This window comes from Stylophora pistillata, chromosome 2 (assembly GCF_964205215.1).
Source record: "Stylophora pistillata chromosome 2, jaStyPist1.2, whole genome shotgun sequence".
Taxonomy (NCBI): domain Eukaryota; kingdom Metazoa; phylum Cnidaria; class Anthozoa; order Scleractinia; family Pocilloporidae; genus Stylophora; species Stylophora pistillata.
The window spans coordinates 41,354,924-41,497,973 of NC_142520.1; the positions used below are offsets into that span (position 1 = coordinate 41,354,924).

Here is a 143,050-nt window from a genome sequence, read left to right on the forward strand (position 1 = left end):
GAAATCTGTTAAGAAAAATAACGTCTCTTTTTGGATGAAAAAAAAAAAACAACAACTACAACCAACAAGTTAGTATGTTCTTAAATGATCCTTCTTCAGTTTGAGAAAAGCACAGCAATTTGCCTGGAATCTCTTTTCAGTCTTTTTTAAACTTATCTTGCTTGTTTCCAAGTTATTCCAAGAAATGTCCCGTTAGACCAAAATTTTCATCTGATTAGCAGATTTTTTTTCTGAGGGGTATCAATCCAGCAATTTAATGTAAATAATCACGTGTGTACTTGATTGTGAATTTGAATTTACTGCGGTTTCATGAAATGTATGATAGCAATCCTCGCAGTAATAGTTATTACTGCGAGGATCGCTTTCATAGATTTCATGAAACCGCAATACACATATATTTGATTTTCATATATTCAAATTCATTGATTTATAACTTTGACGGGTTTAATAGGAACCAACACAATGATCAGCTCCCAGTTGGCTTGTTAGCGCACTTGGTAGAGCACCACACCGGTATCGCATAGGTCATGGATTCGAATCCCGTAGGAGCCTGAATTTTTTTCAGGCCCTATTTCCACTGTACTAGAAGTACGGTTTTATTACTGCGAGAATCGGTTTCATACCTTACTTGATTATGTCATAAAATATTTATTTTGTTTAAAGTAAGTTAGTTAGTTAGTTAGTTAGTCAGTTCAGTATGATTTAGTTATTCGTTTAAATTTAGAATGTAGTTACAATCTGTATGAATTCAAATTCCCAAGTTTTTTACTACAGAACCGTACACAGGTTTGTTTGCTATGTCGTGAAACTCAGGGCCCTTGTATTCCTTTCTTTTGGGGATCAAAATAAATTTTCCGTTCAAAGGTAAGTTGCCGTCTTCCGTATCGGAACACTAGTCTGGTTTTGCAAATTCCAAATTTCTATTGATTTCATCTTTTTTTATCGATCTATTTGGTGTATCACTGCGCCGTTCAGTCCGCGATCGCTAAACTTTTTTTTTGCTATATGATACGCTAGTCAGTTTTGGACAAAAGGTTCCATTTCATCCCATTTTACTGTTCCTTCAAGAATGCGTGACATCTCGCGGATGTCACGCAGTGTATAGAGGACGGTTTGTGAGAAATCATGGGTTTCGGGCAGGCGGTTTTTCTGGCTTTCTTCCCTTCTCCCTTCCCCGCGCTTTGTCACTCGTACCAAATCTCTACCCGTCCAATATTCGCCGCACTGAATCTCGCACTTGAAAACAGAAACTATCGCCTACAAGCAAGCTAAAGGCTGTCAGAATAATTGCTGCATGTGTACTGAATTAGTTAATTTTCTGCCATCCCTTCGAGAAGTTTTTTCACGAGTAATTCTAGATCCTTGTGATTTTTCTTTTTCACTCTTTCCAGAATTATGCAAATTATCACTGATGCGCTGTGAAACGCATCAGCTATGCAAGCACTATGGAAACACTCACAATAATTTTCTCATAACTCAACCATCGCCCATATCCAGTGGAGCCATGAGAAGATCTCGAACCTAATCAAAGGACTTCCTATGGCTTACTCGATGTGTAGACGTTTCAACTGATATGAATAATAAGAATGGGAAATATTGTTATGTAAAGCAACTTTGAAAATAGGTATGGAAAATTTTATTTAAGAAGTTGGGACTTAATGACTACATTATTTTTTTTCTGAAAAAAGAAAATTAAAGATGAACTTCAGTTATGAGGTTTTCTGAACAACAGCTCTCCATCAGGCCTGTAGGCTCTTCGAAGTTACACTTTTCATGAATATCACATGTTTGTTTTAATAATCAAAAAAAGTGTTTATAAGTTTCGTTTTATGTCTTTCGCAAGATTGATTCATAAACGATTTGCCGATGAAAAGTTTGTTGGTTGCAAACTAGGGAGAATAAGACTCACTGACGTAGAAGATTTCCATGGAAAAACTTGAGCAATGTTTAACGGTGCAAACTTACAAGTTGAAAGATGCATCATTTGGCAAAAAGTACATTAAATTATAAGATCTCAAAATGTAGCCTATTCTTTCGAAAATTGTCTTCATAGAGACCTGAGGCTCCCATATTTACTGTTGCTGGGCAACCTGACGGATCAGCTGACAAGCGCTAGCAAAATTAAAAGACATTGTGACGATGTAGGCCAAGTACTATAACAAAAAAGGATGGACCGGAATAAGCAGGTTTTAAACGCAGATAAGTGGAGACATAGAATCTGCTCGTCTGATAGGACGTCCATGAGTTCAAAAGCGATGTTTACCATAATCACGTAGTTGTATAAAACAACCTTCCACGCAGATTTTCATAATTCAATAATTTTCAATGCACAATAGAGCGAAAGGAATATCTAAAGCGGTTTCAAAGGCCTTTTTAAAACTAGTCATTTTACATCCAAACGTTTCATTTTGAATAAGTTCAGTTTTTGTGGTAGATATCATTGTCTAAACCAGCTTTTTGACGATGTGGAAAATTCCGGTTTAAAAATTGTCATACTGAATCGTTGTGTTGGGGCATTTGACAGTTCACTCTGCGTATATCGGTTGGGCAATGTATGCCACTCTCTCTAAGGCCGGTCCTCTCGACTTCTCGTCGAGAGATAGTTTTCCTTTCTTTCTTTCCTCATGAATATTGTTTAGGGTAATATTCACCATTCATAATTTGGTTGTTCTCCAAACCTCCTTTTTTTGTGTAGCCACAAGCTACAACTGATTTCTGGCTAGACCGCCCATGTGGACAACGATCAAAAGTGTCGAGCGCGCTCACGAAGTGCTCTCTTGCTACAAGTTAAAAGATGCACTTAGTCATTTCACAAACAAAATATGGAAACTTCACTTGGAATCAGAGGAGAACCTTCTCTTCGAATTTAATTTGCATATCAAAAACTCAGAAATGGGAGGAAAGAATACTTAAACTGCAGGTGTAATCAGGCTAAAAAAGAACTCTCAGCGAGAGCGACAATTAACAAAAGAGTCTGCGTCAGTGACGCTATGATCTCTAAAATTGTGTTCTAAACTTTCTCAGGAATTTGGTCAGAATACCACAGAGATATCAATTTGTATATTTAGACTTTTTTATGCGCTTGCATTTTCACAGAGTTTAACTGATAACTTATTTTTTCATTTGAGGTTGCTTATAATTACCAAAACCGGTACAAGAAGATTCCCTAAGGATAGAGAGTCAAAGGTGGAAATAACTGCCTGAGGAGAAAACTAACCAAATTAACTGTTTCAGTACACATTAATTAATCTCACAGCGTGGTGAAACATCCTTCGTATATCACGGCCACATGTGATTGGCTAACACGTTTTTAGGGAGTGTAGCCTTAAATTGGTGGTACATCTCCGTCAACAAACTGCTGTTAAGCTTCTCGGTTTGCTCAACAGCTCCAAAACATCGAAAGGATTTCTGTTCAGCTTGTTTTTTGCGGACATGGGAGTTTTTCTCCTCTTGTTCTTTATCTCCGTGGTTCTCCCCCTTGGACAAATTCAGTCCTGCCCAGATGGTATGTTTTTAAGCCTGCATTTTTTGATAAGAAACCTTTATTATTCTGCTCTTAAATGTTCAGCTAAGCAAAAAATATCAAAAAAAGGAAACGCACATTTTCGACGACTGAAATTCTCGCATATAGAGGCCTAACTGACAAAATGGCTACTGAAACTCATCGTCCATTTTATGTGCTTTTAACTTTTGCTCATTCAAAATTATTCTAGATTCTTTTTCACAATATGTGACGTGTGTTTGCAAAGGTTCTAAGTTATGACTGAACAATATCCGCAATTACTTAATTGGTCATGTTTTTTACAGCTCATAGCCTCGATAAGAAATAGCACACAAACTGCAGTTACAAACATGACAGTAAAACGCATGTTGGAAAACAAGATTAGTAAACTTTACGTGACCGTTTCGTATGTTTAGACATGCATCTTCTTCAGAAGTGACAGTTAATAATACATGTGGCGACTTAGTTTAAATTTAAGATAAGTAACTAATTACTATAACAACCGTGAACAAAAAGTTGAGAAGAAAAAAAAATTGCATATTCAAAGTGCAAACTAATACAGATAAAGCTTATCTCAAAGTGGTCCCATTTCATGTTGTGTGACCAGTTGACGTCACGTGGTCTGTTATGACCAGTTGACGTCACGTGGTCTGCGATAGCAGATGTATGACACGTGTATTAAAAGTAGAAGATCCAAACATTATACCTGACACCCAGATCACTGCGAGTTCCTATTATTTCAGCTATTATTCACATATAGAACTTCTCAATGGAGAAAAGAGTTGGTGTCAGAAGACTTCTAGAATCACCGATGACTATTTACAAGTTGATCTGGGAGCAAGGCACACAGTCCGCGGAGTCGCCACACAAGGGAAGGTAAACGGCTCGTATATAAAAAAAGCTGCAGGGTCTCCTATTCTACTGATGGTGCTAGTTGGACTGCATATAAAGAACAAAACGTCGAAAAGGTATGAATGGAGGCGACCACTTTTCAGCAAACTGTATATATACCTCTACTTCATATATATTCTGGCCATAGGTTTTTTCTTTGAGCTTCATGGCTAAGGAAGGATTTACCAGTTAGCAATAATAAAAACTTATTTAAAAATCATAACTTAGGGGATAAAGAGTAATCTCTATTATTTCCAAGATTTTTAGTTTTTTTTTTTTTTTCACATTTTTCAAAGTGGTTACAATCTTGTCCTCCTCTCTATCGACTAAGCGAAACTATTCAAGCTCAAGACAGATCTAGAAAACAAATGATGTTGGTGGAGAATCCCTTTGAAGTAGCTTTACTGAGACTTCATTTTCCCTAACAATTAAGTGTTTTGTTTTTTTCTTGGCAGACCTTTGACGCGAATTAAGACTTAATACCATTGTAAAGCATACACTGAATAACCCAGTCCAAGCAAGATACATTCGATTTTAATTACCCGGTAACCTTTTCGACATTCCCTGGTATGAAGGTCGAAGTGTTCGTGCAGTAGACGAGAAACTCAACAACAGTGCAATATTTCTGCTTGAAAACTCTTTAGTCTTGTGGAAAGGAATGGTGAATGCCATAAGTAGGCTTCATTGTGGGAATATTCAAACCTTTATGATTGTTTCCTACGAATATGGACCGGAAGTGAATGTGTACGTGAGATGCAAGTATCTTGTATTTTGTAGTTACATTTACGGTTGGATTACAAGCGTGTATCAATCTTATTTAAACGTGTGAATGTGCTTGTTATCTCAAATAACAGATTTTATAATTGTACTGAAATTTCTCCACCCAAACCAGGGATTCATTATTTACCTTGCGTGAAAACGTTTTCCCTTGACGTTGCAAAAAGAGGATCGAAAAAATAAACGAAAATATGATGTCTTCGCATTCGATACAATTTTCTATTTATAGGAATTATAACCGGTTGAAGAAAAAATTCTAGAGAATTGAACCAATGATGGTTCTATTCGTGTTTTGTTGTGTACTATCGTATGCTTTTGAAAATAAATGTATTTTGACTCGCTTTAGTAGTTGTCATTAATGTTATTAGAGAGTTAAAAGGATGACGGGAAGGAGGAACACATGTTGTCGTCCCCTTTTTCTCTTCCTCCACGCACATCTCGTGAGCGTTTCTCTCCTTAATTTTTAAGAAATAAGAGTATACAGTAAATAGAGGCCACAGTTAAAAACATAACAGAAAATTTAGAGCAAGACTGTATGGCTTTTTGAAAACTCGGCGATATACAAATATTAAGTATCTCATTTTATTTCTCCGGCGTACAAGAAACATCCCTTGGGACGTGCCTTTTCTAACATGAATTTCAAACAGCTCATTACTGAAGTTACTCGACCATCAAGCGGAACCTGTCTTGACTTTGTATTGTCAAATTTTCCTGAAAGAATTAAGTCTATTGTCGTCAAAAACAATGGGCTGTCAGATCATTTGCCTGTATTTGGAGTTCGTTTATATGAGGATAACGCCAAGCGTCAAAATAAATCTCTAACGATTCAATATCGTAATACGAAGCATTTTGACAAATCCGCCTTCGTTTCCGACCTCCAAGAAGTTCCTTGGAATACTGCATTTGTTTTTGACGATTTAACTGATATCTTAAATGCATGGATGGGTCTGTTCAATAACATCTTGGATGCCCACTGTCCGTGGCGAGCAAAAAAAGTAGCCAAACAAAATCAAGCTCCATGGATGACTGTGAATATTTTACAAGCGCTTCGCAGAAGGGATTCTTTACTACGTAAAGCAAGGCAAAGTCGTTGTGTCACGGATTGGAACTGCTTCAAAATTGCGAGGAATCAAGTTGTAAACATGATTCGCAGTGCGAAATATAAATACTATAACACCTGTTTCAACAACAACAAGGGAAACTCTAAAAAGATCTGGAAAACCATAAAATCGCTAATGGGCGATGTATCAAAATCAGTTGAGACGCCAAATGTTGTTTTGGCTGAAAAGTTTAATGATCACTTCACTTCAATTGCTGATTCACTGAGGAATCTACTACCTAATGTACCTTATTGCAATTCAAAGGTTGAAAACTTTGTTTGTTCAAGAAAAGATCCGGATGTTCTTTTCAATATTCCTCCTGTTACTAAAGATTTTGTGCTGGGTGCTCTGTTAGGACTCAAAACTAACAAAGCTATGGGTATTGACAAGATAAGTGCAAGATATCTGAAAATAACAGGACCAGCTATTGCTTATTCAATTACTCAAATCTTGAATATTTCAATTAATTCTGGTGTATTCCCTGATTGTTGGAAGATAGCGAAAGTCATTCCGTTGTTTAAATCTGGGGACCGTGAGGATCCGGACAATTATCGACCCATTTCGTTATTACCAGTTTTGTCAAAGATTCTGGAACGTCATATACACGATCATCTCTATAATTACTTATGTGAAAACAATCTATTGTACCCTTTACAGTCAGGATTTCGGAAACACCATGGAACAGACACTGCTCTTATACGAGTCATAGACAATTTGTTATTTAATCTAGACAATGATCAAGTCAGCGGTCTTCTTTTAGTTGATTACAGGAAAGCTTTTGATATGGTTGACCGTGAAATTCTTTTGCAAAAGCTGAATGCCTATGGTTTAACTCCAGTTGCACGTAAATGGTTTAGTTCATACTTGACTGATAGACATCAATTTATTGCTCTTGATAATGTGACATCTGACTCTGCTCTTGTGAGGCATGGTGTTCCACAGGGTAGTATCCTTGGCCCTTTACTTTTTGTCATTTATATCAATGATTTGCCTCTACATGTTAATGGTGCTGACCTGGATCTCTATGCTGATGACACCACACTGACATTATCGGCAGATATCTCAGCGGTTGATTCTCTACAAGATTCACTAGCTGCTTCTTTGAAGGAAATTGAATGCTGGACGCACACCAATAAACTTCCTTTCAATGAAAAAAAGACTAAAACACTACTGGTCACAGGCAAACGCCTTGGGAAGAAACTTCCAGATGGTTATAATTTATCTCTTAAAACTATGAATGGTGTATCATTGGAACAAGTACCCTCAGCTAAACTTCTTGGTATAGACATTGACCACGATTTATCAATGAACACTTATGTTGACAGACTGTGCAAAAAAATTTCACAAAGAATTGGAATTTTGAATAAGATCAAACTTTGTTTACCATTTAACCAAAGACTTTTATTTTATAATAGTTTGATAAAGCCATTATTTGATTATGCCAATGTTGCATGGCAGTCACTTTGCTCTAATGAATCTCTTTTAAGAATACTTAGGCTACAAAAGAGAGCTGCTAGGGTTTTATTAGATGCTGAACCACGTAGTTCATCAGTTATGCTATTCAATCGTTTAAAGTGGATACCATTTTATAACTCTACTAAGATAGCTAAATGTTTAATACTATTTAAAAGGATTAATTATTGTGTACCTAATTATCTTAATGATAGCTTAAGATTATTAAGTTCAGTACATTCACGCAACACTAGATTTTGTAAATACAACTTTTTATTACCTAAGTTTAAAAGGGCTAGAGAAGGAGGGAAAACTTTTCTAGTTTCTGCCATAAAATTATGGAATCAGTTAAAGCCTGAATTAAAAAAGTCTAATACACTTAAGGCCTTTAAAGACAATGTATTTAAATATTATTATGATGACAAATCATGCTTAGCTCATTTTAATCGGTAAATTTTATTGATAGTAGTTTTATATATTCTTACTTGTTTATATTAACTTGTATTATATATTTTATCAATTAAATATTATTTGTAATTAGCTAAATTTCTATTTATATTTGTAATCTTTTTTTTTTTTTTTTTTTTTTTTTTTTCAATATATTAATGATTCTATTGTACTTGCATTTATATATTTATTGTAATTAAGAGGACCACAAGTTTATTAGTGTTTGTGCACTATCACGTGCTATCCTCAATAAATAAAGTCTTATCTATCTATCTATCTATCATTTAAATGCCTATCATCATATGTCTATCAGGTCATGATAAATATCAGTATTTGATGAACAAGCATAGTATATATATTATCGAGCGGCCCGATATTCCTATGGTTACAGATCAATTTCAATTAAGTTACGTTTATGAACAGTGAAATGATTATTTTTCTGCTGATATAGAAATGAACCGTTATCCTCAATAAAGTAGTCTCTCCAAAAAGGTAGTTATGCAAATAAATGGCAATTTGAATCAGTCTTTTCTGAGTTCTTCGTTTTACATATGATAGTTCGTCTTTCAATCAAGATAAAAGACCTCCAACTCATCAGGTTTGAAGTATTGAGTCCCAGCCAGGGTTGTTGTTCCGTCCTTTACGCCACTTGGGAGTGGATAAGAATGGCCAAAGGCTGTGTAGGAGTGTGTATTGCTGTTGGCATTATCTTTGATGCAGATGTCGTGACCTCCACCAAATGTTACCCCGCGATGTAATGACCTTAAAATAGCACTGTTAGGATACCTCACCAGGCTCTTGAACGGTGGCAGTCCTTCTTTATTGACGAGAGAGAAGATGAACGCTTTAGAAGTGTTTGTGTAACTTCCGCTGGACTCTGTAGCGATAAAAAGACTTACGATCCTTCTCTGGTAGATTTAAAAGAAAGTAAAAGGGGATCGATAATTTCATCACAACTTCATTGATGAGCAAAACCTTTCTTTCGTGTTTCGCTAGCGAAGGTGGATTCAAATGCCACTAGAAAGGGAGATCTTAGTGGGAATATGCTGTCTATGAAAACAAAACAAACGACTGCAACGCCAGACTTCTGAATAGAATGTACCTTTCAAAAAATTATCTTCTGCGTTAATGAGTAATAAGTAAATAAATAAAAACTAATAATAAAAGGCCGAGGCCGGAGAGTGACAGTGGCACTTAGGTAAAGCATAAACTTTACCCTTGCCTGCACTACCAGCCCAAAGCTTAAAGCGGTGATACGAAAACAATCAAGCTTAGAGATAAAGTTTCGGTGAATTAACAAGCTAAAAATAATGGGAAAGCGTATTTTATATACCCCATGAAATGTCTGTGTATCCTCCAAACAAGTATTGTCCTACTTTTATGATAGAGATTGTGTCCCGTTTCCCATCGCATCTCGTGTGGAAAGTACTCGCGCCCCAGCCATGAGAGGAGGCGCGGTAACACAGCACCCACTTACTGTGATCTCCAAGTGTGGGTTTCAAGAACCGAGCCAGATCGACAAGATAAGTTGCATTCTTTTGAAGGATTACTGACTTTATTGCTGGTGTATTTAAGAACATCATAACAAAGAAGGATTAGTACTTTTGTTACAATTTCTTGACAACCATGTAGATTTGTTAAATCGAGATAGAATTGACAAAAAGCCACTTTGGAAGCCATGTCCGTCAAGATCAAACAGCAAACTTCCTTCCCTCCTTCCTCTCTTTGGGAAAAGCCATGTCTTTCTTCTTACCTTCTTATTCCTAAGAGCTCATCAGTAATTCTCTTTACTAATTTGGATATATCAACAAAGTTGAAATGGTAAATTGGCCACCTTAACGATTACAAAAGCTGACGTTTCGAGTGTTAGCCCTTCGTTAGAGCGAATAGAGGAATTGTGGGTTGTGTGTGCTTTTAAAGGCAGAAAATAACGTAGCTCCAATTTCTGCCTTTAAAAGCACACACAACCCACAATTCCTCCATTCGCTCCGACGAAGGGCTAACGCTCGAAACGTCAGCTTTTGTAATCGTTACGGAGGCCAATTTACCATTTCAACTTTGTTGATAGATCCAAATTATTTCGTTACTCCCACCGACGCAGCCCCAAACAGTTTCTTTAGAAACTATCAGCCTTTAATTCTCCTTACTGTCTGCCATACAATTCTTATGATGTTAGTTCAGAGAATTTGGTATCGCAGCCCCCAACTGACATTTTTCTTTATTCTCTTCACTTGTCTGCTTGACTTTGTATCGATATTGAAATGAGAAACTCTGTCTTGGTCACTCGTCGTAGTTTAAGGGCTAAATGACTTCTAAAATTGTATCAACAAAAATTTAGTGATAAGTAATTAAGTAAATTAGTGAATTCTTTTAAACGATTAATTGCCATGCACTTCCAAGATTTTCTTTATCGGAAAAAGCGACCGTATACCTTTCAAGGTCAAAAACTGTAATGATGATACTTACGTGGCATGCAGTTTTCTCCGTCACCACGGTATGCTGGCTTACAAGTACATATATAGGAGCCAGCAGTATTGTTGCAATAAGTATTTTTGTCACAAGTGTGTAGTCCCTCAGCGCATTTATCAATATCTAGAAATGAAAAAAAGTAAGCCCATTCTTAAAAAGTACATTGGGAAACTTATAGAAGAGGTAATTTTTTCTTATGGAGTGCAATTTGAATTTCAGACAAGTTAGTGTATGACACATGTTATCACTCTTACAACCAGGGCTACGAAATGATGGAAAATTATAAAACCATAAACAAAAAATAAACAAAGCGGAAATGGTGGTTGAGATAAATTATTTAATGAGAGTTGGGATTTGAGAGCGCCAACTTCGCTGAGTAAAAGAAGCAAATTACTTTCACGTGAAAAGCATTGCCAGCGATATTCCATCAGTGTAATGAATAAATGAATTTATTACACGACTCGGGCAGTCAGCGGGCCAATAACTAAAATCAACAAATCAAAATGCTCTATTGCCGGTCAATATTCTCTCAGTATTGGACTGGGCACTGTCCCGAATGGTCCTGAATGATACCGCACTTGTGTCCCTTTGAACTTCGGTCGTATAATAAATCTCTTATTGACCAAGCTTGCTCGGGACCGTACTGGAAGAATATCAGCCCTCGGTGTTTTTTGTACGGACCTCGCTACGCTCGGTCCGCACTGTCAAGACCTCGGGCCGACATTCTCCCAGTACGGCCCTCGCGCTTGGTTAATAAGATATATAAAATGCACTCCAACTTATAAGCTCATGCAGCACTATAGCTGATGCTTCCTCACCCAATTAACAATGTTTCCCTTTGAATCCTTCTGCGCAAACGCACAAGTAACTGTTCTCTGCGTACTGTGCAGCGCATGACCCTTTGTTCTGACAAGGCAAACTGATGCATGGAGACTAAACAGAAAGGGGAAAACACAAAAATGAGCTCTCTCTGAGGGACTAGTCAGTATTTATCGCCTGAGAGAGGGGAAGGATTTTGAAAAGGATCACATGGTTTTCAGGGGGAGTGGAGGGGGGATGAATCGTTGCTGACAGAGAATAAAGGAAGGACTATAGAAAATTAAATGCCGATGAGGGGTGGGGAGGGGGTCGGAAGCCTCCACTCGACTCTGTAGAAATAGAAAGACTTACGATCCTTCTCTGGTAGAATTAAAAAAGGTCAAGGGTGGACAAAAGTAGACTGTGAAACTGTTTGCATAACTTTGGTGAAAAAAATGATTCCATGGTTTTTAATCCGATGACGAGGCTCGATAATCTCGACTTCCGAATTGATAAACAAAACCTTTCTTTCGTGTTTCGCTCACGAGGGCCAATTCAAAGCCATTCGAATGGGAGAGCTTAGTAACACCAACCAGTCGATACAAAAACATTCAAGCTAAGCGACATAGAGTCGGTAAATTAAAAAGCTAAAAGTAATAGAAAAGCATTAATGATTTACCCCATGAAATGTCTGTGTATCCTCCAAAGACGTACTGTCCTGCTTCTATGATGGAGACTGTTTCCCGTTTCCCATCACACCTCGCGTGGAAGGTACTTATACTCCAGTCATGAGAGGAGGCGCGGTAACAAGGCACCCACTGACTGTGATTTCCAAGTGTGGGTTTCAAGAACTGAGCCAGGTCGTCAAAATAAGTTGGTTATTTTGAAGGATTACTGACTTCTTTATTGGTGTTTCTAACAACACAATAAAAAGGACTAAAATCGCTGCTTTCTTAATTGAAATAAACCAATCAATTGGACAACTAGTAAATTAATAATTCAATTAATCAATTTACTTAGTGATCATGGCTTTGAAATCATTATAAAGGGATCTTAGATTAAAAACTCTTAGCAGATTGACAATCCCAAGATTTAGTTCTCCAAACGATGTGCCCTACTTCCTAAAAGTCTTAGGGAATAAATATTTCACCCCAATTGGCATTAATGTCGCAATCTGATAAGCTAATTTGCCGTTGTCGATAAGAGTACAGACAACTTTGTTCGCATCAGCATGTCACGCAATGGTCACGCACTTAAAAAAATGTTTTATTTGACGCAACCTCGTTCCCAGGGTCTCTCATCTTCCCGCACCCTGGAGCGAGCGAATAGGCGGGAAGATAAGAGACCGTGGGAACGAGGTTGTTCTTGACGTCGATATATTTTGGTAAAAAAACAAATCGACAGTGATTCAGCGTGGTGTTTACTTTTATCGACATCGATAGTCGTCATCATAGTAAACCACTGTCGATTTGTAAATCGAAATAGAATAGACAGTTGAGCCCATTTTGAAAGCTATGTTCATCAATATGAAACAGCAAAGTTCCTTTCTTCCTTCCTTCCTTCCTCCCGTTGAGAAAAGCGATGTATTTCTTTTGGGTGGGGGTATTGAGGTCTTTTGGATATCGTAAAACCGTAAAAAGAAAAAAACATGTAAAACCGCAAAACCGCGAAAAAAAATCGATCAAAATCCAAAACGGCATGCGCAACTGTCAAAGCCGCTAAAGTTTCACATCCCTGTCATCAAAGCCCTGACCGATCCAGATACCGAATCCAAAAAACCTGTTAGTATTTTTAACGAAAAACCGAAAACCAAATGCTAAGAATCTGGAAAATCCGCAAACCGCAATGAACACCAAATCCGAAAAACCAAAGGTTTTTTTGGCAAAAAAAAAAAAAAAAACACTGATCTAAAAAAAAGCCAAAACCACTAAACCACAAATCCCAATGTCCCCCCCGGCCCCCCCTGGCCCCCCCAACCCTTATATAATTACTCTCCAAAGATCTCATCAATAATTCTCCTTACTGCCTGCCACACATATCTTATGGTGTTATAGTTTAGAGAATTTGGATCAACCGAAAATCTATCCCCCCCTCCTCTCCCCCCCCGTATTTTTTTTTTATTCTCATTACTTGACTTTGTATCCATATTGTAAAGAATAATTCTGTCTTGGTCAGCGGTCACTCGTGAGAGCTTAAGGGTTACATGACTTGAAAAATCACGCCAAATGAAAAATTTCATGAATTTTTTTTTAACACAAGCAACTGCCAAACATTTCGAAGATTATTGTTGATCGGAAAAAGCGACAGTATGCCTTTCAAGTTCAAATCCTTATCAATAGTACTTACTCGGTATGCAGTTTTCTCCGTCACCATGGAATGCTGCCTTACAAGCACACATATAAGAGCCAGCAGTACACATATAAGAGCCAGCAGTATTGTTGCAATAAGCATCTTTGTCACAAGTGTGTAGTCCCTCGGTGCATTCATCAATATCTAGAAATGAAAAACAATACGTCCATTCTTCAATATATTTTGGAAAACATGAAAGAGTCAATTTGTTTCCACAGTTTCATTATTGCAGATAAACATGCGCCTTTTAATCTAATTTTTAGTCAGACTTATCAAAGTCATATAAGGCCGATGTCAAGGAGTCCACGGGCGAACGCTAACTTTTTGGACTTTGGCAAAGATTTTGGCAGTTTTGCTTTCAACTTTAATGAAATGGTTTCGATGACATTCTATCGTTTGTGTCCTAATAGTCCTACCTGGGCTCAAGCATTCTATGAACCATTTTTACGATATATCTATTTTTCGACCGGCAAATTTGCTGGTTCCATTTTTCCAGTATTCTAGATGAGCATATTGATCTTCAACTTTTTAGCGTTTGACTCTTTACGTTTGTTCAGGATTTTGCACGCTATGCTGTTTTTTTTTTTTTTTTCTTTTTTTTTTTATCTTAGCGGTATGTAGGACTTTATCGATACTAGCGTTTACTGTTTTACTGTTAGGACGACTCCATTTTTCAATGCGTTTTTTTCCATGGCTTCGGTGGATCTCTAGATTTTGTCAAGCTCTGTAGGACCATGTTACAAAACAGTCGAATTTATTTCCATTGGACTTCAGCACACTAAATGCATGCGCAGCCACTAACATCGCGACAACGATGCCACGATTCCTCAGTCATATATAGGTCGTAAAAACCTCTTAGTCGACAAATCATAGGGACGATGACACTTAGCAAGACTGACTTTCCAACATGACAGGTATGATTTAAAGTTTCCTACGAGAGATACTTTTCAATACCATTTTTGTACCGTCAATGCTCGGGATAGCAGTCTAGCACAGAGTTGGCTTTAAGTGCACAGCTACAATCTGATTCACAATAGAGATAGCGTTCGTGGCTAAAAAAAAACTTAACGGTTTCTTACCAATTTCGCAATGTTTTCCTCTGAATCCCCTTTTGCAAATGCAGACGTAGCCATAATCATCCAAAACACCAGAATTTACAATTCTGGTGTTTTGGATGAAAGTCGACTGCTGTCTTTTTAAAGAGTAAACAATATTATCTTATGCCAATACTCTCAAAACCCTCGTCGTGAAACACATATTTGGCAAAAAATTGTAGACTTTCTGGCGATACGTAAAACCCAAGCACAATCATAAACTTTAAAAAGTTTGAAGAAACTGATCAATTATTAACAAATTAAGTTATCAATACTTAACAATTATTCACCGAAGTGGAGGTTGTTCCCTCAACGGAATTAATTATTAACGGACAATAGGCAAACTTTGATTGACAACTTACACTTTGAATGGTTTTAGTTTCCTGTCTAGTCATAGCACGTTTAGGAAAAATGTGAATCAGCCGCTTACCAGATACAGGAATTTAAGTTCGCCGAGTTCGGTAATTCAAGCCGCAGTTTCAGTTCAGTAGATCATAGTTTATGGAAACCCGCCATAGAAGTAGGTTTGGTTTGAGTTTTCCACGGTAATTCTTTTTTTATTTGTTAGGGATCTCAACGTAGGTGAATACCACAAATAACTGTTGTGAAATTTGTTGATTTCAGATCGAATAGTTATATCAATAAACCGTTGATTATCCGATATACGGTCGTTTCCGTAAACTTCTAAAGTTGTCGACTCGTCAGTGCTCCAGAGGTAAATATTGGTGTTTATTTGCTGAGCCACGAAGAGGCGTGGTAAATATCCACAAATTTGCCGACTCTTAAGTCAATAATAGTTTTAGTCAGCATACCACTCGGAGACCTAAAAAATGGAAAATAGTATAAGAGTTGAGTTTCTTTCCGTTAATATACCGCCAAAAATGGTCGGAAAATAAACACTTGATGCGCGATTTTGTCTCCTCAGCTGTTTTGAGTAGTTCTTGCCTTTCAAACCTTTCAAAACCTTGGCTTGTTGACATGAAATCTTGTTTTAATTCTATGATATGTGATGTATCTTTAATTGTTTACAATGATCACCGCCTTTACCTGACTGAATGGTATGAATTATTGCCATGTCAAGTGATTCTAACATGATCAAAAGTACCCGATGAGTTGTCAGTATAGCTAAGAACTCGAGGTGCTCTAATTTCATGGTTCATTACTGCCTTCCATGGACGCGGAGCCGTCATGTTGTCCTGTTGAGTGAGTGAGAGTGTAACAATAGAGCCACTAAAGTTGTGAGGCGAGCAAGGTCCGAAATACGTTTAACAGAAGGGACCCACTAGACGAAATGACGAAGGGTGGAAACGCGCGGAATGACAGAATACCCCACAATACGGAGTGCCTTTTTGAATGAAGCGAAAGTCTGGAAAGATGGAAACTTTTGCATTACTGAGATAAGAAAATAATTTATAATTGACAGGAAGAAGCATAGTTTAATCACTATTGGAGCCTAGAGGACAGATCAATAGAGGAATTATAATAATTATAATATATAATTATAATTGATCAAAATCATTATTATAATAAATTATAATAATTTATAATTGACTGGAAGAAGCATAGTTGAAACACTATTGGAGCCTAGAGGACAGATCAATAGAGGAATTATAATAATTATGGTATATAATTATAATTAATTAAAATCATTATTATAATAAATTATAATAATTTATAATTAACAGGAAGAAGCATAGTTGAATCACTATTAGAGCCTAGAGGACAGATCAATAGTGAATTATAATAATTATAATATATGATTATAATTAATTAAAATCATTATTATAATAAATTATAATAATTTATAATTGACAGGAAGAAGCATAGTTGAATCACTATTGGAGCCTAGAGGACAGATCAATAGTGGAATTATAATAGTTATAATATATAATTATAATTAATTAAAATAATTATTATAATAAATTATAATAATTTATAATTGACAGGAAGAAGCATAGTTTAATCACTATTGGAGCCTAATAATAATAATTATTTAATAATTTATTTCTTATATAGCGCTACTTACAATAACAGATCAATAGCGCTTTACAACTGATATCTCTAAATATTAAAATCTCATCTAATTAAAAAATAAATAGATAAATAAATAATGATTACATATTACAGTTAAATTGGCTATATAGGATTCATAATTTATCCACCATTAAAAGGTTTGCCTAAAAAGAAAAGTCTTAATTGAATTCTTAAAAATTTCTACAGATCGAATATTGCGTAGTTGCAATAGAAGCTCATTCCATAGATGCGGTGCAGCTACCTGAAATGCACGTTTACCCAGGGTTGCCATCATTTTGCCTCTAGGTGGCTCTAATAAAATACCTGAGTTAGATCTAAGATTGTACAAGGACTTGCGTTTGATAACTAAAAGATTGCTAATATATGTGGGTGCGAGGCCATGGATGGCTTTAAAAGTTAATAATAGGATCTTAAAGTGTATACGCGCTAGTACTGGTAACCAGTGTAACTCATAGAGTACTGGAGTAATGTGAGAAGACTTCCCGATATCCATAATTAGTCTGGCGGCAGCATTTTGCACGCGTTGTAGCTTAGCTATTTTCTCTTTGGGAAGGCCATACAATAAAGCATTACAGTAATCTAACCTACTCGTGATGAATGCGTGTACCAAAGTGCGTAAGCTGTCTCTCGATAAATACTTCTTAATGCGTCTAATATTATGCAAGTAGAAAAAACCCGCCGTACATATATTAGTAATAAGGTGGCGCATATTCAGGTTTGGATCAAGCCAGCTCTCAAGGTTCTTAACTTGGTGGCTAGATTTTATCTCTGAACCACCTGCTTTAATATTCATAGCCTGTAATTTGTTAAGTTGCTGGCGTGTTCCAATAATAATAAACTCAGTCTTATCGTCATTAAGAAGGAGTCTATCATGGATCAGCCAGCGCCTGATCTTCTCGATACAACATTCCATCGCACGGATTGCATCTTCCTGGGATGTGTTACTGATAGGTTTGAAACTCAGATAAATCTGTGTGTCGTCGGCATAGCAATGCACGTGTGGAAGTTGATCTTCAACCACTCTGAATAGCTTGGATGCATAGATTAGAAACAGCAGGGGGCCCAGACATGACCCTTGTGGGACACCACACTCCAGGCTAAAGCGCTCTGAAAGAAATCCGTCGATGGAGACTCGCTGGCCTCTTTTCGCCAGATACGACCTGAACCATTCCAACGCCAATCCGCATATCCCAAGCTCCTCATTCAAACGAGTAAGGAGGATGTTATGATTAACCGTATCGAAAGCGGCGCTGAGATCGAGCATGACCAGCAAGGTGACTTCTTGAGTGTTCATTTTCATGAGGATATCGTTCGTGACTCTAACAAGAGCCGTTTCCGTACTATGATTTTTACGATATGCAGACTGAAACTCAGGATATGGTGAAAGAGTCATCATATGGGTGTGTATCTGGTCGTAAACCATCCTTTCAGTCAGCTTTGAAACATACTGCAGGTTGCTGACAGGTCTGTAATTTTTGTATAGAAGGTCTAGCCCAGAATTCTTCAGCAGAGGAAGAACAAGCGCACACTTCCAGTCATCAACGAATAGCCCAGACGCAAGTGATATTTTGATCATTTTCGTTATGATCGGTAGAAGCACGTCAATGCAATCTATCACTAGGGATGTTGGCATAGGGTCTAGATTGCAGCTTTTATTTGTACTGCGAACCTTCTCTTCCGTAAGGGGGCTAAATTTGCTAAGGGGGGGAGGTGGTTCTGGGGCGTAGTCGTCGGGGACTGCTGGTAGCCCTTGCGCCATATTGTCGAGATTGGAACCAATGGTCTCAATTTTCTGAATAAAGAAAGTTCCCAGTTGATTTGCCAAGTTAATGTTATCGTCCACGGGTGGATACACCGCCCTGTTATCCCCCTGGTTGAGTAGCTTCTTCGCTGCCAAAAATAGGTGGCGCTGACTGCTGCTATTATCCTGGATGAAGTTATGATAGAATTTGCGTCGAGTTTCATTCATCAAAGCATTCCCATTGTTTTTTTTGCTTTGTACGCCAGCATATTCTCCCTAGAGCCAGTTCGTCGCCACTTCTTCTCAGCCTTCCGTTTCTCCCGCCTTACTGCCTTGATTTCCTCGTTGAACCAGGGAACTAATGGCCTAGAGCCTATCACTTTTGTACGCAATGGTGCCTGCCGATCAAGAGCATGAGCTAGGGTCGTGTTATAGCTGTTAACGAGTTCATCAAGGGTATCCGGAGTGTTTTGGCAGAGCTCGGAAGACAATAGATCAACCTGTAGCTTTTCCCTGTCAATGTCCTTGATTTTTCTGTTGGACACTTGTTTTACCTTCGGGGGGAGGGGGTTTTCCCAACTCAAGATCGCATAGAACAGTAATATGATCAGAGAACAAATAATCAGCTATAGGCTTAGCATAGAGCAAAGAGTCCGAGCATCGAGTTATAATCAGATCCAGCGTATGTCCAGAAATGTGCATAGGTTTGTCGACGTGCTGCTCGAGGTCCATCGAGGTCAGCAGTTCTAGGAAACGAGCGGCGTCTGAATCATTGGGAACATTCACGTGGATATTAAAATCGCCAGGGATCAACAATGGCTCAGGGGACATAACAACGGATTCCAGATAGGCCAGGAACTCGTCCAAAAACACGCTTATGGAGACAGGATGGGCGGCAGAGTAGAGAATTCGGTAGATTACAATCACCCTTAGTTTACTAGATCCATGTTTCAGAATCCATTCACCAAACTCGAACGACCTGCGTTCACCACTGTCCTTTTTTCGCACATCGATTGATTCATTCAATAACAATGCAATCCCTCCGCCTGTTCTACCAACTCTCTGATGTTCAAACAATTTGTATCCAGGTAGCGTAATCTCCGTTTTATGGGCCATATCCCTTTCGGACAACCGTGATTCAGTGATGGCAAAAATATCAGCACCAGTTGAAGATGCGTAACAAACAAAATCGGCCGATTTGTTTTTAATAGATCTAGCATTTAGGCAGCAGAGCCGTAAATGCCTCCTGGCACATCGGTATTGTTCATTGACAATAGGAATGCTAACAAAGCTGCGAGCAGTCGGTCTATTGAAGGGTCTTGAATAATTCAAGCGGTTCGAAGTTACGACAGGAATATTTAATAAGTTCCCCGCTTCGCCATTAACAAATCTTGTTTCTGGGCCAGGATTCTCGTAAATATCGCCCGCCAGCAGTAGGAGATACGAGGCCACCAGCGTCGCGTCGAGTAAGCATAGTCCAGACTCAACTTTGAGCACTGGTGGAACGACCTCCGTACTACAATACCGTTGCATTGAATTAGTCGTAATAAACCTTGAGTAACGTTGAGTTGATTTTCTCATAGTAAACCTTGAATAACACTCCCTGTCCAGACTCAGCACTTTGCATAGCGACCAATAACTGTTAGGTAGATCAGCAGATGACTTAGAGGGATCCAAAGTTGAAGTAAGTGTTAAGGCGAGCACTAGCTGCGCGGAGCATCTTAAGACACATCGGCCCGCCATCACTCAGTGTCATCACATCAGCCTAGAGGACAGATCAATAGAGGAATGGTGAGGTTCTTTAGCTAACCCCTATATTTTATCATTATTATTTCTAATGTTATCGTTATTATTATTACTGTTATTATTATTATTATTTAGCAATAATTTCCATAAAATCCTCTACAATACAAAATATTAACAGCGTATGAAACGATGAAAAATAACTCACTTTCGGCTCACATCTACTCCTTTTTTTTTCAAAGCGTCTGGAAAACTATAAATAACGGAGTCAAATCTGAACAGATTCAAAGTCTAATAATCTGATATGTAAAAGCATATCTAAAACTATACAGAAAAGAGAAAGGTGAATGGCAAATCTAGAACCCTATATACAAGGCTGCTAAAAATCATTAAACAATGTCAATGGCTCCCTCGGCAGCTGCGATTTCAACGTCACAATTATTATAGTCATACGCAGCGCGGCGCTTCACCCGCGATCCTCGAAGGCAAACTAAGGCTGACCGAATGGGGGCAGAGGATGTCTTTGCTCGGATCCAGGAAATTGTTTGCGAGTATCGTTCCCCTTTCTTGGCGGCTATCAGCTCGGCCAATCGGCTTTGGTATCTTATGCATTCCATCCCCATCCCTCCCGTAGTTGTAAATACAAGCGGCGTAAACGAGCCATGCTCAACATCCAACGCTCTCCTTGAGTACAGCCGCTCCTTGTCGTTTTCATGGATGCGATAGATCTGCTGTGGTTCCTGGTCCTTGTAAGACTCGGAATTAGGGTGGCAAACCCTCACATCGAAGAATGCCGAGCTCTGGGGATCCCAGAAGCCACGCGCCCGAACGTCCAATCTTGCGTCTTGTGCATTATTAGACCCTCAGCTGAGTTGTTCTTCCGTGATGTCTTGGAGAACTGGCTCGACCTCGACAACGGTACACACTATACTCAAAAAGTCGGCCTCGAGGTCTCTCAACTCACTATGCCGTTGGATAACAAAGCCCCCTCGTTTGAAAATCACTGCGTGGTCTACTGTGAAGTTTTCCCCACACGCACACACTGATGGAATGTCATCGAACGGCCAATCATAGCGTAATTTAACAGCATCGAGAAACTCTCTCTAGCTGAGGTTGAAACCACGTTCTTGAAGGGGAAGAACTGTGAGCCATACAGAGGAGCCTTTATCTTGCGCTAGTTCTAGAGCTCGCTCGGTCTTCCGTGAAACAGTTTGTTTTAGATTATCTGCAATCTCTGAAAGTTCTTCAGCTTTTCCATGTTTGACAGCCTGAAGCCCTGACTCGATGAGGGACTCGTCGGGTAGTTGATGAGTTTGAGCCATGATATGTTCGACAAGAGAAGTTGTCACCTGAATAGATGAGGCATGTTCGCGTGCCGCCTCGTGACATGGGTTGCTCAAGCTCAGTCCACCTAGGCGCACGGGTAGTGCTAGAACGTCTCTATCCAGTTTGCTACACTTGCGCCCTACGATTGCTGGTATAAGGACCTGGGAAATAGCCTCTTCAAGTGGCTCTAGAAGATCTTGGATATCAGGGAGAGTTCTTAGGAAGTACGTCCAACGATGTTTTAAACCAAACGTGTATGCGGCATAGCTGGCCTGTGGTTGAATCTGTGCAAATTTAGCCAGCTGAACAACTTCATTGACCCAGCTAGTTACTTTCTCGTTGACATATTCCTGCAGATAGTCTCTTGAGCCTATCACAGCTCCAAGACGCTTCTGCCCTTCTACTCTCACGTTAATAGCTGTATCTTTAAAGGCTTCTCTAACAAGTGCCTCCTTTTCTGGCTTTGCACTTTTTTCCGTTTGGAAAGTAGCCAATGTCTGGACCGAATGTATTAAGACCATCCCACCATTGCTTGTTTTCTGAGATAGTGCCAGCTCCACAAGCATCATCTGCGAACCAGCATTGCTTTGCATCTGGCATGGCCTGTAGACTTGTTATCAAGGGCTGGGTGCCGAGGGCATATATTGCCAGAGCAAGTGGGTCGCCTTGAGTTGTTCCCCCGACTGATGTTATCTCTTTACCACCTGTGATAAATAACCGGGCTGAATGGCGATAGGTGTTTATGGCGTAGACTGCAATTACAGGACAAAGAACCCGGATATTGTGTAGAGCCGCTGCCCTATTAAGGGCATTAAATACATTAGACGCATCTATCAGCAGGACCGCGTCGGTATCATCTGCTTCGAAGATTCTATGCATAGCGTGTATTGCAGCCTCGCTCCCTGATTTCTGCCCAGCGCACAATTGTAACGAGCCACTTGCCTCAACAACGTCCCTTTTGGCTATGTTCATGACGCATTTCCCGCATATTCTCCTGATCACTTCTCCAACCCCTATTGGCCTCACAGCACCCTCTCCCTTATCTAGAGGGATGAGGCGACTCGCTAATAATGGCTCTATGGTCGAAGGATCTATGTAATGAGTACATAGAGTCTTTGCCATTGTAGCTATCCCCTCACACAGCTTCTTCGATGACTGTTTGAACGATTTATCAAGCCAGCATTCGTCTGAAACCGTTTGCGTCAACACCACAGGGACTCCCAGAACCTTTTGCTCTTAAAGCAGCTTGTCTGACCGTTTCACCGTTGATCCCAGAGTAAACTGATTCAGGAAACTCGTCATCAATCGGCCCAAACAGGAGTGAGCCCAATAGCTGTTAGTACGTCTGAGCCAGCGATTCAGCGGTCGTTACACGGGAACGAGGCTATTGGGTCAAGACCTTAGATTTTCTAGAGTTTCTTTGTGTCATCATTTATATTTCACAAAAACAGTGCTGAGTTCTCCGAATCTTTTGAAGAAAGGAGATGGTAAGGCATTGTATAGCAGTTGGCTGTGTGAACAGGAGTAACAAGGTTGAATGTAAAGGCCTTTCTTGGCATTCGCTGCCCCTAAATGACTCGAAAAGACTAAAAAAATGGCTGATCAACATACGAAGAACCAACACTCCAAAAACGAAAAGTTCATTTTTGTGTAGCGATCATTTTGCCCCAGAATGTTTTCAAAAGTCTCCTGGAGGCGTAAGGGGAAGGCTGAAGGTAGATGCTGTGCCTACTCTTTTCAGCTTTACAAAAGTTCAGACACAAAGAAAAGCCCCACAACACCGTTCGAATATGGCCACTCAACGTCAAGAAACTGCAGGCTTAAATAGTGACGAAAGTATTGCTAACGCCGTTCCATTAACAGAATCAAATGAAGTGGGACAGTCCATAAAAGAAGCAGACAATAGTCAGGATCAGTCTCTACAATTAATTATCAACGAATTGGAAGGGAAAGTAAAACAATTGGAACACGAACTTAAACAGGAGAGAGAGACAAGAAAGACACTAGAAGAGAAGCTTAATCGAAGTTTGTTTAATATCGACAACATCAAAGAAAACGATAATTTAATGAGATTCTACACTGGCTTCAACAGTTATGCTGTTTTTACTACAGTTCTTAATTTCCTTGGAAGAGAAGCAGCAAAACAGTTAAATTACACTAACACTGAACTAGTGCAGAATCCACCCAAGAGAGAGAAGCAAGGTCCAAGAAGAGCTCTCTCTGTGGAAAATGATTTATTTCTCTTGCTGTGTCGTTACAAAGTTGGTCTTTTAGAGGAGGATGTAGCAGTCAGATTTGGTATTTGCCAAAGTCTTGTGAGCCGAATCATCATTACATGGACAAAGTTCATATATTTTAGATTCTCAGAGCTAGACATTTTCCCAACAAGGGAGGTAATTGAAGCACATAAACCTGAATGCTTCAGGAATAAATACAATGGTACAACAGTGATAATTGATGCAACTGAATTGTACATTGAAACACCAACTAATCCTGAAGCACAGCAGCTCACTTTCTCTACCTATAAAAACGGCAATACTCTGAAGGCCCTAGTTGGAATTACACCAAGTGGTAGTGTTTGTTTTGTGTCTAATCTTTATGGTGGGTCTATCTCTGACAAAGAGATAACTGTGAAATCTAAACTCATGGATAAACTTCAATATGGAGATGAAGTGATGGCTGACAGAGGATTCAATATCCAAGAATTACTAGCAAGTAAAGGGGTTAAAGTAAATGTTCCACCTTATATGAATGAGGCAGGACAATTTACTGAACAAGAAATGCTCAACACAAGAAGAATTCGCCGGTAACAAAACGAAAAAGGGCCTGGGATCGAATGTCGATCGCAAAGCATGCATGGATTGATTGGCTGGACAGGAAGACATGTTGACATACATGTGTTGTAATTTATCCTGTTCAAAAGAGACTAATTCAAAGCTGTTTTGAAGGAAAATGCCACATCATTTTAACTGTTGTGTGCCCCAGTGTACCAACAACTTTAGAAACAAACCAAATCTGGAATATTACAGGATTCCCAAGTGCGAAAAGGCTCGGAAATACTACAAAGTATCGCTTAGAAACGAATCGCTAAAGCTGGATTCTTCCCAAACGAGAATCTGTTCTGAACACTTCGAAGGTGGCCAAAAACTCAGCAGAAATCATCTGCCAACAATATTTCCATGGACAAAAGAGAGAAAATCAAGGAGAGAAATCTTTAAGCATGACTTTGTGCCAAAGAAAAGGAAAGTCTCATCAGTTGTTGTATCTACTACTGATACTGACAGCAGTTACTCTGACAACAATGCCAACATTGTAACCCAAACAACACCGACCTCGACTGAATCACTGCACAAGGATCCATACTATACGAGAGAAGTTCAACCTGAGGAAATACTGAATAATTTTCGAGAAGAACAACATCAATATCTTTCTAAACACACTCAAACTGACATAGATTTGGCATCATTGGAAGAGGTATTGAATGAGGTATCTAAACTCAAAGAGGAAAACAAAAAATTGAGAGATAAATGTGACCAGTTAACAAAAGAAAACAAACATTTGAACTTTATTTCAAGTAATAGTGAAGTTTTTAATATTGAGAAGTACAAAGATAATCCTGATGACATTGCATTCTACACTGGACTCTCTGATTATGAAATGTTAATGATGTGTTACAACCTAGTGAAAGACTCAGCTAAGAATATAAGCTACAATTATGAAAGAATATACTGTGACTTAGAAAGTACAAAACAACCTGGCAGACCTAGAGCACTATCAGCATTCCAGGAATTCATAATGACTTTGGTGCGAATACGACTGGGATTGTTTGAGAGAGACTTGGGCCATGGGTTTAATGTTTCTCGCATGTCTGTTTCAAGGATAACTAACTCATGGCTGAGATTTTTGAGGTCAGAGTTCGAGCCACTTATACAGATACCACCTGATGATGTTTTGAAATTTCATATGCCGAAAGTCTTCAAAGAAATCTGTCCTGACACTGTTGTCATTGTAGACTGCACTGAGTTCCAGATGGAAAAGCCATCGTCACTCGATGCCCAATCTGCCTGCTATTCATCCTATAAGAGCACTAACACAATGAAAGCTTTATTAGGAATCACACCAAGTGGAGTTGTCTGTTTTGTTAGTGAACTATTTCCAGGAAGTACTTCTGATCTAGAAATAACAATGCAAAGTGGCTTTCTTGGCAAACTTAAAAGAGGTGACGAGGTAATGGCTGATAAGGGGTTTAATTGTCAAGATGAGTTAGCATCAGTTGGAGTTGTGCTAGTTAAACCTAATTTTCTAAAAGACAAAAAGCAATTTTCTACCAAAGAAACAGAACATAATAAAACAATTGCAAGTCTCCGTGTCCACGTGGAAAGGTTAATGGAACGTATTAAAAACTGGCATATTTTTGATCGTAAAATTCCCATTTCAATGTCACCTGTTGCCTCTGATATATTAATTGTGGTGGCTGCTCTATCAAATTTTCTTCCTCCCTTAATAGACTAATTAGATTTTGTACATGTTCATGGTAGAGTGCATTTCATTGTTGATGTGTGAAACACTTTGAAAGCAAAATTGTGCAAATTAGTGCATGTTTCACTCTTATAATGAAATGCACCCAAGGTGTAAGATAGAGCAAAAACACGAACTTTGAAATGATATTAAATAGTTATTGACAAATATTTAGTATGTAGTGACAAATTAATGATATCACTGGACCAGAATAGTTTTTAGTCTTGCTATAAAACAAATGCAATTGACAGAGACCACTTTAAATATATGGTACTGTCATTAAACTGTTCAGGATTGAGCACAAAGCAAAATGAAACAAAACTATTTATTCTAAACATGAACAAAAGCTGCAGAATATAATACATTACATGATAATATATTTGCTTGACGTTTTGATCTGATAAATCTTTAAATTGTTTTCCACACATGTGCAGTCTACACTTTGATGCATTAACTTTAACTATAACTAAATATATTATACTTTGCCTCTTTTGTATTCTTTTGTCCAGTGACAACTATTGTGGTTTATTAAACTTTGAAATTACAATAACTGCACAGGTATTTAAAAGCCACTTATTTCAATAAATAGTGCCTGTTATTGTTGTTAGTATTTTAACCTTTTTAAAGGTTACACTACATGTAGACCCATATTGTCCAAGATAATTAAAATTGTGCAACTTATATTCAAGACTGCAAGGTTTTCTTTTACACTGTTCTAAATGAATTCATTTAAATCAATTTAGGCACAGTCTATTCAAATCTCAACTGACATCTTGCTAACCCATATTTGACTCGAGGATATGACATCTCTGGTAAAACTTGTAGTTGAAAGAAATTGCAAAGTTTAGGAAGAACACTTTCCCAAAACTCAGAGTTGAAGTTGACTCGCTCAATGTATAGCTCATTTCCTGTTGACCCTTGACTACAAAATCTGTCCATTTACGCTGGGTTACAAACATCTGTTGTTGTATTTGATAGAAATACTTATGTCCAGTGTTCATCTTTAGATGGTTGTCACCACAGTCCTTACATATTCTTCTTTGAAGCAGACCTTGTCTAAGACTCTCACTGTCATTTAACTGTATCAATTTCATTTCAAGAAGTCCAAGTGGTTGGGAAACTTGAGGATCTGACACTAGACCATCAGGGGTGGCTGCTAAGAAACCATGGCTTTGGCTAATAAAAAGCCCACATGGCTCAACTGAAAGATTCCTGTAGCCTGAGTTATGCTTAGATGTAACATATAATCTTTCAATTTCTTCTTCTTTCTCTAAACCCTGATTCATTGCAAAACTCTGATACTGTTTATTATACTGTAAGACATCTGCAAGTGCCTTTGTTGGTGATGTAGTGGGCTTCAAAGAGGCAACCCGGTAACATTTCGAAGCTGTTATTCTACACTTTCTGTGATAATTCCAAAGCTTGTCCTCTGATTGTCCTCTAGTCTTTTGCTCAACTTTGGTAATTTCCTTTTCCTCTAAATTCAACTTTTTCTCAATTTCTTTGCATTTTTCACTTATTTCCCTTAGGGATGGTGGAAGGACTTTGAGCGGCGAAACAATGGTGTCTTCTTCTTTAACCTCTTGTGGCAGTATGTGACTCCAGCCAACAATGTTACCACTTTTGGTTTGATAGTCTTTGATAGTTTGTAACATATTGTTCACTTTGGCATCTGACCACTCTCTCTGATGTATAGCTCGAACATCTTTCCCTTTCTTGATATTTGGTGTTCTGTCAGTCTTAACTTGTTTGCTGTAGTCATGTTTATGAAATGACATGGCTGAGATTGGTGATAGAGGACCTTTTCGTTTCCTTGGGATATTCCATTTACATGGTTTAGAAGTACATGATTCTATGGAGATCTTTTCTCTTTCTTTGCAATATTCAGCCAAGGCAAAGAGAGTTGCAGACACATGATTACATCTTCCGTCTATTCCTGCTGGGCAACCACAATATGCTTTGAGTACTCCTCCAATACTTGACATTACTATTTGACATTGGTATATTAAGTTCTTTTTCATTGATGGGAGAACTTGGCTCTTTATAAAGTGCTTCCCACTTTCCTTTAAATGGTGAATAGAATGTACGTTCCCAGACTTATAAAAATTGAACCCCTTTACAAGAGGTTTAGCAGTTGAGAGTTGTTTTTTTGAGTCAACTGAGTCGATCATGTAACGCCAGATGGTTCCAAATGACACTTTAGGGAGAGCATTGAGATCAGAGTTGAAACCTTCTTTTGGAAATTTTCCATTTGTTTGAGGCTCTCTCTTATCAAGCAAACCAAGATCTGCTTTTTTCTTCATAATATTAGCGCCGTTGTCGGGGTCTCTAAGATATTTCTTGTCAAGGCCATTTTCTACATAGTGTTTTAGCCTATGCAAAACGATTTTAAATAATGCTAATGGAGTTCTAAGCAGACGATTTAATGTATAAAATCTTTAAGTGAATATGTTTTCCATCAGAAATATTAATGGTTTTTATGTGAGCAAAAGAAAGAGCTACGAAAAAGCTGAATTTGACCCTTTACCTGCTGACTAAAGCTGACTTTTTACCACTTGTTTTCGCTCCCCTACAAATCAGCCAGCGCTTTAGCTGTACCACACTGCATGCCTCTACATTTCTGTTTTGCAAAACAGCCCCAGGTATATCGTCTTCAGTTAAAATAAAGCCTTCTTCTTTAGTTTCTGAGAGCTTACTATCATTCGCAATGGACGCCATTTTGATTTCTGTCCAGCCAAACAATCCATGCATGCTTTGCGATCGCAGTTTCAGTCCCAGGCCCTTTTTCGTTTTGTTACCGGCGAATTGCATCATTGCGAATCCATGTAGAGAGAGCTATCGAGCGCATCAAAAACTATCACATTTTAGATTTTATTCCCATTACTGTCTGCAAGAATGGGCTGGTTGACATGATTTTCTTTAATTGTGCTATGTTCACAAACTTTTTGCCACCTCTGGTGAAATGAATTTTTTTCAGAATCTTTCTTGAGCCATTCATTTGTTTGCTTGTAATTGTCTGGTGTTATAGACAGAATCAATATTTTTTAGGTGGGTGTTTCAATAAGGACAGCACACAATTTATTTACAACTGACAGAGTAATGAGTAAAATATTCATATCACTAGTTGATCTGAAATAATCTATTACTGTTAACAATCAAGATAGATTTAATCTTCTGCAGATGTCATATTTATCTGGCTAATAGAAAAAATGCTCATTGTATCTAAATTTATTCAAATGTTCTACATGTTAGTATTGAAAATCAGTTAATGTCATGCAAAATTAAAGTTGCAAGTTTTGCTGGTTCAAAGAGTATAGTGGAGTCAGTTTCCAACCAGTAAAAGTAATTATTACAATAGAAATTCACTTCTCTGTCAATGAGACAATAATATCCATATTTAAAACGATATATTTCAAAAAACACAACATCAGTAATCATAATTTTGAGATCATGCAAAAGTTAAATAATTTATAGATAGTGATTCCACTGTCATGTCGAGTTCTAACAAAGACTGAAGTACACTGTTACATTAATCTTGATACTTTTCCAAGCCTGGGAAGACCTAAAGTTAACCGTGGATAAGCAAGTTCTACAGCAATATAGTTATCATAAAAACTTTCAAGCTTTGGGATAACTTCTCTTCTAAATTGTAAATTATTTTTGATGCTTATTATGATCATTTCCTTTAGATCTGATATCACCAGATCAGCCCACTGTAAACCAACACAAAATAGTTGTTGTTGAACTTGAAAATGGTATGGGTGATTTGTGTTAATAAGCAGGCCATGAACAGTCCTCTTGCAAATTCCCCTGCTGCAAACTGCTTCTGCCAGTTTTTTTGTTCCAGGAAAAACTCTCTTGACTTCCACCAAACATTTGTTATCAACTTCACCATCAGGACTTGCACCCAAAAATGGATGTGTAGATGAAATGACAAACCCTAGTTTAGAGACGTTGCACTTGAAGAGGTTTTCATATGACTTGATAATATTAGCTTCATCAGTAAGACCTTGTTTCATGTAATTACTCTGAAAATTGTCATTGAGATGTAGAATTTCTTTTACAGCCTTAGAGGGGCTTGTGTCTGGTCTCTGAAGTACTCTCTTGCATTTCGATGCAGTAATTCTTGTTTTCCTGTGTTCAAACCACTTTTGACAATCACTTTGATTTTTTGTTGCTCTGCTTATCAATTCTCTTTCTTTTTCTCCTACAAAAAGATTTGACTTAATTCTTTTAGCTTTTGCATGTATTTCTTCCAATGACATTGGTTGTTCCTTTATGGGTGAGACAATTAAACTACTTGGACATAGTGGCTCTTTTGATAAAATAGAGTAAAATCCACAATTTAGACTTTCTCTCGAGATTTCTTGAAGCAAGGTCTGATTTGCCTTCTCTGTACTTGGTTCTCTATAGATGCAAAGTCTTGGATCGTGCAGTGCTTTATTGTGTTTTAAATTCTCTGTGCCAAAAACTTTTCTACTGAAATCAATGTCGTATACTGAGAGTGCCTCCAGCTTTCGCTTTCGTGGTTGATTCCAAGTCTGCAATCTTTCTGTACAGGTAAGAAATTCTTGACTACGACCAAGTCTAATGTACTCTTCAAGAGCAAAGCATAGAGCTGCCAAATGTTTACATGATGCAAGTGGTGGCTTACCAGCTGGACAAGGATTACAGTTTCCATATATTATATCACCAGAACTGTCTACTGTCATTTGGATCTTATATTTTAGAGTTTTTTTCATCTCAGGTAAGCATTCGCATTGGATAAAATACTTGCCATCCTCATTCGCAACTTTAATATTCTGGACGTGACCATGTCTGAAAAGACCAAAAGCTTTGCAGTTTAAGCTTTTATAGTCTTTATTACTTTCATCGTCTCTTGCACGCCTAGTAATAAAGTAGCTCATCATATTTGCAATAGAAAACTCTGGCAGTTTGTTGCATTTTTTCAATTCGGTCCACGTTGTTGAAGGCAGGAAATTTTGTATATCTTTCCCTGTTGGCTCCTCGTTAGCATTTGCCGAATTTTCCTTTAAGTTCTCGTTCGATTCTCCTGACAGATGCATCCATTTTTCAGTAAAATTCGTGTCCCAGCCATTCTTAATATAGCTTACGACCCTGAAAAACAAAGATGGTTTTAATTACCGTCTAAAACTATCCTCAAAATATCAATGATATTTTAATTATTTTTACGTACCTTTGAACCAGTTCTCGTTTGTTTCCATCCGCAGAAGCACTCCCGTTTTTTGAGGTTCCTACTCGATAGGACAACCATGATCTTAAGACCTGTTTAGTAATGTTTCGGGGACAATTACCATTCAACAACTGTAGTTTCTCTTCAGCCGAAAAAAAAGCATATTTCGGCTGTGATTCCTCGTGGGTTTCCATATCTTTCCTATGATTTAGTTCTTGAAACATTTCTTGACCCAATAGCCTCGTTCCCGTGTGATGACTGCTGAATCGCTGGCTCAGACGTAATAACAGCTATTTGGCTGGTTGAGGATTGGGGTGTTTTTGCTGTAGTTGCGCCATAACTTCATCGGTCAGCGGTAATACACCACCACTAGTACTTTCGCTCAGGAAGCGAAGTGCTGAATTTATCTGACCCTCGAGCACGAGTTTGGTGAACACTTTCGATTTATCAGGTGGATCTGTAGATCTGAATTTGCCTATTCGACTTTAAATAATCCGACCTTCGCGCAGCAACTTGTTGATTTCCCCGTCTTTCCACTGTATAAGACGTTTTGACAACAGCTCCTGGTGCTCTTTGGATTTGCACTTGGGACCAGGCTTCTGAAGGCCTACTGCAACGAGCACAAAGGCAGCTTTCAGAGCTATGTGTTGGCAGTTAGCACCGTTATTCCTGTCATTAATGTGCGACGTAACTTGATCTATGAGGTCTCTCCCTGTGTTACCATAGGGGACGAGAAAAACATTTTTTTTCCAGGTCGCAATCTCATTATAGGCATCCGTTATGACTGAAGTCTGCAAAACAATCTCGCTGCCGTCTGTCCGCTTACCCCACTTTATGTTTTCTGGTTTGCAGACACTAAGGCGGCCAGGAATGAAACCGAGTGTCGCAAAAATGTCTTCGCTCTTTATTGTCTGGTTTGGTCGTTCCGTTTGTTCAGGGCTATCTCCTGGGATTTGTTGCAAAGTATTAGTCGTATGCAAATCTTGACTTAGTGTAGTATAATTAGCATAACGTGAGTCAATTTGGCTGGCCTCTTCATAATTAAAATTTTGACCTCCATTTTTTTGATTTCTTGGCTCGAATTATTGTTTAGATCTCACATCTATGGCTTTCAAGTCTTCTCGTTCTCGGTCACAGCCCATAACTCCATCATCTTTAACCTGCCCCGCGGAGCTGTGTTCCATTTTGACAAGCCTTGACGCTTGGTCTCGTAATACGGGTTATTATTATTATTATTATTATTATTATTATTATTATTGTTATTATTATTATTATTATTATTATTATTATTATTATCATTTTTGACTTAAGACACTAGAGGCCGATTTTGGATTCTGGACGCTAGTGGCCGATTTTAGATTCTGGACACTAGTGGCCGATTTTTTATTTAGGACAATAGTGTCCCATTTTAGAATTTGGACACTAGTCGCCGATTTCCGATTGCGGACACACTAGAATTATTATTGTTACTATTTGTTATAATTGTTAGTACTATTATTACGCAAACAATAATTAGATAGTAACAAATAATCGGATTATTTGTTACCATCTAATTATTGGTTGCGTGTCAATTAGTTACTATATTTTTTGATGATATTTCTCTTGTGGAATAGGGTATTCATGACTACTGCGGCACCAGTAGCCATATACAGTCTGAACTGCCTATTTTTTCGATCTGTTATGGCACCTCCGCTTTGCAGTTTCGGATGAGAAAACATCCTTGCAGTCCAGGCACGTGATTTCCGTATATTCGACTTTGGCAATTAATGAGAAGCTGATACTAAAGTTCGTACCCAAACTCCACGACCAACCTACTTTTCGGTTACGATTACACGGCAGGATCTGGGCAAGAGATTAACTACTTTTTGTGGCATGCTTTGGGCGTTTAGTCAGTGAAGCAAAGCGCGATCAGTAAACAGCACGATAAAAGTGGAGGAATGTTGATGTGTCTCCATGACTTACGTATTTTTTTCCATCTTCTTCCATGGTTCTGTGCGTAGAAATTAAAAAAAAAACCTTTGTTGAAGGGCAAATATGCCGAAAGTGAACTCGGGCTGATTTGAAAGAATTTAAAGAGACTTCAAATGTATATATAAAAAGTGTGGGTTTATGATCGCTGTATGCGCTTTATTTCTCATCAGGTTAGGACGGCCTTAATAAGAAATTCAAGCACTTTGTCTAATTTCCATAATCCAGGGCAGGAAAGGAGTATAAGCTAATTAAACCAAGAAAGTATCTTACTGTATTCTCATTTCAAGCTTGGCCAGCAGTCGCGGTTCGAGAAAGGAGCCACCTCTTACCCCTCCCCACCCCTTCCCTCCCCCCCCCCCCAAAAAAAAAAATCCGGAAATTTACAATTGGACTGAACGTAAAACTTACTTCCCTACTTTCATCGGCCTCCTCAACTTTTCCTATAGAGATGCCTCCCCTCTTCCCTTTTTTTTTTTTTTTTTTTGAACCTTTTTTAATTTCCCACACACGAGATTACTGTGTGATGGATGTCCTCCCCTGGGGTGGGATGGGTGGGATATAGGGCGCACTTAATTTGGAGCCTCGCTCTGTTGTGCGACCCTCACCACACTCTGGTGAAAGTGATTAAATAAACCTGCCACTTCTCGCTTAAACATTGAACAACGTAGAATCCGGCAAGTCTTTCGTGTACATAGTCCACATGCAATGATTCAAAAAAGTCTACCGATTCTTTTAATTTTGAATAGTACCGTCGGGATAATCATGAAAAGACCTCGTCCTGACGGTAAGAGAGAAAGAAAGAAAAAAAAAAAATGTGCTTGCATGTTTACATTTCTGCTCAGTCTTCCATATCTATTTCCTTTCAGAAAAGAGAAAAGGGAGAAATGGATGTCATTTGACAAATTTTACTTCCTTAGCGTTTCTAGACGGGATGTAAGCAGTTTGCTTCCCCGGAACAAGGAAAAGATTTTTCCTTGCACCTTTCCAGGAAATCACGGCATCCTTTCAAGGGAAGACTTAGCAATCTGATTTCCGATTTTTCAGCGAAGCGAAATGTTTAGAAGGATAAAGGCGCTGCGCAACTTTGCTTTTTTAATCTTTTAAATGTTTATATTATTTTTGTCATTATTATTTCTTAACCTTGAAATGAAATTAAACCTTGTAACTGATTCGCATCGGAAAAAAAAAACCTCTTCCAAGTGAGGAAAGAAAATAATCTTGAGGGCTAATAATAAGTACTTTATTAACATAATCTTACGTTCGGTTTTCAGCTGTGTATCAGTTTTCTGATGAAACTTTTTCTCTACAACGCTAGCGCGGAAAATAAAGCTAAAACCGAAATACCAGTAGAAAATCAAAACAAGGAAAAAGCAAGCTTTGACCAGTTTTTTAATCCAGCGAAAAATGCTTTTTTTCTGCATAACCAATCATCCCAATACATGTGAATATAAAAATGTGCGGATAAAAATTCCCAAAAAAGGCAAAATGTTCTTCCTTTGTCAGCTCGCGCGCATTAATTTAGATCCGCGCGACTTGCGTGTGATATTTGACGCATGCGCTTAATTTAGATTACGTCACGAGTCACTCAACTTGTGCAACTGCTTAAAATATTTCCTTGCCACTGCGTGTAGTCCTTAGTGCTATTTGTCTTCCGTTTGGAAGGGAAGAGTAGAATTGAGTAGCCAGATTTCAATGTGGAGATTCAGTCCAGTAAGTCTTAGCAGTCGCGAATGTGTTTGATGGTTTCAGAATTTAGTGAATCGCGCGTTCAGTTGAGTTTCGCCGTTCGCTTCGATAGCAACCCATTCTTCGGAAACGAATTCAATCATCATCTTGCGACATTTTCCTTTGCTGAGTCCTAAGATGTACCGACACTCCCTTGAATTGAGCCGTAACTTGAAAAGCTATTTGTTTGGGTGTTCTTTCATAAGACTTGTGTCGGATTTTTTTTATTCACAGGCTTACGGCAGCCGTGCACACACTTTTATGGAGTTCATCATTGACAGCGGAGATTGGTGTCAGGCTCAACACGAGTGAGGAACAGACCAGTTTAATGTGAATGGGGTTGACCCAATTCACTTTCGACAACAGTAAGGAAACGGCGAGTTTTATTGAAACTTGGCAAAATTTAAATATTTGTTAGTAACAGAACTAAATGACAGACATGAAAATGCCTTCTGGAACCCGAGTAGTTAACAACCAAGGCAGATCCGTCCATGGACCCGGCCCTGTCGTGGTAGAGCACAAGCACATGAAGTTTTTGATCACTGATCGTCCCACTGATGCGACCCTGCCTCGTTATATAGAGGTAAATGCCTTCTTTTGTTGTTAATGTGTATGTGAATTAGAATGAAACTTAAAGAAGCTTCCATCTATTCAGGATCTTAAGAAATACGATGCCCACGTTGTCGTACGGGTGTGCGAACCAACATACAACATCGAGCAGTTGAAGAAGCAAGGAATCGATGTTCTGGTGAGTAAAATCGATTGATTACTATTCCTCTCGACGATACAATATTAAAGCGAAATTGATTAACCAGTAAATATCGGTGTTTACCTCCGAAGACTGCGGAATACATGCGAATGTAATCGATTTCCTCATGTAACGGCGTGGCCATTTTGTTTTTTGATTTTCGCGTTCTCATTTGTGTTCAATGCTAATTTTTAGTGGTTGTTTGATGTTGGCAGTGAAAACAACTTAGTAATTCTGATCTTTATGGTTTTCACTGTACTTGATCCTCGTTATTAATAAATCTTTTAGATACCGCACATTTTGTCCTGAAATGAACAATTGAAACGAACATGAATGATGGTGAAATCGAAATTGTAGCGTTATGGCAAATTTGTGTGGACTCTGTTGTCACCAGCAGATTTTTTCCTTGGTTTCGACTTTTATTTATTGTACATGACGTTTTTTTCGAGTTTTGGCAGTGTTTTGTGTCTATTTTCTGTCCCTTCGCCGAATATTTGCCAGCAAGAATGCATTTCGCGAATCGATCATTTTGCCCACAAAAGCAAATAAGCGAGAACGAAAACCGGCTTTACCGGCTGCAAACAACAGACTCGTAAAACATCGTCAAAAGGCGGTCAAACAAGATTGAAATGCCTGAATTTGTTTAACAAGGGGAGGGAATCGATTATTCTCGGCCATACCGGTAAGGACAAGTGGTATTTTAACAAACTTTTAAAAAATAATTGGGCCGTTGTTGGGAAAATTACAAAGCTTTCCTTGATTGTGATGAAAAATTAAGTCTTATTGTGACAAGTCGAGGCTTTGGATTAGAAATGTATAATTTTATTCTTAGAGAAAACTAACTCCGCTAGGCCAATCAAGTAATTTGAAGTAATCTACGATTTTCATCATGTGACAACCATGTTACTGCTTTCCAAAGTCTAAGGCTATGTTAGCTTATACAGACCCTAACAATGAAGATTTGGTAACCGGCTAATATCTCAGAACCTGTTTGAATCGTTAATTTCTTCATAAGGAAGTTGTTGACATTTTGCACAGGTTGTTGGACCTTTTTTCACCATTGCTTTGCTTAATTAAACAGTAAATTTTACACACATGGAAGGCAGATGTGATATCAATGTGGGTTGAACCACAATGCATGGACATATATATTTTCATTGCTACTCAATCTTCAGGATTCTTTCAATGCTTGTTAGCAATTCTAATCATTTTTGTAGATTTGTCAATGGGCATGTGTGATGCTTTTTACTTGAAAGCAATTCAGGCAACGTTTTAATGCTATCAAAAAAGAAAGAACACATTAGTGTGCCAGAAAGTGGCTAATTGTGGTTTGGATGTTTATTTCACTTAACTGTGGAAAGTTCACTTAGCCATTTTGTGTAAATTGTGTAGATGCTGACTCGCTGAATATTGTTGCAAGTGGTCAATTTTGTTTTCATGTGGTTGTTGTGTACAGTTAAATTGTTTCAGTTTCATTTAATTTTTGCCTTTGTGCATTCACATGAATTTTCAGAAAGGAAAAAAATGGTTCCTGCCCTTTGTTTGAGTCACGTTTTGCATTTGTCTCGCATCAATTGCCTTCGCATGCCTGAAATCCTCAAAACTGTCTTTTCTCGACCACGTAGAACGCGTGGCAAATTAGATGCTCTTTTACTTCTGTAGTGCTTGACAGATGGGGAAACTTTTACTTTTTCCGTAGAATACATATAATCCCCATGCACCTGGCATTATGCTGTATATTGTTTTACAGTCACCTTGTTTATGGAAACTATTGTAATTGAGAAAACTGTAACAAAGCAGGAAGCTCGATTGTTGCTCTTTGTTTACTTAAAAGTGAATAATTCAGGCCTTATCATTCATCAATTAGTGGAAGCATGCTGGCCTCATGGTTGGTGTGCTCGACACTTGATCGAGTGGGTCTGGGTTCAAGCCCTGGCCAGGGACGTTGTATTTTGTTCCCAGGCAAGACACAGTGCCTCTCTTCACCCAGGTGTTTAAATGGGTACCGGTGAATTTAATGCTGTGGGGGGGAGGGGTAACCCTGCGATGGACAAGCATTCTGTTTAGGGGGGAGTACAAATACTCCTAGTCGCTTCATGCTATGGAAACCAGATTTAAGTGCTGGTCTGAAGGACCACCTGCCTTGTAACCAGGCCTTAACTATCATTAGACAATGAGAAGATGAGAATAGTATTAATCTTTTTGCACAGTCCTTACTTATCATGTAACTATGCTTGAGTTAATAAGTTCAAGCATCCCTTTAAATTTAAATATTCAGCTGTAGGTCGTGAACTTGTACATGTGTGAGCTTTAATGCATTGGAAAGAGATCAAATTTACCCTTTTACTTTCTGGGATGGTTAAAGATGAATATCTCCTCGCAACATAAGTAAAATTTCTAGCTGACAGATAATGAAAATAGACCAAAAAATTGACAGGAATTTTTTGTTTTGTGTAAAACCAATTTTTTTTTAGCTTATTTAACCATTTGACCCCTAACAGTGACTAGCATCTAAGTTCTCCTTACAAAATCACCCCTGAATCAAACTCTCAGGTCACGAGAATAAAGGAAATGATCACTAACTAAATTCTCCTTATCAGCTCCTTAGGAAACATGTAGAACGGTAGAGAGAATGTGTATACTAATGTCAGGGTGAAAAGGGTTAAGAATTACAAGAGATGCAAGCCAGACAGTGTAGATTGATTTTTAAAGTTATGGGAATGTTTTAAATGTGAATTTTCAGGACTGGGCTTTTGATGATGGTGCAGCACCCCCCAAAGAAGTAGTTGAAGGATGGCTTCAGTTGCTTAAGAAGAAGTTTAAAGAAAAGCCAGGATCATGCATTGCTGTGCATTGTGTAGCTGGACTGGGCAGGTTAGTCATGCGTATTTGATTATTTTATAGAAAATGCTCAATGTAAATATTATTATTATTATTATTATTATTATTATTATTATTATTATTATTATTATTATTGAGCAAATCTACTGCAACCTGCTCAAGAGTGACACGATAGCTTTCTCCAATAGGAAAATTTTCACAGTGGACTTTTCGCTTTTTTGAACCCAAAAGTTCTTTTTTACAAAGCAGTGTAACACGAAAGAAACTTAAAGCACTGAATAACAAAGATACAATTTTTTGTCCACGCACACAGAGAAATTGTGTTTGTACATCTGACTAACCTGTGTCTTAGCGTCTGAAATGTATCTGACCATTTTGTATGCGGGATGATGCGGGATATGGCAAGAAAACGCCGGTGTAACGCTGGGTGACTGCTGACGCAAATAGCACGTGACAAAATATTTTTTTGGATTTGCAAAATATTTTTGGATTTCATAATATTTTTTTGGATTCGCAAAATATTTTCGGATTTTGAAAATAAATTTTTTGGATTTCAAAACATTTTTTTGGATTCGCGAATTTTTTCGGATTTTGAAAACATTTTTTTGGATTTCTAAATATTTTTTTTGGATTTGCAAAATATCTTTGGATTTGTCAAACTTTTCGACACTAAGTTTAAAATAAATATTGTAATTTGAAATATTTGTCGGGATTTGAAAAATATTTTTGGATTGTCCCTTTTCGGCTTCCGTAGTTTTTGGTGAATAACTTCTTCAAAATGATCAATCTCTTCGCTATTTAGGATGTTAAGCAATTTTCTAATTTTCTAATTTTATGCGGAAACATGCCTGGAGGATGAGGAAGTAGGTGAATTATGCAGATCCGCACCACTGCATCCAGTCAGATGTCCTGCTATCAGCTATTTATCCTTTGACCTTTAGAAGTGACTAGCATGTGGTCAAAACAAGCGGGAAAATCTCCTCACAGCCGGTCAACTTGCCCATTGCCTAGCCCTTAATGAAACCCCTGCACTAAGAATGGGCTTTCATGTAGTCGCACTTAAAAAGTGAACTCATTGAACATTCTATCAATTGCAGAGCACCAGTCCTTGTAGCTCTGGCTCTTATTGAAAGCGGAATGAGATATGAAGATGCCGTGGAATTTATCAGGAGGTATGATAACGCTAAATTAGTTTAGCGCTTAAATTCAAGTTGATAGTCTTGACAGAAAACTCTTACCTTGATTCTAGAAACTTTTTGAGTATCGGTAATCAAGTGTTAAAGCTTTGATTTTGAGTTTTCACTTTTAAGAATCAAGAATTAAGTTTCAAGGTGGAGTTTTCATTTACTAGAATGTCACTGAATCTGCTCTTACACTTGTTTTTTAATACTCCTTTGCTAGTGATTCCAACAGACACATCAATGCCACTTTTCCTTTCTAGTCACTCGGTGCAATAGATGTTGTGATTGCGGCATATGGAAACTGAAATTGTAGATATCTAAAAATTATTCAACAGAAATTGCTAGTTTTGACATTTCTTTTTTTGAGGGCAGTAAGTTAGAAAACTGTAATAGGTTCTTGCATCTCCCTCTTAAAATATAGTTATTTGTTAATTCATTCATTTTGAGCAATAATGATATGGACATGTACATTTGATGTGGAATATTAGAGCATACTGAAAGAGTTAGTGTGAAAGGTTCATGTATTGGTGTATGGAATGTATCTGATTTTGTGTGCATGTGTTTTTGTAGAGCAGTTTCCTTTTGTATCTGATTTATTTGTTTGACTCTTATCTTAAATTTTTCAGACGAAGAAGAGGGGCAATTAATGCAAAACAGCTTACCTATCTGGAACAGTACAAGCCTTCCAAACTACTTAAAGAGAAAGCCAGTGCAAATTGTTGCATTCAGTAAGGCAAACACACAGCATTTTTGATGGAATGGAAAATTTTCTGCCTCTTAATTTAAGAATATATTTTAATGAGTTAATAATCTGATTTCAGGAAAATTCATTTTAGGTGCTTGAATATTAAATTCCAAAGAAGCTATAACAGCTAGGTTACAAAAATACCATTCTTGATATTAGCCTGAGTGACAAAAATTTTAATGGCAGTTAGGACAAAGAAGGTTTCAAATATTTTACATGTTATGTAAAATCTTTTTTTTTTCTCTGTCTTGTTCTTGAATTAGTGAGCAACAGGGAAACGTAAATCTCTGTGCACTCAGATTTTTTTATCATGTCTCTGTAATTAGACATAGTGGCTGCCCTGTTTTCTGAGTATATATAATTATTGTTGTAAGCTGAATTAATGAGTAGAACAACTAAAAATGGATAGATTTGCATGTGCAGTAAACTTTTTCAAACTGACTGGATGAATGCATTTGCTAATCATGAAGGCAGCTACTATGAAGTCTGTTGTTTCCAGTGCGGCTACGTACATACATGTACTTCTGTAGAGATATTTAGATGTGATGGAAGGAAACAAAATACTAAGAAATATGTAAATGTTAAGCAATAATATTTTGCAGTAATTATATTTCCATGGATCCTTGTAATTGCTACCAATTTTTTTTAATCTGCTTTGCCTTCTAGACCTCTTAAGAATTCATTCATTTTTTTTCCATTCTCAAGATCTATTTACAAAAATATTTTGCAATTCATAACTTCTTTTCATTTAGTACCCATCACCTGTATAGTTTACTTTTCCTACATTTGAGTTGAAGTATGCTTTGATTATTCTGTGTTTTAGTAGCATGGAAAATTTCATTAAATGGAAACAGCATCCCCAACCACAAATCAGTGTCGAGTTGCCTTCACACAATGTTAACTATTTCACCCCAAGATCTCATTAGTAATTCTCATTACTGTCTGCCACACAATTCTTGTTATGTTAGTTCAACTCTTACATCCCACAATCCATATAGTTTTTTCTCATCACTTGATAATTATGATGTTGATATTGTAAGGATAAATTCTGTCTTGATCACTTGTTGAAGTCAAAGGGTTTAAACTACAAAAGGTGCATTTTTCCCTCCTTCTGTAGATCCAGGGCTTGACACTACCTTTCAACTTACTAGCCAAGTGGCTAATGACACCTTAAATGTTACAACATTTCAGTTTGTTTACTAACCAAACTGTCTAGCGGAAATTGAAAACCATTAGCCAGAACGGAATTTCAACTGGTTAGTTGACTACTCTCAGTGTTGAGCCCTAAGATCATTTCCTTGTATTATTGTATCTGCTCAGAGACTTTTCTATTTACAAGGAATTCATTTAGGGAATTGTTTGTGTACCCTTCTTTGCATGTGTTACACTGATTTTTGGAGGAATTCCATGAAGTTTGGTTGGAGCTGGGTGAAATTGTAATTAATATAATTATTTCAAGTAGTTTGAGATATAGGATGTACAATTTTTGCATGTCATTCATTCCAGGAGTATCCTACCTCCACATTGCAATGAAGATTGTCATTTTCAGAAAAATTGCTAATATGAAATTCACAAATTGTTTAACTGTTGCTATTTATTTGATTTCTTTTTAAGCTTAGAACTTTACTTTTTTTTTCTTTTTTGTAACTCAGAGACAATTCATTGCAATTTTTGTATTTTTAATTCTGAGCCAAAGCTCTTTCTCTAACTTTTTCGGTTAATCAGAGGGAAGAGAACCTAAGACCACAATGATTAGAATGTAGTATACAAAGAACTGGACATCAAGATAGCTTATTTTGCTTTTGTTACCAAAGCGCAAATTTAAATAAAAAAGTGGCCAATTTTAGGGGCTCTTGTGTGCAAATGTAGCCCATTATCTTTGATGGTCATTGTAACCTAAAAAAAATGTCATGGAATCAGTTGTAAGTAGGAGAATCATGCAGGAACTTTGTACATTTGAAACAAGTGCATTTTCTGAGCAGTCTCAATGTTTCAACTGATCCAAATTAGTTTTGATATGGGATCTAACAACTGCATGAAATCTGGCTTTTTTAAGAGGAGCAGCTTTTAACAATGAGATTTCACATAGCAACTGTAGCATATTAAGCAATATTTACGAGCCCAAACAAAATAGCTGAAAAACTAATGTACTATGTACAGTTTGGGATTAAGATGACCTTTGAAATCCTCTGAAGTATCCCTTTTTTTCTCAACTTTGGAACACAATTGAGTGAATTGCGACTATTACTCCTTTATGCTTTGACTTCACAATTAGCAAATTTGTTTTCTTTACCTGAGACATGTTGATGTATTGCTGTAAATAAAAAATCTGCCCACAGCTACTTCAATTTGTATTTTTCTATGAATTAAAGATCTGTCAATGTGCATATGTTGACTAAAACCAACAACTGGGAGGAATAAAAATTCTGCAACACCTACTTCAATTTTGTGTTTCCATCTGTGCTCACAGCTACTTTTATTAGACAAACTATTTGCTTCTTTCTACACACCCTTGGTCTTACGAGTGATCATTTCTCCAGATCCTTCACAAATCTAATGGTGTCCCACAGATATATATATATATAGAGCTGGTAATGAGAATTTGCAAAAATTCATGTAACACTAAATACTAATGTGGAGCCAACAAAATAAACAAAACAAAAATAAATAAGCTATCATATCTTGGAGAATTTAGTGACCTGATTTTTGCCTCTGAAGAAGGAATAAAATCAGCCAGAGAGAAGTCTACATGTTGGGGAAAATATCTGTTTGCTATAAGCATATGCATCAACTACAAAACACTTGTTGCCATGAGCATGTAAACGAGGGACTGCTGTACAGCCTCTTGTCTGCATATTTACGACCAACACTTGAAATCCAGAATAGGAAGTGGTAAATACTCTCAGTTATAGCTCTCAGTTTTAGTCAGCACCATTTTCACAGGGCTAAAAATGAAATTATGCTCGCACACTTACAAGCAGCTATGAATTTATTCATGTGAAAAGCTTCAGGAGACTATCTAGAGTGGTAATATTGAAGCTAGAGAATTTTGTTAGCTCCCTTCTAGAAAACAACCATGCATTACTTATAAGATATTCACTTTGTAACTCCCTACATTTTAATTGTCATTAATGATAGTTTTGGCTCATAAGATGGTTTGAACTGTACTTGTGTAAAATATCAACAAATTAAGCCAGTCAGAGATCTGAACAAAAGTTATTTTAATAAGACCTGAAACAATGAAGTTCAATTTATCTTCAATCTGTAACAGCATCATAAAACTAAGTTTAACTTAGAAATAACAAGCCAATTCTTCATAATTCTAGGCTTGAAGAACCAATTTTTTTTTAACCATTAGTTTCACATGAACATGTCATCATATCCTGGTGGTGGCAAGTGATCTGAGTCAGGTCTAAAAGACAGGAAAAAGTGAATTATTTTAAATTTATCGAAAAATTGTTGAATGTCATAAAAAATGAAAGGAAAAAAACATTTCATACATTTTTTCTCTCCGATAAAAACTGCACAAAGAAGTTTGTGAGAAACTTGTTGACCCTTCGAGCCAGTTAATATAATATAGTCATGATGACAAACTTCTTGAATGATAAGAAAAATGAGCTAACCATGTAAACAACAACCAGTGTCCTACTACATGAAATTCAAGTGTTTTGAGAAACTCACCCAGCAAATCTTCCTGACCGTGGATCAGCACGTGATCCTCTAGGTGGTACTGGTCCAAATGGATCAAACCTGGCTCCTGGAGGGACAGCACCCCTATAACAAGAACAGACAGTATGTTTTAGAAGAGGATTTTACTTAACCCATTATCTTACCCCCTAACATCAGTATGCATATTCTCTATATTTTCATTCCGCTAATTTATTCGTGTTTTTCTCGTTGCCATGTTCCCACCAATAACGTAGCTCCATTTTCTGCCTTTAAAAGCACACACAACCCACAATTCCTCTATTCGCTCTGACGAAGGGCTAACGCTCAAAACGTCAGCTTTTGTAATCATTACAGAGGCCAATTTACCATTTCAACTTTGTTGATATATCCAAATTATTTCATTACCCCCACCGATGCAGCCCCAAACAGTTTCTTTAGGAACTATCAGCCTTTATTCTCTATACTGTTCTCTATTCATTTCCTAGGACATTGACAAGGAAAATTGTTTAACAATCAAAAGCTCTTTTAGTTGGTGATTATTTCCTAAATATTCTCGTGACCTTAATTAATATGTGATTCAGGGATGATCTTGCAAGGAGAAATTAGATGTTGGTCACTCCCAAGGGTTTAAAGTGTAAACCATCAAAATACTAAGATGGTAACAAAAGCCCCCACTACAACACTACAATACTGTGTGAAAGCAAACCACTAACAACTGCAAGAAACACAAATTATTTCTGAACAAAAATTGCATAACAAAGTATAAATTTTGTATTGCATATATAAAACTAGTGTTGCATGGTCACTACTTCTATGCAAGTCTTGCCTGATTACAACAGGGTTGTAGCTAAGAAATTGTGCTGCTTGCTGAAATTTCAAGTAAGGTGGCTCAAAGGTGATGAACAATCATAAACTTGTGTGTAACCTCAGAAGTGCCCATGTTGTACTTCACCAAGCAATCACTGGCCAAAATTCCAGCCCACAAATAGCCGCTTTTTCATCTGACAAATTTTGCTGGCAGTTAGCGCTGAGCGATAACCCTGTTACAATCACATAAAAATTATGAATAACAAGGATGTAGTACTCTTGTGAATTGTTACAGGAGTCAATCAAACCTTGGCAACTGTCCTGGGAGGGGTGGTGGTCCAAACCTTCCAGGTCCTACCCCACCCATGCCTCCTGTACGAAAAGGGTCCATCAACATGCCACCACTACCACTGATTAGAGCATAAAAAGAATCAATATATTAGCTGATAAGTAATTGCAGAGAACACTGCTTTACAACAAGATTTACAACATACAGTGTGATGATGGATTTTTTCCCTTGAGAAGCAGAATATAAACGAAGGTCAGCTCTTCTATATATTGCGAATTGTAGTACCTTCAGAAGTACCTGTCCCAGCATCAACTCTTTGGCAAACATGTTACCTGGTGGCTTGTTTAAAGTACAACTTACAAATTATTGTACTTGTTAACTATGATTGATGTTGTTATAGGTCATAGGAGTTGATTTGGAATAAAAATGCCAGATCTCCTGGCACCAACTTGTTGTCAAAAGAAAATGCACACAAGTTTGATTCTAATAACTCACCCTGGGTGTCCAGGGAACCTGTCTCCATCACCATATCTAAAAGGCCCTACTGCAGGTGGTGCCCTAGGAGAATCATTTACAGTTAGGAGACTTGGTGTGCTGTACAACTATTATTTCTAGATAATGGCCTCCTTCTGGCCGGGTTGGAAAGGGAGGAAAATGGTAATGATTGTAAATAGGTGCATGTAGCAGGGGTGTAAATTGATGTCTATTCTATTGAAGAACCCAATATTCCTAAATACAAACAAAAATTGATCAATAATATTAAATAATATTATTTGCAGAGAATCCTTAACTTAATAATCAGAGGGAAAACACACTCCCAAAAAGTGGAATGGGGTACACTATGTCTAATCACTCTCTAAAAGAAAAGAAGCTTTTATGCAGATAAAATTCAGTTCTTTTCACCGTAGAATTTTCCTTTTTTTGTTTTACTTTGGTTGTTATGAACACGATTGAATGACTGACTAACATTAACTTGGCCTTCAAACACAGTTTATTTTCTATTTATAGTTACTGTAATCAATATATAACAACAGCTGTATAACCCAGCTAACTCTAACTCCTAATATCGATGGTTCAAGTTAGCACGAGTTCAAATTAGCTGATAGTAAATGACTGAAAAATTGGCATAGAGGGAAATAAGATCTTGTGCGAGTAACCAGGGGAATTTCGAATTGACTGAGTTTGAGTTAGCAAGGTTAATGTATGGTACCTCATTTCAATGACAAAAATGACCCAAACTGTACAAATTTTAAAGTATTGGCTATCATTTTTACCATTCCCCATGAAAGTCTGGTGGCCTGCGTGGAGGTATTCTCAGTGGGTCATCATCAATCAATCTGCTTGGTTGCTCCCTGGGAGATAAGTATATCCATTCAATTCACTCATTACAATATTTGGGAAAGCATCATTGTAAATGATTATTTAGGTCTTTTTATCAACAGCTACCTCTGATTATCTGTTCTGTTCTGCCTTCTTTCCTCATGGGAACCTGCCCTGCTGGTGCTTGAAGTAAATTTGTCGACAACTTCTTTGAATATTTTTGTCTTCAATTGCTCCAGGTGTTTGAATATTCTACATGGAGAAAATAATAGCATATTGATGCAAAAATACTAGCTGGATGTTGCCAAATCTCAACAGACTCCCCAGGACTGTAAACAATCTTCTTTACAAACAGATCACTGCCAACATTCTAACAATTCCCTCATAAGAACAACTCAAAATGATCTAACAATCTGAAATAATCTGACAATCTGACTTAAACTGTAATCTTCTATGTACAGTATTCATAGTATGCCTTGTGTAACTACTTGCTAGTATTTTTCCAACAATCACGAGTACAGTAAAATCCCAAGCCAAACTATTTTTAATTAATACATCTATATTTAACTATTATTTGCCGAAGGTGAGGTGAATATCATCGAAAAATCCCCGAGACAAAGTTGAGGGGATTATTCGACAATATTTACCGAACCTGAGGCAAATAATTGTTTTAGTATATTTTCAGAGCTGAACAACAGAGAAATTTCTAAAATCATAGTATTTTTAATTAGTAACATTTATTAACATTTTATTTTAACATTTTGTATAAACCGCATGGAGCAGTTTATATAGCGTCATATAAGGAACTGCTCGACTAATCAGATTGCTGGAAACTCTCAGCTCAGCTCTGAAATTATACTAATTAATTCTTATTACCCAACAGCACCTTTCCCCATCCTTATAAATGATTAGGCAGAATAAGTGCGTGCAATTATAAAATGTACTATGGACTTTGTTTACAATATTATGAAATCTCTCTCACTCTCTAACACAATCAATTACAATTTCGTGAAATAATTAATATTTACTAACTAGGACATTTTATCAGTGAGCTAATTCGTAACTAATATTCCCTGATAAAACTCATCTGTTGGTAAGTAGACATGGAAGGCTTCATGTTTGTACTCAGCAGTATATGTAACATATATACAAATTAATCTAATGAAGCCTTACACTGCTGTAAAAAGTAAAATGTTTCACAAATCCAAGCTTTCGCCAATCAACGGCATCATCAGGGATAAGAAAAATATAATTATGTAAAAACAGTGTGTGGTGAAATGTGTGAAAGACGTGACTATGTATGAAAGCTGTAGTTCTAAATAAACTGTGAAATATCAATGGAACATAATAATGGCTCTAATGATGGACCGTATAAACAAAGGATGTAAAAGAGCGTCAAAATGGTGTTAAAATAGAAGGTCTGCAAATTCACTATATTCTTCCCGGGAATTGAGTGTAGGTTTGTACTTACTAATGAAAAATGCTTTGTACAGGCATAAATTGGTGGGGTCATTTTCATTCTATAATCTTGACATCAATGCTTTCATGGAATATTTTCTTATCCCTGATGATGCTGTTGATCAACAAAAGCTTGGATTTGTGAAACATTTTACTTTTTACAGCAGTCTAAGGCTTCATTCGATTAATTTGTATGATCAGTTGCAAGATCCAGGGGTACAAATGCGTAACATTAGGGAAAAACTAGCAACTTCATAAAATTACCAAAAAATCATCAAAACATAGATTATTCATAAACTTTTATTGTAAGAACTACTTTTTGAGAAAATATTTGATGTTATCTGTTAAATTATCCTCATTAATTAATACCCAGAATGCATAGCAGGCGTGGTCATATATTCTATTTACACATTTGCAGGCTTAAATTCACGATTCTGTTTAGAAATAACACAGTTTTATTTACATAACTAAAAAGAAGACATAATTTCCTCATGCTGGTTGGGTAAAAGCTGGAATAATACATTTCTACGCCTATTTAATTTCTTGAGTTCTCCACAGATAGTCCTGACAGTGTTTGCATACACAATAGCTTGTTTATTGTCAAGCTTGTAGGTCATGTCTATAATATTGTCCCTTAGGAAAAAGTTACCCTTGAAGACAAAGGAACCTTTCTGATAAGCAGCACTATAGTCATCAACTTCATCTTCACCCAAAATTATGGCACCACTGCTTGTAACTTTGAAGAGGTAGTAATCATATATGGCGTCATCAGCTGCTGCAATGGCGACAGTACTTCCTTCTTCAACAAGATCAGTGAGTGCATTGACTGTTTTACTGACATTGACTGAGTCTTGATTCTGCCTTGTGACTGCAACATCTCCTTCTCTTGACATCTCAACCTCTCTCCACTTATCAACATACTCCTCATTTTCACAGTCCATGTCAGTTAAACAACCAATGCACATACAGCTTCTTAGCCTTGTCTTCACCTTACATTGCTGAGAAGTTGTTTTTACAGAGTGGATTTTTCTAATCCCTTTTAGCTCTTTAAAAGTGCGGCCAATTCTGTTTCTGTCAACAGCTCCTTCTCCATTTAGTGGAATGTAGAAGTATACTCTCTTGTTTAAGGTGGTTTTGCTGTTGGTTGAAGATGGCAAAGAGAACTTGTCCTTCAGATACTCATAGAGCTCCTTTGCAGACTTGATGGATGCTTCTCTTCGAATCACAGCAAGAGTAGCACGTTGTTTGACATTAGCACCTGCTGCATCTTGCTCTCCTTTTGCATGAGAGGTTTCAAAGAAATGCCGGTCCACCTGACACCCAAAGTCAGACAAAGAACATGACAAATCACCAAAAGTGTGCTTAGATTTGTATTGTCCAGCACACCCATCAGTGAATTCATGAACTTTGTCTACTTTCACTTTGACCTCATTCCTAAGGTACGTCAGTATTAGGCCTTGGGTGTGGTGTACAAAATGGTAGTCTTGAGTGTTGTCTTCTGAAAGGGCAAAGATGTGCTCTTTGATGAGGACAGGGTCTTGTTCTGTACTTGCTTTGCCATCAATGTCAATATCAGCATGGCGATAGACAATTGACACATGAATGCTGACTTTCACAGGATCGAAATACTCTGATTGAATTTCATCTTGTGATCTGCAAGTGTAATTCTCAGAAAAATCATGCACACAGATGATATGGTTGAGAGGCGGGTTTGTCATTAAATGATCAAACTGTTCTTTTTGCCATTTGGCCATAAATGAATGGTAGGGATAATCTTTCAGGAGTTGCTGGAAATAGTCAAACATCTCTTTGGCAGGAGTTTCTTTTTGGACCAAGTGGATTTTCCTTTTTTCCTCGCCATTGTTATCTTTGTACGTTATGTATTCATATCGTTTCCACTTGACTTCAGTTTCAGACATTTCTTCAGCTGCTGTCTTGAAGTTCTTCACCCCACACTTGTCACAGCTCCTTGTCAGGCAGTCTAGAGAGGAATAGCTGGAGTCTTCTGGCTTTTCACACAATGTGGATTCCACAGCTTCAGTGAGAAAATTAAAGGCTTGAACTTCATTATTTTGTATGGATTTTCGATATTTCATGCAAGAATCAAATACAATTTTGCATTCTACATGCTTCCTACACAAGCAAGATTGTCTATCTCTCTCTCTAGCTCCAGTAACAAAGAAAGGCTTCAACTGCTCAAATCTTCGTTGTTTCACTTTTATGTCGGGATGTAGCTCCTGGAATTCTTTGAAACACTCTGTTTGAGTCTTTTCAAGGATATGCTTTGCGTGCTCCACATACTCCTTTTTGCCAATTCGTTGCCGCATCTTGTCTCTTTTGGATCCAGTGGGTCGACTTGCTTGTAGGGTCCAAAAATCGTAGATAACACGCTTATCTTCTTCTTTAATCGCGTCACACCTGACATTTCTTTTTGTGCTCAACCAGCAGGCCTCATCACCCTTCAAAACTCTTTCTCTATGTTTGATAGCTTTGGACACCTGGCTTCTTTTTACTCCCATCATCTTGGCAATCCGTGTTTGGTGCTTGTTTTTTTTGACAGAAGATCCAAAAGCCAAAGAGCGCGTACAGTTATAAGCTACTCTTTCATCAGTCGACTTAGCTTTTTTGACTTTGGACAATCCTTCTGCCAAATCTTCTACCAAACACTCCATTGCTTCGATATTTTGTTGCTCCTCAACTGGTCTCACGAACTTCTTTTTTTCAAGAATCTTCCTTGTGCGAGGAGTACTTGCAAGGTTTTGAAGAATTTCAGCCTTTTTTGCGGGGGTTTGAGGTAAGGCAGGGGACACCTTGTCCTTTGCACGTTTTTTTGCCATCCTTGAACTAAAAGCCGGTGTGGTGATGTTGACTTCCGGTTCCGGTTGCGCAAATGATGACTCTTTTCTATTCTGACGAAGTTTTCGAACCCTTTCTCGAGTTTGCTGTCGCTTTTTCTCTTCCCTCTCTTTTTCTCTTTGCTTCAAAACCTTCTTCTTGATAGCTGATGCAGCATTCCGCTCACGGTTGGCTCTTTTGTCATCAGCCTTTTGTGCAGATGTGCGTGTTTTCACTGCGGCGACTGTCGCGTTTTTTTTCTTGCTTCGAAGCAAGCGCATTCTTTCTCTTGCTTTTTGTGCAAGAACTTCCTTGTTTCTTTCATAGTATTCCCTTTGTTGTTTAAGCTTTTTTTCTTCTTTTTCTTTTCTCCATTGATCAGCAGAATATTTTTTGTTTTCCACTGAATATTTCGCAAGCGAAGCGTGTAAATTCTCGACGGAAGAAGTCACGCTAGGGAAGTCACGTTCTCTAGTAATTTCCAGTCTCAAACGATCCTTTGTTCATGGGTGTATATCAATTAATTGTTGTATACCCCCTCTAGACGTAATGTACAAGGTTGTTGTAAGCGAGGAAGAAGCGAAGTTTAGATGCGAAGATTTCTAAAACTGCCACTATTTTGCGCGTGCAAACTGATACACCAATGCAAACAATACTGTTCCAAGATCGAATATGTTCGCGATTCAAAAAAGACATAAATTTAGATGTTAAATTGAGTTAGATTCGTGAACATTTGGTACCGATAGAAAGTTTAGAATTTGAGAATGACAGATCTGCTAGTTGAAGAGCAATTTCATTTTAAGCGCGGCTATCACAGACCTTTTTGGAGATGAGGATAAATAATTTTAAGGTAAATTTTCTATGCATTTTATGTGTTCGCGATTCAGACTTTTTGGATTTTTTACGCTGTCTTTGAATTAAATGGAATAAAAATTTGTATACAGAAAATAAATCATCTGAGAATTATTGTATGTATTTTTTTAAACTGATTTGAGCTTTTTTTGCGACAAAATCTTGGTGACTATGAAGTATAGTACAATATTGTATAAACAGCGTTACATGTTCGGTCGCCGAGAAAATTGTTTCGTAGCGCGAATATTACAATTCAGTGTTCCAATTTTAACTATTTTATTGAAAAGTCTATGTTTCTAGTGTATTTCTAAGTCAAAATTATTTTGAAATTTTAAATTTTTAAGTAAGAAATTTTTGAATATGTTTGATGCTTTGTCAGATTATGTTACGCGTTACACAAGAATTCGCCTCACTTTTCTGAATACTAAAATCCATAAAAAAATAAATTCTTCCTCTATTACCACGATTTTTGGTTTAATACAAAGAGGTTAACTATATCTAACAGGATATATAAGTTTTAAAGTGTTTTGTTTGAAATATATATTTTTTTGCTCAATATGGTTTTCGTAAACATGCTTTGCCACCCTGGATCGTGCTACTGATCTACATATATTTCAAAAATGCTGCTGAAGGACAACAAGAACAGTATATAACACTGTTCTGCTATCCCGATCATTAATCCTTTCATTCCCATGCATGATCAAGACAGATTTTCTCCTTACAAATTCAACACAATATCAAGCAGACAAGTGTTGAGAATAAATTAAGGGAAATATCAATTGATCCAACACCAAATTCTCCAAACTAACATCATGGGAGTGAAACGATTAAGTAACATAAAATTTGGTAAAGAGAAAAACTTTTGAAATAATTTAAACTTACAAAAAAAAAAAAAAAAAAAATGTGGAAAGAAATTTCCATTCAAGCACTTATGAAATAAATTATTTAATCATTTGTTGATGGGATACAGTGTAACTTATTTGCCAGGATGCAAAACTTGCAAAGTGATAATAAATGGAAGTTCAAGTCATGGTATGCAATTGCTGGTAGTTATTTTAAAATTGTCAGCATATATGTAGCTATTATTCTTTAATTTTTTAAAACTGTCCTATTAAGGATTCATTTCGATAGTTGGACAGTTTAAAAAAATTAATAAGTAAGAGGACTACATGCTGTCCAGTTTACAAATAACTGGATTCAAAACATTCTTCTGACAGCCAAATTAGACTCGGCCCACAACCTCGTCCAATTGTGGCTGTCCTGAATTTTTTTTAATCCAATTATTTCCAAATTGGACAGTATGTAGTCCTATTACATTCACAAATTTTTCTGCAGTGGTCCAGATTTCCGCTTAGTTTGATAACCAACAGGCTTGAGCATCGAAATTGAAGATTATCAATAACATTGTGCTCAATCTTTTATACTCCTGTTTGTGATCATTTGTAAGTGGTTTCCACAAAATCTTGGAGGGAAAGAAGCCTTATAAATCTCACTTTCTAATTAATAAGATCTCAACCAAGCATCAGTTATAAGCAAACCTGTCCATCTGTTGGGTACCCTGTGTAGAGTTGTATTCAGCTGATGTGGAAGTGTAGCTCTCCACATCCAGTTCTATGTCAAACATTTTGGATTCATCTTCCTCCTAGGTAAATAATTCCTTAGTTTATTTGAGCAATCTGATGCTATTACTCCCTTTTTAATAGAAAACCTCCTGTATTATATTTTAACAGTTAGAGATTCCCTGGTGCTTTTTGTAGAACATGTAAGATATATAACAGTACTGTCAGTAACTAATCAGATGAAATGACATTATTCTTAAGTTGAAGAGATTATTCTTAAGTTATTCTTGATTAAAAAGAAAGCATTTTTGTGACATGAACTGCTTAACTTATCATTTTTTATGATAAGAAAATGCAATTAACCCCAAAATAAAAAAAAAAAATAAAAAACAACAACACTAACAAAAACAAAAACAAAACAATTAAAACAGAACAGAACAGAAACATGTAACCCTCTGAATTTTTTTTTTTTTTTGGTTTTTCTTTGCAATTTCTGAAAACATTTTATTTCAGTGTTATCCTGCTCCACCAATCATGGTTTGAAATGCATGAATCATGAAAAGGAAGGAGAGAGGAATGACAAGCAGAAAAAATTATGTTGATGACCTAACACAATTCCACACACAACAAGGAAGCAGCCAGAGTTTGATAACAAGCCGTGTTTGAGATGCTAGGGACTCGCTAGAAAAAGACTATTGTCCGTAAAATAGAGACAATTAGCCTACACTAGGACATTCCCTTTCCCTGCCTGTAGTAGGCAACCTCTGGCACAGGGCTTGTTGTAATCGTCTTTTAAAAGAAGCAGACAGAATTTTAATACCTTTGAGTGTAATCTTAGAAGGTGTCATCAAAAACATGGGGCTGTCAGATACCCCATTTAGATTTTGTAACCAGTTTTTCGTTCTATTTTCTTTTCAATTAAGTATTGGTACCATTTACGCAGTAGATACACACCATGAGATACAGCATCATTTTATCACCCAGCCTCAAGGCTTTTAAAATGTACACAGAACTAAAGTTTCCTCTTCGGTACTGAAGAGCGTAAACATCGTCAAGAGAATTCCAATTGGGAGGAAGAGTCTCTCCGAAATCAAATTCTTGTTGTGTGTTTCTCTGTAGGAATAACAAAAGTCGAAATTAAAAATCACTTTGAGAAAATTCTCTGATCAAATTCTTGCTGTGTGTTTCTCTGCAGGAATAACAAAAGTCGAAATAAAAATTCACTTTAAGAAAAACGGTGCAGTAAATGTTCTATTGTAAAGTACAAAGAACTAGTACTTCATTAATACTTACAGCACTGTAAAATTATCATCAACAAAATAAAATGTAGCAACTCGTTTGCACTTTGTAAAGAGTCAGCTATTATTTTTTTTCTTGAGACAATTTTTAAAAGTTACAGATTGTTAAACTCACCTCCTCCCCAGAATTGATACAGCGGAATTCTCGCTCCACAAGGCAAGCATGAACAGCTAGGATTACGGCGTCAAACCTGTCCCTAAGCTTGTACAAACGGAGAAGATTTTGTACCTTCACTTCCGCCATTTTGTTATTTACTTCGATGTTCTTTCCCAGATTCCTCCGTCATTGCTGAGCTACCGCGCCACACGATCGAAAAGCGCGCGAAAAAGCGTGATTTGCCGCAGTTTTCCACTTCCATTTCTTTTGGAAACTTATAATTTGTTGTTAAAAAAGCCAACCTTTCCTCAAGTTTTTCTCTATTAAGCTAACGAGATAACGCAAATATGAAGAGGTAACTAGGCTTGTAGTGACGGTAAGGAAAACTAACGTGTTTATTGCAATTTCAATTCTGAATAATTTTACGAAATGTTCGACGATATATTTTTTTTTTTTTTTTACACTGGTTTGCAAAATATTTCCTTCTTTTAATCATTTCGGTGCAATCAGCCGAGATAATTTCTTACTTTGAAGTTTTGAATTTCATTTCATTTATTTTTATCAGAAAACATGATGAGTTCAGAAGAAAAAGACGTCTTATGTTCAAATGAGGGTATGGAAGGTAAGCGTCGCATGTTTTCCCTAAGTGCTGATAATACCGTGCACACTGATAAGTTACCTCCTTGTTACTACATATATATCCTCCCGACTAATTGTAAAATTATATTCTGACCCAAAGTAATTTCAAAGAACTTCTACAAATTGAATTTAATCTCTTCTCTTGTCTCCATACGGGACTATTGCCTACTAGAAAACTATTTCAAAGAGCACTTTTCGTGTTTACTTTTTTTCCCTTAGCGTTAATTAATTACTGTATTCCTCTGACGCCGTACTATATATCAATCTGCTGTTTAAGCCGTGATTCCTTTTACCCTCTCCTACATTTGTATTTTTTTGTTTTAATACATGGAAAATACAATTAACTTACAAGGCGTATATCTTGATTAGCTAACCATATTTTGTGCCCCTCTTTGCTTTCTCTTTTTGTAATCTTCAAAAAGGTCTGTAATTTTTGAAATGGACAAGGCTGTGCTCTAAGAAAAACTGAAGTGAGCCCAGTGCTCTGAAATAATATTGTAAAATCCAGAGTGCTCAGCATAGCAGTTTTTATGGAAAACCTAAGATTCCTTAGTTGCCCAAGGGCAAACACAAGGCATTAGGGGACACTGGCACTGCTAGTGCACTGCCCTGATTGAGGGAAAAAAATAAAAACAAACAATAAAACAAACAGCTGTCTCTTTATTTTCATAAGTAGAGGATGAGGTCAAAGATGAAGTCCTCATTTCCCTTTGTGAGTCAAGTGACACTTGCAGAGATGTGTTGGTTGGGAAGGTAAGAAATTACTTCCAATAAAAACTCGTGCCCTTAGACACACCTGTTTGCATCAGCATGAGTTACTAAGTGTAAAAGGAGAATTCTCTTTTTGGCTCCAATTTCGATTTTGTAGAGTATGTTGAAGCGAAGAGATATTATGCTTTGATTCAGATTTACTATTCATATTTGTGAGACCAAGAGAATCATTGCATGTATTATATGATTTATTAGTTTAATCACATAAAAGTATTTTACTAGGGTAGCACTCCAAGCTGTGACTGTTTTGCAATTGGTGACCATGGTGACTAGGAAAAAAAATTATGTTAAAATCTGCAGCATAAATTTGATTGCCAATTTTGCAACTTTTGTTCAGAGGTCACATAGCAAGTTGTGATATTTTTATAATTCATACATTATAGTCTACAATCTAGGTGAAACAAACATTCTTATTCCAATGTTTTCTACAATGAAACTTTCCCTTTTTCATCTTTGTTTCCCAAGCGTTAAGCCTGGAAATGTTATGTGAATCTCGAAAATGATATGTAGTATATCATATAAAAGTGTCCTTTTTGTGATGGCAAAGGGTGACTTGTTAACAAATTGAGTAGCACTATTGTCAGTGATATTGACTGGCATTTGAAGACCTTCAAAAAACCTGAGCAGAATTCAGTATCAGTCTATAAAATTGAAGGTCACTTGAGTCAATGTTGTATGACCCAGGAAATGACTTCTGCAATCAGGTTGTCATAACCCGAGTGACTCTCAACAATCCTTTTCCTGACCACCCCATCTCTGTTATCGGCCGCGGAAGGAGAGGTCGAAATCCTTTACATAGAAAGCAGACATACAAGCAATATGGCGGACCAAAACGAACCTCGTGCGTTTATTTATTCTTTTTGCCACGGCAACTCGTGACAAATATGTTTACATAATGGGGGGGGGGGGGGGGGGAGGAAGGGGTGGTATCCGTTTTCTCAACTTATCCTTAACATCTGGAGAGATCAGAGTTCATGATTACAGGGCTTCACACTAACTTTTCAACCTACGAGCCAAGTGGCTGGTGACATCTTAGATGCTACGACAATGTCAGTTCGTTTACTAGCCAAACTGGCAAGTGGAAACCGAAAACCAGTAGCCAAAACTAAATTTCTACTAGTCTGTGGCTAGTGGGCTACCTTTAGTATCGAGCCCTAGATTAACTATTATTCCAGCCCTGTACTATTACATTTACTGGTCCAGGATATGTTAACCAATGTTTACAGATTTCCCACGATATCTGCTCTGGATAAAAAACAGTTTAATATGCCAGAGTAACTGCATGTTTTAACGTATGGTTTATAGTTAAAACAATTCATATGATTGTGGGCATTTTCTAACAGAACAATAATGGAGAAACCGCCATTGGGATCAACTACAAACTACCTGAGCTGTTAACAATAAGTTTTACTACAGGAAATATGAAGAACATGAGACCTGTCAAGCAGGAAGAAAGAATGAGTACTACAGGGACACAGCAAGATTGTAAAGATGATACCAAAGTGTCTAATAGATATCTCGGTGCAGATGAGGCTACCATTGGTATCGATGAATCGAGAACTGTAAGGTTTAAAAATAACCTCTTTGTGGTGAGTGTCCAAGAGAAGAAAAGTAATTTAAAGAGTGCTAGCACGCTCAGCATTCAGTTTTTCTAGCGATTAAGTGGCTTTTTCGTGATCACTTATTTTTTAAAAGAATCTACCTACGCAGCAAAAATTCGCTTTCTGTCGAGAACTCTAAGGTACAAAAATGACTTTATTGTGGTGAGTATATAAGAGAAGTTAAAAAATTTAGACTGCTAGCACGCTTAGCAGTCCGTTTTTCTTACGATTAAGTGGCTGTTTCGTGGTCATTTATTTCTGAAAAAAATCTACCTACGCGGCAAACATTCGCTTTCTGTATTTCTTTTCGCATTGTGGTGCTAAACTTTGGAACATGGTTGACACAGAAAAAAGTTACTTGGTATTTTGTTTGTTATGGCGATGGGATTCAAAATCCCTTATTATTTTTACCTTTATTTCCTTACCTGTATTCTATAGGCAATAGAAGAGCTGCGGATTCAGCGGGTACGTAAACGAATTTTAATTCAGTTGACTTATGAAATACACTCATCTCGAGCCGTTTCGAAACTCTGGTGGTCGCTTATAAACTCAGTAAAGAGAGGCGTCAACCCAATGATGTTGTTTCGCGTTCTCTTCACACTTCGTACTCTCTTCACACTTTGTGCTCTCTTCATACTTTGTGCTCTCTACACACTTCGCACTCTCTTCACATTTCGCACTCTCTTCACACTTTGCGCTCTTTTCACACTTAGAGTTCTGTTAACACTTTGCGATTCGCACACGAATATTAACTTTCCTCTCTCTCCTTTCTTGGGCGGCTGCGTAACGGCCAACTGTGTACATCTTGCTCGTGATTTGGGGGTGAAATTAGACCCTGGACGTGGAGAACGAGGAGAAAATCAAGACCCTCATGACTGAAAAGCATGAAGTGGAGCGCATGAAGGTAACTCTGAACCTGGTGAATTTGGTTTCTTGTTGTGTTTTTACATTGAAGTCTATTTAGGTTGAATGAGACTTCATCAGGTCAACTGAAAAAACAATCCTGCAAAGAGACCACATTGGACTAATTTTCCCAACCTCAAAGATAAAAACCTGGATACGTGTTTGCATTCGCGTTCTGTTTTTATTTTTTCTTATTATACGGTTGAACCCCTATTATTCGGACTCAAGGGGACTAGGCGTATATTTCGGATAATCAAGAGTCCGGATAATCGAAAAATGTCGATATAAATGGTCGTATGGATAATGGGAGCAGAGAAGCAAGTCGAAAAAACTCGCATAATTGAGGTTTGAGTCCACACTTGATAACATGTAAATATAATAACATTTAAACTTCATAAACCACTCAGACTCTTCATGATTGAATAGAAAAGCTTACTCTGGCATTCTTACTAATTCTCTCGATTCGCTCTTTGTTCGTTTCAGGAAGAACAAATTGTCAAAAATAACGCTCTACTTGAGCAACAAACCCAGATAGAAATTGACTTGAAAAAGCAGGTAAGTAATGAAAGGTGATTAAATCTAAAAAGGTGACATCAGTCTACGGAAAAATTGTCAAAAGTAATTGCGATTTATTTCATGAACAAAATGAAGCTCACATGCACTTATACTGTTAGTAGTTTTCCAACAAACGTTTAGTGCGTTTGGAAACAAAGATAGCCAAAGACAGCTTAAAAGTGCTGAGTTTCATCCTGAAAACCCGAATCAATACCAAAATCCTTGATTCAAGGCCCAAAACGAGACGACAAACGTCTTCATTAATTTTATGTTAGGTAAAACACCTTCTTTTCGGTTTGGAATTAAGCTAACTTCTGCTAACCCGAAAAAACTATCAAATAGAAAGGATAAAACTTATACAATGCCTATAAAACGTTTACTCAGAGGTTCAGGACATAAACAGAAATATCAGATACAATTTTATCGCAAATGATGCTGCAAATTTTAAGTTTTGGGAATATTAATCGCAGTCATAGAAAATCGAAAAGCACGAAACAGGCAGGACATGCGCAACTAAATTTACTAAGGTCTCAGTTATCATTTTCGGTTTCACCACTGCAACGTAATATGGATCAAGGGTCTTGTAATTTGTGGGTAATTTTTTAAATGCTGCGAAATATTGAAAACTAACCCTGGCCCCTTACTGAGTCAACTTGTGTACTAATGGGTTCTTTCTTAAAGCAAGAAGATCGGCTATTACATTATGAAGAAGAAAAGGTAACAGGACTCCAATTATCATAAATTGTTCACTCTTATGTGTATGGCTTGAAAGACACATTGCGCCAGCTTAAGTATACTTCTGACGCTTGTTTTTGGTTCCCAAGATCCGGTTTTGAGGACTTACCGAGGCCACTGTTCGTGTTTTCAAGAAATACATTATTTCTTCATAATACATCAAATCACCCCAGAGTTATGATGGGTATCATTAATAAACCTGAGAAAATGAATGTGGATTACCGGGGGATACCGACCTCTAGCGTTAATACCAAAAGGACTGGTATCCCATCTGGGGAGAATTAGATCATTCCTTGTCGTGCTTTGTCATGGAAGCTGGAATAGAGATGTCGAAGATGTAAACCCTTTCGCTTTGGTCAAGACTTCCATAATGTAGTTGCATCTGTCGTTGTCTTGTTCTTCCATTTGGGCGGATTATTCTGTCAATTTTCAACCCATTTTAGGCCAGACATGCACTGGCAGTGGAGTGCGCAGAAAAGGAACTAAAAGTATTAAAGGATGAAGTCCGAACTCTTCATGTAAGTTTCCATCCGTTGTATGTTATTCCCATTAAGACTGATTATTAGCTCTTTGCGGGAGTTTATAGCAACAGAAACAGGATTGGCTGACTACCAGCTGATGCATAGGATGTTTGCATGACTTTCTAAGAATAGAATTAGCTTCCAAAATGGTCTGATCGTGTCTTTGGCCAGCACTTTAACAGGGCTCAACACTAACGGTAGCCAACTAGCCACAGACTAGTAGAAATTCAGTTTTGGCCAGTGGTTTTCAATTTCCACCAGCCAGTTGGCTAGTAAACAAACTGAAACTGTTGTAATATCTAAGATGTCACTAGCCACTTGGTTAGTAAGTTAAAAAGCTAGTGTCGAGCCCTGCTTTTAAGTTACTATTTGTGTACTTGTATTATCTATAACTGAACTTATCTTCCTTGGTGATAACTTTGTTGGTCATATTTGATTCAGATGTTGAAGTACAAGCTCGAAAAGAAGATCAAAGAGCAGGTACAGTTAGAGTCAGGCTGTAATAGTGGCGTTCCTCCTCTGTAAATCAAAATTTCACCAATACTTTAGTATGATGATAACAATTTATGACGATGGTGAGTGCGGTCACGACGAGGATAGTCCTACAATGACGATTGGGACGAGGACGGCGACGGGGATGACGACAATAACTACGTAGTTGACGAGACGACGAAGATTAGAATGACGACGAAGATTAGAATGACGACGATGATAACGAAGATGATGGAAAGGAATGATTTTGATCAGAGCGTTGAATTGCAGTAGGGCCAGTTGTTTCCCCGTTTTTGTTCTTTTCACAGGATCGGCTCATCCAATTGCAAAATTCTGCTCGAGACAGCCATGAATCTCAGATATCTACCCTTGAGAAACGCAGTAAAAAAGCACTGGATAAATGTACTCAGTTAGCTGAGCTAGTTGAAAAGACTGAAACAAAGGGTAAAGTATCGTTAAGAGCTTAGAACAGAAAGCCCTGTGACAAATGCACCCGATACGCCCGGGAATAGGTACAGATAAAATAAAATATCGTTCCTTAACTTGTTATTTATAATTGCATCACTTAATCACTAACTGAAACTCCTACTTTTGCAAAATTTCACATCAACTTATACCTATTTCTCAGTCGCTGTAGCCTTCCGGCTTCATAGGAAACTGATGTACACCAACGAGCATCAAAAGTGCCTCATTCAATCATGCAGGAGGGAACTCGAATGTAAGAAGTTCGAACTTGTTGCTTTAAAAGCAGCTGTCTCACAAAAGAAAGATTCCTTATCGAGTGACATTGATAAGGAACGCAGCCGTGCAGATGCTTTGGAAAGAGAACTTCAGATGGTACGAAACCTTCTTCATGGTCAATATTCGGCAATTTTCTTACAACTTGTGCTGTGATATGTCTGTTACACTACTTGGTGTAGGAAGAGGTTGAAGTGGTTTGCTAATTCGCCTTCCATCATATCAAAATTCTCTTAAGTTTGAGGACAGTTATCCTTTGTGGAGTTTAAAGGGAAATGATTTCCTGCACAGTCTCCCATTCATGATTTAACATGACATGTGACATGTCATTTTTACCCAAGAGGGATCAATGAAAGCGAGGCATTAAAAAACTATTGTTATTGTTTCAGCAAAACGAAATTTGCCGAAAATTGCAGAGCCAGCAAGAGGACTCTAGGAAAGAAAATGAGGTAACGAAGACAAGATTTTTTATGGACCTCGTCCCAATGATCAAGTGTTTTAAAAAGCAACTTTACCAACGGACCAATACTTTCCAATCACAACTGTAATATCAGTGAGTGTTTATGATAACTTAATATTTCTTTTCTTTTATTAAGAAACTAATGCTGTCACTAGAGGAAGCGCATGCACTTCTTGACCGGCATGTACAATCTATAAACAAGCATTGCGAGCTTGAAGCAGTTGCTCATCTGGAGTTGGATGAGACTAAAACAGAGTGTCGCACACTAAAAGAGTGTCTTGAAAAAGAACAGCACGAAAAGCTTAGCTTAGAAGAGAAGTTAAAAGCTAGAGAAACAGACTGGAATGATCAGGTATATTGCATTGTGCATTATAGTCAATGGATCATTTGAATTCTTAGAAGCGTCACTTTCAGAATGAGGCCATGCCCGCTTCTGGCACAAGGGAAATAGAATAATTTGTCATCCCCTCTTTTAAAGGATTCGTAATCTTTGTAATGTAATACAAACGATCGAGGAAGGTTGTCCAATTTACAAATGAGTGCCAGTTTTATCGGCTCTGCTCTTCTTCATGGTTAAAACGAAATTAAAGTGCTATTTCCATATGTCATTTTAAACCCATTAAACAACATTCGACTTCCACTGATGGCACCCTTATAATCAATGTAAGGTTTCTTCAGTAATTTATTTTTTCCCTTTTTTTTCAAACACGTTCAATATGATGATAGAAAAAGGCTTTAGAAAGTTGTCTCGAAGACTTACAACGAGAGTATAACTCCTTGTCAGAAGCTCATAACTCTTTGGAACAACTGAACAGCAACTGGTCAGAACAAAATATGCAACAGAAGACCAAAATAGAATCAATGCAGAAAGAACTCGACGAACACAGTGCACGTCTGGCCGAAGATGAAAAAAACATTCAAGCACAGAAAGGAATCGAAGAAAAGTTAAAGAAAACTCATTCAGATGAGGTGTTGATGAAGCTCACTTTCATTTTGACCTAGTTTACTTACGTAATCCAGAACAATAGGTATTTTCTTATTTTCTGTAACTATATCGCTTTTATTATCCAACTGTGCCTCGTACAGTACAAATAACGCCCAAAAGGAGTACAAATATCTCACCGTATTTGTACCCAAGAGAACCGACAGGTTTTCTCGCATCGCGCAAGCGACGTAAATAAATATTCGCGAAATTCGCCCACACTGAAATAACAATTCGGCGTGTTGGATAATATTTCTCTTATTAAACGTTTTGTTGTGTAGCATCGCTGAGTATTTTTACGAGTTGTTTGTAGATTTATACGGCACAACTCGTAAAAATACTCAGCGACACTACACAACAAAACGTTTAATAAGATATATGTACTTTAATAGGGAGGGAGAGGAACGAGGAATCTTTTCTTCTCTATTAATATTATTCATATTGTGCCTGACTTAAGGTAGGAGGTTTTATTGTTGTTGTTGTTGTTTTTTCTCTAAAGAGGAAAATGGAATCTCTCATTATAGACTCCAAAATCACTTGAAATATTTATCCAGCTGGTCTGCCGGCATGTTTTACAAAGGCACCTGTTCCTCTTTTTCTAATTTTATTTTGTTTTCATTAACTGAAGCGACTATAATGCAGACCCATCATTTACCTGAGCCCTTTAAGTCTCCCTTATTGCATCTTAAGTATCCTATTGATCTGACCTAAGATATCTTGTCGCAGATTTCTTCTTTTAAAGCAACGCTTAAACAAGTTAAGGAGGACCTTGAAAGTCAGACACACCGAGCAGATTCATTGCAGAGTAGATGTAAAACAATGCAAGAAAGAGTTAAGGATTTGGAAAACGAGATCATAAACAAAACAAACGAAAAAGTTGAAAGAAAGAGGGAGTTTACAGACACCACTTGTCAAACCGAAGACAGCTTTTATGAGGTGGGTACACGTGTCTGTTTTATGTTAACCAAAACAACTGATACGATCAAAGGCTTGTATTTCAAGGCACTATTAGATAAATGTAGATCCCATGTATCGCCGGAAAGTGCGATTTGCCTCGGTGTGATTGGTCTTAACTTTATCTGGCTTGTATGGAGACTGGCACTAGTTTTCTTAACTAATCACAAAGCGAAGTAGACTAAAACCAATGCGATTTTGAATAACTTTCAAAAACCATTTGAAAATTGCTCTCACAAGCGTCTCACAATAAGGCAAGCCAGATTGTGGATTGTTCCAGGCAATAATTTAGAGATCACTTTATAAATGTTATCCAGACATGAAGTGATTGATTGATAGGTTGAGTGATTTAAATTTCAGCAAGCCTCATCGCTACATCATAAACTGCTGCAAGCTGAACAGAGCTTCAAAACTCAAGTGACAAGGACCGAACATTTGGAATTTCAGTGCACTGTGCTGAAAGGAAGGGTCGCTGAGTTGTTTCAGGAAGCAATACATAAAGATGGAAAGAAAGTGAAAACTAAGGAAGACATTTCCATCACAGTTCCGACTGATAACAAGTCTAAGGTACATCGTCTGTAATTTTGTTCTGAATTACCAAAGTAACCCTTCAAGGGTATTGAAGGTTCTTGAAGTTTGCTCACAACCTTCGCTTTATTTAAGTTATGAATAAAGCAATAATTGGGCCAAAGAAGTGAAGAAAATACATTTGAAATCTATATGTTTCCAGAAAGTTACATCAGTGTGCGCTGCGAAGAATTTGTAAATTGCGGTTGGATTAGTAACTCCTTTTGTTGAGACGACGAGCCAAGACAAAGAGTAGCATCAGTTGGTCTGATTTGAGAGGAATTATGTGAAGCGAAACAAACCTTAAATTAATTTTTATCTCACCTTGTTCCTTATCAATTATTTATTTACTGGACCTAAGGTAAAGCGTAAATGGTTTTTTTTTTCTGAAAAGAGTAGCTAAAATCTCTAAGTTACTTACCTATAGTTATCTAGAACGTTGACTGATAGTTTCTAAAGAAACTGTTTGGGGCTGCGTCGGTGGGGGTAACGAAATAATTTGGATATATCAACAAAGTTGAAATGTTAAATTGGCCACCGTAACGATTACAAAAGCTGACGTTTCGAGCGTTAGCCCTTCGTCGGAGCGAACAGAGGAATTTTGGGTTGTGTGTGCTTTTAAAGGCAGAAAATGGAGCTACGTTATTGGTGGGAACATGGCAACGAGAAAAACACGAATAAATTAGTGGAATGAAATGCTTTCGTTGAGACCTTTTTCGCGACTTTAATTTCCGTGGCCAAAACAAACTTTCTGTCACCATGGATATTACGTCTCTTTACACTGTCATTCCTAATGGCGAAGGTCTTCTGGCCCTTAAACATTTTTTTTGATCAACGTATTGTTAAGGAACCTAAATCTGAAACACTACGACGCTTAGCCGAACTAGTGCTCACACTCAATTGTTTTTCATTCGGAGACAACTTCTTCAAACAAACCTATGGTGTAGCCATGGGTACCAAAATGGGACCTAGCTATGCCAATCGTTTTGTAGGTTTTGTCGAACACCAATTTTTCAGCCAATACAACGGGTCCAAACCTGAACTCTACGGTCCCAACATCGACGACTGTATCGGCGCTACCTCCTTTACCAGAGAGGAGCTGACTCAATTCATAACCGCAGTCAATTCTTTTCACCCGGCTCTGAAATATACCTGGGAAATTTCTGACAATTCTCTATTTCCTTTTTAGACATCAAAGTTTCAATTGAAGGCAACGGTTTATGCACTAGTGTGTATTGTAAACCTACAGACTCGCATAATTACCTCTTATATTCGTCTTCGCATCCACCTCACGTTAAGAATTTCATTCCTTTTTCTCAGTTTCTAAGACTTCGTCTTTTATGTAGTGATGACTCTGATTTCCACCACAAATGAGAGTCAATGTGCCAGTTTTTCGATGAACGTGGTTACCCTGTTTTTGTCGTTCAAGCGGGTTACCACCGCACCCAACTTATTGATCGACATTCGGCACTACAAACGTCACAAAAGGAAGATTCCGACCGCATTCCATTCACTCTCACGTTTCACCCTCACAACCACTCAGTTAAATCCATCATTCTTAAAAACTTTAAATTACTTCAAAACGATCCAGAGACAAGCACTCTCTTTACGCAGCCTCCGCTCATTTCATTCAAACTGAACAAAACAAAAACATAGGCAACTTTTTAGTCAAGCTCTTTTCAGACTAATGACCAACCAGGTACTTTTAAATGCGCTCGTGCACGATACAAAACGTGTCCTTTCATTCACAACACTGAGAAAATATCAGAACCCAAACGATCCATTAAGATGACCGATCACTTCACGTGTAGCTCCGCCAATGTAATCTATTGCTTAACTTGCACTTATTGCAAAAAGATATACATCGGCGAAACAGGCAGAAGACTAGGTGACCGATACCGACAACACCTTCGCGACGTGGAAAGGAATGACAGGGACACATCGAAGCCAGTCGCTAGACATTTTAATGTACCTAATCATTCTAAGCAACATATGGCAATCTGCGGTCTTTCCTTACACTTAGGTAGCACGGAAAGCCGTAAAACTCTTGAACAAAAGCTCACCTTTCAAACCGGCAGCCTAAATCCCACAGGTATCAACGAACGCTTTTCATTCCACTAAATTATTCGTGTTTTTCTCGTTGCCATGTTCCCGCCAATAAAGTAGCTCCATTTTCTGCCTTTAAAAGCACACACAACCCACAATTCCTCTATTAGCTCAGACGAAGGGCTAACGATCGAAACGTCAGTTTTTGTAATCGTTACGGTGGCCAATTTACCATTTCGACTTTGTTGATATATCCAAATTATCTAGAACATTACTAAGTTGATGCGAATCATTCTTTCAGACTGAGTTTGATGAAGTAGGCACCGTCGACGGCAGTGCGTCGAGTGAGACTTTGAAAGCCACTGAAACACTGAGACAAGTGGAGAAAGCTCCAGACGGAAAATCTTTGATCGGTAATAGCCGTTCAGTAGGGCACTTTAAGGATGGGGCATGTAACAGAGATATCAACTCAGTAAGAGATGAGGCTAATTTATCAAATGCCGGTGCGAACACCTCTAAAGCTGTGAAGAAAGATCAAGATTCTCTCGAAGGTCACCGAAAGATATATGAAAACATAGTAAAGGAGACAGCTTCAGGTACTGATGTTGTGAATAGGGCCTTCCCATCAAGCGTTCTCGGCTCCAGTATCACTTGCACTAGGGAAGCAGGTGTCGAGTCCGAGTGCAATCGTAATAATATAAATAACATAGATAGTGGCAGAGATGACACAGATTTACTGAGGGACAATGAAGCTTGTCTTGATCTGGAAGGTGCGAAAGCAGATACAGGAAATGAATCAGAGTCTGAGGACGGTCAAGTAGTTGATGATGGAAATAACACAGTTATCTCCAAAAATTCGAAAATTTCAGCAGATCTTGAAGACCAAAGTTGTGAAGAGAAGGATGGTCAGTCAGACGCGGCGATTACTCCGTGCAAAGCGAAGGTGTCTGCTAAGAAAGTTCGTTTTAATCTTGAGGATAGAAAACCTTCCAGCAAACAGCCATCTAGTGTTTCAGAGGAGATCAGCACAGAGGAACCTGAGGTGATGTTTTCAGATGACGAGGGTGGAGAAGATGAACGCAGCAACATTGACGAAGATGTTAGTCAGCGAATAAATCGGATACAGAATTTACTAAGAAGTGATCGGTTAAGAACAAACCGAAAGAGAAAGTATCCTGTTGTTTGAATCCTATTGTAATTTTATAAGAAAGCTTTTAGTTTAGGAAATGATGGCGATTAAAGGTGCCTCTTTTTAGTATGTCTTCTTATTTTTTTTTTCTTGATTCTTGAGTTTGCGATCATAATAGTTTCATATGACGAGTTGTTTTGTGATTTGTAGGGTTAATCAGTTTCTTGGCTGACAGTTCCACTTCTCGTGATTGTAGTTGCTCTGTTCATCGTGACTACTTTTAAGGTGGCTCGTACCGGTTTTCATCTTTTTGATGGTTTGTAACTTTGAAAGAATACAACAGAAAGACTGACCAAGGCCAGTTGAACACTTTTACGGGGTTAAATTATATATCCAAAAATAGGTGTCATCTCGTCACTAGCAGTTTCCATGGCAACGCTTTCATAGGTTTATTCAGACGCATTTTTTAGCTTGTGGCTTAAATAATTCGAAAACTAACCCGGTGACCCCATGATTTTTTTCAGTGATTGCTTTTGGCACTTGAAAAGGAAAATGCACAAAGATTTTTAAAAAATTCTACGGAGCGGAATTTCAGAAAATCTAGAAAAAAGGCAATTTTCACACATCGCAAATTTTTTTCCGTAGAATTTTCTATTTTTTTTCTGATGATTCCTTTCGACGTTATTATCATATTGGAACAATAAAAAGAAGGGGTCACCGGACTTGTTTTCATGCAATAGCTTTCGTGAGTTGAGCAATTTCCACGCGCGTTCTCGCGCGTTTAAAAATCTGGGCCAGGTTGTTCAAAGAGGGGTTTAGATAACCCAGGGTTAGCGTGAAACTTGGTTTCAGATCAGAAAGCTTTAAAAGAAAATTAAGTTCAATTATTTTTATCTCAAGTTTAATGATTAGATGCTCCAAAGAGAACAAGGGAAAATTATCCCAAAAAGGCTCTTGAATCGAGAAACAAAGAAACTTGGATTAAAATTTAACCCCGGGTTAGTGCTAATCGTCCTTCGAACAACTGGGTCCTAGATTCTATAAGATCGACATTTGCTCATGATCTGTTATAGCTACCGCTGATAATTGCGTGTGCTCGCGCGCGCGCCTACGATCTGATGTTTACAGACGTTTACAGCTAACTAAGAAAATCATTAAACAGCTGTCAAGACAGCCTCTCGGGCTCATCTTAAAAATCCTACACACGACCTCTGGCTATATCATTTTATTTTCCTTTAAGTTTCAGAGTCTTCTTCCACTTCAGGTAGATTATTCTTCACTTGATTTCTTTCTTTTTTCGCCGTCGCAAGATTTCATATCGGTTGAATATTTCTTTTAAATGTGAAGTGAAGCAACCTTTACTTCTCCGAAAATCGTCTTCTTTATGTTAGTTTCTATCTCCTGTATTCACAGTGGCCGCTCAACACATCAAATACAAGCTGTTCGGTAAACTTCTCACATAAATAGAAAAAAATCCTCGCGCCGCTATCTTTGTTTTAAATTTTCGTCTTTTCATCTCGCGCTTCTTTCGCACGTTTCTCTCGCGCGTGACGAAAGAGTTGTCTGTTCCCCGCGCGAGGAAACTTGTCCGAGCCACCTTAATTGAACACCCAAAAACCGCCAGTCAGTTGTATCAGCAGATTCTATACTCATGGAAAGATTACTTAGTAAATCTGCGTTTGTAATGAAAAAATACAGGGCACTCTTTTTTCTAACATATTTGAACTAGTTAGTTTCGAGAGCTTGCGGTTTAATTGAAGATCCCTTTTGTGCCTAGTGCGTAGTAACTAGACACCTTGCAAGAGCGGTAAGACATTGCGCAAGTGCTCATATAGGACAAGAAATGACGTAATGCTGTTACGGTTTCTGTGAAGTTTACCGTAGGTGAGGGGCTAAATGAAGGAAGCGACCATCGTTTCTGATCTATTGAGAAACTTCTTCTTAGAAAACTCGGAACTCTGGTCTAATTGTTAAACAGACTAAAAACTTCCTTAACAACTACAGCACTTTGGTACACCATGCACCTATTTATATCAAAACACCATTTCTTCCCAATAGACTTATTATGCATTACCGCTGTAAGCACGTACATGAAATATTCTACTAATACATTTATTTTATTTTGCACTAAGTACCTACGTACGCAATGCGAACCTATTTTTTATTCATTTTATGAAAGTCCCTCGACGAAGGTGATGATTGATGAAGATTGTTTACTACACAGCGATTGGGAAAGATTTTTCTGCCACACCAGAATAGATCAGCTATCTTTTCTGTTTTATTTTTTGTTTGTTTGTTGATTATTATAACAGTCATTGTTATCTTATCACTCATTCATTTTGTTACTATTATCGTTGAGACTGTTCCTCTCTAGAGATTATATAACGTTTCCATCGTAAACAGGAGTGGATTATATTATCACGTGTGAAACAAATATAGTGATGTACAAGATACTTTGTAATAGAGAGCTTAAGCACCAGACGTTCTTGAGGTCACGAACGCCTACCGGAAGTCATTAGAGGAACTATGTACATACTGCGCATGTCATGACGTTCGCGTGGTCACGTCGCAGACGCCAGAACGCCACTTTTCAGGTTGAAGGTAGGACGTTACAAAAATATGCTGTTATTTTGTTTATAGGAGATAAATTATTGACTCAAAACCATAAAAAGCTCTTCTGCTTTTCATGAAGTGATTAAAAAACGTTTTCGTAGCGCGTAAAGTGGTTTTTGCTTAATCGATAGATTAAACGGGATTCGACAATGGCAAACAATTTTCTCGCCAAGTCTGGGTGAGTTAAGTCATTTGATTTCATGTCCATTTGAATCATCAAATGCAGAACTAAGATTTTTTTAAACCGGGTTTAAGCTTATCATAACTTACTTTGAGCGATAATTTAGAATTAAGACACTTAAGCGACATTTAGACACAATAACAAAGTGCAAAATGAGATAGACGATTGTCTTTCTGCATCGGTTGTATTTTGTAACTGCACATTGTATATCGTATGCATCTATGCTAGGTTTTGAGCAACCGACTGCAAACATAAGAATAACAAATCTCGCTGTGGTTAACGAATTTAGAAAAAGAGAAATGGTCCTCCAGGCATCCAGATCATGCACTGAAAACTTCATGCTCGTTCGTTTGTTCGCATTGTTTACACAACTATGAAGTGGTAAATTTCAAGTCGCCTAATGAATTGACGAATTATTCATTCTGTCAAGAGAGTGGGGTAAAGAAACTTATTCCCTTGCTCATTAAAGGATCCCTTCCAACCACAATACCCTGCGCGCCCAAACAGAAAATAATAATTAAGAAATAACTAGTCAAATAGAAAGAACAATAAATTTGGAACGCGATTGAGGAAATTCAAGACCTCAGTGAGGCAAATGTACTCGGATGAACGAGGATTTCTTTCCACTTCACGACTTGTCCAATACCGGATGGCAGAGAAAATGGCGGATTTCACGTATCGCGCGCGCAATGTATTGTGGTTGGAAGGGATTCTTTAAGGTCATATCTCTAGCATCTTTTAACAAAGACATGTTAACACGGGTAGAAGTCCGTGTCTGAAAAACGTCGACTGTTTAGTCTTCCTATTTCGCGCCAAGAACGAAGGCCTCGATCCAGTCTTACGCGGCTTCTCTGCCATTCGTGTCGTCAAGTACGTTTGGTGCTTAAGCTCTCTAATACATACATACACGTACATCTGCTAGGACCAGCTTTTGATCTCTCCTTGACCTCTACACACACTTGTACTCGACCAACAAATACTTGTGGGTTCCTCCACATGGATCACCCCCAAACATACTGTTAATAGGGCTCAGGTGACATGACACGGAGTTGCTACACAAGTTATACACGGCTGATAGAGAATTTGGAGAAATACAATTGGTGTTTGAGTCTGCTTGATGAGGACATGTCTGCGTGTTCTGTCTGCCATACATAGCATTCAAGATGTGGATTATTTTTCCATTTTGACAAGTTATTGTTTCTCTTCCTCCCTCGCAAATTGTGATGTTTAGCTGGGGATCTGCATTCAGAGAGCAAAGTATTTTTTTCAGTCGCGGAAATAAAGTTGTACATATTTAAACCAACGTTCTTTCCTTATTTGAACATTAAACAACGTCATAATTCTTTCTTCGATACTCTCAGAGGTTCTGAGGATGATAGGTAAATAGATAGATAGGTACATAGAGAACTTTATTTAGGTCTCAAGTCGTTTATAGCCAAGCACCAAGGTGCTCTACTAATTGGGGAGACTAAAATATAAAGTGAAATAAAGTAAAGTAGAGTAAAATCTATTCAACTAGTATCTAGTACACGGATAAAAAAAATTAACATTAAAAATTAGATCTAAGAACAAATCTGTTGATTAATGCTGTCACAATATTGTTAATTAACAACTGATCAGCAACCAACTGCGTAGTCGAACAGCAAGAACAGCGCGTGTATCCGTTGTCTAACAGGGAATTCAAGTTTTTGAATCGATAAGTGCAGGCATTTAAAACTGTTTGTTTTTGAACATCGCCGCCAAATGAAAAATAGTCATAGCTCTTTGAGTGTTTAATTAGTCACTTAAAAGTACTCAGAGGCTCTTTTAACCTGGTTGCCAGTAGCATATTGAAAAAGCAGACTGAGTGAAATTTTTATCAATGTGCTTATAGTAATATTTCTTGAACTAATAACGCTCAAAGTTCATCCAAATTCCATGTCGTGAATGACTGGGTATTTAAGGACTAAAGAACACTCAAATGAAATTAAAAAAAAATAATAAGGTTGTTTCTTTATTTGAAGCAAAGACGAACGGATTCTGCGAAGAGGCAAGAAATTAGCAAGCGTGCATGTCTGAGCCAGCTTGGGCTAAGGTGCTGCACTAGTGTACACTAACTGTATGAAAACCAAAATTCTTACTCTTTAAGCCAATTAAATTTATGTTAAAATATTAAAATTGATATCGCTCTTACCATTCTCACACATAGGACCAGTATATCCTGGCTTGCATAAACAGCGATATCCCTTGCTTGTAAAACCAGACTGACAGATTGCCTTGTTCTTGCAAGGGCCCTTGCCGCAATGGTTCTTAAATAGAACAAATGTTTTATATCATCAACGCCATATACGGAACATTCCATCTTACAATATAGTCAAATTAACGTCTTTACTCGAACCAAATGGCGCATCCATCTTTAACTTATTTCGATTTCTGATGCATGAAGCGACGGGGAGTAATTTTTATTACATTGATTTGATGCAAGTTTATCGCTTGGCGGTAAGAATTTTTTTATTCTAGTGCTACTAAAATGGATTCTTTCCCGAGTGGGCTCAGTGAGCTAGCCAGAGATGTTATCATTCTTAAGCTATCTTGATTGGCTCCCAGCTTTCACTCGCATATGATGCTAAATCATTTCTCGTGTTACGGCCTGTACGAGACCATAAAATTGGCATTCAAAAGCGCCCCCCTCTTCTGCGAACGCATGAATGAATAAATGAAAGCCTTGATTTAAAGAGGGTAGCACTTAATAGCCAGAGGCTAATAAACTTGTGGCCCTCACAGATTACACAACTATATATACAATCAGATAAATATGTAAGCTAAAATATGTAAACATTTAAAATACGCATTTAAAATAAGACAAGATTCGCCACAAGCATCTCGCCACAAACGTTTCTCGAGTTCAGGTGTTTTTTCTTGTTCTTTAATCTTTTTTTCCAATTTCTAATGAGAGTCGAGGCGGATAACACCGAGATAGAGGAACCACGGGAAAGAAAGATACGGTCGCAAACGAGATGATTCTTCACACAAACATTATGAAAAATTAATAAAGTATTTCTCGAGGAAGGTGAAGAGTTTTCCAATACTTTTCCCTATTCTCGCTGAAAAGCCTCAAAAACCAACTTTTGCTCTTTCTTTTTCATTAAGTAAGAGCTGTCGATTTTAAAATTACGCTATGCTTTGTTATGGTTCTGATTCTCAAGTATGTAGCGTTAAGAAAACGTTTATCCCCTCTAGTAATGTCTCAAGCGACTTGTGTGGTGCACCCGTAGAGTGTTGCTTTTTGAGGCAACAACCTTTCTCAATGAGCAAAGTTAGATTTTTACAGAATTAATCTTACATTCGTTCCATGGTATGAATATCCTGGTGCGCTTTCCAGATCTTCATGTTCTTTATGAGTTGAGTTGTTCAAAGTACATTTGTGTGTTCCTGGTGCGTTTGGTTGAACTTCATAATTAATACTGACGCAGCTGTTCTCAACATAACATCTTAACTTACACAGGTCTCTGTCAGGCACGTTGATCGTTCTTATAACGTGGTTTACGAGACGTTTTCCTTCAAAGGCCAAAGAAGAAGGAAAGATCAATTCGCGGCCCTGACCTAAAAAAAGGGAAAAAAAGACGAAAGAGAGAATTTTATTTTTAATATACTATTTACCATGAAGTTTCGCGAGCTTTCCTCGGATTCGTGTTTTTTGGGTTTGCTTGTTCAAAATGACATTTTATTCGGGGAACGTATAATTTTAATTTGACGCACGCGTCATTAAATTTATGGCAAAAGAGAGTCCAAATGTAAAGTAATTAAGTGAATCCTGCTTGTGGAGTTTTTTCAAAAACTAAAATTAACATTGAACTGATTGAGATAATATCTTGAACCGCTTTCAGTCAATTTATCTCTCTCTGATCGAGTGTTTTTATTATCTTTTCCTTTTTTTTCGCATGTGTGGAACTTTTCTACGGATCGAAGGAAATTAGCAAGGTCTGAAAAGTGAAAACTCTCAGAATTTTCTTGCTACAGGCACTTACGCGCGTTTTAATAAACTTATTAGTTTTAAAATGCACCCAAGATCTTTGTTAGGTTAGCTGATGAATTTCATCCATACTTTTGATATCTAGATTTTTATCAAAGGCAAGCGCACACAAAAAAATTAAATTGCCAATGACTCAATACTTATTTACACCATCGAGAGACAATTAATTTAGGAAATGTAAGGACCATGAAGGCTTTTCAGTAATAAAATATTACATATTAGAACTGAACAATATTTCTGTTAGTTAAAAGTGCAAAGGCTGTTTTGTTTTTTTGCTCAGATGCTCAGCTATATACCTTTTAAACGTCTACAGATTATGTAAACAGGAACTTTGTATATAATAATTTATGCTAGCTTAATGCCTGAAAACTTGTGTAATCAATAAATTCTTGTTAAAAATATAAAGAACTTGGTTCCGTTTATGAGCTCAGAATTTTCATTTGCCAATCGTTTCAGTGTCAGGTTAAGAAAATTAAGATAAAGCTACGGCAAAGGCACTCGTTAGGATTCAATTGGGACAAATAGTCGATATCATCTATTCAAATCTCGACATAGCTTAACTGTGTTTTTTTTTTTATTTTTAGTATTATCAGAATATCGAAGTTAAGAACCCTGAGCAAAACTGATGGTGAAAACAAGAAATAAACCAAGCCATTTCCGATATTCTGAAGAGAAATGTAATTACAGTTTCCAATAGAAATTCTACATCTGTCCAGCATCCCCTTCCTAACTGCAAGTTTTAACAAAAAGAGCTCTTCTTTGAAATATATTTTAAAGTAAGAAATGAGACTTACCGTCAGATCAGGACTTAACAAGCTCAAGACGGCAGGCTATTAATAAAACGCAAAAATGGGATAAATAACCCATCCACATGACCGTGCGACCTTGTACTTTACTTCAATTTAGCCGTCACACTGACTCAAACGTTTTCATTTGCCGTTGTCAAGGTCAAGATCGAATATTTTAAGATTTAATTTCTTTGCATGAAGTGCTATGCTGTTGTGTTAGTTTCACATCTCCAGCTGCGTTATTTATGATCACCTAACTAGACATACGTCCGGAAACAAAATGAGACGACACTAAAGTATTTGTTACTCGTGATTGTTACCATGGTGTCAGGATTGCTGAGACAACCTCCTTTGACGTAGAGAATCAAGTTCAAACTTAATGGCCTCTTCCTCTGGGCAGGGAAATCCCGAACAGTTATGATTCTCTCGTTTGCGACAATTGTATATTCGGTTATTCGCAACGTTCACCGATTTTATTTACCATAATATTCCAAGAAGCAGCAAAACCGGACACCATTTAATTTTTCCAATACGCGGAGACATGACAACTTTCCGTTTTGCTATTGCTGTAAAATGAAATGAATATTTAGACCTCTGCGACCATTTTGGTTATGATGTCATAAAGTTAATCACAATTATTTGTGACGTACGTTTACAGTTAGGTCAGTCCGTGGGCTCAAATTTGGTTTTTTTATCGATGCAAAGAAAGAACTGTTTAAAATTATTCAGGTGGAAACGTCGATATGTTTTATCAAAGTACTGAATTAGCCGATGAATATGTATAAAAAAGCCTCTTAAAAAGCCACATCATATAGTATTGAAAATTGAAACCTATATAGTACGATTTGTATTTTGTGGTCCATCTTTAGCCTTTTTGTTTGACCCATGGCAATGTATAGTGCTTTGATGGTAATATATGATGAGATATAAAGAGCCAAAGTTTTACCCAATGACTTTTATTTCCATCCTCTGCAATTTTCTTATTCTCAGTGTTTTTAGGATTTGATCGAATTCGTTATAAGATGTACTAGCTCAGTCCATGATGGCATGTTGATTAGGGAATGGCACAAACCCAAGTTCACAATGCAAGTACTAGTTGATCTTGAGGTCTGATCATCCAAGGGAGTGTGGCCCTGGAAGCAAATATTGCTGGTAACAGTGACTGACGTTCCGACAATCTGGAGAAAAGTTATCTTCAGAAATAGGTTAAAGGTTGTTGGTCACTCCAATAACATCAACATCTTCACGTGACTCTAATAATGACTTCTGCCTGAGTTGTGGAAAAGTCAAAGAATGTACATCGCAAACCTTCTTTTTCAAGACTTCTCTTATTTGGATGGTGCACGATCCACTTCGGCTGGTAAGTCAGTCAGCAATAAGCTGTGTGCTCGTTGCCTTTCATGATTAACGAAACGATTAGATATCGTTGTCGTATCGATAAACTTATTACAGTCTGTTTTCATATTGCTATGCTAAAACCATTGAGGTGGCATCTATAATTTATACAGTCTTTGGATCTCATTTATTACCCCGAAAACATTGTATTTAGTTCTACCTAATTATAGGACATCATCGGTAACTGTTTTTCTCGCCGGAAAGGTGTTATATTCGATTTTTAGCCATGGATGTTTGCTTTTCGTTATTTTAAACAGATCCTGGTTCTGTAGCTGGAACAGAAACAAGTTTGGGTGTCTTCTCTGACTGTTTTAATGCAAAGAGCTTTTTGTTTTCAAAAGTTCAAGCTGAGGTAAGCATTTTATTCACTCGGGATTCAATTTCTTGCATTACCTATAGTCAAGTAAATAGAGATGCTTATGATATGTAAAGATTAAATGTTTGAAGGTTTATATGCTTGAGAAAGGAAGGTTAAAATTTCTGCCGTCTACTTTAAGCGATCTGTCCCAAAAAATCAAATGTGTTCGCATTAGACGTGAATATATTTTTTTCCAAGTTATCTGCCAGCTGGTTATTTTGAAAACTATAGGAAACGGGGATAAAATGAAAGGTCGGTTTGTCGTTTTCCTTCAGCGTAGAGGTCGAGTTCACTTTAAAAAAAGAAATCAAATGAAAAAACTTTCTGCTACATTTTTATCATTATAAATTACTAACAAAAGCAAATTCTATTTTTCCCTCAATCGGAGATAGCTAGTATTTATGGATTAAGAAAATAAAACTATTTGAAAAACTGTGTTAAGTAATAAAACCGCGTTCTATGCCATCTTCAACTTAGGCGAACCTTTAATTTAATCTGAACATTTATTTTTATGAACAGCGTCATGAGGGCCGAAAGCTAACTGTGAAAAGACATTTATTTAATGAAGACAGACTTTTTATAGAGAATACCTTCGGCTTGCGCAAATTAAAACCGCCCTTTGGGTTACAACTCGCGAGATTGCGTCAGTGAGCAATATTACACCTTTGCCGATCATTGCGAGCAAATATAAATTTATCTGCGTTTAAAAGCGAACAACTGCTTGAAATTACATTCATTAGCGACAAAAAAACGATTATCTGTACGTAAACAAGATTTAATAGAGAGTTTTGCATTTTAATCAGCATTCAATAACAATTTTGGACATTTCCTTTTAATTTAAATCTCAGACCATAACAAAGGGAGAAGTGATTTTGGATTGAAGTAAAGAGAAAATTATTTCAAAACCCAAAAGTTCCGGATCACATTTTGTTTCTGGGCAACCGAGCTCGATATGCATTTGTCGTACTCGATTACCATTCCTACTCGATAAGCATACCACGATCCACTTGGAAAATGAATCATGAACGTTTCTTGACATTTCACTCCAGCTTTAGTATACCACCCGAAATTGTAACAAAAGCTCACGACTGTAACCCTAGAACCGGATTTTATCAAAAGAACGTTGTGATTGTAACAGGATGGTGTAGCTCTAGTGTTAGCTTAGTATAGTGTAGCTCTAGTGTTACTAGAGCGCTGCACTAGTATCGCAGAGGTCAGTGGTTCGAGTCCCGTACAGGCCTGATTTTTTTCAAGTCTGATTTTCGCTATTGCATAAATGGCGCTATCTACTGCGAGGATCGTGCATCATACGTATCCAATACCGCAGTTCAAAATATATGAACTTCATATATTCATTGTATCTCATTTATCACTTTCACGGGTTTATTACGAATCAACTTAACGGCCTACTCCCAGTTGGCTTGTTAGCTCAATTGGTAGAGCACTGCACTAGTATCGTAGAGGTCAGTGGTTCGAGTCCCGTACAGGCCTGATTTTTTTTTTTATTTCAGGTCTGATTTTCGCTTTTGCATAACTAGCGGTATCTACTGCGAGGATCGTGCATCATACGTAAAATAGTTAAGTTACAAACATTTTACCGTTTGAGATACAATGAATATATGAAGTTCATATATTTTGAACTGCGGTATTAGATACGTATGATGCACGATCCTCGCAGTAGATAGCGCTATTTATGCAATAGCGAAAATCAGACCTGAAAAAAATCAGGCCTGTACGGGACTCGAACCACTGACCTCTGCGATACTAGTGCAGCGCTCTACCAATTGAGCTAACAAGCCAACTGGGAGCAGGCCGTTAAGTTGATTCGTAATAAACCTGTAAAAGTGATAATCATTGTATCTCATTTCACCGTTTGTATCTCATTTTACCGATTTTCGCTATTGCATAAATAGCGCTATCTACTGCGAGGATCGTGCATCATACGTATCTAATACCGCAGTTCAAAATATATGAACTTTATATATTCATTGTATCTCATTTATCACTTTCACGGGTTTATTACGAATCAACTTAACGGCCTGCTCCCAGTTGGCTTGTTAGCTCAATTGGTAGAGCGCTGCACTAGTATCGCAGAGGTCAGTGGTTCGAGTGCCGTAAAGGCCTGATTTTCTTCAGGTCTGATTTTCGCTATTGCATAAATAGCACTATCTACTGCGAGGATCGTGCATCATACGTATTTTACCGTTTCTCAGTTACCAGCTACAGGAAAATGATGACATATTGCTCACCGGTGATAAGAAATGTCTATTTCACCGAAAGATATACGAAAACATAGTAAAGGAGACAGCTTCAGGTACTGATGTTGTGAATAGGGCCTTCCCATCAAGCGTTCTCGGCTCCAGTATCAGTTGCACTAGGGAAGCAGGCGTCGAGTCCGAGTGCAATCGTAATAATATCCTTGGGTTTCACCCACGTGACCAATACCTTAGCAACGGTTACTATCCGCCATCTTGGTGTCCCTCGAGCGTAAACAAACCGTATCTAACGAAGAGTTTATGTGAGAAAGAAGGGATGGTTTTATGCATTATTGTTGGCTGTTCGAGCAAAAGTGGAAAGCATAAAGACTAAGGATTTTTTTGTATAATAATTTGATAATTTTATTATTTCTATAGCGCAAAATTCATTATATATATGATCAAATGCGCTATACCTAAGATCATCACAAATCAAGGGGAAGAACAGGAGGAACTAGAAGTTGTTGTATGGTTCGAGGCTTGCGGCTGTTGTAGATCCTCGATTTTTTGGTCGAGCTTTTCTTTGAGCTTCTTAGCCGATGAGAAATCGATGTCTTTAGCCCTCGCATACGGCACTTCATTGACTATGTCGGCAAAATCCATGAGCATTTTACCTGAGTGCAAGTAAGCTTGGGGTGTGACGAAAACTCACACCCCGAAAACTCAGACCTCAGACCTCGAACCCCGAAAACTCAGACTCCTCGAAAATTCAAGAGATAAACTCGACTCATGATCACTCCTGGTAATCCCGCGTGTATTTTGACCTTTTGGGTCTCGATCCAACTGAAGCAGCAAAAGCAAGGCCGCAAGTTGCACGTTTCGCAAAATCGTCCGATGGTTGAGTATTAAAACATTTTAGAGTGACACAAGACTTCACTTAGCTTAGATTTCCTCCATTTTTCCCGTTAATTTTGAACTTTTTATTCACAGTTAACAGGATCAAATGCGCTCGCTCCAACACCAAAGTATTAAAATGTGGCGTGATTTTGACGAGCCGAAAGGGACGTTTGTTTACCTTTTTGTACTTCGTCGCACAGATCCTTGTTGTCGCTCTGTTAAAATTCTTAAATATTTCGCGATAATAATGGATACAAACAGAGACTCGGCCCACCAGTCCCAAAACGAGGACAATTTTGCGACCCTTGGGCTAGAGTTCTTAAATGAGGCAGAAAGAGAAAACCAACGCGAAAGAAGACTCGGCATCAGCGCCGTCACGATTCGCTTCACTGAAGAATCACTCTTGATATTGTTGTCCGTCTTTCGCGTCGGATTTGTTGCATTATTCCACCGGTTATATTATAAAAAAAATTGGTTCATGCTTTATGCTATGCACTATCGAATTATGGAGCACTTCGGAAGCTTGGAGAACACTTCGAGGGACCTGAGTTTTCGGTGTCTGAGTTTTCGTGACACCCAGCGAGCTTGCCATGAATTCTGGTAGTTGCCTCTAACATAAATAAAACACTCGCGATATGTGAGTATGACTCAGCCAGTCCAGCTTTGCATCTCAAGAAATGGGCTGACAAAATAGTCCCATCGTTTTCGGAAATGATATAAATGTTCACTAAAGGATCATTCATATGCTGTGAATGCCAAACTCGTGCTCTCACGGCATACCTGTCGGCGATTACTTTGCCTACAACTGAGGTTACAAATCCCGACACCATTTGATTTAACGCCTCAAGACTCTTGAACGCCTTGAACTGCTTTTTGGTGTAGAAGCTGGTCTCAAGAACGAGGTAACTCAGCAAGTCCGACGCTTCCACAGGAGGCAAGCATTTTGGACTGAACTTCTCGGCTGGTATGCTTGCAGGGTCAACCCCAATGACCGAGATCTTTTGCAAACATCTTTCCTTCCAACTCTCTAAGCTTTCGGCATACTCAGAGAGCACTGGGATACCTTAAGATGAATGCCAGATACTTTTATCGCTTTTTTCTTTCTGGATATTCATGTAGTTGGCGAAATAATACGGCGATAAGAGAGAGGGCTTCACTAAATTTGACACCCGAGGGACACCAACATGGCGGACACTAACTTCAGCAAAGCTTGTGACGTCACCTGAAACCCAACCATAAATAACATAGATGGTGGCAGAGATGACACAGATTTACTAAGGGACAATGATGCTTGTCTTGATCTGGAAGGTGCGAAAGCAGATACAGGAAATGGATCAGGGTCTGAGGACGGCCCAGTAGTTGATGATGGAAATGACACAGGTATCTCCAAAAATTCGAAAACTTCAGCAGATCTTTAAGACCAAAGTTGTGAAGAGAAGGTTGGTCAGTCAGACGCGGCGATTACTCCGTGCAAAGCGAAGGTGTCTGCTAAGAAAGTCCGTTTTAATCTTGAGGATAGAAAACCTTCTAGCAAACAGCCATCTAGTTTTTCAGAGGAGATCCGCACAAAGGAACCTGAGGTGATGTTTTCAGATGACGAGGGTGGAGGAAATGAACGCAGCAACATTGACGAAGATGTTAGTCAGCGAATAAATCGGATACAGAATTTACTAAGAAGTGATCGGTTAAGAACAAACCGAAAGAGAAAGTATCCTGTTGTTTGAATCCTATTGTAATTCTAAAAGAAAGCTTCTAGTTTAGGAAATGATGACGATTAAAGGTGCCTCTTCTTACTTTGTCTTCTTATTTTTTTTTCTTGATTCTTGAGTTTGGGATCGTAATAGTTTCATATGACGAGCTGTTTTGTGATTTGTAGGGTTAATCAGTTTCTTGGCTGACAGTTCCACTTCTTGTGATTGCTGTTCCTCTGTTCACCGTGACTACTTTAATTGAACACCCGAAAAACCGCCAGTCAGCTGTATCAGCAGATTCTATACTCATGGAAAGAATACTTAGTAAATTCGCGTTTGTAATGAAAAAATAAAGAGCACTCTTTTTTCTTACATATTTGAACTAGTTAGTTTCGAGAGCTTGCGCTTTAATTGAAGATCCCTTTTGTACCTAGTGCGCAGTAACTAGACACCTTGCAAGAGCGGTAAGAGATTGCGAAAGTGCTTCATATAGGACAAGAAATGAAGTAGTGCTGTTACCGTTTCAGTGAAGTTTACCGTAGGTGAGAGGTAAATGAAGGAAGCGATCATCGTTTCTGATCAGTTGAGAACCTTCTGCTTAGAAAACTCGAAACTCTGGTCTAATTGTTAAACAGACTAACAACTTCCTTAATAACTAAAGCACTTTGGTACACCTATTTATATCAAAACAGCATTCCTTCCAAATAGACTTATTATGCATTATTACTGTAAGCACGTACATGGAATTATCTACTAATACATTAATTTTATTTTGCACTAAGTATGTACGTACGCAATCCGAAGCTATTTTTTATTCTTGTTATGAAAGTCCCTCGACGAAGGTGATGATGGATAAAGGTTGTTTACTACGCAGTGATTGGGAAAGATTTTTCTGCCACACCAGAATAGATCAGATATCTTTTCTGTTTTATTTTTTGTTTGTTTGTTGATTATTATTACAGTTATTGTTATCTTATCACTCATTCATTTTGTTACTATTATGGTTGAGACTGTTCCTCTCTAGAGATTATATAACGTTTCCATCGTAAACAGGAGGGGATTATATTACCACGTGTGAAACAAATGTAGTGATGTACAAGATACTTTGTAATACATTCATACACGTACATCTGCTAGGACCAGCTATTGATCTCTCCTTGACCTCTACACACACTTGTACACGACCAACAAATACTTGTGGGTTCCTCCACATGGATCACCCCCAAACATACCGTTATTAGGCCTCAGGTGACATGACACGAAGTTGCTACACAAGTTATACACGACTGATAGTGAATTTGGAGAAATACAATTGGTGTTTGAGTCTGCATAATGAGGACATGTCTGCGTGTTCTGTCTACCATACATAGCATCCAAGATGTGGATTATTTTTCCATTTTGACAAGTTATTGTTTCTGTTTCTTTCTCGCAAATTGTGATGGTTAACCGGAGATCTGCATTCAGAGAGTAAAGTATTTTTTTTAGTCGCGGAAAAAAAGTTGTACGTATTTAGACCAACGTTCTTTCCTTATATGAACCTTAAACAGCGTCATAATTCTTTCTTCGATACTATAGGTTCTGAGGATGATAGGTAAATAGATAGATAGGTAGATAGAGAACTTTATTTAAGTCTCAAGTCGTTTAAAACCGAGCACCAAGGTGCTCTACTAATTAGGGAGACTAAAATATAAAGTGAAATAAAGTAGAGTAAAATCTATTTAACTAGTATCTAGTACACGTATAAAAAAAAATTAACATTAAAACTTAGATCTAAGAACAAATCTGCTGATTAATGCTGTCGCAATATATATATATATATATATCTTACTAATCAAGCGCGAGGGCCGTACTGGGAGAATATCGGCCCGAGGTCTTCACAGTACGGACCGAGTGCAGCGAGGTTCGTTCAAAAAAGACCGAGGGGCGATATTCTTCCAGTACGATCCCGAGCAAGCTTGGTTAATAAGAGATTTATTATACGACTGAAGTTCAAAGGGACACAAGTGCGGTATCATTCGGGACCATACAGGACAGTGCCCGGTCCAATACTGAGAGAATGTTAACCGGCAATAGAGCGTTTTGATTGGTTGATTTTAGTTATTGGCCCTCTGACTGCCCGAGTCGTGTAATAATGTCACTTAACAACTGATCAACAACCAACTGCGTAGTTGAACAGCAAAAACAGCACTTGCATCCGTCGTCTAACAAGGAATTCAAGTTTTCGAATCGATAAATGCGGGCATTTAAAACTGTCTGTTTTTGAACATCGCCGCCAAATGAAAACTAGTCATAGCTCTTTGAGTGTTTAATTAGTCACTTAAAAGTACTCAGAGGCTCTATTAACCTGGTTGCCAGTAGCATATTGAAAGAGCAGAGTGAGTGAAATTTTTATCAATGTGCTTATAGCAATATTTCATGAACTAATAACGCACAAAGTTCATCCAAATTCCATGTCGTGAATGACTGGGTATTTAAGAACTAAAGAACACTCAGATGAAATCAAAAAAAAAATAAGGTTGTTTCTTTATTTGAAGCAAAGACGAACGGATTCTGCGAAGAGGCAAGAAATTGGCAAGTGTGCATGTCTGAGCCAGCTTGGGCTAAGGTGCTGCACTAGTGTACACTAACTGTATGAACATCACACCAAAATTTTTACTCTTTAAGCCAATTAAATTTATGTTGAAATATTAAAATTGATATCGCTCTTACCATTCTCACACAAAGAACCAGTATATCCTGGCTTGCATAAACAGCGATATCCCTTACTTGTAAAACCAGACTGACAGATTGCCTTGTTCTTGCAAGGGGCCTTGCCACAGTAGTTCTTAAATAGAACAAATGTTTTATATCATTAACGCCATATACGAAACATTCCATCTTACAATATAGTAAAATTAACTTCTTTACTCGAACCAAATGGCGCATCCATCTTTAACTTATTTCGATTTCTGAGGCATGAAGCGACGAGGAGTAGTTTTTATTACATTGATTTGATGCAAGTTTATCGCTTGGCGGTGAGAACTTTTTTATTCTAGTGCTACTAAAATGGATTCTTTCCCGAGTGAGCTCAGTGAGCAAGCTAGAGATGTTATCATTCTTAAACTATCGACTGGCTCCCAGCTTTCACTCGCATATGATGCTAAATCATTTCTCGTACTACGGCCTGCACGAGACCATAAAATTGGCATTCAAAAGCGGCCCCCTCTTCTGCGATATATACTGAAAACTAAATATATTTACTGCCTGTAGCATTTTCATGCTACAGGCAGTACGCGCGTTTTAATAAACTTATTAGTTTTAAAATGCACCCAAGATCTTTGTTACGTTAGCTGATGAATTTCATCCATACTTTTGATATCTAGATTTTGATCAAGGGTAAGCGCACACAAAAAAATTAAATTGCCAATGACTCAATACTTATTTACACCATCGAGAGACAATTAATTTAGGAAATGCAACTTGTAAGGACCATGAAGGCTTTTCAGTAATAAAATATTACATATTAGAACTGAGCAATATTTCTGTTAGTTAAAAGCGCTAAGGCTGTTTTGTTTTTTTGCTCAGATGTTCAGCTATATACCTTTTAAACGTATACAGATTATGTAAACAGGAACTTTGTATGTAATAATTTGTACGAACTTAATGCCTGGAAACTTGTGTAATGAATCAACTCTTGTTAAAAATATAAAGAACTTGGTTCCGTTTGTGAGCTCAGAATTTTCATATTAAGTTACAGATCTTGCTTAACATCTGCCAATCGTTTCAGTGTCAGGTTAAGAAAATTAAGATAAAGCTACGGCAAAGGCACTCGTTAGGATTCAATTGGGACAAATAGTCGATATCGTCTATTCAAATCTCGACATAGCTTAACTGTGTTTTTTTTTTATTATTATTAGTCTTATCAGAGTATCGAAATTAAGAACCCTAAGCAAAACTGATGGTGAAAACGAGAAATAAACCAAGCCATTTCCGATATTCTGAAGAGAAATGTAATTACAGTTTCCAATAGAAATTCTACATCTGTCCAGCATCCCCTTCCTAACTACAAGTATTAAATAAAAGAGCTCTTCTTTGAAATATATTTTAAAGTAAGAAATAAGACTTACCGTCAGAACAGGACTTAACAAGCTCAAGACGGCAGGATATTAATAAAACGCAAAAATGGGATAAATAACCCATCCACATGACCGTGCGACCTTGTAGTTTACTTCAATTTAGCCGTCACACTGACTCAAACGTTTTTATTTGCAGTTGTCAAGGTCAAGATCGAAGATGTGAAGATTTCATTTCTTGCCATGAAGTGCTATCCTGTTGTGTTAGTTTCACATCTCTAGCAGCGTTATTTATGATCACCTAACCAGACATACGTCCGGAAACAAAATGAGACGACACTTAAGTATTTGTTACTCGTGATTGTTACCATGGTGTCAGTATTACTGTTCAATCATTTCAGACAAACTCCTGTGACGTAGAGAATCAAGTTTAAACTTAATGGCCCCTTCCTCTGGGCAGGAAATCCCGAACAGTTATGATTCTCTCGTTTGCGACAATTGTATCTTCGGTTATTCGCAACGTTCGCCGGCAGACTGTCGAACCGATTTTATTTACCATAATATTCCGAGAAGTAGCAAAACCGGAAACCATTTAATTTTGTCAATAAGCGGAGACATGACAACTTTCCGTTTTGCTATTGCTGTAAAATGAAAGGAATATTTAGACCTCTGCGACCATTTTGGTTATGATGTCATAAAGTTAATCACAATTATTTGTGACGTACGTTTACAGTTAGGTCGGTCCATGGGCTCAAATATGGTTTTTTTTATCGATGCAAGAAAAAAAAACTATTTAAAATTATTCAGGTGGAAACGTCGATATGTTTTATCAAAGTACTGAATTAGCCGATGAATATGTATAAAAGAGCCTCTTAAAAAGCCGCATCATATAGTATTGAAAATTTAAACCTATATAGTACTATTTGTATTTTGTAGTCAATCTTTAGCCTTTTTGTTTGACTCATGGCAATGTATAGTGCTTTGATGGTAATATATGATGCGATATAAAGAGCCAAAGTTTTACCCAATGACTTTTATTTCCATCCTCTGCAATTCTCTTATTCTCAGTGTTTTTAGGATTTGATCGAATTCGTTATTAAGATGTACTAGCTCAATCCATGATGGCATGTTGATTAGGGAATGGCACAAACCCAAGGTCACAACGCAAGTACTAGTTGATCTTGAGGTCTGATCATCCAAGGGAGTGTGGCCCTGGAAACAAATCTTGCTGGTAACAGTGACTAACGTTCCGAAAATCTGGTGAAAAGTTATCATCAGAAATAGGTTAAAGGTTGTTGGTCACTCCAATAACATCAACATCTTCACGTGACTCTAATAGTGACTTCTGCCTGATCATGAGTTGTGGAAAAGTCACAGAATGCACACCACAAACTTTCTTTTTCAAGACTTCTCTTATTTGGATGGTGCACGATCCACTTCGGCTGGTAAGTCAGTCAGGAATAAGCTGTGTGCTCATTGCCTTTCATGATTAACGAAACGATGAGATATCGTAGTCGTATCGATAAACTTATCACAGTCTGTTTTCATATTGATATGCTAAAACCTTTGAGGTGCCACCTATAATTTATACAATATTTGGGTCTCATTTATTACCCCGAAAACTTCATATATTCAACGTAGCTGATTTATCAGCACGGGTTTATTACGAATCAACTTAACGGTCTACTCCCGGTTGTCTTGTTAGCTCAATTGGCAGAGCGCTGCACTAGCATCGCAGAGGTCAGCGGTTCGAATCTCGTACAGGCCTGATTTTTTTTCAGGTCTAATTTTCGCTATTGCATAGATAGCGCTCTCTACTGCGAGGATCGTGCATCATACGCCCATTGTATTTAGTTCTACCTAACTATAGGACATCATCAATAGCTTTTTTTCTCGCCGGAAAGTTGTTATATTTGATTTTTGGCCATTGATGTTTGCTTTTCGCTATTTTAAACAGATCCTGGTTCTGTAGCTGGAACAGAAACAAATTTCGGTGTCTTCTCAGACTGTTTTAATGCAAAGAGCTTTATGTTTTCAAAAGTTCAAGCTGAGGTAAGCATTTTATTCGCTCGGGATTCAAGTTCTTGCATTACCTATAGTCAAGTAAATAGAGATGCTTATGATATGTAAAGATCAAATGTTTGAGGGTATATATGCTTGAGAAAAGAAGGTTAAAATTCCTACCGTCTACTTTAAGCCATCTGTGCGAAAAAATCAAATGTGTTCGCATTAGACGTGTATATATTTTTTTCCAAGTTATCTACCAGCTGGTTATTTTGAAAACTATAGGAAACGGGGATAAAATGAAAGGTCAGTTTGTCGTTTACCTTCAGTGTAGAGGTCGAGTTCACTTTAAAAAAAGAAATCAAATGACAAAACTTTCTGCTACATTTTTATCATTATAAATTACTAAGAAAAGTAAACTCTATTTTTCCCTCAATCGGAGATGGCTAGTATTTATAAATTAAGAAAATAAAATTATTTGAAAAACAGTGTTAAGTAACAAAACCGCGTTCTATGCCATCTTCAACTTAGGCGAACCTTTAATTTAATCTGAACATTTATTTTTATGAACAGTGTCATGAGGGCCGAAAGCTAACAGTGAAAAGACATTCATTTAATGAAACAGACTTTTTATAGAGAATACGTTCGGCTTGCGCAAATTAAAACCGCCCTTTGGGTTACATCTCGCGAGACTGCGTCAGTGAGCAATATTACACCTTTGCCGATCATTGCGAGAAAATATGCATTTAATTGCGTTTAAAGGCAAACAACTGCGTGAAATTACATTCATTAGTGACAAAAAACGGCTATTTGCACGTAGACCAGATTTAATGGGGATTTTTGCATTTTAATCAGCATTCAATAACAATTTTGGACATTTCCTTTTAATTTAAACCTCAGGTCATAGCAAAGGGTGAAGTGATTTGGATTGAAGAAAAGAGAAAATTATTTCTAAACTCAAAAATTCCTTATTTGGAAAATCCATCATGAACTTTTCTTGACATTTCACTCCGGCTTTAAGTATACCACCCGAAATTGTAACAAAAGCTCACGACTGTAACCCTAGAACTGGATTTTATAAAAGAACGTTGTGATTGTGACAGGATGGTGTAGCTCTAGTGTTAGCTTGAAATAGTTAAGTTATAAACATTTTACCGTTGACATGTTGCCATGTTGCTCACCGGTGATAAGAAATGTCTATTTTTATTGATGACACTGATGTTTTCCACGAAAGTATCAAATGGTAAGAATATTAATTTTATTTCCATTACGTACATGTGTAGGTGTTTCAACTTTACCGAAAAATTATTTGAGCATTAGCAGCCCCTTTCTTATATATTTCTCATTCGCTCCTTCGAAGGGCTAACGCTCGAAACGTCAGCTTTTGTAATGGTTACGGTGGCCAATTTACCATTTCAACTTTGTTGATATATCCAAATTATTTCGCTACCCCCACCGACGCAGCCCCAAACAGTTTCTTTAGAAACTATCAGCCTTTCTTATAAGCCTCAGGCTAAGGCTTTCGAAGTTTTGATTGACCTCACACCTACTTCAGTCTTCCTCAAAGGCAAAACTCGACAATAGAGACACAAGGAGAAAATTATGAGGATAATTTTGATAGATTAGATGTACGGTATTTTTACTCATCCCGGCTAAGGTGTGTTTCATTTCAAGACTTATTTATTTATTTATTCAAGGATTTGTACAAGCAGTACCGGAGCAAAAACAATAGGACATAAGTCCCCTTCTGGGTTTAAGCTCCAACCCAACCCACTCCTAAAATATTAACTAATAGACTAAATATTTAGTAATAGGCCGCTTAACAAGTCAAGGAACAAGGGTATTTACCCGGCGACATTTAGGACAAATTATTTTAAAGGTACGAAAGTTGTTCCCATCAAAAACGTTGAAAAGTCTCTTCAAATAAAATGACTTAAGTTTACGCTTAAAATAGTCAATAAACTCAGCCTGCCTAACATCATTAGGTATATTGTTCCACAAATTTGCTATCCTATTAAAATAGAAATCCCAAAATGTTGATGTACAATTTTTTATTAATCTTTAAGTTCAGCCCTGAGCACGATTGACGCGTCTGACTCGTATAACAAGGGAAAAATAGTAATTAAATGAATGAGTTAGATCAACATGACCATGAAGACATTTAAAAAAGAAAACTAAGTCGAGATATTCGAGCCAGCAATTAAGCTGCGACAACTTCAGTTTGATTAAGCGATCCATCTATTGAAAGCTTTTGTTTCAGTTCTAGTATCCTTGGGGTTTATATTTAGTTCTTATTAACCGAGCGGGAGGTTTGTATGGGAGAATCTTGACCGAGGTCGCAAGTACAGACCGAACGCAGTGAGGTATGTACCAGCGACCGAGGTCAAGATTCTCCCATACAGACCGACCTAGCTCGGTTAATAAGATGTAATAAGATCGAATAATAATAATAATAATAAGATCGAATATGGCTGTGTCTTATATGCCTTTTTTTTTTTATATATCCTTTGTACCTCTTTTTTCTAGACCGGTCTAGATGCCGGTCTAGATGGGAAAATCTAGACCGCTTTCCATATTGATCTCAGCCAATCAAATTCGTGAAGTCTGTAGTTTCCAGTCCTTGTGAGACACAGCCATATAATAAGGCCAAATACTATATACGTATTTTTCTAGTACTCCTTGTATTGAAGCCCTGAAATTTAGTGGCCTTCTTCTCGGGGAAGGGTCTTGCATGAAATGGTTAACATGTGTTGTGGTGTTTACGATACTCTTACTCTAATTGTATCGGTCCGTCTGTCTATTTACTTTCCAATTTAATTCATCGATGTAGGTGGCAAATCCCTCAGTCGTGGTACAGAAAAGAGAATGGCTTACGCCATGTTTGAAGCGCACAAGTTAGCCTTTCTGAACGTCACTTTCACTGGCTTTAATTATGTAGTAAAAGGAAGTGAATGTGGTTTATATTGTGTCAAGACACCATCCTGTTTCTCTTTTAACCTGGCTGCATTTCATGACATCAGTGGAAAACTGCTGTGTAAATTACTTCCAGCCGACATTTACAACAACTCGGACAAATTTCTCACCAGTGAGCAATTTCATCACTATAGGCGCGGGATCTTGGTAAGGGTAAACCACTGTTGACACAAAAAATCGTAAAAACGACACACGCACGCATTCACACACACACACACACACACACACAAACGCATTTTATCAGGTTGGGGGAGTCAAATAAGTGTATAACTCTGACTTTCATGAAGCTTTTTTCGCATGCATTCAGTGATATCAGCATGAGGCGAAGTCTGTTTACTAACCAAGTGGCCCATCAGACCGGCGCTAATCTCCGCTTTCTACTCCTTCCCGGATGGGATGCTAGTCCATCGCATCGTAAGTATCCCCGAGCATTTAATTCACCGCGGTACCCATTTAAACACCTAGTGTATCGAGGATTTAGTGTATTATCCTAGCGTGGAATATCTCGACATTGTGAATTATCTGGTACGTACTCCAGACCTCGTAGATAACCGAGCAGTAAATGAAGCGTATAAGTCAGGTGTGGGACTTGGAACAGAGCCTGATGGAGAATGGATTTTCCCTTCATGTGCACCATGAAATTGATGTGATACTCCCACAAAGGGTCTAAATACTCTAATTAAAAGGCACCGACACTCTGATATATTAGTAAGGGCACAGCAAGTTACTGCAATTTTGTCTATTGGAGCCAAGTCATCACCTTGCCGAGCTGTCACCAGCTGAATAGGGAGTATTTCTTGCAATATAGTGTACTTTCTGCAGACAAGACCAATCACCCTTTCCACGTGGATTCGGACATTAGAAATTTTTCTGGTTTGCTCCACTTCCTCTGCAGACAACTGTTTCTTACCTCTAGTAAATGCTGGTATATGAAGGTGAGCTTGATAAAGACCAACAGAGTCAGCAATATCAAGGCCTGTAACAGCGCCCTTGCGCTTTAATTTCCGCAGTATTTTTATATTCCCCCTTTTAGGCCTCTACAGTATTTTACGTCACAATGACTCCCCGCTAGCTATCACGTGACCTTAGCTTATATGCCACAAACACTTATGTGATTTCCATAAGGCTCACAGAAATTCGACGGGCAACTTCAAAGAACTTTGAGCAGCCTTTAGTTACATTAGGGAACCCAACACGTCCTACCAAGCAAAAGAGTTGGCACAATAAATCTCAGCCTTGTGGAAACTGTGAGTCCTTAGTTCATTTTTAGTTTCACGGATCTCTCCGCCACAGGAGCTAACGCCGCTACAAGGCCCCTGTCAGCAAGCACTATGTCCCCAGGTAAAAGTTTTCTCAACAAACCAGACTTTTCTGTGAGATATTTGTCACGCACTCTCCCACCCCATGCCTTTGAAATGAATGAGATAACACCTTGTGGTGTTACACCAATAAGAAACTTTATAGTATTGTGATGTTTATAATTCGACCGGGTCATAGCCCTAGCAATTAGTGTTAAATCCAATATTAACCAAACCAAGAAAGTTATTGACTGTAAAATCCTTAAAAATCGATTGGAAAACGTTTTTCTTGAAAAACCTATTTCTACCCAAAAAGCCACACGAGACAAAGCCACCGCCCGGCAGTTCCCCGATGATCACAACAATTAGGCTAGATGGTCTTTCCATAAAGATCTCAAAGCAGGCAATGATGACAGCAACTCTCTTGCAAAAATTGTTTTGGAAAACTGAATGCATGGTGGCTTGCAGTTCTTCATGCTTTGGCCACTGGATTAAAAACTTTAGTCTGATGGACACTACATGTGTCCACTTGTCAAAAAGTTTTGATGTGGTTGGCACAGATATATTGGAACGAAAAGCAAAATCCTGCAATGGAGAATTAAGTTTAAGTCTAATTAAAACTAAAAGAAACTCTAGAAACTGGCCAAGTGCATTTTGGGTGGTTATTTTTATGCGAGGAGCAATAATATTAAAAACATGCATTAAAAGGGAAAATGTGGGGACTCCTGTATAAAACTTGGTTTTTTCGTCATTATTTATAAAGCTTTCCATAGTTAACTGAAGAGAAAGTAGTTGTCCCTTTGTACTGCTTAGCTCATCAGTGATGTGTTGCAAGTAGATCTGCTGTCTGTCCAGTTGAGCCATATCAAGGTCAGTCTGGTAGCATTCCTCTGACAAAACCTTTTCTTCAGTCTGGTTAAATTGGTCACGTTCATCATTATCATTACAATCACTGTTGTCAGCAAGGTTAATGGCATCATCAATTGGACATAAACCTGAAGTGCCATCATCAATGGGACATGACCCTGAAGTGCCATCCTCAATGGGACATAACCCTGAAGTGAAATTGCTTGTGCGTGCTGCCATGAAAAATATAAATGCATCATATGTCAACTGTATAATTTTATTTAGTAATGGCTGTATAAATATTCCAACATAGGCTTGTAGGTGGCACGAATGAAAGGCCAAAAACAGGGTTGCTGTTGGGTTTTACCAACATATCTGTCTTACTAAATACAATACTGTCTACAATTTGAATTAATTGAAATGAAAGGGATAATATTATTCCATATAAATTTGCATTCTGGCACAGTGACAACAAGAAGACAAGATGCAAGTGCCAACATTGTTAACACACAACACCCTCCCTCGAAGAAACTTGAAACAAGTAAGCAAGTGTGCGATTTTAGGACGCATTTGGGTCATGACAAAGTACACTTACAAGGTGTTTCAGTCTCGACAAACTCGCTGCTTTGTATAATCTCCTCCACACCGCTGCCTTTTATGGTACTAGAGGAAGTTAAATCATCATAGTTCCGCTTGATTTCATTCCTCTTTCGAGCACGAGCATTTCGATCAACTGCCAGGGAAACATTTTTAATTTTGTCGTGACCAAGATTTATGGTAGGTGCCTAGTAATGGTTGGTGGTGTCCAGGAGCTCAGCACGTTCTCCTACAAGTAAACATCTATTAATGTCCTATTTCTTTGACAAAATTTCTATGTAATGAGAACAAATCGTTAATTTAGGTCATTTTGTCGGACAACTCGTAAGAAATAACTTGGTTATCTCCTGATAATGCACGCAAATTCAAAGATGACAGACCATACGTGCGAACATGTGCGCGAGGTGATTCGCTATCATTTGGTTCGGTCGACAATTTTATTCTTGTGGAAGTGAGGACTGATTCCCGAGAAGAGATTAAAAATTTTACCAAAGTATTTCATATTATCTACTTACCAGAAATAAAACGATTGCTACAAACGCGAGAGTTTTCAGCTTTCTCAGTTGTCGTCAAACTCCTTTCTGTAAATACTCGCGAAACACTGTCTTCTTCGGGCTTCACTCAATTTGCGAACTTCTTCTCTCTTGTTCAATATTATCGATGGAAACCGGTAAAAATTTAAATCTTCCTTTATCTCTTGTACTGTTATGTCCGCAATGCTTCAATGCACGAATGTAACCCTTTGATTAAGTGCTTAAAACACAAAGACCTTCAACAACCGTGACCTGAATTGACATAGATCGATTTTGACACCACGCGATCGGCCGCTTGTCCACCAGCATGGCCGACTTCCGGTTCACAGGCCATTGCATAATTAGCCGTGACGTAACGTGAAAACGAAGAATAGCGCGATTCCAAAACAAAAACAAACGAATGGAAAGGATCTCGGATGAAAATGGGCCTTTAAGTCTCCCTTATTGCGGCTTAAGTGTCCTATTGATCTGAGCAAAGATATCTTCCCACAGATTTCGTCATTTAAAGCAACGCTTAAACAAGTTAAGGAGGACCTTGAAAGTCAGACACACCGAGCAGATTCATTGCAGAGTAGATGTAATAAAATGCAAAAAAGAGTTAAGGATTTGGAAAACGAGATTATAAACAAAACAAACGAAAAATTTGAAAGAAAGAGAGAGTTTACAGACACCACTTGTCAAACCGAAGACATCCGTTTATGAGGTGGGTACAAGTGTCTGTTTCATGTTGACCAAAACAACTAATACGATCAAAGGCCTGTAATTCAAGGCACTATTAGATAAATGTAGATATCATGTATCGACTGAAAGTGCGAGTTGTCTCAGTGTGATTAGTCTTAACTTAATCTGGCTTGTATGGGGACTGGCACTAGTTTTCTTGACTAATCACAAAGAGAAGAAGAGTAAAACCAATGCGATTTTGAATAACTCAAAAACCATTTGAAAATTGTCCTCACAAGCGTCTCACAATTCTTTGTTTTCAACCACGTGACAAAAATTTGCTACGTCATACGCGGCCGCCATGTTGGGGGATAACTAAGCTTTCAAAATGGCTTCTTCTGAAGGCGTGCCCGATGTAAACCTTCACTATTCGGATTACTTTGCGGGTGTAGAGGGTCCTACGAAGTCAAGGTACCACGAAATTATAACTGTTTAAGGCTTCGACCGATATGCGTTGAGAAAAAGTGATGTCTCCGAAAACATCGAGCTCCTTCTGGATGTTCAATATCCAGATATTGTGAACTACTTACAAAGACCCAAATGAAGTTGTTGTGTTCCCCAGAGTTAGTCACGGTAGTGTATTTTTTTTCTGATGATCTCGGAGAGAAGCAAACAGAGCAAAATAAAGGACCAATTTTTTATTGACCTCGGCTAACAACTCTTATTTTACTAGGTAATTTGCTTACTTCATCTAAGTTGAAATTGTAAATTGGCCATCGTTAAGTGTTAAAAAGCTGACGTTTCGAGCGTTAGCCCTTTTTCAGAGCGATCTAGTCGATCTTGACACGACAGCTGCAAATTCAGAAGACATATCACTCATAGTACTCACATTAGCGAGTGATATGGCATATTTCAAGGATCTAAATTTTGGATTTAGAATTTAGACGTTTTGTGTACTCTCACGTGGTGAATGGCTCACAGAGAGCCCGGGACATCCCACTTTGAACATGGTTTCTGGCATAAAAATTTGGAACTGTAATTGCTTCCCATTGCTATTGCATAGCAGGGTTCTGTGAAGGGTGGTCTCATGTTGGGGCAGAGCTTTTTGCTGTGGAGGCTGGTGTTAGTATTAGAGATTCTACCACATGCACACAGGAAAAGAACAAATGGCTTCTCTCTAGTCATATGAAAGAAATCCCCATTACCTATAAGTGAGATGGATTTTACCTCTGCCTGAAGGAAGCATGAATTGATGGTGGAGAAACACTGGTTAGTCCTATGGCTACTAGATCTAACCCTGGGATCAGGACACCTAACCCAACCCCAGAAGAGCAGAAAACTATTTTTAGAAGTATTTCTGGCTGTATAGTAAATCCAGAAGTCTTGTCCCTTGTCGCACCTTTAAATGAGCAGTATACTTGTAAAGAAATTGGTAATGTACCCAAGCCCTTGCCCAATAGCTTTTTTTTTTAGAGAAGAGTGTTTGCAGTTAGATTACTAGTACATAGAGTTGTTGCAGCAGTGTCAACAAATATTGCTTGAGATTACACCTGATGAGTGTGGAGCAATAGAAGCTTCAACTAGAAAGCAGTCACAATATAAAGTTTGGTACCAAATGGCAGGCAGGCAGGTCGTATTACTGCTTCCAATCTAAAAACTGCTTGCAAAACAAATACAGCTAAACCTGCAAAGAGTCTTGTTTAAGTCCATATCCTACCCTGAAGCCCACAAGTTTTTAACTGCGGCCACGAAGTGGGGTTGTGAAAACGAGGGTAGGGCTCACAAAGCGTACCAGTCTGACAATTTCTGACCACGAGTCTTTGACAATTTCTGACAGTGGTCTCAATATTGATCGAAGGTGACCATACTTCATAGCTTCACCTGATGGGATTGTTAACTGCAAATGCTGTGGGATGGGTGTGTGTGAATAAAATGTCCATATGCACACAAGGATTCCACAATCGCTGAGGCTGCTGGCCAAACCAACTTTTGTTTAAAGAAAGATGAGTTTGGTAAAGTTCATCTTGACAAAAGTCATGCCTACTACCAAGTTCAGGCCCAGATCTTTATCTGTGAGCTTGAATATTGTGATTTTTTGGTGTGAACAACAATAGATCGCTTTGTGCAGAAATTCTTCCTGACATAGTTTTGGGAAAATGCATGCTCTGTTTCCTCTGATTTCCTAAGCAAGTGCATTTTGCCTGAAATTGTAGGGAAGTAATATACATGCCCAGGGTGTGAAGCTGTAGCCATTGCATCTTCTTTAACATCATCTAGTGATGAAGAAGAGGAAAGGCTGTGGTGCTATTGTTAACAAGATTTGGAGGGCAGCACATTAATTGGCTATGACAATGATTTGTGCAAGATAAAATGGTATCATATGTCATGTTTGAAGTTGAAAGAAGAGCCTTTAGGAAACTAGATCTGTGCAACTTTTTATAGAAAAAATTAACTGAGCAATCATGATTGAAATATCAACGTTATTCAATTGTACCACAACCACCAATTTATTACTTTGAGGGTGCTCCTTTCTTTGTCAAAATGCTAACTGAACTTTATGGTTGTTTGTCGTATAGGTATCTATTAACGACTAGCATCTGTGACACAATCTAAACAAATGTTGCTTGTCAATGGTGTACCTTAAAGCTGTGTTTTTGTCAACTTGAGAATTACTGAAGTTCTTTAATGACAGATTGTGGCTAGCCTTAACTACAGCCTTTATATGAAAATTGTACATGAATTACCTGGAATGAAACAGGTTGTAAGTTCACCTCGATCAAATGGTACAATGCATGGAATCTGATAAATTGGTGACTGCATAGCACACTATGACAGCTTTGCCAATAGGAGCCAGAGACTCACCTGGTTTTGTCTTTACCAACGAGACAATACCGGCTTCCGCAAAGTAGGTGGGTGGTTATCCCCCAGTTTGTGTTGTTATTATCACTATTTAGAAAACACAGCATCAATCCCACAAGTATCAGTAATTATCTGAATCTCAAACTAAACTATATACGTATGCGCCAAGTTTGGAAAATTTTTGTTACATAAGACACATACAGCCTTGAAAGCTTAAACAATAACCACTTTTCAATTGCTTGCTTGTTCATACCTGTAACACAACCAAATTCAAAACAACCAAAGACAACACAGAGTTGTGGCATGATAAGAGGGGAAACTAAAACTGTAAAACGATCATACCGGCTTCCGCAAAGCACGTGGGTGGTGTAGTATCCAACAAAAAAAAATTTACCGTTCACACAAAATAAAGGTATTGCAATCCAAACTACAGCACAAGTCTTAAAATAGTCTACATTGGCATGCCTAATTACAAGTATTGACAGCTATTTAGAATGCATGACATCGACAGGTATATGCGTAACACCTTCAACTTACACTTCAGACAGCTATGTTACAGGGATTGTAACGCGTGGTTATCTCCCAACATGGCTAACCCCGGTTTTTTAATTTATGCCGACGTCACGTGCAAACAAAGAATAAGGCAAGCCATATTGTGGATTGTTCCAGGCAATAATTGATTGATCACTTAATCAATGTTATCCAGACGTGTAGTAGTTGATTGATAGGTTGAGTGATTTAAATTTCAGCAAGCCTCATCGCTACATCATAAACTGCTGCAAGCTGAACAGAGCTTCAAAACTCAAGTGACCAGGACCGAACATTTGGAAATTCAGTGCACTGTGCTGAAAGGAAGGGTCGCTGAGTTGTTTCAGGAAGCAATACATAAAGATGGAAAGGAAGTGAAAACTAAGGAAGACATTTCCATTACAGTTCCGACTGATAACACGTCTAAGGTACATCGTATTTATTTTGTTCTTAATTACCATTGTAACCCTTCAAGGGTAGTGAGGGTACTTGAAGTTAGCTCACAACCTGCGCTTTATTTAAGTCATGAATAAAGCAATAATTGGACGGAAAGAGTGAAGAAAATGCACTTGAAATCTATGTCTCCAGAAAGTTACATCAGCGTGCGCTGCGAAGAATTTGTAAGTTGCGGTTGGATTAGTAACTCCTTTTGTTGAGATGCGAGCCAAGACAAAGAGGAGCATCAATTGGTCTGAGTTGAGAGGAATTGTATGAAGTGAAACAAACCTTAAATTAATTCTTATCTCACCTTGTTCCTTATCAATTATTTATTTGAAGGACCTCACGTCAATGTTCTTTTTTTCTGAAAAGAGTAACTAAAATCTCTAAGTTACTTACCTATAGTTATCTAGAACGTTACTAAGTTGATACGAATCATTATTTCAGACTGAGTTTGATGAAGTAGGCACTGTCGACGGCAGTGCGTCGAGTGAGACTTTGAAAGCCACTGAAACACTGAGACAAGTGGAGGAAGTTCCAGACGGAAAATCTTTGATCGGTAATAGCCGTTCAGTAGGGCACTTTAAGGATGGGACATGTAACAGAGATGTCAACTCAGTAAGAGATGAGGCTAATTTATCAAATGCCGGTGCGAACACCTCTGAAGCTGTGGAGAAAGATCAAGATTCTCTCGAAGGTCACCGAAAGATATATGAAAACATAGTAAAGGAGACAGCTTCAGGTACTGATGTTGTGAATAGGGCCTTCCCATCAAGCGTTCTCGGCTCCAGTATCACTTGCACTAGGGAAGCAGGCGTCGAGTCCGAGTGCAATCGTAATAATATAAATACCATAGATGGTGGCAGAGATGACACAGATTTACTGAGGGACAATGAAGCTTGTCTTGATCTGGAAGGTGCGAAAGCAGATACAGGAAATGGATCAGAGTCTGAGGACGGCCCAGTAGTTGATGATGGAAATGACACAGGTATCTCCAAAAATTCGAAAACTTCAGCAGATCTTTAAGACCAAAGTTGTAAAGAGAAGGTTGGTCAGTCAGACGCGGCGATTACTCCGTGCAAAGCGAAGGTGTCTGCTAAGAAAGTCCGTTTTAATCTTGAGGATAGAAAACCTTCCAGCAAACAGCCATCTAGTGTTTCAGAGGAGATCAGCACAGAGGAACCTGAGGTGATGTTTTCAGATGACGAGGGTGGAGGAAATGAACGCAGCAACATTGACGAAGATGTTAGTCAGCGAATAAATCGGATACAGAATTTACTAAGAAGTGATCGGTTAAGAACAAACCGAAAGAGAAAGTATCCTGTTGTTTGAATGCTATTGTAATTTTAAAAGAAAGCTTTTAGTTTAGGAAATGATGGCGATTAAAGGTGCCTCTTTTTAGTTTGTCTTATTTTTTTTTTCTTGATTCTTGAGTTTGTGATCGTAATAGTTTCATATGACGAGCTGTTTTGTGATTTGTAGGGTTAATCAGTTTCTCGGCTGACAGTTCCACTTCTTGTGATTGCAGTTCCTCTGTTCACCGTGACTACTCTAATTGAACACCCGAAAAACCGCCAGTCAGCTGTATCAGCAAATTCTATACTCATGGAAAGAATACTTAGTAAATTCGCGTTTGTAATGAAAAAATAAAGAGCACTCTTTTTTCTTACATATTTGAACTAGTTAGTTTCGAGATCTTGCGCTTTAATTGAAGATCCCTTTTGTACCTAGTGCGTAGTAACTAGACACCTTGCAAGAGCGGTAAGAGATTGCGAAAGTGCTTCATATAGGACAAGAAATGAAGTAATGCTGTTACCGTTTCAGTGAAGTTTACCGTAGGTGAGAGGTAAATGAAGGAAGCGATCATCGTTTCTGATCAGTTGAGAAACTTCTGCTTAGAAAACTCGAAACTCTGGTCTAATTGTTAAACAGACTAACAACTTCCTCAACAACTATAGCACTTTGGTACACCATGCACCTATTTATATCAAAACAGCATTTCTTCCAAATAGACTTATTATGCATTACCGCTGTAAGCACGTACATGTAATTGTCTACTAATACATTAGTTTTATTTTTCACTAAGTATGTACGTACGCAATGCTAATCTATTTTATATTCATGTTATGAAAGTCCCTCGACGAAGGTGATGATGAATGAAGGTTGTTTACTGCACAGTGATTGGGAAAGATTTTTCTGCCACACCAGAATAGATCAGCTATCTTTTCTGTTTTATTTTTTGTTTGTTTGTCGATTATTATAACAGTCATTGTTATCGTTATCACCCATTCATTTTGTTACTATTATCGTTGAGACTGTTCCTCTCTAGAGATTATATAACGTTTCCATCGAAAACAGGAGTGGATTATATTACCACGTGTGAAACAAATGTAGTGATGTACAAGATACTTTGTAATACTTTCATACACGTACATCTGCTAGGACCAGCTTTTGATATCTCATTGACCTCTACACACACTTGTACTCGACCAACAAATACTTGTAGGTTCCTCCACATGGATCACCCCCAAACATATCGTTATCAGGCTTCAGGTGACATGACACTAAGTTGCTACACAAGTTATACACGGCTGATAGAGAATTTGGAGAAATACAATTGGTGTTTGAGTCTGCACGATGAGGACATGTCTGCGTGTTCCGTCTGCCATACATAGCATCCAAGATGTGGATTTTTTTTCCATTTTGACAAGTTATTGTTTCTGTTTTTCCCTCACAAATTGTGATGGTTAGCTGGGGATCTGTATGCAGAGAGCAAAGTATTTTTTTCAGTCTCGGAAATAAAGTTGTACATATTTAAACCAACGTTCTTTCCTTATATGAGCATTAAACAGCGTCATAATTCTTTCTTCGATACTCTAGGTTCTGAGGATGATAGGTAAATAGATAGGTAGATAGAGAACTTTATTTAAGTCTCAAGTCGTTTATAGCCGAGCACCAAGGTGCTCTACTAATTGGGGAGACTAAAATATAAAGTGAAATAAAGTAAAGTAGAGTAAAATCTATTCAACTAGTATCTAGTACACGTATGAAAAATTTAACATTAAAACTTAGATCTAAGAACAAATCTGTTGATTAATGCTGTCACAATATTGTCACTTAACAACTGATCAACAACTAACTACGTAGTTGAACAGCAAGAACAGCGCGTGCATCCGTCGTCTAACAGGGAATTCAAGTTTTCGAATCGATAAATGCGGGCATTTAAAACTGTTTGTTTTTTAACATCGCCGCAAAATGAAAACTAGTCATAGCTCTTTGAGTGTTTGATTAGTGACTTAAAAGTACTCAGAGGCTCTATTAACCTGGTTGCCCGAGTAGCATACTGAAAAAGCAGACTGAGTGAAATTTTTATCAATGTGCTTATAGCAATATTTCATGAACTAATAACGCACAAAGTTCATCCAAGTTAGGTTGTTTCTTTATTTGAAGCAAAGACAAACGGATTCTGCGAAGAGGCAAGAAATTGGCAAGCGTGCATGTCTGAGCCAGCTTGGGCTAAGGTGCTGCGCTGCTGTACACTAACTGTATGAACATCACACCAAAATTTTTACTCTTTATGCCAATTAAATTTATGTTGAAATATTAAAATTGATATCGCTCTTACCATTCTCACACGAAGGACCAGTATATCCTGGCTTGCATAAACAGCGATATCCCTTGCTTGTAAAACCAGACTGACAGATTGCCTTGTTCTTGCAAGGGGCCTTGCCACAGTAGTTCTTAAATAGAACAAATATTTTATATCATTAACGCCATATACGGAACATTCCATCTTACAATATAGTCGAATTAACATCTTTACTCCAACCAAATAGCGCATCCATCTTTAACTTATTTTGATTTCTGAAGCCTGAAGCGACGAGGAGTAGTTTTTATTACATTAATTTGACGCAAGTTTATCACTTGGCGGTAAGAATTATTTTATTGTAGTGCTACTAAAATGGATTCTTTCCCGAGTGAGCTCAGTGAGCAAGCCAGAGATGTCATCATTCTTAAACTATCTTGACTGGCTCCCAGCTTTCACTCGCATATGATGCTAAATCATTTCTCGTGCTACGGCCTGCACGAGACTATAAAAGTGGCATTCAAAAGCGAACCCCTCTTTCGCGAACGCATCTCACCACAAGCGTCGTTTCTCGAGTTCAGGTGTTTTTTCTTGTTCTTTTTTTCTCCAATTTCTAATGAGAGTCGAGGCGGATAACGCCGAGATAGAGGAACCACTCGTACTACTTCCTCTTAAACAATCTTTCTCGGCGTTTCGGAGTCAGTTTCACTTGCACCTGTTGGTCATCAGCAATTTAGTTTTAAGCTATTTCGTTTGCCTTACAGCTTTATCAATTAGGATACAGGTGCAAAATGCCTCGACCATTCAACCAATTACCGATATCAATCATTTTTTTTTAGTATCCTTTCCTAATACCTCGCTTCATTTTTCAAACTTCCAAGGCATTTTTCTTCGCATAAAACAACAAATAATTGTAAAATTGAACTTGTGTCACGATATCGACGAGGAAAAAGACGGATATAAATAAATATACAGAAATAATATACAGATATAATATACAGAAATAATATACAGATATAAATATACAGAAAAGAAAGATACGGTCGCAGACGAGATGATTCTTCACAGAAACATTATGAAAAATTAATGAAGTATTTCTCGAGGGAGGTGAAGAGTTTTCCAATACTTTTCCCTACTCTCGCTGAAAAGCCCCAAAAACCAACTTTTGCTGTTTCTTTTTCATTAAGTAAGAGCTGTGGATTTTAAAATTACGCTATGCTTTATTATGGTTCTGATTCTCAAGTATGTAGCGTTAAGAAAATGCTTATCCCTTCTAGTAATGTCCAAAGCCACTTGTGTGGTGCACCCGTAGAGTGTTGCTTTTTGAGGCAACAACCTTTCTCAATGAGCAAAGTTAGATTTTTACAGAATTAATCTTACATTTGTTCCATGGTATGAATATCCTGGTGCGCTTTCGAGATCTTCATGTTCTTTATGAGTTGAGTTGTTCAAAGTACATTTGTGTGTTCCATGTGCGTTTGGTTGAACTTCATAATTAATACTGACGCAGCTGTTCTCAACATAACATCTTAACTCACACAGGTCTCTGTCAGGCACGTTGATCGTTCTTATAACGTGGTTTACGAGACGTTTTCCTTCAAAGGCCAAAGAAGAAACAAAGAGCAATTCGCGATCCTGACCTAAAAAAAGGGGAAAAAAGGCGAAAGAGAGAATTTAATTTTTAATATACAATTTACCATGAAGTTTCAGGAGCTTTCTTCGAATTCGTGTTTTTAGGGGTTTGTTTGTTCAAAGTGACATTTAATTCGGGGAACGCATAATTGTAATTTAACGCACGTATCACTAAATTTATTGCAAAAGAGAGTCCAAATGTGAAGTAATTAAGTGAATCCTCCTTGTGGAATTTTTTCAAAAACTAAAAAATTAACATTGAACTGATTGAGATAATTTCTTGAACCGCTTTCTGTCAATTTATCTCTCTCTGATCGAGTGTTTTTTTTTTTATCTTTTCTTTTTTTTTTCGCATGTGTGGAACTTTTTTACGGATCGAAGAAAATTAGCAAGGTCTGAAAAGTTAAAACTCTCAGAATTTTCATGCTACAGGCAGTACGCGCGTTCTAATAAACTTATTAGTTTTAAAATGCACCCAAGATTTTTGTTATGTTGGGTGATGAATTTCATCCATATTTTTAATATCTGGATTTTGATCAAAGGTAAGCGCACACAAAAAAATTAAATTGCTAATGACTCAATACTTATTTACACCATCGAGAGGCCATTAATTTAGGAAATGCAACTTGAAAGGACCATGAAGGCTTTTCAGTAATAAAATATTACATACTTAGAACTGAGCAATATTTCTGTTAGTTAAAAGCGCTAAGACTGTTTTGTTTTTTGCTCAGATGTTCAGCTATATACCTTTTAAACGTATACAGGTTATGTAAACAGGGACTTTGTATATAATAATTTATGCGAGCTTCATGCCTGGAAACTTGTGTAATGAATCAACTCTTGTTAAAAATATAAAGAACTTGGTTCCGTTTGTGAGCTCAGAATTTTCATATTAGGATACAGATCTTTCTTAACATTCGCCAATCGTTTCAGTTTCAGGTTAAGAAAATTAAGATAAAGCTACGGCAGAGGCACTCGTTAGGATTCAATTGGGACAAATAGTCGATATCATCTATTCAAATGTCGACATAGCTTAGCTGTGTTTTTTTTTTTTTTAATTAGTCTTATCAGAGTATCGAAATTAAGAACCCTATGCAAAACTGACGGTGAAAACGAGATTTTCGTAGTTTGTGAACGAGGACAGATGTTAAGCTGAACTGAAGACTGGTGCGGTGCTGTTAGAGCCAGAAATAAACAAAGCTATTTCCGATATTCTGAAGAGAAATGTAAATACAGTTTCCAATAGAAATTCTACATCTGTCCAGCATCCCCTTCCTAACTGCAAGTATTAACAAAAAGAGCTCTTCTTTGAAATATATTTTAAAGTAAGAAATGAGACTTACCGTCAGAACAGGACTTAACAAGCTCAGGACGGCAGGCTATTAATAAGACGCAAAATTGGGATAAATAACCCATCCATGTGACCGTGTGACCGTTGTAGTTTAGTTTGATTTAGCCGTCACAATAACTGAAACGTTTTTATTTGCCGTTGTCAAGGTCAAGATCGAAGATTTGAAGATTTCATTACTTGCCATGAAGTGCTATACTGTTGTGTTAGTTTCACATCTCCAGCAGCGTTATTTAAGACCACCTAACCAGACATACGTCCGGAAACAAAATGAGACGACCCTAAAGTATTTGTTACTCGTGATTGTTACCATGGTGTCAGTATTACTGTTCGATCATTTCAGACAACCTCCTGCGACGTAGAGAATCAAGTTGAAACTTAATGACCTCTTCTTCTGGGCAGGAGATCCCGAACAGTTATGATTCTTTCGTTTGCGACAATTGTATATTCGGTTATTCGCAACGTTCGCCGGCAGACTGTCGAACCAATTTTATTTACCATAATATTCCAAGAAGCAGCAAAACCGGACACCACTTAATTTTTCCAATACACGGAGACATGACAACTTTCCGTTTTGCTATTGCTGTAAAATGAAATGAATATTTAGACCTCTGCGAGCATTTTGTTATTGTTTCGTTAATACAATGAATTATTAACTTGATTTCCTGATTGACTTTGATTGACACTAAGTTTCAAACTCCTTTGACATCAAGTTTGAACAAACCACATCAACTACAAGCATCCCTTTCCTAGACGTTCAAGTCATCATAAAAAACAACGTTTCGCAATTAAGCCACCTGAATAAGTCTGCTTTCAGTTCAGATGTTTAGAATCGAAGTGACCTTCATGTTTTGCTGACCTGTCGCGCTGACCCGTATTCTGTTATACCCTGATCTGTTATATCTGTTGCTGACCTGTATACCGTGAAACAATCCTACTAGACATCGCCACAGAAGTAAGTTATCAGTGCTGAAATTCTAGCTAATAGTTTGACTCGTGTGTTTATGTATCGATAGATCCTTTTCAGTTTCTTAAATGTATTTAATTTCTTTTCTCTAGATCGAATAATAATATACTGGAATAAATTATACGATTTGCGTAAGCTAGTTGGATTGCCTGTTTGGTTTATCGGACCAGTTATGATGTCCTAAAGTTAATCACAATTATTCGTGACGTATGTTTACAGTTAGGTCGGTCCATGGGCTCAAATATGATTTTTTTATCAATGCAAAACAAAATTGTTTAAAATTATATAGGTGGAAAGGTCGATATATTTTATCAAAGTATTGAATTAGCCGATGAATATGTATAAAAAAGCCTCTTAAAAAGCCATATTGAAAATTTAAGTATTGAAAATTTAAACCTATATAGTACGATTTGTATTTTGTGGTCCATGTTTAGCCTTTTTGTTTGACTCAAGGCGATGTATAGTGCTGTGATGGTAATATATGATGCGATACAAAGAGCCAAAGTTTTACCCAATGACTTTTATTTCCATCCTCTGAAATTTTCTTATTCTCAGTGTTTTTAGGATTCAGTGATCGAAGTCGTTATTAAGACGTACCAGCTCAATCCATGATGGCATGTTGATTAGTGAATGGCACAAACCCAAGGTCACAATGTGGATGCAAATTGTGGAATAACTTCCCAAAGGACTTAAAAGCAGCTAAGAATGTAAACGCCTTTAAGTTCCACCTACTGAATGCGCTCCTTAATGGAAATGTTGCGCAAAGATGAATCGTTTCTATCTTCTATTCTTGTGTAATTTTTGTATTAGTTCACTAGTGTTTTTAACGTGTACTGGCCTTTTGTATTTATATTGTATTAGCTTTAGATTTACTTATATATAGATATATAATGTTACTAAATAAATGTTACTTTAATATTACAATAATTTAATGTAGGCTTTGTAATTGAAAAACCCAGCTTGGGAGTTGCAATAAACGTATGTATGTATGTATGTATGTACAATGCAAGTACTAGTTGATCTTGAGGTCTGATCATCTAAGGGAGTGTGGCTCTGGAAACAAATCTTGCTGGTAACAGTGACTAACGTTCCGACAACCTGGTGAAAAGTTATCATCAGAAAGAGGTTAAAGGTTGTTGGTCACTCCAATAACATCAACATCTTCACGTGACACTAATAATGACTTCTGCCTGAGTCGTGGAAAAGTCAAAGAATGCACACCGCAAACCTTCTTTTTCAAGACTTCTCTTATTTGGATGGTGCACGATCCACTTCGGCTGGTAAGTCAGTCAGCAATAAGTTGTGTGCCCGTTGCTTTTCATGATTAACGAAACGATGAGATATCGTAGTCGTATCGATAAACTTATCACAGTCTAACAACAAATATATATGAAATACATATATATGAACTGCGGTTATGAAACGTATATGTGCACGATCCTTCGCAGTAAAGCACTATTTAAGCAATAGTGAAAATCAGACCTGAATAAAATTCAGGCCTGTACGAATTAATTTGATGGCCTGCTCCCAGTTGGCTTGTTAGCTCAATTGGTAGAGCGCTGCACTAGTATCGCAGAGGTCAGTGGTTCGAATCCCGTACAGGCCTGAACTTTTTTCAGGTCTGATTTTCACTATTGCTTAAATAGTGCTTTACTGCGAAGGATCGTGCACATATACGTTATCACAGTCTGTTTTCATACTGATATGCTAAAACCTTTGAGGTGCCATCTATAATTTTTACAGTCTTTGGATCTCATTTATTACCCCGAAAACATTGTATTTAGTTCTACCTAATTATAGGACATCATCGATAACTGTTTTTCTCGCCGGAAAGTTGTTATATTCGATTTTTAGCCATGGATGTTTGCTCTTCGCTATTTTAAACAGATCCTGGTTCTGTAGCTGGAACATAAACAAATCTCGGTGTCTTTTCTGACTGTTTTAATGCAAAGAGCTTATGTTTTCAAATGTTCAAGCTTAGGTAAGCCTTTTATTCACTCGGGATTCAAGTTCTTGCATTACCCATAGTCAAGTAAATAGAGATGCTTATGATATCTAAAGATCAAATGTTTGAATGTATATATGCTTGAGAAAGGAAGGTTAAAATTCCTACCGTCTACTTTAAGCCATCTGTGCGAAAAAACCAAATGTGTTCGCATTAGACGTGAATATATTTTTTTCCAAGTCATCTGCCAGCTGGTTATTTTGGGAATTGTAGGAGACGGAGATAAAATGAAAGGTCAGTTTGTCGTTTTCCTTCAGTGTAGAGGTCGAATTCACTTTAAAAAAAGAAATCAACTGACAAAACATTTTGCTACATTTTTATCATTTACCATTGTAAATTACTGACAAAATCAAACTCTATTTCTCCCACAATCGGAGATAGCTAGTATTTATAAATTAGGAAAATAAAATTATTTGAAAAACAGTGTTAAGTAACAAAACTGCGTTCTATACCATCTTTAACTTAGGCGAACCTTTAATTCAATCTGAACATTTATTTTTATGAACAGTGTCATGAGGGCCGAAAGCTAACAGTGAAAAGACATTCATTTAATGAAAACAGACTTCTTAAAGAGAATGTGCTCGGCTTACACAAACTAAAAAACCGCCGTTTGGGTTAGACCTCGCAAGATTGCGTCAGTGAGCAATGTTACACCTTTGCCGATCATCGCGAGAAAATATACATTCATTTGCGTTTAAAGGCGAACAACTGCGTGAAATTACATTCATTAGTGACAAAAAACGATTATTTGCACGTAAACCAGATCTAATAAGGATTCTTGCATTTTAATCAGCATTCAATAACAATTTTAGACATTTCCTTTCAGTTTAAACCTCAGGTCGTAACAAAGGGAGAAGGGATTTGGATCGAAGAAAAGAGAAAATTATTTCTAAACCCAACAATTCCTTATTTGGAAAATCCATCATGAACGTTTCTTGACATTTCATTCCGGCTTTAAGTATACCACCCGAAATTGTAACAAAGGCTCACGACTGAAACCCTAGAACTGGATTTTATAAAAAGAACGTTGTGATTGTGACAGGATGGTGTAGCTCTAGTGTTAGCCTAAAATATTTAAGTTACAAACATTTTACCGTTTCTCAGTTAACAGTTGGAACAAGATAATGACATGTTGCTCACCGGTGATAAGAAATGTCTATTTTTACTGATGACACTGATGTTTTCAACGAAAGCATCAAATGGTAAGAATGTTAATTTCATTTCCATTACGTACATGTGTAGGTGTTTCAACTTAACCGAAATATTATTTGAACATTAGCAGCCCCTTTCTCATATATTTCTCATTCGCTCCGACAAAGGGCTAACACTCGAAACGTCACCTTTTGTAATCGTAACGGTGGCCAATTTACCATTTCAACTTTGTTGATATATCCAAATTATCTCGTTACCCCCACCGACGCAGCCCCAAACAGTTTCTTTAGAAACTATCACTGAGCCTTTCTCATAAGCCCCAGGCTAAAGCTGTCGAATTTTTTATTGACCTCACACCTACTTCAGTCTCCCCAATGCAAAACTCGAAAATAGAGACACAAGGAGAACATTATGAGGATAATTTTGATAGATTTGAGGTTTGCTATTTTTACTCATCCCGGCTAAGGTGTGTTTCATTTCAAGACTTATTCATTTATTTATTCAAGGATCTGTACAAGCAGTACCGGAGCAAAAACAATAGGACATAAGTCCCCTTCTAGGTTTAAGCTCCAACCCAACCCACTCCTAAAATATTAACTAATAGACTAAATATCTAGTAATAGGCCGCTTAACAAGTGCAAGCAACAAGGGCATTTACCCGGCGACATTTAGGACAAATTATTTTAAAGGTACGAAAGTTGTCGTCATCAAAAACGTTGAAAAGTCTCTTGAAATAAAACGACTTAAGTTTACGCTTAAAAGCGTCAATAGACTCAGCCTGCCTAATATCATTAGGTATATTGTTCCACAAATTTGCTATCCTATTAAAATAGAAATCCCGAAATGTTGACGTACGATTTTTATTAATCTTTAAGTTCAGCCCTGAGCACGCTTGGCGCGTCTGACTCGTATAATAAGGGAAAAATAGTAATTAAATGAACGAGTTAGATCAATATGACCATAAAGACATTTAAAAAAGAAAACTAAGTCGAGACATTCGAGCCAGTAATTAAGCGGCGACAACTTCAGTTTGATTAAGCGATCCATCTTTTGAAAGCTTTTTTTTCAGTTCTAGTATCATTGGGGTTTATTTTTAGTTCTTATTAACCGAGCGGGAGGTCTGTATGGGAGAATCTTGACCGAGGTCGCAAGTACAGACCGAACGCAGTAAGCTCTGTACCAGCGACCGAGGTCAAGATTCTCCCATACAGACCGACCTAGCTCGGTTAATAAGATGTTTATTATATGGCTGTGTCTTATATGCCATTTTTTTTATATCCTTTGTACCTTTTTTTTCTAGACCGGTCTAGATGCCCGTCTACTTGGGAAAATCAAGACCGCTTTCAATATTTATTTCAGCCAATCAAATTCGTGAGGTCTGTAGTTCCCAGATTTTGTGAGACACAGCCATATAATACTATATAATACTATATACGTAGTTTACGAGTACTCCTTGTATTGAAGCCCCGAAATTGAGTAGCCTCCTTCTCAGGGAAGAGTCTTGCAGGAAATGGTTAACATGTGTTGTGGTGTTTACGATACTCTTACTCTAATTGTATCGGTCCGTCTGTCTATTTACTTTCCAATTTAATTCGTCGATGTAGGTGGCAAATCCCTCAGTCGTGGTACAGAAAAGAGAATGGCTTACGCCATATTTGACGCGCACAAGTTGGCCTTTCTGAACGTCACTTTCACTGGCTTGAATTATGTAGTAAAAGAAAGCGAATGTGGTTTATATTGTGTCAAAACACCATCGGGTTTCTCTTTTAACCTGGCTGCTTTTCATGACATCAGTGGAAATCTGCCGTGTAAATTACTTCCAACCGACATTTACAACAACTCGGACAAATTTGTCACCAGTGAACAATTTCATCACTATAGGATCTTGGTAAGGGTAAACCACTGTTGACACACAAAATCGTAAAAACGATACACGCACGCATTCACACACACACACACACACACACACACACACAATCATTGTATCAGGTTGGGGGTGTCAAATAAGTGTGTAACTCTGACTTTCATGAACCTTTTTTCGCATGCATTCAGTGATATCAGCATGAGGCAAAGTCTGTTTACTAACCAAGTGGCCCATCAGGCGAGCGCTAAGCTCCGCTTTCTACTCCTTCCTGGATGGGATGCTAGTCCATCGCATCGCAGGGTTATCCCGAGCATTTAATTCACCGCGGTACCCATTTAAACATCTGGTTGAAGAGAGGCACTGTGAGAGTAAAGTGTCTTGCCTTAGAACACAAAACAATGTCTCCGGCCAGAGCTCGAACCCAGGCCACCAGCTGAGCACACTAACCATGAGGCTACCGCGCCTCTTAGCAAAAGTTAGAAACCTTTGGCTCAAAGCAGGTACATGATAACCGTTGAACAAATCTTTCAATTAGCCAAAAGTAATAGTTATTTAGCTTTTCCTGAGCTTAGAAAATTCAGAATGAGAACCGCAATTCGGCATAAAAAGGAAGGCTAAGGTCGATACTAAGCGTACATGATTAATCTCATTTCCCTTTTTTTCCTTTAGTCTCCATGTATCAGTTGGCCTTGTCAGAACAACTGGACTTGCGCTGCACAGTATGAAGAAGATAGCTATGTATGCATTTGCATTAAAGGATACACAGGGAAACATTGCGAAATTGGTATGAAAATTTCATCGATGGGAACTTTAATTCAATATCAAATACTGCCATGGTCTCTATCAAAGTTAAAAACAGCATTTTAATTGACTTTGTAGGATTCTAATGGGAGAAAATCGGATGACGTCGAAACCAGGAACACACACAAATTCACCTTATGTACCAATATAACTGGGCTGAAAAGAAAGTGATCAGACTTTTCTTTGATTTTGAGGCAAAATGATTGGCACTTCCTTATTTAAGATTTTGAAGATTTAATTTTAGATATCTTCGCTAAACGTGAGACAAACAGGGGATCCTGGTATCGGTAAGACAGAACTAGATGTTGATAAAGTTTACAGTCATTACTTTTTAATATGTGAACAAGTAAGTGTCAATTCCGATATCTTGTATCAATTTCTCACGGGCCGAATAGCAAGTCTTATATTTTCCTTCGCTTTTCTTTTATTTTAAAGGGCCACTGTCTGTTACCCTTTGTGAGGGAAACACTCAGTCCCTAAGCTGTGCCAGCGGAGCAACCGTAGAAGTCCTGGAAGCAATGTTTGGTCGGCAGAACAGTCACAGTTGTCCTGGGGATATCCGTACCACCGACTGTATTGCTGTAAACTCTTTATCGGTGGTTTACAACAAGTGTCATGCCAAAGAAAGCTGTTTACTAAAAGCGCACACTTCTTGGTTTAGCGATCCATGTCAATGGACCTTCAAATATTTGTTCGTCAAATATCAGTGTATCTGACAAGCAGGTTTTTGTATCAGAAACAAACGTCGCCCACGAAAATAATTAAGGTGACCACAAACTTAATTATAAGAGCGTTTTTCGACTTTATGTCGTAGCTTGAATCAAAGTAATTATATTAACCAATGGTATCTTTCGTAAATATTTAAGGGAACCAACGGGAGTTTAAAATGAAATCAAGAAAACAGCACGAGGCGCGGAAAATTAAGAGTTAACAGGTCGTGTTTGGCTTTAGTTTTGCATCTGATTGGTTTAGAGATTTTCGAGGGTTTGCTGAAGCCAGTCTTGGAACGAAAGAAGGAACAAAATTTGCAATCCTGAATCACTTTCGACGCCCAGTCGAGAATTGCTCTTATTCAATATAAGAATTTTCAAGACCCAAACTCAAGGCATTTACTAAAAGTATGTTAAGCAATTTACAATAGTTTGATTGATTAGTCCAGCAACTTAACGTTTTATAACCTGGAGAGTACTTGCCACGTCTCTAACGTCTATGGTGCACCGGACGAGTTTATGATTCTTTCATTTAAAAAAAGAATTTTATTTCCAAAACTTTTACCTGGACGTAGGTTTATCCCTAACAATGTGGAGGTTTAAATGAATTTAAGTGGCGCTACTACGTTTATAAAGCGATATCATCAACCTCCGTTTGTCAAAGAGCCCATCCAAACCTTTAATTAAATAGGAGCCATTAGCTTACCATTTATATTTGGCAGATTACGGTGTCAAAGAAAGCATCTGGAGCGCTACGCGATAGCCGCAAATAGTGTATTTTTCACATCCACAGGTCAGCATAAAGATGAGTTATCTTTCTGAAGTCTTTCTAAGTTTAATTAGCAAAACAGAAAAGTGCACAGCGACCCATTTGGCTGTGCGGTCGGTGAGCTTGTTCCTAATTGCTTTCTCTTACCCGTAGATCCTGTCGGGTTGCGAGGATTCAAAAGCCGCCAAAGCTTGCTACATTGCGATCCCTTACTCGGGGGATTTAGTGATCACTTCGGTTATTTCATTATGAAAGATAATACTTGTTACTTCAAGTCACATCTCGTATATTAAAGCCAATTGCTCAATCATGAAAAAACAACAACAACAAGAAAAAAAAAAATGACCGCGCTCGGTTAGGAAACGTTTACTTTAATAACCTTGAACAAAAAACACAAAACATTTCTGTAAGTTGAATGTCTGTTAAATCAATTTTTTCCCCTTTAAAAAGAAAAAAACGGAAGCCCATTCATCACTACCAAATATCGTTTAAAATGTTTACTCGTATGTGAGATTATTGTCGTGTTACTTATTCCTTGGATTGTTTACAACAAGAGATTGCAAACAGTTTATAATCATTCTATTATCATGGTTATACTTAGAGACTTCCTTGCTTCATTTTCTTAAATTAAAATTTTCAGGCTTTTATCTTACTTTCGCTAATAGTTGGTGATAACCCACGAATTGTATCACTTGCGTGCCGCTGCAATACAACACTTCATTTAAAGACTATATACTAACTTCGATCACATTAGGATTTGAGGTATTATACAGAACATTCGATTAAATCCAGTTTTACTAAATTGTCAACGTATGAAGAAGGTTATTTGAGTGAAGGCTCCCACTTTTTTTTGAGTCAATATCTCTAACTTTGGACTCCCTGGGTAGAGATATCGAGAGCAGGTCTGATGCCAACAAGGTTTGAGCTAAACGAGAACTGGGTGACTTCTTGTCTTATGCTGGCCACTTCGTTCACATCCGGTCTGAGGAGAAGGGTGTACATCTTGGGAAAAAATATGCAACAAAGGAAACCATACGCACTCAAAAGAGTTGTGACGCAATCCACCACAGTTACATACCATCCATCGACGGACCATGCCACTGGGTGATAAAATAGCAAGGACAACAGGAATATGTACAACGAGAAACCTGTCCGTTTTGCCTCGCTGAAGTTTTCAGGGATTTTCCTAACATTAAAGGCAAAAACTGCAGACAGCAGCAAATTTACGAAAACGTAAGTGCCCGTTACTGAAAACAGGGTTTTTCCAGTTAAACCCCCGTATGCCTTGCACTTGTGAAAAGTATAGAGTTCCGAATAAACATATTGGGCTTTGAACGGTGGATCTAGAAGTAACCACGGTAGAGCCACAAACAGCAGCAGCACTTGCGACATCGTTATAATGCAAACCTGCACTCTATCAGAGAGCGAGTTGATGGCTAAGCTTGCCACCATTGGAACCTGAAATGCGCTTGAGATGAGCAAGAATTCCGTCAGAAAAACAGAGAGGCCAAGATTATAAGTCAAGTAGCGAGCCGGATAAATAATCCTGCAAATTGTATCTGTGGGCTCTAGGAAATTAATGGATGTCAGAGATAACAACCAAAACACAGCTAATAGGAGAGCAATGCTCAACTCCCTTTTGGATGCCTTGACGATGGGACTGTTCCAGAATTTAACAATCATTACGAATAAAAAAAAAAAATGTGAGAATCACACCAAAAACGGCAAACCCAATAATCAACATTCCGACAACACCGTCGTAGCTCAAGTTTGCCGAGGGCAAGGCTACATAAAGTGTCTTAGCCTGGTTAGCTATTTCACCCTTAGGGCACTCAGCACAACTCGCAGAACCACGATGAGGGTTGACTGTACCACCAGCACACTGGGCGCAATGTCAACAACAAGGTGAAGTAAGAGATTTTCTCGTTCCCTAAGGGTATTGTTCAGAGCATTCAGATTTTGGTGGTCTATCAGTTGGAGTCTTCCAGATAATTTCTTGATGAATATTTAACTGTGTCTCATCTCGTGCGTAATTTTGCCATTTCCCTACAAGGATAAGATCACTGGTCTCGGATGATACTCGTTCGATACTGAATATGTCATAAAGAGTTTACAATTTAATTTTGCCTGTTAACCCAGTAAAATTTACCCTTCCAAGTTCCCTTTACATATCCTGAATATTGAATTCAAACTGCTGCAGGTCACTGGCATCGATGCCGTTCAAGTCTCTGGTCAATATGTCCAGAGCATGGGCTGCTGAGTACACAGCGTCGATAATGTATGGAACATAACTGCTGCAGATTTTATCAACAACATTGCTGTGGTGCTGCTCAGATTTAGAGTTGTCGGAGACTTGTCGCAATCCTGGACAGTTCCATTTAAGATCCTCAACACCGCTCCACTTCGAAGTCATATTATTGGTCATCGCGTTAAAAAAAACGGTTCTTAGGCGTTCTTTAAATTCATACCCATCGTAATTATGATGTTGAAGACCTATAGGCCCTTCTAAAAAAGAGAATCTTGGATCAATAAAGTCGTTTTCTTTCGAAATCGAGTATAATTCACTTAAAATCCAAACACGACCTGTGAGGTTTTGTTTACTGACCTCTTTCATAAACCTCCGCAAGTATTCTCCATGTACCGATAAGATAAATACTTTGATATTTTTTCGGCTTTTCAACTCCTCAACTATATACGTAATGCTGGGAAATTGTGTTTCGTGACGAATAAACTCAGTCATAGCGATGCAAAATGGGTGTCTCCTAACCGTTGCCTCATTGACTAATGATCATACTCCGCTTCTTCCATACAAGTTATCGAGCCCAATAGCACCCACATAACTCCAGTTAAAGTGTATAATGATGTCGACGATCACTTTTGCAAGAAATGTGTCTGAGGGCACAGTATGATATAAACGAGCATAACTGTCGGAGCTCAGCTCTCCAGCAGTTGTCGTTCCGCTTTTTCCAGAGGCATTAAACATGCGGAGAACTCCGCCAATATACAATGCTGTGCGGGAGTCAAAGGGACCGATTAAGGCCGCAATAGGCTTCCTTTTGGTATTATTACCGGCTGCTGGGCTAGCACAGAGTGTATCCTCAAACAGTTCGTAAGCTATCTTCCCTGCTTTGGTAATGTTTCCATCGTAATTTCTGATGTCCTGTCCAAGGAAGATATTTGGAAGTAGGTTTGAATCATTATTTATCTTTTCGACGGCGAGAATTATGGTATGTGAGGGGCAAAAATCTTTGATATCGGCTCCAGCGCATTGGGCTTCGGTACCTTCTTGAAAGTTTCGAGCGGAGATAGACATGAGTCCACCCAACACGAAATCTCCATTTTTATAATGAGCGTAAACAACAGATTTAATACACATACATATATAAGCCAGGCAGTGAGAGAAACTCATTTTACTGCCTCACTCCCTTCACATTACCTTATAACTTTACTGGCAAGCGCAAATGTCCACAATCCAGCTGCCGTGTATTTTAGAAGCATTTGTCTGTCATGATTATTGGAATCAAGCTATTTTTGAGTAATTATTCTAAGAAAATTTGCATTTAAAAAGATGATGCCATTTTGAATTGAAATTGCAAGCACCTTCTTGACGGGCTTTATGCTCGCGCAAAAGGAAATTTTGAAATAACATTCGAATTTCTATGCTTTGCTGGCAGCCGTTTTGACTTTTATTCAATCTTCACTTGCTTACCGTTTTTTTTCTTGTGGAGCTACTGAGAGTAATACTCATCCATAGAGTTTTGGAGCAGATTTTTGATCGAAATAAATGTGAACATTAAAACTCTTTTTTTTTTTTTCTAACAACCACGTCAAATCAGTGACGGCAAAAGACAAAAACAGTTTTGATGGGTATTTCCGCAAAACTTTGCATTGATTGAATAAAATAGAAATAGACGGCGATGACGATGATTAAAAAAGCAATAATAGCAATATTTCTGATAGCAACGATAAACAATTATTCACTGAAGTAGAAGTGAATAGATATATCTTATAAGACGTTTTGTTGTGTAGTATCGCTGAGTATTCTTTCGAGTTGTGCCTTATTTTGACGAGCCCTACGGGCTCGTCAGAATAAGAAAAAAAAAAATAAAAGAAAAAAAATAAATAAAAAGAAAAAAAATAAAAGAAACTAGTAAAAATACTCAGCGATACTACCCGACGAAACGTTTAATAAGAGATTTATTATCCAAAAGGCCAAATTGTTATTTCAGTGAGGGCGAATTTGGTGGATCTTTCTGGAGTACAAATATCGCGTAATATTTGTACTCGTCTCGCGCATCTTTTGTACTCTACGAAGCACATATGGATAATAAATGAATCTTATTACACGACTCGGGCAGTCAGAGGGCCAATAACTAAAATCAACCAATCAAAATGCTCTATTGCCCGTCCAATATTCTCCAAGTATTGGACTGGGCACTGTCTCGAATGGTCCCGAATGATACCGCACTTGTGTCCCTTCAGTTTGAACTTCAGCCTTATAATAAATCTCTTATTAACCAAGTTTGCTCGGGACCGTACAGGAAGAATATCGGCCCTCGGTCTTTTTTGTACGGACCTCGCTGCGCTCGGTCCGTACTCTCAAGACTTCGGGCCGATATTCTCCCAGTACGGCCCTCGCGCTTGTTTAATAAGATATATTTATTCGACGTTTTGTTGTGTATAATAAGATATATTTATTCGACGTTTGACTCGCCCGTAGGGCGAGTCAAAATACAGCACAACTCGTAAAAATACTCAGCGATACTACACAACAAAACGTCTAATAAGTTATTTATTATCTAACACGCCAAACTGTTATTTCAGTGCGCGCGAATTTCGCGGATATTTATTTACGGGGAGTGCGTGACATAAGTATGCGAAGCGGAACGGAATTGGCGCGTTGTTGTGTCGCTGTTTCTATTTTCTTCATTAAATGAAGAAATTTTCTGGTCGTCAAGCTGTTTTTCTTCGTTCGATTCATCTAATGAACTTGGACCTATATTTTCCAGCCATTCTGACTCTTCGTCGTCGGAAATATGATTCAAATTGTCCGCCACTTTTTGTTTTTGGTAACTACAATCCAATTCTTCGCTTGCGCGATGCGAGAAAACCTGTTTAACCGGTACTACAATAGACGAGTGCAAATACCGCGTGATATTTGTACTCGTCTATGGCGTTATTTGTACTCGTCTAGGTGTAGTTGGATAATAGTAATGGATATTAACCAAGCTGCGAAGAGGTGAGGTAAAAATATCCACCGATGCTGAGTTGAATAACTTTTTAAGTAACTATATACCACAAAGAAACCACAGAAATGCTAGTTTATTTTGTTTCCTTTCAACAGGAAAACTCTCATTCATTTAAAATTCAAATTTGCAATTTATTTTCATATGTCCTTTACCAAAACACTCTACTTGTCTAAAGGCGTACAAGAGACAGCAGCTCTCTGGCATGCAGCTAAACGGACTCGAACAACTGATATGTAAATACGACGTGTCTTATAGTCTACTTCAAGGACATTTTTAACGATTATACAGGAGATTCTTGGTGGGAGTGTTGGCAAAAAATTAATACTCTAAATGTCTATAAGTATACCTCTGTTTTTTCTTGCCGTTAAATTAACAGACTGCACTGGTTCCGCAAAACTCACTGAAACTCAGTTTTAAATTCGGCCGAATTTCGTTTGCATCCAGGTCTCGTGTGGACTAGTCGCGGAAAGGTGCAGCAGCTTCATCATTTCTTCTCGTACCTGACTCTACCAAAAAGACTCAAACTGTACTGTTCTGTAAACACAAACAAAACAAACAAACAAATAAAAAACCAGCAAAATGTGAAACGATATTATATGGGTGCTAATATCAAGTACTATTTTGCACGGGAAAAGTCGAGCGCTCAACATAATTTATGAGAATGAGATCATGATTGTATAAAATTCCTTGCTAACAAAAAGAATTCAGGGCGAACTAAGAACGGAAGGTCGGCTGCGTCTCTTTTACTCTTCCTACATATCATTGAACAATCTTGACAAAGAGCTCCTTGTTCACTATGTGATCGTAACCGCACTAGTAGGATGGTTCTATCTATCAATTAATTCATTACTATAGGAAAATTTGAGCTTCAACGAATTCCCACTGATAAAACCTTATTGGTAGCGAAACTTCAAAATAAAAACCCACTTTACTGTTTATGATCAAAATTAATGAAATCCACTGTTCAAAGAACACCCCATTTTTAACTGATTTATGTCTTTAAGGAGTGATTTTCAAAGTCCTACCGAGAATCAGAAAAGCACGTCTTTTCTTAAGTAAAAACGATAAGAGTGTCAAACGATCTAAGTGTAAATCAACTTTTGATCGCCGCTATTTGGGTTTTCTACCAAATAGAATTGCTATCATTACCTATTATCATTAGGGAGCTTTCCCTATTTATGGCGGGGGGAGGGCTGGCAAGAATAATAATGGGGGGGTCATGATAAATTCAGGAACTAAAATGGGGGGTCATTAGAAAAATTTGGGAATAATGTAGGGGGGTCCAAAGCTTTTTGTTGTTACACATCATCTACAAATGTGGGTTTAAGTTTGTATAACATTTCTATTACCCGCCATACAAGATATAGGGAACAATAGCTAACTTTTTATACAATGGAAAGTTATTCTTCTTCAAGCTACACAGTACCATACCAGGCTGGACACAGCACCATAGGATGTCTCTTATAGCATGTTACCCACTTTATATCAACTTTAGATTTTAAACTTTAGAACTGTATTGTTAAGGCGTTTTTGCAATAAAATTAAATATTTGAAAGATATTTTTCACTTCTTTTAACTTAGATGCTTTCATAGTCCCAGGAGGGAGGGGGACTAGCTATTTTTGCAATTACAACTAGAGGGGTCATGACATTATTAATTGTTTAGTCTCACTGAAAATCTTACGAGCCCACCCCCTCCCATAAATAATGAATGCTCCCTTAATTGTAGTAAATACCACAAAGAGGAATAGCGCTATTTGCGCGCGCTGATTGGCCGGCTCGGAAATTAACTTCTGACCATTGTTTGGCATATCGATCGAAAAAAATTACTTTTTTTTGGTATCTGTGTGATATAGTCTAAAACAATGATTCAACTCAATATTGGTGAAAGTGGTGGATATTTACCTCACCGCTTCGCAGCTTGGTGAATATCCATCTCTATTCACCCCTACTTTGGTGAATAATTGATCATTATTGCTACTAGAATTATTTTTGTTACTATTATTATTATTATTATTATTATTATTATTTTTAACTTACTTCCATCATAACTTTCTCTTTAATTTTACGCTGTAATACTTTCCAAAAGCCCATTTATTTTAATTTAATTTTAATAAAAAATGCAAAGTTCTGCGGAAATACCTTTCAAAATCGTTTTAGTTTTCCCTTAGAGCTGTCATTGATTTGACATGGTTATTAGGAAAAAAAGATCCAATGTTCACCTACATTTCATCCAAACATCTGCTCAAAACTCTATAAATGAGAATAACGTTCCGTAGCTCCACAAAAAACTTCATACAAAGCGGTAAACGAGTGAAGATTTAATAAAAATATATCCAAACGGCTGCCATCAAGGCATAGAAATCCTAATGTTGTTTAAAAAATTTCTTCTGCACGATCACAAACCCGTCACGAAGGTGCGTTCAATTTGAATTCAAAAGGAGATCATCTTTTGAGATGCAAATTTTCTTACAAAAATTACTCAAAAATAGCTTGATTCCAATAATCATTAGAGACAAATGCTTTTATAATACACGGAATCTGAAATGTGGACATTTGCACTTGCCAGCAAGGTAATATACAGGCAGTGAGGCAGTAAAATGAGTTTCTCTCGTCAAATGTAACGATCAGTAAGTAGGGGAGACAGGTCACCCAATTCACCACCGTGGCAATCAACACCGTAGCGACATCAAGGGTGGACATAAAAACACACCCTCTGTCAGGCATTTTAAGAACTGTGGAGTCGACCATCTTAAACTTACGGTTATTGAAAAAGTTAGAAGTCAAAATCAAGAAATCAGAAAAGCAAGAGAAAATTATTGGATTTTAAGACTCAATCCCACTATCAATAAGCTTACTACATGAATTATAACTACTTTAACTTATCTATTTTAGTCACCATAACAAGTTTCGCTGTTATCTATTCTATTTTTATATTATTACGTCATGACATGCTTACTGTTGACACGAATTTTAAATTTGAATATTGCTCATGTAATTAGTATGCTCCTGAGGAAGACCGAGACGGTCGAAACATCGAGTTAATAAACCAACAAAGCTACATCGGAGTTGGCCTCTTGACCATTACATTTCTCCTTTTATATATATTTATATATATAAATATGAGGGTAGAGTCTACTTTGGCATAAAGCGCTCAATGCTGTGTTAGCAGAGCTGAGTATACATCAGTTGAAGAGTCCGAGAGGACGCATCGATTCTCTGTTACTCTGAGTTTCGCGCCGAAGCGCTCGTCAGACAAAATTTTATATACCTTAAAACCTCAACCAAAGAGAGATTACTCCTAAATGGAGCGCTTCGCAACAAGCACCTCCACCCGACTTTTCATCTAAATTTTTCTGTCTCGTCATCGCGACCGCTATCAATTCTTTGCTCAATGTGTGTAAATGCTTATCTTCTGTAATTTTGCAAGTTCTCATGGGATATGGCCAGGGAACAAAGTCGCTAGGGCCCGAATAAAGTAATGAATGGGTTTCCTCGAGGTCTCACTACCACACCCATATTGGTGACGTGATCAAGTATCCAGAAATGGCTATGACCCGGACTGACCAGTTTAACCGGAAAACTCAGTTTTCGGTGACGTGCACTTATATTTTGGTCCACTTGCTGCTGTCTGCCGTTTTTGCCTTTAAAGTTAGGAAAATCCCCGAAAACTTCAGCGAGGCAAAACGGACAGCTTTTTGCTTGTACATATTCCTGTTGTCCTTGCTATGTTATCATCCAGTGGAATGGTTCGTCGATGGATGGTATGTAACTGTGGTGGTTGCGTCACAACTCTTTTAAGTGCGTATGGTTTTCTTTGTTGCACATTTTTGCCCAAAATGTATATCCTACTTCTCACACCCGATCTGAACACCTTGACCAGCATAAGACAAGAAGTCACTCTGTTCTCGTTTAGCTGAAATTATGTTCGTAAAAGACCTGCTTTGGATCCATCCACCCAGGAATCAACAGAATATCAACTGAAAAACTCTTATTCATTTGATTTCAAATCCGCTAACTTATTTTCATTTGTCCTTTACCAAGACACTCTAATCAACTTAAGTGGAAAAAGAGACAACAGCTCTCTGGCAAGCTGCTAAACGGACTCGAACAACTGATATGTAAATGCGAAGTGTCTTATTGTCTACATCAAGGACATTTGAACAATTATAAAGCAGACTCTGGGTGGGAGTGGTAGCAAAAATTATTACAATTAACCTATACAAGTATACCACCGCTTTTTCTTGTCGTTGGATTAACAGACTGCACCGGTTCAGAAGCACTTACTGGAATTTTTTACATTCGGCCCAGTTTGGTTTGCATCCAGGTTTCCTGCGGACCAACACCTTGTCGCGGAAAGGAACATCAGCTTCAGCTTTTTTCTCTGGAGCTGACTCCACTAAAATGACACTGTCTATGAAATAAAACCTCCTTGATCATAACATTGATTCAACAAGATGACAACTCTATTCAGAAACCGCATTAAAAGAAATGTCAAATCAACCCTGGATACCAACTGAAAGGGTCACAAACTGACATGAGGGGTCGCATGGAAATCATTTCAGTATCAACCACTAACATTTATCCGTTGAAATTCGTATAATTCCTTGCAAAGGAAAATCATAGTTTTTATTCACTCACCGTTAATAGTTGGTTATTAAAAATCGTATCTGAATCAAATTTTGCTCGCCGAAACTTTTTCCCAGAATTTAATGGCAGAGCATTTAAACTCCTCTCAAGAGACCCCATCTAGTTTAATTATCGCTCGACTAAGGCTATTACCCATGCTCTCTCGTTTTTAACAGAACGTTTTACAAATTCAGCAAAAGGGAACTTTTTAAAGCTACTGATTGATAAGGAAATAGTATAGCCGAAAGGCTTTTTAAAAGGGCGATGATCACCTCAGGTAGTTCATAATTTTGTTGATTGAATATGCAGGTAAAAGTATCCAACTAAAGTACAGTACTCATCTTCAGCTCGCTTTAGAAAGTCTTGCTTTCTCGAATGAGGCCGTCCTTCTTCGACTAGAGCAGCGCTAATAAAATCGACTCCCTTCAATGCCTTCTTTAAACAGTGCTTGAATTGACAGAATAAAGTTAAAAAAAACGTCTGTAGCTGGTATTTTAATTGCATCTTTAGCTTAGAGCTTGAGGCAATTTATCTTCATTTGTGACTGATACGTTTTGTAAACATCTACGTAGATATGCGTTGTAAATCAATCTGCAATTCAGCGCACGTCACCTATTAGACACGAGACAAACTGCATTAATATTGTATCTTTTTTAGAAACAATCCAACGACCATGATTTTCAATTGCATTTGGGGAGACTTAAGAAGGATCAGGCCTAAATGAATATTGGAAGGATAAATATGTATTTTCCAAGTTGTTAACGCTACCACAGGGATGTTATCATTTGTTTGGAAAGGCCAGCCAAAGTTTAGTCATCAATCAGCAACTTTTTAAGTAGTGACAGAGTGTGACAACGTAGCGCAAAATAGACAGTTTTTGTTTTAAGTTAATTAGATATTGCAATAACCTTATGATGGAAAATTATATCGTTTTATTTGTTTCTTTTTGCTTAGACCCTAAGCTTTATACATAAGCTGTTCCATAGTTATATTTTTCTTTCGAAAAACTAGGAAACAGAAGTAAAATTCAACAAATTTTATGCCTCACTGAGCTTCAAAAGAATCGGATGGAAATAGGCTTTTCTTGAATATTAAAGACGGCCGCTCTCATGGCAAGGCTGATTTTCTTTTTGAAGTTCTTCCCCCCAGAAGAAGTATGTTTTACTTAGGGGATGTCCGATTCCTGTGACTCTCCCTTCTGCATGAGTATCACTTACTACAGAAGTTCCATTAAGAACAATGAAATTCCACAAAGTGGGTCAGTACGGACGTGCGGTGTGAAAGAGTTATTTATTCATTTGAATTCATAGGGTGACAGTAAATAAGTAAACAGATATGTTACGTCAGTCTCTGAGTCATAAGCCGTTCACTTGCGAAAGCGGGATTTGCGCTCATCAAAACGGTCGATAGAACACTGCTGTGGTCTTTTAATAGAATGATTATAGGGTTTAATTAATACTGAAAACCATTTAATCGATGCCAAAGTATTGACGAGCATGTTGGTTTAGTCATGCGTTATTGCTTCGCGTTAGTTTGCTATAAATGTATATTATGAAGCCCCTTTTCTCCAAATATGCAATGAGAGAATTTGCTCCGTAACTCGGATAATTCCACGCTGGAATAAGGAAAACCTTTGTACTTAGTCTGAAACTTAACACAAAACCAAACCTAACTGGTTAAAAATTTTCACCGCAATTCCAAAATGAACTTCATTGGTATCATTTTAAAAAATTGTATATTTCTCTATAAAAGTAGGCAACCACGTCCTTGTACAAACACACAAAACGTTTCCTGCAAGTTGAATGTCTGTTAAATCAATTTTTTCCCTTTTCCTAAAAAAACAAATTAAACAAAAACAAAAGCTTATTCATCATTACCAAATATCGCTTAAAATGTTTACTCGTATGTGAGATTATTGTAGTGTTACTTATTCCTTGGATTATTTCCAACAAGAGATTACAAACGGTCTGTAATCATTCTACAGTGGTTAAAACTTAGAGACTTCTTTGATGCCATTTTCTCAAAAGTTTTCAGGCTTTTGTCTTACTTTCGTTACTAGTTGGTGACAACCTTCGAAAAGCATCACCGTGACTTACGGACCGCTGCAGTTCAACAGCTCATTTAAAGACTATATACTAATTAACTTCGATCACATTAGACTTTGAAATATTATACGGAACATTTGATTATATCCAGTTTTACTTAATTATCAGCGTCTGAAGAATGTTATTTGAGCGAAGGCTCCCATTTTTCCTGGAGTCAATATGTCTAACTTTGGACTTCCTGGGTGGAAATATCGAGGGCAGGTCTGATGCGAACAAGGTTTGAGCTAAACGAGAACTGGGTGACTTCTTGTCTTATGCTGGCCACGTCGTTCACATCCGGTCTGAGGAGAAGGGTGTACATCTTGGGCAAAAATATGCAACAAAGGAAACCATAAGCACTTAAAAGAGTTGTGACGCAATCCACCACAGTTACATACCATCCATCGACGGACCATTCCACTGGGTGATAACAAAGCAAGGACAACAGGAATATGTACAACGAAAAAGCTGTCCGTTTTGCCTCGCTGAAGTTTTCAGGGATTTTCCTAACATTAAAGGCAAAAACTGCGGAGAACAGCAAATGGACGAAAACAAAAAAGCACGTTACCGAAAACAGGGTTTTTCCAGTTAAACTAGTGTATGCCTTGCACTTATGAAAAGTATAGAGCTCCGAATAAATATATTGGGCTTTAAACGGTGGATCTAGAAGTAACCACGGTAGAACCACAAACAGCAGCAGTAGTTGCGACATTGTTATAATGCAAATCTGCACTCTATCAGAGAGCGAGTTAATTGCTAGGCTTGCCACCATTGGAACCTGAAACGCGCTTGATATGAGCAAGAATTTCGTCTGCAAAACAGACAGGCAAAGATTATAGGTCAAGTAGCGTACCGAATAGGTAATCCTACAAATTATGTCTGTGGGCTGAAGGACATTTATGAATGTCAGAGATAGCAACAAAAAAACAGCTAATAGAAGAGCAATGCTTAACTCCCTTTTGGATGCCTTGACGATGGGGCTGTTCCAGAATTTAACAATCATTACGAAAGAAAAAAATGTGAGAATCACACCAAAAGAAGCAAACCCAAGAATCAACATTCCGCCAACACTCTCGTAGCTCAAGTTTGCCGAGGGCAAGGCTACACAATGTGTCTTAGCTTGGTTAGCTGTTTCACCCTTAGGGCACTCAGAACAACTCACAGAACCACCATAGGGGTTGACTGTACCACCAGCACACTGGGTGCAGTGCCAACAACAAGGTGAAGTGGAAGATTTCCTCGTTCCTGGAGGGCATTGTTCTGAGCATTCAGATTTTGGTGGTCTACCAGTCGGGGTCTTCCAGCTAATTTCTTGTTGAAAATTTAGCTGTGTCTCATCTCGTGCATGATTTTGCCATTTGCCTACAAGCTTGGTTTTAAGACCACTGGTCTCGGATGATACTCGTTTGGCGATACTGAAAATGTCATATGAAGCCGAGTCTATATCACCAAATTTATCAAATTTAATTTTACCTGTTAACCCGGTAAAATTTACCCTTCCAAGGACCCTTTGCATTTCATGAATATTGAAATCAAACTGCTGCAGATCACTGGCTTCGATGCCGTTCGACTCTCTGGTCAATATGTCGAGAGCATGGGCTGCTGAGTACACAGCGTCGATGATGTATGGAACGTAACTGCTGTAGATTTGATCAACAACATTGCTGTAGTGCAGCTCAGATTTGGAGTTATCGTGGACTTGTCGTAATCCTGGACAGTTCCGTTTAATATCCTCAACACCGCTCCACTCCGAAGTCATATTATTGGTCATCGCGTCGGTCAAAACGGTTTTTAGGCGTTCTTTAAATTCGTACTCACAGTGATCATGATGTCGCAATCCTATTGATCCTTCAAAGAAAGAGAATCTTGCATCTATAAAGTCGACTTCTTTCGAAATCGAATATATATCACTTAAAATCCAAACGCGATTTGTGACGTTTTGTTTACTGACCTCCTCCATAAACCTCCGCAAGTATTCTCCGTATACCCATAAGATAACTACTTGGATATTTTCTCGGCTTTTCAACTCTTTAACAATATACTTAATGCTGGGAAATTGTGTTTCGTGGCGAATAAACTCAGTCATAGCGATGCAAAATGGGTGTCTCCTAACCGTTACTTCATTAACTAATGACCATACTCCGCTTCTTCCAAACGAGTCATCGAGCCCAATAGCACCCACATAACTCCAGTTAAAGTGTATAATGATATCGACGACGGCTTTTGCAAGAAACGTGTCTGAAGGCACAGTACGATACAAATGAGCATAACTTTCGGAGCTCAGTTCTCCACTAGTTGTTGTACCGCTTATTCCAGAGACATTAAACATGCGGAGAACTCCGCCAATATACAATGCTGTCCGGGAATCGAAGGGACCGATTAAGGCCGCAATAGTATTCCTTTTGGTATCATTACCGGCTGCTGGGCTAGCACAGAGTATATCCTCAAACAGTTCGTAACTTATTTTCCATGCTTTAGTAATGTTTCCATCATAGTTTCTGATGTCATATCCAAGGGAGATATTTGGAAGTAGGTTTGAATCATTATTTATCTTTTCGACAGCGAAAATTATGGCATGTGTGAGGCCAAAATTTTTTAAATCAGTCCCGGCGCATTGGGCAATGGTGCCTTCTTGAAAGTCACGAACAGAGGTAGACATGAGTCCCCCCAACATGAAATCTCCATCTTTATAATGAGCGTGGACAACAGCGTTAACACAGACATATATAAATAAGAGGCAACGAGGGAAACTCATTTTACTGCCTCACTGGCTTGAAATTACCTTGCTAGCAAGCGGAAATCTTCACAATGCAGCTGCCGTTAGTTTTTTATAAGCATTTTTCTCTAATGGTTATTGGAAACAGGCTAAAATTTGAATAATTTTTCTAAGCAGATTTGCATTTCAAAAGATGATCCAAATTGCATGCACCTTCCTGACGGGTTTGTTCTCGCGCAAAGGAGAATTTTCTAAATAACATTTAGACCACTATGCTTTTATGTCTACCGTTTTAACTTTTATTCAATCTTCACTCACTCACCGTCTTGTGTGCAATTCCTTGTAGAGCTACAGAGCATAATTCTCATCAATAGAGTTTGGAGCAGATGTTCGGTCGAAGTGTATGTGGACATTGGATCTTTTATTTCTAATAATCATGTCAAATCAATGACAGCTCTATGGGGATTTTGATGGGTATTTTCGCAAAACTTTGCATTTTTTTTAAGATGGAATGAAAATAAACGAGTTTTGGAAAGTATTTGCAGCGTTAACAAAAAAAATTAATAATAATAATAATGATAATAGTAATGACAATAATAATAATAATAACTAAAATAATGGTAACAACAATGATTCTAATAGCAATAATGAACAATTATTCACCGAATTAGAGGTGAATAGAGGTAGATATTAACCGTGCTGCGAAGCGGCGAGATAAATATCCACTACTTTCACCGTTGCTGAGTTGAATAATTCTTTTAGTATATAACATACAGAAACCAAAAAAATGCTAGTTTGTTTCATGTCAACAAGAAAAATTCCCTTCCTTTAAAATTCAAATCGGCCCTTTTTTTCGTCCTTTACCACCAAAATACTCTAATTGTCTAAAGGCATACAAGAGATAAGAGCTCTCTGTCATGCAGCTAAACGGACTCGAACAACTGATATGTAAATACGACGTGTCTTATTGTCTACATCAAAGACATTTTAACGATTAGAAAGCAGATTCTTGGGGGGTGTGGTAGCAAAAATTAATAAACTTAATATATACAATTATACCACCGCTACTTCTTGCCGTTAAATTGACAGACTGCACCGGTTCTGCAGCACCCACTGGAACTTTTACCCTCGGCCCAATTTGGTTTGAATCTAGGTTTCCTGCGGACTAACACCTGGTCGCGGAAAGGAGCATCAGCTTCATCTTTTTTCGTTGGTGCTGACTCCATCAAAATGACACTAACTGTCTATAAAATAAAGCCTCCTTGATCATAACATTGGTTCAACAAGACACTGTTTTAGTATATACTAAATTACAATAACCTTATGATGGAAACTTGTATATTTTTATTTGTTTCATTTTGCTTAAAGGTGCACTCTTACGAAACCACCTTATAATTTGAAAACCCGAAAAACTCAGTTATTTCATTATAATATGAATTTTTAGCGATTAATAAAGCCTTTTCAACAATAATTTTAGTTGAACGTCAATTCTAGGGCGAGAAATTACGATTTGAAAACCGTTCCGCCATTAATTTTCGTAATCACTTGCCAGGCTCAAGAAGACTGGCGCGAGTTAGGAGCGTGACGTAGATTACTCACTTGACGCACCGTGCTCGTGGCTAATTTTCAAAAACTGTATTTTGTATAGGTAATCACATGATTTCGAGTGCAATTTGGAATAAATAAGCACGAGTAAATTTTTTCAGACCAACCAATTGCATGAGCCCGTAGGGCGAGTGCAATTTGTGGTCTTTGAAAAAATTTATAAGTGCTTATTTATTCCAGATTGAACGAGAAAATCATGTGATTATCCATTAATAATATACATGAAAAATACGAGGTAGCTTCTCATAACTACGCAGAAGAAAAGCGCGCGCATCAGGTGCAAAAATAATTTATTCAAACCCTGCAAGTGACATTGACCTTGACATTGACCTTGACATTGACCAATCATTCTGACCAATCAGAATGTCTGGTTTGTTTCTTTCTTTGCACTGAATTAACCCTCTTCTGCACTGAATTAACTCTCTTCTGCACTAAATTAACTGAAAACTACTTTCATCTTAACCAATCACAATTGAGAAATTTTTTCATGCATATTATTACATCGTATATATTGCTTTTATAACACTAAGACTAAGACTATTTTACTAAATTTCAGGAGGTTTTTGGTGCGCTCGACTCCGGATCGAGTGGTCCGGGTTCGAGCCCAGGCCGGGACATTGTGTTGTGTTCTTAGGCAAGACACTTTACTCTCACAGTGCCTCTTTCCACCCAGTTGTTTAAACGTGATACCGGCAATTTAATGCTGGGGGTAACCCTGCGATGGACTGGCATCCCATCCGGGGGGGAGTAGAAATACTCCTAGTCGCGTCATGCTACTGAAACCGGAGTTGAGCACCGGCCTGATGGGCCACCAGGCTCGTAAACAGACTTTACCTTTTATCTTTGAGACTATTTCACTAAATTTCACGAGGCTTCCGTATAAATATAAAATGACTCCAACAGTGTTTTGAGTAATCTACGTCACAATGGGAGTGACCGCTGACCGAAGATGAGTTGGCCGTAATTACGAAAATTAATGGCGGAACGGTTTTCAAATCGTAATTTCTCGCCCTAGAATTGACTTTCAACTAAAATTATTATTGAAAAGGCTTTATTAATTGCTAAAACTTCATATTTTAATGTAATAACTGAATTTTTCCGGTTTTCAAATTGTAAGACGGTTTCGTAAGAGTGCTCCTTTAAACCCTCAGCTTTATACATAAGCTGTTCCAAAGTTCTATATTTTTTCTATCTTCTAAACAGAGCCTCCCTATCAACTCTATATGAAAGGAGATAACAAAGCATAGCTACACTCATGTTGGAAGTTAAAAGCGGATTAATGCCACTGTATATTACAGAAATATTCTAGTCTACCTATAAAGGCTACTGAGCTTAGGGACGCTGATTTTAATATTCCGCGGGTCAGAACGTCCCGTTACGGCAAACACTCACTTCGTCACTTCGGACCGTACTTATGGAGGAAGTTAAGCGTCAGTGATCGGGAGAAACATCTTTAAACGATTTTAGACAAAGCATAAAGAAACGAAACCTGACCGAATTGTTAAGAGACACCTACGTGGACTGTGAAATCTGTTCATAAAATAAGATTTTCATGATCATTCTGTATAATCTTTAGCCATCTAAAAGTATTATTAGTATGTAAATAAGGCTCCAGTTTTTTGAAATTTTACTCTAAATGTGTAAATGACTAATAAATTTATCTTAAACTTCTTTAGGCTAAGTAACCACGTATTGTCTCCAATTAGTTTTTTACACCTGTAAAACTAAATACATTGACACTTGAATAAAGTTTTCATTCATTCATTCATTCATATCAAAAAACCAGGAAACAGAGGTAAATTGAACAAGTTTTATGCTTCGCCGAGCCTCGAAAGAATCGGGTGCAAATAGCCTTTTCTTAACTATCAAAGACGGCCGCTTTCATGGCAAGGCTGATTTTCTTTTTGAAGCTCTTCCCATCTGTAGAAGTATGTTCTATTTAGGGGATATCCGATTTCTGTGACTCTCCCTTCTACATGAGTATCACTTATTAAAGAATTTCCATTAAAATCACATTTATTAGAATTGCCATTAAGAACAATGAAATTCCATAGAGTGAGTCAGTACTTCGATGGGTGCATAAGTGCGGTGTGAAAGAGTTTTTTATCCATTTGTAGTCATAAGGTGACAGTACTTAAGTCAACAGAAATGCCTCTTCTGTCTCTGAGTCATAAGCCGTTCACTTGCGACACCGGGATTTGCGGTCATCAAACGGTCGATAGAACACTACTGTAGTATTTTAATAGAATGATTATAGGGTTTAGTCAGCTAAATCACACTGAAAACCATTTAATCAATGCCAAAGTATTGACGAGCATGTTGGTTTAGTCATGCGTTATTGCTTCGCGTTAATTTATTATAATTGTATATTACGAAGCCCCTTTCATGCAAACAAGCAAGGAGAGAATTTGCTCTGTAATTCAGATAAAAATTCATGTTTACCTCACATCCTAAATTAATTTTATTGACATCATTTTAAAAGACTGTATATTTCTCTATAAAACCAGGCGACCACGCTCAAGATGTTTGCAACTTATCTGTCGTTTTTACTCGAGGGAGAGATAATGAGCCTCTTGTTTAGAAGATACACGGCTCAAGAAATGAAATTCTCTTTAATATTACCTATTATTAAAAACTGGATCGTTGGATAATGCAATTCAAGACTTTTTATTGGCTTAGCCATTATGGTATATTAGCCAATATACCATAATTTACAAATATGGTAAGCGTACGCGTCAAATTAAAATTAAAAGGGAGCTAAAAACTTTAAGATTTGGTAAAATATGTCTTATATCTCGGGGGCGTTTTTAATAAAACAATTATTCCACTCGCGCTTGTTGGATATAAGTTGATTATAGCCAACTCGGCGCTACGCGCCTCGTTGGCTATATATCATCTCATATCTAACGCGCGCTCGTGGAATAATTGTTAATTATGTACCAAATTTCTTCGTGACAACTGCGATGAGAGGATTAAAGAAGACTTTTGGTCCAAGTTATTTGGAGTCACCAAACTGATTAAATATGTGTTAAATTTTGATCACGTCTCATTATCATGCGAATCACGCTCGCCCTTATGTAAAATGCAAGCGTCTCAAACTAGTTTTTAATTTTCTTTCCTTTTTTTTTTTTTTTTACCATTCAGCTTTTTCAGATTCCAAATCGTCAAAAAGAACTATGCTACAGCTCAGGTTACTCTGACATCTTGTAAGATTCGTAGAAGCAACATTCCCGGCTGGGATACGTAGGACAGAATCTCACCAAGTGGTATAATGCCAAATGAAGTAGAATATTCTAAAAAATGTGCGGAAGAAAACCCCCAGAGCTAGGAAGAATAAACGATAAGAGATTTCGGAACCCTTTTCTTCTATTCGGTCTGTAACCGGAACTTCGGAAATTTCGACCGAATGAAACATACCCTATAATGTTGCATGATTAAGACTAAATAATACTAAGGTGTCTTTGTTTCAAATGTCATTTAATCCACTTAAATGACTAAATTTAGACAAATTTTACAATGGCAGAATCGCGGAGATTGCATTTACGACTTTAGTCTGTATTGGTTAGCAAGGAACCTAAAAGTCTTCTCGAAAAGCGTAGAAACAAAGCTCCTGTTTAACTCGCAAACTAGGTCTAGCCTAGTTTGCGAGTTAAACTGGCCGGTTGTCGGCAAAATTTCTGTTCAAAGAATGTACATTTTTCAAAGTAGTCTGACAAAGTTCCAAGAAACTATTGAAAATTATCAGCAGGTCATGGATATGACGCAATAGAAATCCTTTCGATTCAATATTACTATCATCGAGCTCTCAAGGGGTTAAAGCCATTGGATGCGGCTAAAACACCACATTAAAACGTGTGATAGGATCACTAAAATTGCATTTACGAACTAAGCATATATATTTCCATTCCCCCCCCCCCCACCCCATCGACTCTCCAACTCAGGCCATGAATAATTTTTCGTCTTTAAATCTGCTATTGAAAACTTTTCAATTGTAGTCGTCAGATTGCTACTGAGGAGTGAAAAAAAAAAAAAATTAATGCAAACAAGTTTGGCCCAAATATCAAGATTCCAGTGAGTGCAAACATGTTTCGCCCAAATGTAAAGATTCCAGAGAGTGCTGCGGAAGCAGTGCGATCTGTTAATAAAATAGCACAATAAAGCAGTGTTTCTGCAGCAAAGAAATAGAGGGCGAGATTTGCTTAACGCTGATTGTATGAGATGGAGGGAATTTCAATATTCGTTTTGATAATTGGCCCAAGCAGAGTTTAAAATCAAAAATAAGATAAAAGGCTTGACTTTGCCTTAAAGTAGTGTAGTTTCATGAATGAAAAGTGTCTTTTAGCAAAGCCGGTTTCTTTGCTTTAGCGCTAGCGTTGTTGTACATAAATGAAATTTTGTTCAGCTGACAGATTTGTTTAAGTGTGGTTTCTGAACGGACATTTGACTTTGATGAGTGACATTTATATAGTAAGGTAGATCACAACTTAGTTTATTTTGTTTTGCCTCCCCCAAAAAACATAGCCATTAATCTTTTCAGCGAAATTGTCACAGAAAAATGTTTCAAGCAGTGGATAACCTTAAAAGAAAGCAATTTGATTTCAAGAGCAGTGTATCATGTAAATAAGTGTGCTACATGAGCTCAATAATGTTTCCCTGGAGTAACTACGACTGATAAAATGTAAACAGCTTAGGCATTGTCGTCCGGTTTTAATTTGCAGAGATGAGACGTTTTTAAACAGGACTTCACTGAGGTATATGTAGGATCTGAGGTAATTACGGATTTTCATTCCATCCCCTTTTGTCTTACGTAAATAAGTATCAAAAAAAATATAGATGTTTGCCTTTTCTCGGCCTGGAATTTTTCAAATCACAAACGACTCTCTCAATGCATCTCAATAAAAAGGCTTCATCATGAAAATATACAACAAGAGTCAACGATTCATGACTCAGATATGTTAATCACTACTTTGGCCTTGACTGGATGGTTTTCAGTAAGCTTGAGCTGATTTAACACTATGATCATTCCATTAAAACATTACAGCAGTATGTTGTCACTAATTGATAAGCGTAAATTGCGCGCTCCCGCAAACAAATGGGTGATGACTCGAAGACTAAAGAACACATCTCTTCACGCACATAATTGATATCCCTTCCCTCCCCCCCCCCCCCCCAGAGAAAACAACTTCCCAAAACCTTATAGGCGCAGCCGTATAGGAAGTGAACCTCTTTATAGATTTCATTGTTTTAAATGTCCCTTCTCTACTGAGCGAAGCGGAGAGTCTGAGCAATCTAACATCCCCCGCATCCAGTAAAGACTTATGTTTACTTTGCTGACACAGATGGGAAGAACACCACGCAGACAATCACACATGCAATAAAATTGGATGTCGTTCATGTTCATCAAAACGCTATTTGCAGCTGATTATTTTGAGGGAGAACAAAACTTGAAATAAATGCTCAAATTACCAGTGTGTCAGTATTAAAAGAAGAAGATATGACTCTGGTGCAGCTTACGTCAACAGCTTAAGCAAAAGGAAAATAGCAAACTATATGATTTTAATGATATTGTAAGATTTTTCAAGCTTTGATAATAGCTGTCGGGGTATCATGGAAAGAGTTGTAATTGTTTGATGCTTAATGAGATGGTTGTCTCCATTGCGTAAGATCATGTTGACGCTAATAATCATGGGTGCGTTCCGTTCGACCAGAACTTCCTGTATGAACTTCTAAAATGTTTGCGGGTCCAATGGAGGGGTATTTTTGACCTGACCAGACTGATCTCATTTCATATCTACTCGATGCTAATGTCACATGAATTTTTCCATTAATAAACGAACAAAGCAATCCTCATATCTTCAAAGCCTTAGAACTGAATTCAGAAAGTCATGATAACGCTGATATCAGGTTCTTGACAGCGACAGCGAAAGTGAAGGTTTATATTGATACATTTAGTTAGCACAAATGTTTGGAACTATTTGCAAGCTACTTCATTTCTCCATGTATACGTAGGTGTAGCCTTCGTTCGCTTTTTATATAGTCGGGATTTCGTGTTCTTGCAGCATTTGTTAACCAGTCCTAGCTTTTTTCGTACATTAGTGTCATAATTATGTTAGTTTTATTTTTAACATTGTATAACTTAGCGGGATTAGTTTTTCTACGGGAGCTCAGGGACGGCTTAGCCCAAGTGTAGTGTGTCAGTAACAGTAGTACGTTATTTTCTTTTGCTTTTCGTTTTACCGCTTCTCCTCTTTTCACAGAGAGAAAACAGAACGCGTAGGACGGAATCTCAGCAGATGGAAATGCGAGATAAAGCAGAAGAGTCTTTAAATTTCCGCGGATTGACAGCCCCCATGCCAGAGCTTGGCAGAATAAACCGAAAAGAGTTTCTGGAAGCAAATTGTACTATTTGATCCTTGACTGGAATTTTCGAAAAGTTTGATCGAATGGAAAGTGCCCGAATGTCGCCTGATTTAAACACAAGAGATCCTTAGCTGTGTTTGTTTCAAATATGGATTAATCCATATTAATGAATAAACTTAGAATCCACTTTTCATCAATTATACGATGACTGAAATTGCATTTACGACGTAAGCATATATAATTGCATGTTCCTGTCTTCCCCCACCCGCCTCATCAACTCTCCAACTTAGTCCAGGAATAGTCTTAGTCCCGTCTCTGCTAATAAAATTTTTCAATAGTCGTCGTCACATTGTTTATGAGGACTAAACAAAAAACTCCCTATAAATGCAGTTGAGTCTAATAAAAAATCCTCGTGCCGTATTTTATTTATTTTGTGTGTGTGCGTGTGTGTGTGTGTGTGTGTGTGTGTGTGTAAAAGAGATTCTAGCTCTCGTAATTTATAGCTTTCGCATAAGAAGAATGATTTAGAATGCATATTATATGTTAGGCTTTTGATTCATCTCATTCACAATTAAGATAAAAACCGCCGTCTACTTAGCTCATATTGAAGAGCGCCAAAATAAACTGCCCAGTGGAATATCGAGCGTTCAAGCTCCAAACTGTATAAACAATCTGGCTCTTGGAAAAACTTTGGTACGACATCTACAAATGTTTAGACAGTCTAGTGTTTTCGGATAATCACGATAAACTGGAGGCCCTTATCTCCTGCAAATGGTACTTCTCTACTAACCGAAGCGGAGATTCTGAGCAATCTAACACCCCCCCCCCCCATCCAATAAAGAGTTATGTTAACTTTGCTGATACAGGTGGGAAGAACACCATACGGACAATCACACGTGCAACAAAAGTTGATGTCTTTCATATTTATCAAAAGGCTGTTTGCAGCTGATTACTTTGAGGGAGAAAAAAAAAACATGAAATATATGCTCAAATTATCCTTGCTTTCGTTAAGGAGGAAAATATGACTCTGGTGCAGCTTATGTCAAGACCTTAGCCTTTAAGCACAAAGAGACGGGCTGTCATTAAAACTCAGACCCCGAAAACTCAGACCCCGAAAACTCAGACTCCGAAAACTCAGACCCCGAAAACTCAGACCCCGAAAACTCAGACCCCGAAAACTCAGACCCCAAAAACTCAGACCCCGAAAACTCAGACCCCGAAAACTCAGACCCCGAGATCTCAGACCCCGAAAACTCAAACCCTTCGAAAATCCAAGATATTAACTCGACTCATGATCACTCCTGGTAATGCCGCGTATATTTTGACCTTTTGGGTCCTGATCTAACAAGCAGCAAAAACAAGGCCACAAACTGCGCGTTTCGCGAAATTGTCCGATCGTTGAGTATCAAAAGATTTTAGAGTGACTCAAGACTTCATTTAGCTTAGATTTCGTCCATTTTTCCCGTTAATTTTGAGCTTTTCATTCACAGCTAACTGGATCAAATGCGCTCGCTCAAACACCAAAGTATTAAAACGTGGCGTGCTTTTGACGAGCCGATAGGGACGTTTGTTTACTTTTTTGTACTTCGTCGCACAGATCCTTGTTGTCGCTCTGTTAAAATTCTTAAATATTTCGCGATAGTAATGGATACAAACAGAGACTCGGCCCACCAGTCCCAAAACGAAGACAATTTGCGACCCTTGGGCAACATTTCTTAAAGTGCCCCTGAGACGAAAATTGACCATTTTATTTTGGCCTAAATTGTTTACACAATGTTGAATTGGGTCAAGTTAAGACCCTTTTTGTCATTAAAAACTCAAAATAAACCTTCGATGACCAATTTTTACCGCTTCAAAGTCGTCCAAAAATCGTCCGCCATTGCTGAAAACATGTTCTAGTCGAGCCCGCAAAAACGTCATCATGACGTCAAAGGCTCAACAAACTTATGCTTTGCTTTGTCACAACTCTCTTTGTTCACTGCACAGAGAATCACACATATTACTTCATTGAAAACTGTTTCGTTTTCAGTCGGGAAATGTCGACTTTTCAGGCGATGAGTTGTTCCTAGAAATCATCTGAAGCTTCTGTGGATGGTTTTGCGCCGACAAACGATTAATTTTTGTCATGCGAATAAAGACAAACACACTGGGAACGGCACGGACTCCCGATGTGGCTTTTGTGGTCGCATCGCTTAATGGCCTTCGAACTGTATTTTTGCTTGTCGTAAGGGATTTTCCTTTTTTGTGAGAAATGATCGGGTGAGTAGTAAAAATAGTTTTCGGCAATGGTTAATTGTGTATCCGAAGGCAGATAATGGGAGTTTGCGAAAGCCATTTCTAAGCCATTGTGTTTTTCCCGATGCATTTGGTCAATGATCTCATTAACCCTTTCCTACGTGCTTTTATTATCGGTGCTTTAAGAGGTTTGAAGTGAACTCTGTTGTTGAGTTTCACTTTGGCCTCTTTTGTTTTTTCTGTCTTATTCATGATGACTATTGTTGTGTTGCTTCGGTGAGGTTTAAAGCAGAGTTCGTTTCAACTCTTTTAGAGCCGTGACCTCATTGCGTTACATAGTATTTTTTGGCTAAGATGCAGTCTGCAAGTAGCGTTATGAGTCTGCAAGTAGCGTTTCCAAGTAGCTCTGAAGGGCGATAGAAGACTGAACCGGTGGCATTAAGTTTGATATGAAACAGAAGTGGTTCTTTGTTTTGTCCGTGAAAGGTGTAACAGAGGCGCATTCGTCTTGCGAACAAATCTCGCAAACGTTGGCCTGATTTTAAATTCGTTTGTCACGGGCGTTGGGATGAATTTGAGAACCTTTGATAGCACGCAGACTTGGCTGTCAGATGGTTCATAGTTTGACAATTTTTTAAAGAAATTTTCATTTTCTCGGTTTTTCGGCTGCAAGCCCACATTTTAAAGTGTTTTTACGCTCTGTGTCTGAAGCTGTTTGTTCTGCTTTCGCTGATATCAAAGCCAGCTTTTTTTAGAATCTGAGCACACAATTATATTTTTCATCTCTCTTGTATAAAAGTGAGCACTTTGAGGTCAGAAATCTCAATCCTCAATTCAGCTATTTTATCATTCTTATTTACAATGTTCACCGAGTACTTTCCTTTGTGTAAGGTATTCTGCCAGAGAGTTGTTAAAGGTGGATATTGATCAGCTCATATGTAAAGGTGACAAAATTGGTGGAAGCTCGTAGATTTCGCTTTCCTGAGTCAAGATCGCACTGAGGACGGTTTTTCTTGTCCCTTCTCTTCTTGAACAGTAGGCACTGAACCCGACAGAATTCTTCGCCTAGATCCTTCAAAGTACACAGATCTCTCGAAACAGTCCTTCGAAAAGTGTCCGGAGTAGGTCACAAATATTTCTGCAGGACTGAAGTTTACTCGGCGAGGTCGCACAGATCGCATCCGTTTTTCCCGCTCTGATCCATTTGGAAGGCTCCGATGCTGAGAAATACCTGCAGCATGGTCTACTCGATTACTACCGAGCAGCGTTGAATTACGCATCAATGCCTGGTCCTTTTTGTTTAGTTTTTGCAAGAATAGAGTAAAGCACTCCGTTGTTTGCTTGACATTTTGCCATGTGAGATTTTCGCGTTAAGCCCTTGACGTCACTTCCTCTGAGTCCTGCGATCAACTTCTGGAATATGATCAAATAATGGCGGACGCGAAATCGTGAATTTAAAGGCGCGAAAAAAGATATTTCTAATGCTCGGTCTAAACCGAAATTTGGCAGAGTAGGTGAAGGAGACACAATAAACACGAAAATGGAAAAAAAATGATGTACGAAAGTTTTGATCTCAAGGGCACTTTAAATGAGGCAGAAAAAAGAAATATAACGGGAAAAAAGACTCGGCATCAGCGTCGTCACGATTCGCTTCACCGAACAATCACTCTTAATATTGTTGTCCGTCTTTCGCGTCGGATTTGTTGCATCATTCCACCGGCTCTGTTATAAAACAATTGGTTCATGCTTTATGTTGTGCACTATCGAAATTATGGAGCACTTTGGAAGTTTGGAGAGCACTTCGAAGGGTCTGAGTTTTCGGGGTATGAGTTTTCGTAACACCGAAAATTCAGACCTCTCGAAGTGCTCTCCAAACTTCCCAAGTGTTCTATAACTCGACAGTGCACAGCTAAGGTCAAGTGTAGTGTATCAGCAACAATTGTTTTAATTATTTTTTTCTTTGTTTTACAGCTCCTCTTATCTTCACAGAACGTCACCAGGTAGAATTGCAGAATGAAGCAGAAGATTTTTTAGATTTTTGGAGGCTGACAACCTCTGGTGCTTGGGAGAATAAACCGAAAACAGTTTCCGGAAGCCCATTGTTCTTTTTAATTTTTAACCGGAATGGAAATTGCCCGAATGTCCCCTGTGACTTTTTTTTGTGAAATACAGTTCAATCCATTTTTTAGACACCCCTTTCTCATGATGATAACATCACTAAAATTGCATTTACGGCGTAAGTATGTATATTTCCATGTTCCCCCCTCCACAATTTTTTTTCCGTCTCCAAATCTTGCAATGGAAATTTTCAATCGTAGTTGCTAGATTGTTAAGGAGTAAAATAAAAACTCTCTATCATGCATTTCGTCTAGTTAGAAAACTCTTGTCGTATGACTGTGTATTTAGCGTAAAAGGGATTATCACCTTCGTGCAAAATAAAGCGGCTAAAATAATTTTAGATCGACCGCTGTATTCATCTGCGTCGCATGCATTAGTGACTCTGAAATGGATATCATTAGAGAAAAGGGGGTTCCCACGAAGAGGTGTGCATGTAAACAAATGTCTAAATGGACTCATAAATCACGAATTGACTTAAGTAACACATCAACATCTACATAATTATATCACTAGAAATAAAGTCAATCTTAGACTCCGCTGTGTTAAAAGGGATTGGGGAAAACAAAGAACTGCTTATCACGCTGTAATGATTTTAATTCTCTCAGCGTGATGATACGAGACTCTGCCAATGTAAATATTTTTTAAACGACTGGTTTATAATTTTTTAATTTAAGAAGACTAAGAGTATGAAATTTATAAAACACTTAGATATATTAGTTCTTACTCTTAATTTTCGAGGTCCTTTTCGAAAACCACATGTACGTAAAAAAAAGTATCCTCGATAAAGATTATTATTATTACTAAGTATGTGTTTTAAGTGTAAACGGGATTCTAACTTTTGTGATGTCTAGCTTGATTTCTATGCTTCTAGCTTTCGCATAAGCTAAATAATTTAGAATTCATAATTACGTTAGTGTTCTCGATTCATCCCATTTACAATTAAGATAAAAACCGCCCTGTTTTTGTTTCATATCGAAGGGCGACAAACTGCCAAGTGGGAGGTCGAGCGTTCATAGCACTAATTGAATCAACAATCAGGGTCTTGAATCAACAATCAGGGTACCCGGCACATCTACAAACGTTTAGAGAGTCAAGTGTTTTCGGATATAAACAATAAACTGGAGCTCTTTGCCCTTGCATCTTGTCTGTACTGATTAGCAAAGAACCTTAAAAAACACGCACACTTGTCACAAAAGTAAGGGAATAAAGCTCCTCTTGTTATCTTAGGGGTGACTGGGTTCAGCGCTTTTCAAAAGAATATTTAACAAAAAGAACACCAGAGAATACACTGAGTTTGGAAGATGCAAACAATTAGCAAAATAGGCTCTTACGTAGCTACCCGCCTGTCTACACTGGCTGAACGTGCTGGTATTTCGCAATAATCTCAGGGATGACTGAGTTCAGTGATTTTTCTTTAAAAAAAAAACAAGGAAAACGCCAACGGATATATTGAGCGTTGATTCTGCAATGTATCATGAGTGGGATATGCATCTCAGACCGCCAGAAAACTACCCGCCTGTTGTTGCTGAGTCAGCTGAAAGTGCTGGTATTTAGCAGTTATCTTAGAGGTTACTGGGTTCATAGATTGTTATTAAGGAGTAAAATAAAAACTCTCTATCATGCATCTCGTCTAGTAAGAAAACTCATGTCGTATGTGTTTTTAGTGTAAAAGGGATTCTAACTTTCGTGATGTCTAGCTTGATTTCTTTGATTCTAGCCGTTTCGCATGAGCTAAATGGTTTAAAATGCATATATACGTTAGTGTTCTCGATTCATCCCATTCACAGTTGGGAGGTCGAGCGTTCAATGCACTAATTGAATCAACTATCAGGGTCTTACAAAGACTAAGGAAAATATGGTGCCTTTGGTATCGCATCTGCAAACGTTTAGAGAGTCAAGTGTTTACGGATATAGACAATAAACCAGAGCTCTTTGCTCCTTCATCTTGTCTGTAGTAGTTACCAAAGAACCTTAAAAAACACGCACACTCGTCGCAAAGATCAGAGAAGAAAGCTCCTATTGTTCTGGTCTAGCCTTCATCAAATTAGTCTGACAAAGTCAGCTACACTGAAGTGTTTTACAAATAGCCTTAGGTCGCGAATATGGCGCTATGAAAAACCTTTTCATTGATACTACAATCATTCAATTGTCCGTGAGCGTAAGGCCACTGCATGCGATTAAAATAACACGTTGAAATGTGCCTTTATTGTTCTAGAAATTTTATTCATGAAAACGGGTTCTGTCCTCGTGTACCGGTTCACAAGAGCCAATACAAAAGACCAAACAATACACAATAGCTAACCGATAACCCCTAAACAAAGAAAGAACAATGGTAATTCCCTTGTGAACCGGTACACCAGGACAGAACCTGAAAACGCTA

General features: G+C 37.8%; 12 protein-coding genes, 2 long non-coding RNA genes and 6 pseudogenes across 21 annotated transcripts in view; 9 read left to right on the top strand and 11 right to left on the bottom strand.

The window, feature by feature from the left end:
- Positions 1-4,168: 4,168 nt before the first annotated feature.
- On the top strand, positions 4,169-5,087 carry LOC148739543 (lactadherin-like; annotated as a pseudogene).
- Positions 5,088-8,451: 3,364 nt separating this feature from the next.
- LOC111344681 (MTOR-associated protein MEAK7) lies at positions 8,452-11,573 on the bottom strand. Of its 2 annotated transcripts, XM_088747350.1 has the most exons (4): positions 11,457-11,573; positions 10,636-10,761; positions 9,503-9,730; positions 8,452-9,046 (listed from the first exon to the last, which is right to left on the bottom strand). In XM_088747350.1, exons 2-4 carry the CDS (start codon positions 10,640-10,642, stop codon positions 8,736-8,738), a joined length of 546 nt encoding a protein of 181 aa, XP_088603476.1. In that variant the 5' UTR covers positions 10,643-10,761; positions 11,457-11,573; the 3' UTR covers positions 8,452-8,735. The 2 variants fall into 2 exon arrangements, with proteins under 2 accessions (XP_088603476.1, XP_088603475.1); XM_088747349.1 differs by lacking the exons at positions 10,636-10,761; positions 11,457-11,573 and having other exon boundaries at positions 9,503-10,005.
- A 204-nt stretch (positions 11,574-11,777) lies between these two features.
- Positions 11,778-14,919, bottom strand: LOC148739544 (uncharacterized). Its single transcript, XR_015996153.1, has 3 exons — positions 14,865-14,919; positions 13,783-13,929; positions 11,778-12,351 (listed from the first exon to the last, which is right to left on the bottom strand). It is a non-coding gene; the product is annotated as an uncharacterized LOC148739544 (long non-coding RNA).
- A 5,516-nt stretch (positions 14,920-20,435) lies between these two features.
- On the bottom strand, positions 20,436-33,421 carry LOC148739545 (uncharacterized; annotated as a pseudogene).
- Positions 23,083-24,533, top strand: LOC111331158 (uncharacterized). Its single transcript, XM_088747323.1, has one exon. The coding sequence runs from the start codon at positions 23,208-23,210 to the stop codon at positions 24,531-24,533; it is 1,326 nt and encodes a 441-aa protein (XP_088603449.1). The 5' UTR covers positions 23,083-23,207.
- On the top strand, positions 24,676-26,922 carry LOC148739546 (uncharacterized). The gene has a single exon (XM_088747318.1). The coding sequence runs from the start codon at positions 24,676-24,678 to the stop codon at positions 26,233-26,235; it is 1,560 nt and encodes a 519-aa protein (XP_088603444.1). The 3' UTR covers positions 26,236-26,922.
- Positions 25,261-29,050, bottom strand: LOC148739547 (uncharacterized; annotated as a pseudogene). Its single transcript, XR_015996142.1, has 2 exons — positions 28,769-29,050; positions 25,261-28,614 (listed from the first exon to the last, which is right to left on the bottom strand). The product of XR_015996142.1 is annotated as an uncharacterized LOC148739547 (transcript).
- On the bottom strand, positions 29,297-31,729 carry LOC148739548 (uncharacterized). The gene is made up of 2 exons (XM_088747313.1): positions 31,439-31,729; positions 29,297-31,359 (listed from the first exon to the last, which is right to left on the bottom strand). Exons 1-2 carry the CDS (start codon positions 31,657-31,659, stop codon positions 29,766-29,768), a joined length of 1,815 nt encoding a protein of 604 aa, XP_088603439.1. The 5' UTR covers positions 31,660-31,729; the 3' UTR covers positions 29,297-29,765.
- A 1,540-nt stretch (positions 33,422-34,961) lies between the features above and the next one.
- LOC111344679 (protein tyrosine phosphatase type IVA 3) lies at positions 34,962-43,084 on the top strand. Its single transcript, XM_022951925.2, has 6 exons — positions 34,962-35,116; positions 35,366-35,714; positions 35,787-35,879; positions 38,623-38,753; positions 39,818-39,892; positions 40,528-43,084. The coding sequence occupies exons 2-6, from the start codon at positions 35,562-35,564 to the stop codon at positions 40,631-40,633; spliced, it is 558 nt and encodes a 185-aa protein (XP_022807660.1). The 5' UTR covers positions 34,962-35,116; positions 35,366-35,561; the 3' UTR covers positions 40,634-43,084.
- A 766-nt stretch (positions 43,085-43,850) lies between these two features.
- On the bottom strand, positions 43,851-55,007 carry LOC111344678 (proteasome inhibitor PI31 subunit). Its single transcript, XM_022951924.2, has 9 exons — positions 54,849-55,007; positions 54,390-54,548; positions 53,415-53,518; positions 46,858-46,983; positions 46,686-46,763; positions 45,907-45,969; positions 45,431-45,532; positions 44,328-44,420; positions 43,851-44,058 (listed from the first exon to the last, which is right to left on the bottom strand). Exons 1-9 carry the CDS (start codon positions 54,975-54,977, stop codon positions 44,007-44,009), a joined length of 906 nt encoding a protein of 301 aa, XP_022807659.2. The 5' UTR covers positions 54,978-55,007; the 3' UTR covers positions 43,851-44,006.
- Positions 48,474-53,408, bottom strand: LOC148739549 (uncharacterized). The gene has a single exon (XM_088747301.1). It carries the CDS (start codon positions 51,303-51,305, stop codon positions 48,657-48,659), a length of 2,649 nt encoding a protein of 882 aa, XP_088603427.1. The 5' UTR covers positions 51,306-53,408; the 3' UTR covers positions 48,474-48,656.
- On the top strand, positions 54,990-68,062 carry LOC111344677 (uncharacterized). 4 transcript variants are annotated; one of them, XM_088747297.1, is made up of 18 exons: positions 54,990-55,206; positions 55,396-55,452; positions 56,143-56,222; positions 57,584-57,829; positions 58,280-58,306; positions 58,674-58,745; positions 59,228-59,299; positions 59,981-60,016; positions 60,478-60,552; positions 60,997-61,035; positions 61,356-61,491; positions 61,676-61,884; positions 62,175-62,234; positions 62,382-62,597; positions 62,972-63,214; positions 63,954-64,163; positions 64,542-64,748; positions 67,096-68,062. In XM_088747297.1, the coding sequence occupies exons 2-18, from the start codon at positions 55,401-55,403 to the stop codon at positions 67,978-67,980; spliced, it is 2,865 nt and encodes a 954-aa protein (XP_088603423.1). In that variant the 5' UTR covers positions 54,990-55,206; positions 55,396-55,400; the 3' UTR covers positions 67,981-68,062. The 4 variants fall into 4 exon arrangements, with proteins under 4 accessions (XP_088603423.1, XP_088603424.1, XP_088603426.1 ...); XM_088747298.1 differs by having other exon boundaries at positions 56,146-56,222; XM_088747300.1 differs by lacking the exon at positions 62,382-62,597.
- A 1,952-nt stretch (positions 68,063-70,014) lies between these two features.
- On the bottom strand, positions 70,015-75,731 carry LOC148739550 (uncharacterized; annotated as a pseudogene). The gene is made up of 4 exons (XR_015996150.1): positions 75,524-75,731; positions 74,040-74,299; positions 72,891-73,005; positions 70,015-71,956 (listed from the first exon to the last, which is right to left on the bottom strand). The product of XR_015996150.1 is annotated as an uncharacterized LOC148739550 (transcript).
- Positions 75,732-95,404: 19,673 nt separating this feature from the next.
- Positions 95,405-96,708, top strand: LOC148739551 (uncharacterized; annotated as a pseudogene).
- A 311-nt stretch (positions 96,709-97,019) lies between these two features.
- Positions 97,020-100,242, top strand: LOC148739552 (uncharacterized). The gene is made up of 3 exons (XM_088749504.1): positions 97,020-97,028; positions 98,625-98,831; positions 99,289-100,242. Exons 1-3 carry the CDS (start codon positions 97,020-97,022, stop codon positions 99,865-99,867), a joined length of 795 nt encoding a protein of 264 aa, XP_088605630.1. The 3' UTR covers positions 99,868-100,242.
- Positions 100,243-101,055: 813 nt separating this feature from the next.
- LOC148739553 (L-rhamnose-binding lectin SML-like) lies at positions 101,056-105,637 on the bottom strand (annotated as a pseudogene). Its single transcript, XR_015996149.1, has 4 exons — positions 105,403-105,637; positions 103,808-104,067; positions 102,467-102,581; positions 101,056-101,600 (listed from the first exon to the last, which is right to left on the bottom strand). The product of XR_015996149.1 is annotated as an L-rhamnose-binding lectin SML-like (transcript).
- A 5,488-nt stretch (positions 105,638-111,125) lies between these two features.
- LOC148739554 (rhamnose-binding lectin-like) lies at positions 111,126-115,419 on the top strand (the record flags this gene model as incomplete). The annotated part of the gene is made up of 3 exons (XM_088749505.1): positions 111,126-111,419; positions 112,065-112,179; positions 112,632-115,419. Coding segments are annotated over 3 exons (690 nt in total), but the record flags the coding sequence as incomplete, so codon positions are not given.
- A 420-nt stretch (positions 115,420-115,839) lies between these two features.
- LOC148739555 (uncharacterized) lies at positions 115,840-116,474 on the bottom strand. The gene has a single exon (XM_088747348.1). The coding sequence runs from the start codon at positions 116,413-116,415 to the stop codon at positions 115,840-115,842; it is 576 nt and encodes a 191-aa protein (XP_088603474.1). The 5' UTR covers positions 116,416-116,474.
- An 8,349-nt stretch (positions 116,475-124,823) lies between these two features.
- Positions 124,824-128,884, bottom strand: LOC111318901 (extracellular calcium-sensing receptor). The gene has a single exon (XM_022921752.2). The coding sequence runs from the start codon at positions 128,389-128,391 to the stop codon at positions 125,821-125,823; it is 2,571 nt and encodes an 856-aa protein (XP_022777487.2). The 5' UTR covers positions 128,392-128,884; the 3' UTR covers positions 124,824-125,820.
- Positions 128,885-142,912: 14,028 nt separating this feature from the next.
- LOC111318900 (uncharacterized) overlaps positions 142,913-143,050 on the top strand; it is a 1,704-nt gene continuing 1,566 nt past the window's right edge. Inside the window, exon 1 of the long non-coding RNA XR_002693678.2 lies at positions 142,913-143,050. This exon is cut by the window's right edge and continues 109 nt beyond it. This is a non-coding gene — a long non-coding RNA (uncharacterized LOC111318900).

Bases quoted from the DNA above. Each gene is read 5' to 3' on its own strand.
- LOC111344681 (XM_088747349.1), bottom strand. From the start codon at position 9,752: ATGATGTTCTTAAATACACCAGCAATAAAGTCAGTAATCCTTCAAAAG. The intron at 9,047-9,502 runs GTATATAAAATA...TTATCGCTACAG, and splicing joins ATACACAGACATTTCATGGG to AGTCCAGCGGAAGTTACACA.
- LOC111331158 (XM_088747323.1), top strand. From the start codon at position 23,208: ATGGTAAGGCATTGTATAGCAGTTGGCTGTGTGAACAGGAGTAACAAG.
- LOC148739546 (XM_088747318.1), top strand. From the start codon at position 24,676: ATGCCACATCATTTTAACTGTTGTGTGCCCCAGTGTACCAACAACTTT.
- LOC148739548 (XM_088747313.1), bottom strand. From the start codon at position 31,659: ATGTTTCAAGAACTAAATCATAGGAAAGATATGGAAACCCACGAGGAA. The intron at 31,360-31,438 runs GTACGTAAAAAT...TTTGTTTTTCAG, and splicing joins AAACGAGAACTGGTTCAAAG to GGTCGTAAGCTATATTAAGA.
- LOC111344679 (XM_022951925.2), top strand. From the start codon at position 35,562: ATGACAGACATGAAAATGCCTTCTGGAACCCGAGTAGTTAACAACCAA. The intron at 35,715-35,786 runs GTAAATGCCTTC...CCATCTATTCAG, and splicing joins CCCTGCCTCGTTATATAGAG to GATCTTAAGAAATACGATGC. The intron at 35,880-38,622 runs GTGAGTAAAATC...GTGAATTTTCAG, and splicing joins AGCAAGGAATCGATGTTCTG to GACTGGGCTTTTGATGATGG.
- LOC148739549 (XM_088747301.1), bottom strand. From the start codon at position 51,305: ATGCGCTTGCTTCGAAGCAAGAAAAAAAACGCGACAGTCGCCGCAGTG.
- LOC111344678 (XM_022951924.2), bottom strand. From the start codon at position 54,977: ATGGCGGAAGTGAAGGTACAAAATCTTCTCCGTTTGTACAAGCTTAGG. The intron at 45,533-45,906 runs GTGAGTTATTAG...TGCTCTAATCAG, and splicing joins AGGTTCCCTGGACACCCAGG to TGGTAGTGGTGGCATGTTGA. The intron at 44,059-44,327 runs GTGAGTTTCTCA...CCTGTCTTTTAG, and splicing joins CGGTCAGGAAGATTTGCTGG to ACCTGACTCAGATCACTTGC.
- LOC111344677 (XM_088747297.1), top strand. From the start codon at position 55,401: ATGATGAGTTCAGAAGAAAAAGACGTCTTATGTTCAAATGAGGGTATG. The intron at 61,492-61,675 runs GTAAAGTATCGT...CCTATTTCTCAG, and splicing joins TGAAAAGACTGAAACAAAGG to TCGCTGTAGCCTTCCGGCTT. The intron at 63,215-63,953 runs GTGTTGATGAAG...ATCTTGTCGCAG, and splicing joins AGAAAACTCATTCAGATGAG to ATTTCTTCTTTTAAAGCAAC.
- LOC148739552 (XM_088749504.1), top strand. The intron at 98,832-99,288 runs GTACATCGTATT...TCATTATTTCAG, and splicing joins CGACTGATAACACGTCTAAG to ACTGAGTTTGATGAAGTAGG.
- LOC148739555 (XM_088747348.1), bottom strand. From the start codon at position 116,415: ATGACTGAGTTTATTCGTCACGAAACACAATTTCCCAGCATTACGTAT.
- LOC111318901 (XM_022921752.2), bottom strand. From the start codon at position 128,391: ATGAGTTTCCCTCGTTGCCTCTTATTTATATATGTCTGTGTTAACGCT.